At 44.6% G+C, this 135,276-nt stretch overlaps 6 protein-coding genes and 2 long non-coding RNA genes across 9 annotated transcripts in view; 3 read left to right on the forward strand and 5 right to left on the reverse strand.

Moving 5' to 3' along the window:
• fgf22 (fibroblast growth factor 22) overlaps positions 1–13,861 on the reverse strand; it is a 19,364-nt gene extending 5,503 nt beyond the window's left edge. Inside the window, exon 1 of the mRNA XM_077024081.1 lies at positions 12,985–13,861. Within this exon, the coding sequence (XP_076880196.1) occupies positions 12,985–13,333 (349 nt within the window). The 5' untranslated portion in view covers positions 13,334–13,861. The remainder of the gene's footprint in view (positions 1–12,984) is intronic.
• On the forward strand, positions 2,502–6,792 carry LOC143528367 (uncharacterized). The gene is made up of 3 exons (XR_013134442.1): positions 2,502–2,818; positions 4,986–5,228; positions 5,716–6,792. It is a non-coding gene; the product is annotated as an uncharacterized LOC143528367 (long non-coding RNA).
• A 4,674-nt stretch (positions 13,862–18,535) lies between the features above and the next one.
• polrmt (polymerase (RNA) mitochondrial (DNA directed)) lies at positions 18,536–56,372 on the forward strand. The gene is made up of 21 exons (XM_077024182.1): positions 18,536–18,734; positions 19,272–19,358; positions 19,786–20,567; positions 20,715–20,851; positions 23,430–23,616; positions 25,533–25,682; positions 26,539–26,706; positions 26,813–26,983; positions 27,080–27,319; positions 28,812–29,603; positions 29,852–29,974; positions 30,495–30,617; positions 32,160–32,339; positions 33,125–33,211; positions 33,950–34,063; positions 43,679–43,731; positions 45,938–46,036; positions 46,138–46,210; positions 46,785–46,876; positions 47,080–47,153; positions 55,441–56,372. The coding sequence occupies exons 1-21, from the start codon at positions 18,593–18,595 to the stop codon at positions 55,488–55,490; spliced, it is 3,924 nt and encodes a 1,307-aa protein (XP_076880297.1). The 5' UTR covers positions 18,536–18,592; the 3' UTR covers positions 55,491–56,372.
• Positions 56,373–61,107: 4,735 nt separating this feature from the next.
• Positions 61,108–61,890, forward strand: LOC143528865 (uncharacterized). Its single transcript, XR_013134543.1, has 2 exons — positions 61,108–61,355; positions 61,444–61,890. It is a non-coding gene; the product is annotated as an uncharacterized LOC143528865 (long non-coding RNA).
• A 4,603-nt stretch (positions 61,891–66,493) lies between these two features.
• On the reverse strand, positions 66,494–91,280 carry hcn2b (hyperpolarization activated cyclic nucleotide-gated potassium channel 2b). Its single transcript, XM_077024183.1, has 8 exons — positions 90,200–91,280; positions 87,266–87,689; positions 83,327–83,488; positions 78,237–78,455; positions 71,307–71,453; positions 70,942–71,182; positions 68,698–68,862; positions 66,494–67,382 (listed from the first exon to the last, which is right to left on the reverse strand). Exons 1-8 carry the CDS (start codon positions 91,114–91,116, stop codon positions 66,508–66,510), a joined length of 3,150 nt encoding a protein of 1,049 aa, XP_076880298.1. The 5' UTR covers positions 91,117–91,280; the 3' UTR covers positions 66,494–66,507.
• Positions 91,281–94,898: 3,618 nt separating this feature from the next.
• On the reverse strand, positions 94,899–103,884 carry LOC143528504 (basigin-like). 2 transcript variants are annotated; one of them, XM_077024185.1, is made up of 8 exons: positions 103,677–103,884; positions 98,999–99,164; positions 98,539–98,627; positions 98,242–98,375; positions 97,820–98,093; positions 96,507–96,519; positions 96,317–96,390; positions 94,899–96,202 (listed from the first exon to the last, which is right to left on the reverse strand). In XM_077024185.1, the coding sequence occupies exons 1-7, from the start codon at positions 103,750–103,752 to the stop codon at positions 96,330–96,332; spliced, it is 813 nt and encodes a 270-aa protein (XP_076880300.1). In that variant the 5' UTR covers positions 103,753–103,884; the 3' UTR covers positions 94,899–96,202; positions 96,317–96,329. The 2 variants fall into 2 exon arrangements, with proteins under 2 accessions (XP_076880300.1, XP_076880299.1); XM_077024184.1 differs by having other exon boundaries at positions 96,507–96,531.
• Positions 99,171–100,525, reverse strand: LOC143528505 (basigin-like). The gene has a single exon (XM_077024186.1). The coding sequence runs from the start codon at positions 100,427–100,429 to the stop codon at positions 100,088–100,090; it is 342 nt and encodes a 113-aa protein (XP_076880301.1). The 5' UTR covers positions 100,430–100,525; the 3' UTR covers positions 99,171–100,087.
• An 8,457-nt stretch (positions 103,885–112,341) lies between the features above and the next one.
• On the reverse strand, positions 112,342–121,694 carry fstl3 (follistatin-like 3 (secreted glycoprotein)). The gene is made up of 5 exons (XM_077024187.1): positions 121,413–121,694; positions 120,341–120,526; positions 117,102–117,317; positions 116,673–116,900; positions 112,342–113,692 (listed from the first exon to the last, which is right to left on the reverse strand). Exons 1-5 carry the CDS (start codon positions 121,486–121,488, stop codon positions 113,658–113,660), a joined length of 741 nt encoding a protein of 246 aa, XP_076880302.1. The 5' UTR covers positions 121,489–121,694; the 3' UTR covers positions 112,342–113,657.
• Between the last annotated feature and the right edge of the window lie 13,582 nt (positions 121,695–135,276).

The raw sequence follows: 135,276 nt of genomic DNA on the forward strand, positions 1-135,276 counted from the left end.
GGTTGAGGATGGTAGTAATAAGGTCTTGGTAGTGGGGGGTTATGGGGTCAGGGGGGGTCATAAAATTATGTTTCCTTCAACTGGCCCTTTTGCTCCCTATAGGCCTTTGTTACCTACCTGAGATCTGGAAGCCGACAAGGACTTATTAATGACCCGGCTTTTGTCACAGAGACCAAGGTTCCTCCCACCTCAATTAAAGGGATGGAGGGGGTATGCCAAGTGAAAGATTGGGCAAAGTTTCTCTAGCTTTTCCCAACTGCCTTCTTCTTCTTTTTTTTCTGGAGGTCTTTAATTTCTCGGGTCACCCCCCCCCCCCCCCCCTTCAGCGTTTCTCCGTGTCCTGTCGTCCCCTCAGAAATAAGCCTGGGAATCTCTGGGTTCCAACAGCGTGGTCGCTCTTGATTGACATACCTTTTCAATTATTTCACAGTTTGCTAAGAGAGGGCACTGTTGTTTTTTTTTCCACTCATTCTCTCTCTCTTTTTATACGTCCCTTTCAAAACACGGGCTTTTCATGTTGGGTTCCTTCGCTGCTGTGCCTAATGGCTGTGAGCAGGGGCCTTTGATCTGATCTCTGCAGAGGTGCACCACCCGAGCAGGCCTCCATCCTGGCCTGTGTGGGGTGAGGTCTTACGCCATTAAAGGCTACGTCAGCCACTGCTGCTCCAACGGTCCCGTGCCGACCATGAGAGCTGCTGTTTCAGGGGACCCGGGCCCTTGAGCGCCTGATGCTGGAGGCTATGCTTTCAAATGCATGCACTGTACACAGGTTAATTCCTTCAGGTGTGTTTTTTTTTACAGTCCCCATGTCATAAACCCCATCACGACCGAACACTCATGATTTCAGATAAACTTCTCATTAAACTACCAGGCAGTGGAGCACAATTTCCTGTTACCGGCACAAACTTGTACAATATATATAGTTTTTGACAAAGGATGAATAAAAACAAAATATGAGGTGAAATGGAGAACTGTAGATTAGAAGTGATGGTTGTAGATAACAGAAACCTCTCAATCTTCATGATTCATTTCTATATTTCTGTGTGTGCACTGGTGTGTATTAGTGTGGCGGCCCACAAATGAGACCACCTCTCCCTTCAGACACGTGGGCGTGAGCGCTAAGGCAAAGACCAGTAATAAGCACATCCCTGCTGTACGTGCGCTGGGTAACGTCAGGTGTACCGGCTCTCAGAGGCACAGTGGCTGTTTCGTCAGCAGTCAACCTGCAACCCGATAGCGTGATGATGTGTGTGCCTGAGACCGAGCTGCGGAGACACATCAAAGGAGACGACGATGAATGAGTCAATGCGAATTCTAAAATGACACGCTGTAGTTCTAAGGATGTTTTCACATGGTTTGTCACGCATGGCAAACAAAACGTGTGAAGTAATGTTACCCGCGCTTTCAGAAAATCAAATCAGGACGTCATTTTTTTAGGAATAGCTCAAATACGCTTGGAGTTCCCATTTTTTCCTCCGCCTTTCCATTGAGATTTCAAATGATGGACTTGCCTCACATGTTTTAAATGTGGAAACATGATTCCTCAGCCATAAGCTTGAGGATTATTTCATGTATACAAATTCAGACCCTACTATGTTTTGCCTGATTATTTAGGTAAGGCAGAGTTCCACATGGTTAAATACTGTCACATGTCCTTGCCTGTATGCTGTAATACTGAGGTAAGAGATGCACAAACTCTTTAACAGGCTTGCAAGAAGCTCTGAGGATCTTCCAGTTCCAGAGCGTGACATCACACGGCCACACGTGGACCTCTGACCACGAGCCTGCAGTACCACAAGTGCACCCCACCTATTAAGTCTCAGAAGTCAGGAAAGATGTATTACTCCCACCCAAAAGGTTATGAGACCTGTCATAAACCAGCACACACACACACACACACACACACACACACACACACACACACACACAAGCATTCAGGCTTGCCTCCTTACCGAGGGACTAATTTTACCCATATACACATCACATGCATTACTATTTTCCTCCTCTTGTTGCAGTGCCAGTGTTTGATCGACAGGTTACAGTGTCACATGCTCTATTCCAGTATTTTCCCACTCACTTCTTTACCTTGGACTTATGATGATGATCTGCATAGACTTCAACATCCTAGTTTAACTACAGGCTGCATGGCATAAACTCAAGTGCCATGGCTTGGACTCCATTTTCTCTAAAGGAGCAATGACTTAATATTTTGTTCACCATTCAGAATGACTCTCAAGTCTAATTTAGCACTTGACACCCCACAGCAGTAATAAACAAAGCTTCTCAAAATGAATGAGGTTATCATTTGTCGAGCCTTAGCTGTTTTTAGAATCTGACCAAGAATAATGGAAAAGCACAAAAGCCCGCGAGAGAACAACCTCACTGTGTGTGTGTGTGTGTGTGTGTGTGTGTGTGTGTGTGTGTGTGTGTGTGTGTGTGTGTGTGTGTGTGTGTGTGTGTGTGTGTGTGTGTGTTGGACCGATGCATTGAGGCTGGTTAACCCAAGCAGGATCACGCTGGAAGGCAGTTCACAGTCGTCATTTTTACTACCGCGCTATAGAATGGAGTTGTGAACAGAGGTGTTCGCTTGCATTATGCGCCAGATCCCGTCTAACCGGGCGGAGAGAGAAAGGAAAGAGGAGAGAAAAGTGAAACACAGCCTGCGGATGAGAGGGGGAAGAAAGGGTTTGGCTGAGGTGATTCACTGGCTGGCCTGATTTCTCCGCTCTCTCCCACCTCCTCGCTGTCTCGGGGGGGGGACGTGGACCGGCTGACACTGATAACACCGTGGCTTCAAGCCTATTCAAACGTGCAAGAGGTAAACTCACTGCCACATTTTCACATGCTACTCTGCTTGCATGCTAACCATGCTAAAGAGGCAACGTGAACACAAGTCACTCAGATGTAGGTGTGATGTCGGTTATTCATGGTTTTAAATATACTGACGGATTTAAATATTCAGGTCAGCTTCAATTGCTTATCCATAGGCCTATTTGAGAAATTCAGTCATGTTCTCCAAAGCCACGGTACGGAGATTGTGCCGTTTTGACAAAGTTCAGAATAGCGAAGAGTGCCAAACACATTCAGATATAATCGTCTAGATATGCTGCAAAGCACCCAGGTCACTGCTTGTACAATATTACCAAGACTTTTATTTTGGAGAATTTATAGGTCACATATGGCAGCTTATTCAATCATCATTGCTTAAAAAAAAACAAACATTTTGGACGATGTCATACTCAGTAAAGTTTAACAGCTTTGCCAAGCATTCGCTGTCCTACCTAATAAACGTTCCTGGGCTCTAATATGAAACACCTGTGTGGGTCTCAGTCTCCCTTTTTCTTCTGGTGCTTCATCATGTTACAAAATAATAAAATATATGTCAGAGTCACTCAAGCCATCCTGACAGAAAAAGGAAAGGAATATTCAGTGCACCGAGGAGTTCCGCTCTAGAAACTATATTTAAGTCACATAACTACATTCAAAAGTTGAACATCCATGTTGTCATCGGCATATCTACCACTGCGGTTTACTTCAACCTATCGTGCAGTGCAGTGAAGAGCGTTGGTGACTCAGGTCACCGTGAGCTGTGGCGGCCGCTTGGACCGGTGAGGGGTGAAGGCCCTTTCTCACGCTGCCTCGTCTGACCTGGGCGATGTTCGCTCGCACACAATCCGCCGCTTGTGCGGATCCCGGGGGCCGGGCCTTGGGCCCCGATCCCCCTTTCACGGGCTGCTGAATGCGAACTCTGGGGACCGGCCAGGTCTTTCAAAGGCCATTAGTGCCAGCGACAGGTATCGCGTTACCCCCCACATACAAGGAGACAGGCCAGGTGAGAGGGAGAGGCCAGGAGTCAGGAGAGCAACGGTCAGCGTGGGCCAAAGTGGCAGACCCCGTCTGGGCCCCCGGACCCCCTTCCTTTCATCTCTTCCTTTTTCTCTCTGTCCTGTCTAGTCAGTCCTCTCTCTTTCTCACAACCATTTCCTCTACATTTGTTTTTTTTTTTGCACACAAGAAAGGAGATGACCGCATTCGCCCCAGTTATGCTCAAGTGTGTGAAACCATAATCCAGCTCATATTAATGACAACAGTGAGTGATGTCATGTTTAGCAAGAACCTTTTGTAAATGCGTGTCTATCAATACTTAATAACAAAAAAGGAAAGAGGAGAAATCCCAGTAAGGATTTCAGTAAAGTTCTTCTGTACGTGTACTTTCTGCTATCTTCTCTCACACTTCAACTCCTTCTGGGATGGAAGACGGGACCATGGAAGTCATTCATTAGTGAATTACTGCGTCAGATAAAGAGGCCACTTAGGGATTCAGTGGACTGAGGGTCAGGGGTCTGAATGATAGCATCATTCCCTCTGACACGCATGGTGTGTCTGATTTACACACTCCTAATAGACCCCAACAGTCTGCTCTTCCAGAACTACAGATTAAAAGTGTGGACTTGGAAACCACAGGAGTTGATCTGCAGCAAATCTGACCTGTCCTCAATGTAAACTGATTACAAAGATGGTAATCTTATCAGGGCTTAGGAAAGTGAGCCTAAGAGACAAAGTCCACAGTGATATTAATCACATGGGACAGGTTGAATTGATTCAACTGGGCAGGTCTGACTGTTCTGACTAACTGACTGTCGTGACTAACGGTCTGTTCAGCATCCTTTACAAAACCGTGTAGTCTTGTACTTAGTCACATGTACCTGTCACACCATCAAAGGCACATTTCACTTCCTATATCTAGAACAGATTATTGAACCCCTTCTTTTAAGCCAACTAGGGAATTTAATCAGCCGAGTAATTAACACAGATCCATCACAGAACTGACTGACGATCACCCACCCTAGATGTCTGGTGCTATTTCTCCATTGAGAGCCCTGATGCAGGTGTTGTTGGCATCCTCCAATATCCTACTCGAGGTGTGTGTGTGTGTGTGTGTGTGTGTGTGTGTGTGTGTGTGTGTGTGTCTTTTCTTTAATCAGAGACCAAAGGAGCATACTGGCCTACGAACGTTGCATCACTTCCTAGTGAACAAGCCCATCGGCGTCAAAGTCATTCGCTGACAGCCACGGACTGACTTGAGCGGCGTGACTCACAGGTCTTGCTTGTTCTCTGCAGCCAGTTCTATCGTAAGTCAGAGGACTAAGGCTGAGCTCACCGTACACTTAATTACACCAAGCCCAGATCCTCCACTTCCTGCCTGGAAACAGATTTAGGGAACACAGGTTTGTTTATCGTTTCTTCTCTCTCGTTTTTTTTTTTTTTTTTTTTACTGGCCATATGGAAAAGTCTGCAATGCTAATTTGAAAAAGGTTTGAGTCTATAACAAATTAGCATAATCTTGCATACATATAGGGGGCCTGGTCATGGCCTGGTGGTTAGGGAACTGGTCTTGTGACCGGAGGGTCGTGGGTTCGTCAGACCTTAGGCCATGACTGAGGTGCCCTTGAGCAAGGCACCTAACCCCAACTGCTCCCCGGGCGCCGGACTAGGGCTGCCCACCGCTCTGGGCACGTGTGATCCACAGCCCCCTAGTAATCACTAGTGTGTGTGTGTGTGTGTGTGTGTGTGTGTGTGTGTGTGTGTGTGTGTGTGTGTTCTAACTGCACAGATGGGTAAAAAAGAGGACAAATTTCGATTACGGTGAAAAAATCACAATTGACAAAATATGGCACACACACATTGCTCACTTGTGCTCCTCTACTTTTCTAGATCTTCAAAGCTTCTCAACAACCGTGGAGCCTTGTGAGGGGAAGGGAGGTGGGACAGGTGCCCAGAGCCAGGTTCAGGAAGTTCTCCTCGGCTCCTCTGACGAAGGGGCAGGCTCCGCTGCACCAGAGCGAGACCCACTAGACAGGGGAGCGATTGAAAATGTCGCAATCAGATCTGCGAGACGGCTTCGGTGGGGAAAGGCCTTGACCTCTGGCCTTGACCTCTGCTTCTTTCTCTTTAATGCAGCGTGGCTGCTTTTGGGAAGTCCTGCTGCTTGGTCCTTTTGTTTTGGACTCTGGTGAACTGATTCTCTGTGCTTCATCATTTAGGGGTCTGAGATTCAATCAATGCTAAAACTGCCATTAAATACATCGAGTAGGCTTAACTATCAAATGTAGTTTAGAGTCTGAATGAAACCAAGTCACTGAACGGAGCATGCCCACACTACTGTAGACTCTGAGCTGGTTCATTACTCTGTTGTTTAAACAGTAAACATACCGTGAAAAATGGCCAGATGATGCATAATCTCTGTATGTACGTCCGTTACACACCTGGGATTACACGAGTATGGAACTTATTATATTAATTACAGGTGAGCCTCCATTATGAAATGAGTAAACCATAATCAAATGGGTATCATTATTGAGAAGGTGATGAAGAGTTAAGCATTATCAAAACAGTCCCAAGGTCACTGCCATGACTGTTTGCAGAAGAATTATATGCATTGCTTTAGTGTGGAGGGCACAGTCATAGAGACGATATTCTGATAAGGTCTTGGCTACTAGTCTACATAACGCTTCCACTTGTGCTGGTGATGTACGGTTTCCATAGACTGCACTATGACACAGAAGCGTCTTACACACAGTATAACGTCGATGTTTTGTGTACACAGTACAATCACAGTAGGCAAATCACAGCAGGCAAATTGTTGTCAAGTTATAGTGAACATGTCGAGATAAGGGGGCAGATACCCGGCCTTAGTTTCCGATCTCTGTGGACACAAATTTCAGATGCAATATGTAAAGACAATCTCATAATGTTCATTGTGGAAAAGTGTGCAACCTTTTGTCGTGCTGTTTATGAATATGAATGAATGAATGACGGATAGGCGAGGCAGCTTGTAAGAGATTTAAACATGTTTGCAACTGTAAACACGCCACTCCTCTCCCATGGACAGGTTTATTTTGTCTCTTAGGAAACAGAATGAACTCACAGGTCTTAAATATGTAGAACTGTAACCGTTTATATATATATATATAAAATGTGTGGCACAAATGTGTTTTTTCCCACTGTAATCAAGAGCTCAATTTTGAATTGACAAAGTTCACAAAGTTTGTTCACAGTGGGATGAATGGATCACACAGTCGGATCGTTGTCAGCTCAGGTGAGCCTATTTGATTATGCTTACAACTACGCAATGTGACCGAACCCTGTGTACCGAACACCTGGCACTGAGCACAAGCCAGGTGAGTCAAAAACAAAACGCTTTATGTAAAACCTGGACTGCTGACAAGATGTGTTAACACACTTGCCCACATTTCTTTTTTCAGTGCACTTATCTATAAATCCATATCTACGTTTCTGATCTTAGGTGCAGTGTGGCGGACGTCTCTTCAGAGGGCTCTGCAGCGGCTGGAGAGGACGTGGGGGAAGATCTGAGTTGGCCTTCTGTCACTCAGCCTCGTTTTATAGCCACCTCTCGCTCTTTTTTTACAGCCCAATCAACCGCATATCTGTGTAATCCTGGGAGACGTGTGAGCATTTCAGTCGTGGGTGTGCCTTTCTCTTATTATCGTTTCGGCCCTCGGAGATCTGCAAGGTCAGATTTGGTCACGGTTTGCAACGAGACACTGGCTTGGTTTCAATAGGGCCATTTTGTTATTTAGTTACTGATGTATCAGCATGATCAAACAGGGCATGAGCTACCGAGCTTGGATTAAGCTTCTCAACCACTAAAACTCTTCACTTCCTATATGGTGGGAGTCTTGTGAAGCTAGAAGATCTCACACATATTAGAGGGCAACACAAGAGGAACAGGTCCATATGAGGCCAGACTTCATTAAACCACCATACGCGGGCAGCGCTCTTTCCTTGGAAGCCTTCATTAAGCCACCAGTTCAAAAAGTAAACAGTACTTTCAGCTACCAGACCACTGTGCAAGTCTGCAAACCTGCATCTTAAAAATGGCACTGGCATCCAAGGGAATCCTCAGTGGTTTGGTGCCTAAAACAGCTTCCAAACATACCAAACCTTCTGGACTGATTCTGGTTTTAATCAAAAAGGTCACTTAAGAACTCATAAATTATTAAGAGTTGGTGCCCAGTAAAGCACGGGTCTTACCGATATTCGCTGCCTCCTCTCACATAGACTCTTAGAGCTTGAATTGGTTTCCTTTGGCAGATGGTATGACCCCTAGCTGACATCCCAACTGATTTAATCCCATTTCTCCACCCCAAAAAGGTTATTATAATAGTAACAGAACTAATGATTTTTCACTGAGAGGGAAAAAATGGTTTTGGGGTCCATCTTGGCCAGCGGATTGCTGGCAGAGAGTAGGTAGTCATGTAATGTACTGGGCATATCAATATGAACACTATGTATCTTTATTATCATGTTGTGAATCGTGTCATTAGTCTTGGCCTATTAATAGATACTTTACTATGATAGAACAACAAGTATTGGCATCTCAATATGTGATTGCCGGTTTGATTAACAACCTTGGGTTTGCGTGCAATGACTTCCCATGAAATCATTGCTTGTGAAGAGAGCTCTGTGTATTAAGTCTGTGATTTAAGAACTCAGGACGCTGCGCTGGAGAAGTCGGACTCGACAACCCTAGTGAACCCAGTAAAGCTGAGTACAGTGCTGGAGCCAGACAGAAGCGCTTAGCTGCTAATTGCTACACTTCTTTTTTTATTTCTACGCCCATTCATGTTATCAAACACCACTGTTGGACACAGCCGAGGTAAACCTAATTAAAGCACTACTACTGCCACGCTTTGGTGTCTGTGTGTCTGTGGGTGTGTGTGAGTGTGAGTGTGTGTGTGTCTTTCAGTTTTTGCCCTTGTGTCTTAGTGCCAGGCACAGCTGGCAAGAAATTCGTGTTCTCTATTTTCCCACTATAGTGGGGACCAACATCCATGTTTGGAAGAATGACAAGGCCAGGCATTGTGGGCCGTTCCCCATCTCTTTGGCACCAGCTTCACCTTACAGTGTCTTTGGGTTAAATCGAGGCAACACTGCCAAACTTCGCAAAGGTGCCAGGAACCACCCGGTGTTTGCTGCTCCCACAAACAGCACCCCGATCTCCACCGGACTCCGGGGGTCCACACTCTTCGCCAAAGTAAAACAAGTGTCTCCTTAACCATTCACCATATTTGTCTTATGCAGAATCTCATGCCTGGGTTCATATAAATGTAGCAAGTCCAGACTTAACACCAGCTACAACAAAACGCTAAGCAACTTTCCGCTTTGCTAAATTTAATTTGGTACTGGTTTCTCATGAGGGCAGATTCAGGAGCTCAGACAGTAGTTCATTCTGGGGATAGTCCATTTCTTCACAGCCAGTACTGATTTCAACCTTCAGGCATCATTCAGTCTGAGGTACCAACCCCTGGCTAAACGCAAGCTTTCCAATAACCAGCAAATAGAGGACAGCTTCTGTGAGACGTAGCCCTGCCAATACTAACTTTCCTGATTTAATCACTGGAGACTTGTACAAAATCACCACATACGAACATGTTTGCCTTAGTAACAGTGTTTTCCCTCAAAAGACAGTCGGTATATGAACACTACATCACTTCGACTATCATCGCTGTCATTTCTGTTGAATTCATGAGTCTGTAAATCTAAGACATGCTTTGTTCAGGGGCACCGAGGGCCAGCAAGTCATTACTAACCTGCTACAACACATTCTTTCAGAAGACAGGATTCATTTGACACAGGAGGGTTAAATGATGAATATGATTTCTATATGTATTCATTTTCACCTCTTCTGACCCGTACCTATTCTATATGCCAGCCCCAGCAGTATACAGTCTTCCCTCTGTAGCTTCTCTGTGCCTCCATAGACTGACACACACACACACTCTCCCTCTCTCTCTCTCTTTTGAAATATGTTTTAAATAATTCCACAATATATTCAGAACGGCTGGATGAGTTTCTTCCTGCACCTGCGATCCAAGCTCAACATGCCCATGAACTCACGGCAAGGGAAAAGGGCAGCTTGTAAAGCAAGATGCAGGAGTGTGAGAGGAAACTTAGGTAAACATGTCACAAGCCCCTGGAAATACGGCTGAAAATGGGGGGAGAGAATGAAACACAGGGAGGCTCTGGCAAACAGCAAGGTGTTCATAGTTTAGCACAAGTGACTTTTCTGATTATGCCTGTCATATGCCTTTATTTCCATAGTTTTGCGCAGTGTCACTGCTTGGACTCAAATCAAGCATTTGAAGTCCTCGTCCACACCCGCCCAAAGCCTCAACACTGTGTCCTTTTAAAGTCCCATTTCAGTGGGGAAAAGATCTCGCGAGCTGGGCCTGCCTGCCAGCAATATTTCATAAGTACCTGTGACAAGAAAAATGAAAAAGTAAACATCTCTGGGTAAGCAAAATCTTCCGCCTGAGCTGCTGCTGGAGAACAGACAGAAACACTGGCACTCCAGATAATGTTTTCATCAAATGGCCGCCAGTTGAATGAAAGTAATGACAACCCATAACACCTCCTACGTGTGTAACCAACTCATATTGATCCATTGAGAGTTTCTTAATATTTTTTACATATTTTTTTCAACATACTCCTAATTTTATGAAGGGTTGTGTTTATTTTTAGTTGTTAAACCATGATTCTTCATTGGACTCCATGTTATCACAGACTCGATGGTTTGCCTCATTCGCCCCAGTGTGTCCATCATCCTCGTTAGGGCTAGCATGCACTTTATTGTAACTGATCCGTGTCACACTAATTTGAATTTCAAACCTTCAAGCACTACCAGCCGTTCAGCGCCGGGAATAAAAATAAGCTTGAGGAGCCATTGCCAAGACGAGGTGCTCAAAAGCAGTGAATGAAATTCGCTCAGCGGTTGTTTGTGCAATTATGCCGGGCCTTTTTTGAGTCAGTGTGGCTTCTTTAATCCTGACGAAAGTGGGACTTTTCTGTGAGCAGCACAGCACTAAATAAAGGTGTGCTAAAAGCACAAGCTGGACGCATGTAAGTTTGCCGGAACACATCGCTCTGGGTTTGTCCTCAAACTGTCTGAGGCTGTCTGCGGTGGTTGTGTCCTGCACTGTTCATCCCCACACAAAAAACCCGCCGGGCCGCTCATTCATCTGTTCTCAGCCTTCCTTCCTCTCTCTCCCTCCTCTCTGTTTCTGTCTCTCTCTGTCTGTCTGTCTGTCTGTCTCTCCCCTCTCTCTCTCTCTCCCCCTCACTCTCGCCCTCTCTCTCTCTCTCTCTCTCTCTCTCTCTCTCTCTCTCTCTCTCTCGGCGTGCCCGTGGTCACCCTCGGCTGCTCCAGCCCTGTCGCAATTGATACAATATTTTCCAACCCCAATTAGTCGAGGGTCGGCTGACTAATTCCAGCTGTTTTTGCACCTGAGCGGTCGGGAACAGGCCCTGGAAACTGTGAGCAGGGCCGGGAAGGCCCTCAAAGCCTTTTGAGTAACACCGCCGTGCCGACAGAGGGTGGGGACTCCACCAGCGCCCGAAATCACCGGGAGGCGGAGGAGAATGTTCAGTGTGCAGGAAGACTCGGGCGTGAGAATACGCCAATCCACCGGGTCGCTCAGGGCCGTGGCAAGAATCTCCTCTTTTCCTCCATGCAAGGTGTTTTGCATTAGCATTCAGGATCAAATGGGTAATCAGACCTTTGTCGCCAGCTTAGCTTTGATTATAGTGTGCAAGTTGACTTGATATATATGTGCATTTTGATTCTGATTGTCGCTGACAGTAAAGATGTCACTGGAATGTTATACTAGGGAATAGTACAGCATTGGTCTTTTAACTGGACCAACAAAGACCACATAAGCATTACGCAAGGTGCTATATATCCTAGCGGAGGAGACCCTCGCTACTCAAGGGACACGTTTGAAATTCAGGGGCAGGAAACGGGTCTACGGCAGCTACATTTGGGAGGCAAACTGCAGGGCAGCACTGCACTATTTCACCTAGTCCTGCTCAGTCCAGTATGTGGCAGAGCTGCCAGAACCTGGAAACTAGAGACTAAATCCACAGTTGTAAAGAGCAGTAGCTGGCCAAGAGCACACTCTCAGTGCCTCTCACAACACACGCCTGGGTGCCCAAATCACGGCCCAGGGAGGGTCAAACGAGTCGCCTACTACAAAACCTCTCAAAACTGCTGCTTTACAGTAATAAATGCTAACATTAAGATCACTCCTGCACATCTTTATAATCTGCGCAGCTGCAAACCAAAAGACCAAAACTTTGTTGCCAGTTGGAGTAGTGGGTCTGGAAAAGACGATTCATACTGTTCACAAAAAGCGCCCTCAGCTACGCAAGCGTACACATTAACACCAAACTCAACGAGGTCAGACCCTAAACAACTACAATGTGTCAGTCTCACGGAGGTTAAAACCCAAAGGTTTATACTGACCTCCTGCCATAGGATGTCATGGTGTGATGTCGTATACAGTGAGAGATAATAAGGGTGGGGTCAGGTGTGACTTCAGGAGCTGTTAACAGCGCGGAAGCCCCTTGACAGCACACACAGGGTCGCCTGATTTATTACCGTCGACCTGCTATTTCACCTGCCGTTTCAAGATTTTCCCTAGTCAAGGATTTAGATCACACAAATTAAATTATACCTGTTCATTTTCAACCTCCTGAAATTCTACAAGCACTTCCATAAATCCTGAAATATTAAAGTCATATAGTCGTGCAAAAGTACAATTATATGCAAAAAATTATAAATAATATTTCATTACACCATCTTTCACATTGTACAATCTTTCATCAAGTCTGTTCTATTGTAATCAATGCTTTGATCTTCCCTCAAGGTGATTTTTTAAAAATTGACATTTATTCCCAGGTCGTCCTCAGCCTGTGCAGCTCCTGTAGTGGATGACGCAGATAGAAAGGTAAGGAGAAGGTAAAGTGTGACGGATCGAGCAGAAAAATCAGAAGGAATCCCAGATGATAAAGGAGCCATAAACAGGAGAAGCAGATAAGATGACTCACGTAGAGCGATAAAAAGCAGAGACTACCCCGCCCATCCCAGACGCACATAGAGACACTTCCCAGTCCCCTACTCACTGTCAGGGTAGTTCTTGCGCCTGGTGCCGTCCACCTTGCCGTTCTTGTTGATGCAGAGGAAGAACTTGTTGGCTGAGTAGAGACGTCGCAGGCGCACGTCGCCCTCCAGGTGGTTGTAGCTGCGCGCGTGGCGTTCCAGGGTCCACGAGCAGTTAGCGCTCCGCACCAGAGCGCGGAGGGAGTCATGGCCCGGTCCGGCAGGGCAACCCCCGAGGGCGGCGCCGGCCAGGAGAAGCAGGGACAGGCAGGCCAGGCGGAAGGTGAGGGGGCGGCGCGGGTGGGGTCGCACCGGGCCGGCGGAGATGAGGTCGGAGCACAGACCGGCGTGCGCCGACGTCCATCTGTACATGGTGGGTCAGACTCCCGATGTGCAGGCAGTCGGCATGATGGTGTTGCCCGTGTGCTGGCCCACTACACGCAGTCCAGTCGCGCAGCGGCTGCCCTCAGCAGGGACCATCCAGGACGAGCTGGACCACGCCAAACTCCTGTCTCGGGAACGATGTGATGCGGGCGCGAGGAAGCTCTTGATGCCTGCTTGTCCTTCTCCTTCCGGCCGGCCGGTGCAGCTCGTCACAGGGCCCGCGCTGCGTCCCGTAATCCCATCTCCGCTGGAAGGTTCTGGCTTTCCCTGGGTTGCTTGGGCCGCTCGGGATGAACCCGCCTCGACCGCGTGGGCTGCACCTTGCGGAGACTCTCGGGTGACGCGTGGGGCTGCCCCGGGCCGCGCCTGCAAGTGAGCTGGATGTGTGTGTGTGTGTGTGTGTGTGTGTGTGTGTGTGTGTGTGTGTGTGTGTGTGTGTGTGTGTGTGAATGTGACTGTGGCTCTGTGTGTGTCTGAAAGAAAGAGTGAGTGAGAGAAGAAAGAGAGAGGGAGAGAGAGAGGCAGAAGGAAAACGAGAAGCAGGAGTTTGAGCGCGTCTGCGTGACCGAGCGAGGCGGGATGGCTGTGAATGGGTGTCTGCTCTCTTTCTCTCCCTGCTGTCTGCCGTGCACTTTGGTAGGGTGGCTCACTCTTCTGCGTTTTATCCTGGGCAGGGCTTGTATCTGGGGGACTAGTGTAGCTGGGTGGGGCTAGGATTGTTCATAATCACTTCAGACGAATGACCCTCCAACATTCTATCACCCTTGTCCTGCCCTGTCGTTCCCCTAAGGAAGGTAGAGTTCTGGTGTCAGTGTTGCCTTATGCAAATCCAAACAGGCTCTTCTCACATCAAGGTTTTAGCAGAGGCATCTGGTTTTGTTTCTCCTTAATCCCGATGTTATCAGCTTCATCTTCAGATGTCCTGCACCTTGAGAAAAAAGCAGAATCATTAAGAATGTCATTCGTGGTAAAGCAAAAGATCTGATGTTTGGACATATGCAATCATTTTGTGACACACGAAAGAATAGAAATACATTATACTACTAAATAAAATGACAATACATGCAAAGTATTAACTTAGCTTGTTTTCTACTCAAAATGTAATCTTTTGTGATTCCTGTGTGCTCAATGGAGTATGTGAGCCTGTCCTCTTTGGGAGTGATTATACCCCTTTAAAAGGCTCCTGGTTTCAATGATGTGTGCCGCCCGGAGGGGGGGGTTGGGGTGTGGGGTGTCACTCGGTGGAATGGTCTTAAGAGGTGTGCTTCACCGCGAAAGGGGCCACCTTCAGTTCACACTCTCCAGCTCGTTAACAAACATCCCCCAGAAGCATTGGTGTTCATGCTTCCCCCATAAAAAAAAACAGCTTGTGGAGACAGCAGTCTGGGGTCCCTCAAACCCGTCCGCCTCCACCCTGCCCCCACCTGTGAGCGCTTGGTCCTTCGGCTTCCCGGTGTCCTCCTTCTCTTCCAGCAGCCATGGCCGTCAAACATGGTCCCTTCAGCTCCAGATGAACACCCCTCCTGCATAAGACCTGTGTAAGACCTGCTAAAAGCAACGTGACAGAGAAAGAATAGCACCTTCCATGATTGGAATGACTGCATATATAGATCTCCTGTGTAACATTGCATTTTCTTACCCAGCACTGTAAAGGACATGGTCATTGGTAGTGAAGAGTACTTCATGCAAAGTGCAGCTAGCTTATACAGGCCACATATTGTTGGAAGTAAATAATAATGCAACATAGTCCTGTGGTCGGTTCGCTGGATTATAGCAGATTAATGATGCTTATTCCACTAGTTTATGAGCGCTTTGCTTTCAACCGTCTTGCATTAAATGGAAAGACTTTCGCACAGGAAATCTGGACCCCCTACGGCAGTCTCAGCAACCACGGAAGTCCACACTCCCCTTCAACTGGAAACTTGGGGTAATTAAAATCATTCACCGCACCGTAAGATGTTTAAAGTCTGCTTGCCCTTGGGGTCATGAGTCCCGTCTTGGGTTGAATGTTAGATCTGATAGCAGATATTCCCACCTCCAAACATGTGGATGCTGGTCACAGCTCTCTGCAGAATCATATCTGCCAGAACAGTGCCTTTCACTCAGCCCACAACCCCGTGGTTACTATGACGTCTGGACACAGACTGAATATGCTTACTGTAGCACATGCTGAAGAACCCAAGAAGTATACAAGGTTATACTTGTTATACTGAGGAACAGCACTTGGCACCTGTGTGTCAACGCTACATCAAACACATAATAGTGTAGGAGGTCTCGGGAAGACCCCCGAAAGGGCTCCAAGGTGGTCACCCCAGCCTCGTTCCCATGACGCCCCATGATGTCTGGGTGCGCCCCGGGCTTAGAAAACCTCCATAGCCGAGGACGATGTTCACAAGCCAAAGGAACCTAATCTGTCCCAGCAGGGCTCCAAGCAGCTCTGGAAGTGTATGAATGGAGATAATATCTCAGTAATGAGGCCTGTTTTGTACCATCAAAGTCCTTTAAAAGGGCTTGAAATCGGACCTCCCTTAGTACTGACAATATCCCTCTGATAGTCTCCATTATTAATTGTTTTCCCTCTCCCGCTAACTCACTGCTCTGTTCTCTCCTGTGTCTCTTTCCTTTAACTCTGTCTCTCCTTCAGTTTCTCACTTTGTTTTTGTGTTCTTGCTTGTTTCAGAACGGCTGAATGTCTTTTATTGCAATTACAAAATTATTTTTTCTGTCGATTCATTTTATCGCATAACACATCTGACCAAGTTTTGTCTGAACATCGCACGGACCTGCCTACAGCATTGTCTGTGTGGAATGAAAAAGAAGGGTGTCATGGGCCGTAACTGTACTGGAACTGTGTAACAGGTTATGAAACTCATCCCTGTTATGGACATGCTGTCCATCGCCTGCAGTGCAGGTGGCCCGGCTGGATTGGGTGGCGTACTGCAGAGTGAACTGGTAATGCAGAGTGAACTGGTACTGCAGAGAGAACTGGTACTGCAGAGTGAACTGGTATTGCAGAGAGAACTGGTACTGCAGAGTGAACTGGTACTGCAGAGTGCACTGGTACTGCAGAGTGAACTTGTACTGCAGAGTGCACTGGTACTGCAGAGTGCACTGGTACTGCAGAGTGCACTGGTACTGCAGAGTGAACTGCATGAAGAGCTGTGTTTCCGTCTAGGGCGCCGGTTTGCATTTCCTGTTTCGTGACCATTGTTCATTGTGTGTGGTGTCAGCGATAAGTAATCAATCTGCTTGATCAGCTGTTTGTCCTGAGTCCTCGTGTGATGAGGTTTCAGAGTGACAGGAGACTGACTCGAGCAGCTGAGAGGTTTCTACGATGATGGGATTATGCAGATTAGATGAACTGAGCGTTTTTAGTCCATGTTTTGTGCACAGGTCATGAACTCTGGCAAATGTCTCTTGAGGTGTGAAGCCACTTTTTTCCCCATCCAGTAAATCCACTTACACCAGCTGCAAATCCATTCACACCAAGTGATTTACTGCAGTTAACAGTAACAGAAGGACACTTCCCCGAAGCTGTCAGGACACAAGCCTCAAAGACCATGCGTGGCAGGTGTCTGTCCAAACTGCCAGCGTGAAAAGAAGATTTGTACCACTATTAGTCCTTGGATGCTAATTCGCAATACCTTCCACACGAGTCTTACATCAAATCCTCTGTTTCACAACTACCATATGGCTGACTATGACATCTGTGACTAAGGACACAGGCATAGGAATCAGTCCACTGAAACCTCCAGCAATACTGCACAGATGATGGTATCTAAAGAATTAATAAACAATGTTATTAAACAATACTGAACTATTGTGATTCTATAAGCTACAATTGATCAGACCATGGTACACATTTCCAGCAGTAGCCGTGTCCAGAAGAACTTAAAGCCAGTACAGTAGACGAAGACCTTTTTTCCATTAACCTTCCCAAGGGTCACGAATGCCAAATGTATTTTCTGACAAGGGCATTGCACAAAGCCATGTCTGTCCAGCGAAGTGGTTTAGAGCACTCCCTCTCTGCAAAACAAATAAACATTTCCCGCATAGGTGTGCACGCGGGCCCTTTGATCAAAGTCCAGGAGAACAGCGGCTTCGTCTTGGCCGAGCTATTATCATGGGCTTGAATGCCTTTCTTCTCCCCTTTTGTTGACAGTCACTCACCCGGCAATGACTGTCACACCAGTGCTAAGAGGCAACGGCCGACAAGGGCTAAGAAACATCAAACGAGCCAGCCAGAAAGGGGGGCCTAGCTTGTGAACCGTGGCAGCAAACACTCCCTGATTCCCACCTACCATCTTAGCCGTGCGCACGCGCGCGCGCACAGGCCTGGCAGGAATGACCACCATCATTGTCTTTTAGGCGAGGTGTGTTTCTAACAGTGTGTTATGTGTTCAGACTAGTTCAGGACGGCGTGTAGGTGTTGCTACGTGCTAATGAACAGATCTTTCGATCAGTTTCCTTCATAAACAACAAAAGCTATTTCTATAAGGTAAAAAAAACACCTGCACTTTTATATGTAAACTATTATACAAGTTCAAGTTTATGTCAAGATATTTTTAAATAGTCCATTTTACACTGAAGACAACAATAAATATATTATACAAAACATTTTTAAACACAATCGCTTAGGCTACATGTTTTTTTATCCGTATCCTTGCTGTGTGAGGTAGTCTACCGAAAGAAGACTACGTGATGTAAAATTGTATTTATCGATATTTAATGTGGTGACCCTGACCAGAGCTGATTTTTGCAATTTCTCCTACATTATTATTATTATTATTATTATTATTATTATTATTATTATTATTATTATTATTATTTTTACAAACGCCAACAACTAAATAAAGTGTAAGAGGGTTTAACTCTTGTTTAGACCTCGTAGTTGTTGTGTGTATTGGGCCTTGTTGGAGAACACTGCCACCTACAGGCGAACGACGAATTCGGTCGGCGCGAGCCTTTTACCCCTACTCGTTTTTACCCATTCAAGTATCAAATATGTCTTTAAAACTATAAAAGCAAAATAAATGCTGCTACACAAAAAGACGAATCTCTTTAAAAAAAAAGCCAGCAGCTTAGTAAAAGCTAATCGTTGCATTGTTGTGACTCGATATATCTTTTATCTTCTACTAGTCCTGTGTTTTAATGATCGAGGTCGACTAGTCGAGTCTGAAGAAAAATGGCCGCCTGCAGAGAGGGATAATGCGGTTGTTGTGAGCTATTAACGATAACTATGTCAAAATGTCACTTTTAAGACTGTGTGCCTTTCCTAAATATTTGACGGGTAGGTTTATTATTGAAATAAATGTTGGGCACTTAGTAAATGTCGACGGTTGCCATCGCTGCCTCCGAATCCGCAATAACTACAAAAGAAGAATTCAAGGTAAAATTAGTTATCTTCTGGTTTCATACACAGTATCTTACCGGTACGAGCCTTTCACATTGACCTTCAGGTACGGTAATAAGATATTAGCTAAAGCTTATTAATACCATTTGAGAACGAAGCACATAATGTCTATATTACACAATGTTACTGTTACTGTAATGCCTGGACGAATTTGACATTTCCTGCCCTTTTCATTGCTGACTGGCACCGGGCTCACGCAAAGTTGATATTCTGTATATCTGAGTTAGCGTTACTAAATGTGCAGCAGTTTCCCTCCAAACGTGATGTAGAATCGTTATAACACTGTAATTTCTAGTGCAACCTGGTTTAAGCTCTGCACATTCTGTGAAAGTTTTGAACACTTTCATCTCTTGATTGCAATATATTTTTTATCAACAAAAGTTATGTTGAGTGAAATGAAACGGTTTGTATGACTTAAAGTACATTGAAGAGGATGGGAATCCTGAGTCCTAGAGGCACAATCGACTTGTTCATTACGTTTTGTACATCATTCTTTTGTTTTACTTTTCTCAGACAACCCATGGACAACATGTCGAAGACACTACTCAGCAATCTCAAGAAAGGAAGATGGAAATAACCGATTGTATCAGTTGTTGGATGGTATTATTCTCACCTTTTTCTTCTATGAAGCATCTAATAATAGTATTTATTAGCAGACACGTATGCAATATTTATATCCTTGGTATTTACACATGCCTTTGTTGATCTTATAGATCATGAGGTATATTAACTTAGAGCATATCATACTGTCTGTTTTACGTGTAACATTAAATGTGCAATTAATATTTCTTTCAGTTTTAATAATCCTGTATATTTCTAGACCATTGGACTAGTGAATAAGACGTAGTTTTGTGTGATTATTTTTATATCTGTTAATTGAAGTTAACATTGATGACCTACAATTCGTGAAAGTAATTTTATGGTTTGAGATAGAGGTATGGCTTCTTTATTATATTGTGTATGTTTGCGCTGTAGTTTTCTAGGATTTTGGAGATTTACTGTTTTTTAAATGTTTTTTGTATTAAAGTTCTTGATGCCCGGATGCAACAGTTACAGTCTGATGCTGTGTTAGATCCAAAACATTCGAAGGTGGAATTTATCAGGGTGCTGCCAGGTGAAAAGGGCGTCTGTCATGATCAAAGTCAAAAGACAACATCAACAGCAAAAGCAGAAAAACCTAAAGCTGGTCAGTCCAGTAAAAAAACGATCGCTGCAGACAATCCGTCCTCCAAAATCCCAAACAGCCGCTGGTTTGAGAAACTCAAGCGAGAGAAGTGGAATAAAAGTAGAATAAAGAAGCAATCCTCTCTTCAGCAGAAGCTCTCTGACAAAGTAGACGCCTCAAAAGTCAGCAAAGGCAGTCTGATGCTTCCTGGAACCTCTAAAAAGACCGTCTCAACTGGCAAGAAGCGTGATCCAGTACCTGAACCTGGACATGCAGCTTCCCGAGCCTCTTTAACATCACGCTCCAAACTCCAAAACCCAAATGTCTCTACAATAGCCACGAGTGTGGCCAACACCAACGCGAAGGAGTTTTCTCGAGAGACGGAGCTGGATGAAGTCGAAGAGCTTGACCAGTCTGGGAGTCGGTGGCCGGCAGCGGGCTCCGAGAGACTTCTGGAGGACAGGGACGGCAACCACTACAGCAAGGCGCAGCTGGACGTGCGTGCCTACCTGGAGGCGTGCGTGTTCACGGGGGACATGGAGCGGGCTCAGTTCTGCCTGCTCCACAACCACCGGAACCTCACCAAGCGCAAGACGCTCTCCATCGGCGCCTACAACACCGTCATGAGGATGTGGGCCAAGAAGGTGAGGTCCTTCGTCTTCCGTCCTTTTTCTTTATTGTTTTACTTATGCTTCTTTTCATAAACAAGGCCTTTATGAAAGGGGCAAATCGTTTGATCCACGTTATCGTTTCATCCCCTTCTAACCCTTCTTCTGCACCATGTGCTGCAGGGCTCGCTGAGTCAGATTAGCCGCTTATTCAACCTGCTGGAGGAGGCGGGGCTTAAGCCCAACGTGGCGTCGTACAGCGCCGCCCTGGAGTGCATGGGCCGCAGGAAGACGGCGTGCCCCCCCGAGATCATCAACAGGTAATCCGGATCGGCTGCCTCGTGCGTCAATCCCAAGCACGCCGTGTACTGGATCAGAATAATTCTGATGTCTCTGGCTGTTGTCCTAATTAATAACACTTAGCGATCAAATTTTTTTTAATCCTTTTTTCTCCCACAAATAAAAGTAAATTACATTTTCATCAAACTTTGCTATATGCATATATTAAGTGTTCATAAAGAAGGCTGTTAATTCTTGAATATGTACACATACACTTTTTTTGCCTATATTTGGTCTCCCTCTTCAGTGATCAGCAGTAGTCTGTGAACACAGAGGGGTCCACTGTTGGGGTGAGGGAGACATTTTCAAAACATTAGGATTGCGTGTGCAGACGTGCACATGAAACAGGAACTTTGTGAATGGGAATCAAATCTTCCTTAAGGTAATTAGGCTGTAATTTGCTCAGTCTGATCTGTTCTTGACACAGCGTGAGGAACTGCAGTCTTATTCTTATTGCTCATGAACACAGAGAGAGAGAACCAGACATGGAGAGAGAGATCAAGACTCTCAGAATCCTGTGAGCCAACAGATTTATAGGTTATGCTGCGTGCCTCCAGGGGGCAGTATTTCTCTGATCTATTTCTACAACATTGGAATGATTCTAGTCCAAAATAAATAAATAAATAAATAAGGCCTTCCAAGCCTACGCAGATGTGCCTCTACTAAGAGAATTCTTGCTGGATTTGTATGTAAGCATCTTTCAAGCTTCTGATGACCTATCTGCAAGCTTGTCCATGAAGCAGTCCTTTCACATTCCAAAGATACGTGGAGGTAGCTTCTTCATGGTTTATTTCACACTCTGCTCTTCTTCCTAAGGGAAGGTGCGACAGTGAGTTCTTCACAGTCTCCATCACATTTAGACAGTTGCTTGAACAAAGCCTAGTTCAAAACCTCTAGCTTTTTACTGGACTGTCTCCGGCGGTTACACTGCTCACCTCCCTCTTCTCAAGAGCGCTGAAATTGGACTCTGTTTTCTTCGTTAATGTCCTAACGGTGATGTACTCTCTTCTCCAGACAGTATACATTTAAATCGTTTGATGCATGTGGGTCCAGGGTTATTTTTACACCCCGAGCAAAACCTGGAGTCCCATGTATCGAGTGTCTGGGAAGAATCAGACTTGTTGCCACATATCAAATGTGTCCTAGAACGTGTCCTAGAAAGAAAAAAAAAAATCAAAAATGCACGCTTTTCTGGAGCCATAATAGCGCTGTAGGCCTCTGTGACGCCGCACCCCGGGACCCGTCAGAAACCGTGTCGGGGGGGTGGCCGCCCGATGGTCTCTGCAGGCAGCAGGCAGGTTCTGAAGGTGACTGCTAGGCCTCTGCCCACAGAGCCGGCGGGCAGGGGGGGAACCGGTACGGGTTGGGAGGCCGGGGGAGGTTGGCTAGACCATCGATTGTTGTAAGGCAATAGCAGTGACATTGTTGTGCTGCGGGTGGCTCACGGGTGATTTATCTCCCTCACTCTCCGCCATTACTGTTCTGGGTGCGGGCCTGTCTCTCTGGGCCTCTGTTATACCTCACATCTGTCCAGCAGGTGCAGTTCTGTCTTTCCTACACTCACCGGACTATCTCTGTTCTCTCTCTCTCTCTCTCTCTCTCTCTCTCTCCCTCCCCCCACCCCCTCTCTCATATTTTCCTCTTACCTTTCCTTCTTGCTCTCTATTTACCGAGTCTTCTCTCCTCTATCAGGCATGACCACACAAAGATAACAGCTCTCCGTCTCATCGTGCGTGACAGGGAGATGTGGGCGGAGTGTGGCACTTATCAAATGAACGTGACACACTGATGATAGCCCCCTCCCCCCCCCCCCCCCCCACTGTGTAGCCTGTCAGCTGCATTTGAAACCATTTCAGGGCTCCCGTATAAATTCGCAAGATTTAAACTCTTACCATCCTCACTGAATCTAGCAGACAGACACACAGAGTAGAGGAATGCCTCTCTTTCCGAGTCCGTGCCCCTCCCTATGTCCATGCAGCTGCCTGTTCCCTCGCGGGCCACTAGAGGGTGCTAACCCTCCACCAGCTCCGCGCCAGTAGAAGCCTGTTGCTTTGGAAACAGCCAAACGGCTACAGCATTGTCAGACGTGCAGCACCGTGGTCCAGCCTCTCCCTTAAGCCTGCGGGCAGGGGAGCGGTCCCCACGGCCCACGGCTCGCAGTTTATCGCAGAAAGATTTACGAGCCTGCTAAGCTTCTTGTGGCCTTGGCTCCGCTTTTGCCCAAATGTGGACTGGCAGAACTGCCCCCCCCCCCACACACCCCCCGCCCCGCTGAACGTATTCCAGCTCGCCAGGTCTCACACCTGCATCGCTCTGCTGAAAGGTCACAAGGGCGGCGAGCAGCTTTCAAAAGCTTTCCGCGTTCCTTTCCGCGTTTCCTTCAGACAGCCGCTCCAGTGTGAGAGTGCGATCGTTCTGAGTGTGATCACTCACACCCAACCTGCTGATTTTGTCTGTGCTTTTTTTATTTGAAAGCGAGACAGACCCCAACACTCTGAAACCCCCCCGCTGGCAGAGACCCCCCCCCCCCACTTCACCCTTTGCTCCTCTTGTTTGCAGGTGTCTACAGCAGATGGAGAAGGATGAACTGAGAGTGGACGACATCTTCCAGCAGTGCGTCTTTCGTCAGGACGAGAGGGAGGTGGTGCTGAAGGCCGTCCGTGTGGTGCAGCCCGACTACGAGCCCCGCCCGGCCCCCGAGAGCCCTCTCTGTGACCTGCCCCTGCTGAAGGACTTCTACACCCAGGTAGCCGACCAGACAGCGGCTCCTGTCCTGTCCTGTCCTCTTTCCCGCTCTTTTGTCCTCCGTCCCATTAGTCCCATTAGTCCGTCACCAGTGGACAACCCTTAAACCGGCCGTGCCGTTTCCATTTCCCAGCCCTCCTCAAGCAGACAGCAGTGAAGGCGAATTCATTTGGGTCACGTTTACAGAAGACGTGACCGACAGCGTTGTTTGGGGCCCGCAGGCCGAGCCACAACAGGACCCGGTTTTTATGAACGAGGAGCCCTCACGCGCGGGGCTATTTTAACCGCGGGAACCGCACCTGCCGGGCGCCCACGCCCCCCTTTTCCTCTCCGCTGATTCATGACCCGCTGTCCCGCCCCAGCCTGCGCTGTCCACGCTCACCACCGCAGGCGGGGACGTGGGACCGAGCCGCCGCCATAGCAACAAGCTCGTGTCCTGGAAAACGGCAGGAAGTGGGGCGAGAGGACATCCCGCTCACTAAAGCCGGGATTCGCCGCGGCTCCCGACTCGGGTCGGCGCTCGGCGTGGTCTGGGGGTTCAGAAAGAAGATCGGGAGCTGCCGTGATTTGCTAGCGTGCTGCTGGAGTCGTGTCAGCGCCACACGGTTGCCGTGCGGTTGCCGTGGCGTCTGCCACGGGCCAGAAACGCAGACGTCTGCAGCCGGCCAGCTTTGTGGATTCGCTGCTGCCGTGTTTTTCTGGTAACGTGAAGCAATATTTTGCATTGCAGGCTAATCACAGTTTTTACTTGATGTTTTATTTCACGCTCTGCACACTGTCAGAGGGAGGGAGGGAGAGAGGGAGACAGACAGATGAGAGAGAGAGAGAGGAGAGAAAGAAAATGTCTCAGCTATCATTTGCATGCATGCTGCAGAGCTATACTCCTGTACTGACACACACACACACACACATGCAAAGGTTTTTCTCCACATTTGTGCCTTTCTCATGCGGTATTGAAGCAGGTCTCCCGGCTGAATTGATCTACACTATTGGAACTTGAGCCCCACTGTACACTGTAGTTATATATATATATATATATCAGTGTGTGTATACACACCCCCATTACAGTAATAAATTCAGTCTTCTCCAGCCATAAAGGCCGTATTACCATTAAAGCGTGGCACCTCTGGTCAGACGCCTCCTTTGATGTCGTATTCACGCCCGGCTGCTTCCCGTCTGGACCCCTGCCGAGCAGCTCAGGGGAGCACCGGACCGAGACCCAGACTGGGCTCGCTGAAGCTCGTTCAGTCGGATCGGGCTGGGAGAGGAACTGCAGGAGCATAATCAGCAGTGTTAACTGCACTTTAATCAGCAGTTAACTGCACTTTAATCAGCAGTTAACTGCACTTTAATCAGCAGTGTTAACTGCACTTTAATCAGCAGTTAACTGCACTTTAATCAGCAGTTAACTGCACTTTAATCAGCAGTTAACTGCACTTTAATCAGCAGTTAACTGCACTTTAATCAACAGTGTTAACTGCACTTTAATCAGCAGTTAACTGCACTTTAATCAGCAGTGTTAACTGCACTTTAATCAGCAGTGTTAACTGCACTTTAATCAGCAGTGTTAACTGCACTTTAATCAGCAGTGTTAACTGCACTTTAATTGGGCGCGCGGTCTGGCGCCTACCCAACTGTCTCGTCCGTTTGTTGGACAGTCGATGCTGCCCTGCACCTTAAACGCCACACACAGAGTGACGTCATGCAGCTGATTTGCTGTTCTGAGGTCAGCTGATGCTGGGACGTATATTTGCGTGCGCTTGTTTTGTTCGTTGTCTTGGACTGTTGATCTGAGTCGCTTTAATTCTTTGTGCCGGATGAATAGAAATCGATGCCGTTGCAAGAGAGTTTGAAGGAACCACAGAACTCCGCCCCACCGTCGACCTCTGCTGACCTTTGACCCCGTGTGTCTTTCAGAGGGAAGGAAGCAGATATCCTAAACTGGATTTCAGCCTGCAGGAGCTACGGGAGCGTTTTTGCCGTCAGCTAGCCATGGAGCAGGCCAACACCGTCACCATCAACTCCGTGGAGGCCATCAAGCCTGTTACGGAACACATGGCCAGGATGGTGTGTACCTCGTCTTCACCCACAACCACTGGCAGGAGGGTGGGCTTGAGGACTTGTCTGGGGGGGTCGCATTCACGCTCTCCTGAATATCTTAATCTGGATTAAATTTTAACCCGGCTTAAATCTATTGAACCACAATTTAGGATCAGTACAAAACAATAAGCAGGCTGCTGTACGTTATTATATCAGAGTACCTTTATTGTTATACAAAGAGGTCAACACAGTGATATTAAGTTCGTTAATTTTTCTTTATATCAGACATAAGGCACTGAAGTCATCCAACGGTCCCTAAACCGTTAGATTAACCTCAGACGTTTCGGGCCTGTGCATCCATTTTAAGAGAGCAGATATTACTACAGATTCCCTGAGGTCCTCTGTGGCATTTACACCGTCGGTCCGCTCTGCCTGTGGATCAGAGCGCCGGGACGGGTCCCTGTAGGTCTGCCGGCATTTACGGCAGCTACACCAGAATGTTGATGTCTCGCAGTGCGTCTCCACATGTGCTGCAAGTGTCACCTTAGGACGGCGAAGACTGGTCCGTCAGCGCCGTGTCCTCTGACTGTCCTGCGTTGCGGGTCGGCGAGCGGCTGAACTTCGTCCCCTCCTTCACTCAGATTACCGCACCTCTTGACTTAGTCCTCACTTCTGGCCCTAGCACAATTTTCTTTTTTTTTTTACTTTAAAAGTATGATTGATATCCATTTCAAGTGGAAAATGCGTGATAAATCATCAGGTATATAAGTTCATCATGTATCCCATAATTATGTGCTGCTGTTACGCAGTCTCATTGGTAGATGAGCAGTGCGTGCCCACCCCCCCACCCCCTAACTGCTCTCTCTCGCCCCCTGCTGGGCAGAGGAAGCTGCTGGCGGAACAGCGCGGGCACTGGCACAGGGTTTTGCACCAGGCGCTCCGGGAGAGCAAACTGGTTCTGAGCAGGAGCAACCAGAGGAGCGGCCGGACGAACATCTACCCCTTCCTGTGCGTCCTGCGCGACGAGGACTACGTCAACATCATGCTTCAGGTACGCGCTCGCGCCGGGCATGTGTGGTGTGGTGGTGGAGCCCGTGGTGGCGACAGTGATGTAGGTGCAGTCTTAACTCGATCGTCCCGCCGATGGCGGTGTTCAGGGCTTGGCCAACCTGCCACCCAGCGGAGAGTCCCTGCTCATCATGGCTAAGGAACTGGGAACCAGGGTCTCCAACATCTACTGCATCCGGCAGAAGAGCCACAACCAGATGGTGGAGAAACTGAGCAGCATCTACAAGTCGCACGCCGAACTGCTCGCTAAAGACACACAGGTGCCCAACCTCCAGATGAAAACAAAAAGATGGCTACAAAGCTACATATGTGATGAATTATGTAAATGTCTTATGTAAATTCCTCTGCCATCACAGGGCAGCAGCGTCTTGCCTCGAGAGCATTGGAGAAGCCTGGAGGCGGAGAGAAGAGAAGGCCCCTCCCTCCTGAGCGATGACACGCCCTGGCCTCACATGCTGGTCATCCATTTAGGCAGCTTCCTCGTGGACATGATGGTGCGTGAGCTGAAAGTCCCCAAAGACGTCCTCCACCCGGGCACGGAGCGCAAACTCATCCCCGTGCTGTACCACATGTACGCCTTCCGCAGCAACCGGCAGGTAAGCTCCGTATCTCGGCCCGGAGAGAGCACGGGGGGCTTCTCCAGACACTCGGGCCGGCTTAACCGCCCCGGGGAGAAATAAGAGAGAAATTGATAGCTCCTGACTGGAACCCTCTGGAAGCGAGCTGATGTAACGTCGGCCATAAAGTAAATGGAGCGGATCCGTACCCCAGCGTACGAGATTCAAAATAAAACGATGACTGCGAGATTCATTCGCAGAACGTTGGCTTCGGTTTGGAAGTACGTACGTCTTTACCGGGCAGCGTGGTAGGAAGCACGAGCCACTTGACATCTCATTTCAGTAGATCATAAGTAATTGGGCAGATTAACATAATCTCCAGTAAAAGTGCTGCGTTCAGTCCTGCGTGGCAGACCGCGGACCCTCCACCTCTCCCGGCAGCCCTGGTCCTCTGGTCTTGGTTCCCAGCTCTCAGCTGCATGTGTTTGTATGAGTGATGGGACCGTTTTCCTGCAGCACCATGCACAAGAGGAAGAGGAAGACTAATGGACCTGAAGCTAATCCCTTTTTTACTGTCTTCTTAATTGGCCGGGTGATTTACTGCCCCAGGATTTTGCATATATCAGAGTCTGACTGTAAGTGTGTGTCAGGGGTAGGAGAGGAGACCAGAGTTGGGGGACAGGCTCCCTTTGCCCGCTGGGCTCCAGACGCCCTGTAGGTCGGACGCAGGCCTCCTCCGCGGCCTTTGAGGCTGGCGTGGGGTGGCACTACCTCCGCTGAGGCTGCAGATGGTGCTCGCAGCGGGGAGGAGCCCCGTCCCGAGGCCCGGGTCGACCTGGCACGGCGCCATGAGCCCACCGCTGTTGAGATTTCGTAATAGGAAGTAATAGGTGAAAACGACTGATATTTTTAGTGGTGACGGAGGAGTAGCTGCTAGGGGTTGATTTGTGAGTACTCTCTGCTGATTTGACAGCCCTTCTGACACCTTGTCATAACAGGCCCTACATTTAGCTCGCTTTACATCTTTAAAAAAAAAAGAAAAATGATGAGGGCTCTTGGTGGTATTTGAAAGATGAAACTTGGCAAACAGATTTTCCTTTATTGCTCCTTAAGGTACCCTTCATCATTGTCAAGATCCTCACCGCTCAATGAACTCTATAGAATGTATAGTGAAGGCAACGTCATCTTTCCCCTGGTCTGTACAGGATGGAGCGGCTTTGCAGAATCCTTCTTGGCCCTAGTGGTGGAACAACTTGTCTTACTATGAACACAAGTGTGTTTTAGCTTTATGGAGTAGTTGATCAAGCTGTCATACATAATTACGTCTGTCGTTAGCCAGACACTGGTCTATACGGTAGCTTGTTTCAGTTTTGCTCAGCTGTAAAATCATCTGAAAGCTACAGGAAAGAGGCGGTATTTACTGTCTGGCTGTCATTCCGTTTATGAAGAGTAAGAGAAGTCAGTGGTCTCACTCTCTTCTCGCTCTGGTTTGGTCTCACTGCTTTTGCTCACTGCCACGTGTCTCTTCTAGATCGGCTTTATCAAGCCTCACCCCATCCTGACACAAATGCAGTTGGAAGCCATGGAGACCAAGCTGACCTTTGACTCCTACGTGATGCCCATGCTGTGCCCGCCCGTGCCGTGGACGTCGGTGAAAAGCGGCTCCTACCTGCTCACGCCCACCAGGCTGATGCGCACGGTGGAGGGTGCCGTCCAGCACCAGCTGCTGCTGGAGAAGGTCCAGGACGAGGACCTTCACGGCGTCCTGGACGCGCTCAACCAGCTGGGCAACTGTGCCTGGAGGATCAACAAGCCCCTGCTGGACATCATCATCGGCGTCTTCAACGACAAGGGCAGCGAGAAGCTGGACGTTCCTCCGCCGCTGTCCGAGGCGCCCGAGGTGCCACGCTTCGACCCGCACGACCCGTCCCTCACGCCGTCGGAGAAGAGCCATCTGAAGCGCTTGGCGGCCCAGGCCAAGAAGCGTCTGGCCGAGATGCACAGCCTCCGCATGGATGCGCTCTACAAGCTGTCCATTGCCAACCACGTGAGGGACGAGGTCTTCTGGTTTCCGCACAACATGGACTTCCGCGGCCGCACCTACCCTTGCCCTCCGTACTTCAACCACCTGGGCAGCGACGTGACCCGGGCCATCCTGCTGTTCGCCGAGGGGAAGCCCCTGGGCGTCAAAGGCCTCGATTGGATGAAGATCCACCTGGTGAACCTCACAGGCCTGAAGAAGAGCAGCTCATTGGCCGGGAGGCTGGAGTACGCCAACAGCATCATGGAGGAGGTCCTGGACTCAGCAGACAACCCTTTCACAGTGAGTGACACCCTTCCTCACCTTGAATACAATGCGAAATGCTTAGCTATCCTGTGTGAAGCATCTTTTGTCCAAAATAATTGCATGTTATAGACTAGATTTAAAATGGATGGAGTAAATCATTTTCCTCTCAGGCTATAAAGAAAATAACCAGAACCTGGTTTCCGTGTAATTGGCAGTCGATATCGAGGCCCTGAAAGAGCGTTCAGTGGCACGCCTGAAGATTCCAGTGGTGTATTGTGTTACAGGGCAGGAAGTGGTGGATGAATGCTGATGAGCCTTGGCAAACTCTGGCCTGCTGTATGGAAATAGCAAACGCCACCAGATCACCAGACCACACCAAATTCATCTCCCATTTCCCTGTCCATCAGGTACTGAATGATGCGTGTTGGAAGCGTGGGCTTCGAGTGTGTGTGTGTGTACTCCAGGTCTGATCTTGGGTCTGCCACACCACCACAATTTGTCTCTCTTTAGATTCAATTTGACACCCCATTAAATCTTGATGGTGTGACTGGCTGGGTTTCCATTACCATGTGTCCAGCTGTTGCACATCAGAGAGAGAGTAGCTGCTCTTCATTGTCATTAATCGTCTTTTTTGTGTTATATTTTTATGTTATGTTTATGTTGTTGTGCTTTAGACATATCCTAGTAAGTTATGAGAGTGTTTATTTAAAAACAAGGCTGTTAAGTTGGCATTAATAAACCACGCTATCATTATCTCTTGGCTTTTGCGTAGTTATTGATTACCATTTATTAGACCAGAATCTCATTCTCATTTACTTTTAATTATACTCATTTCTACCCATCACTCTTTCTATCTCTCTGTTTTTTGTCTTCTCTGTCTCTGTTTCCCTCTCTCTCTCTCTCTCTTTCGCTCTCTCTCTGAGTCAGGATGGTTCTTGCAATGGCCTCCAGCATTATGCAGCCCTGGGCCGGGACGTGATTGGTGCCACATCGGTCAATCTGATGCCCTGTGAAGTGCCTCAGGATGTCTATAGTGGTGTAGCTCAGCAGGTAAGCAAGAACAGACCCCTAGCAGGTGATCGTGTACAGACCCCCAGCAGGTGATCGAGTACAGACCCCCAGCAGGTGATCGTGTACAGACCCCCACCAGGTGATCGTGTACAGACCCCCACCAGGTGATCGTGTACAGACCCCCAGCAGGTGATCGTGTACAGACCCCCACCAGGTGATCGTGTACAGACCCCCACCAGGTGATCGTGTACAGACCCCCAGCAGGTGATCGAGTACAGACCCCCAGCAGGTGATCGAGTACAGACCCCCAGCAGGTGATCGAGTACAGACCCCCAGCAGGTGATCGTGTACAGACCCCCACCAGGTGATCGTGTACAGACCCCCAGCAGGTGATCGTGTACAGACCCCCAGCAGGTGATCGTGTACAGACCCCCAGCAGGTGATCGTGTACAGACCCCCAGCAGGTGATCGTGTACAGACCCCCAGCAGGTGATCGTGTACAGACCCCCACCAGGTGATCGTGTACAGACCCCCAGCAGGTGATCGAGTACAGATCCCCAGCAGGTGATCGAGTACAGACCCCCAGCAGGTGATCGTGTACAGACCCCCAGCAGGTGATCGTGTACAGACCCCCACCAGGTGATCGTGTACAGACCCCCAGCAGGTGATCGTGTACAGACCCCCAGCAGGTGATCGTGTACAGACCCCCACCAGGTGATCGAGTACAGACCCCCAGCAGGTGATCGTGTACAGACCCCCAGCAGGTGATCGTGTACAGACCCCCAGCAGGTGATCGTGTACAGACCCCCAGCAGGTGTGTCATTAAGCAGCTGTATCAGAGTCGAGTCTAAACACAGACTCCTTGTTCCAGGGCTGCTGTGACTTTCTGAACATACCAGCTATGTCTAAAGATGCTGTTCTTTTGTCCATGTACGCCATTGTTTAATGAAGGCCCTCTTCGCTTTTAAGATGGAGCTGTTTTTGCCGTTAGTGTGGGATCGTTTAAGTTATTTTTCCCAAGTGGACTGACACCTATATTATGACAACCCTTCAAATCCTTCACAAAAGGTTACTGCTGCCTTTAACTGGGTTGTATTCTGTCTATAGTGTTGTTGTTGTCATGGTGACCGGTGTCGGCCAGAGGAGGATGGGTTCCACCCCTGAGTCTTGGTTCCTCTCAAGGTTTCTTCCTCATGCAAAAACTAGGGAGTTTTTCCTTGCCACTGTCGCCTTTGGCTTGCTCACTGGGGGCTAGGACTCGGCACTTGTAAAGCTGCTTTGTGACAACAACTGTTGTAAAAAGCGCTATATAAATAAAATTTGATTTGATTTGATTTGTATTTATTTTTTAAATAAAGCAAAAGGAAAATGTTGTAGCCTTGTTAATATGCATACTGAGTATTAACACAAACAAAGCTAAAAATGATTTGTCACCTATTCTGTCAACTATGTGGAGCAAGCAAATAAGGTTTAAGGAGAGTATAAAAATGAGTATAAGAATGTTCTCCAGTGGATCCACCATGAGGAAGAGGGCCTGTCTGGCCGAGACTGACGCTGGAGGGGTTGGTGTGTGGTCCACAGGTGGAGGACTTCCGGGCTCAGGATGCAGCCAAGGGCCTGAAGATCGCACAGGTGCTGGAGGGCTTCATCAGCAGGAAGGTGGTGAAGCAGACGGTCATGACGGTGGTGTACGGCGTCACGCGCTTCGGGGGTCGCTTGCAGATCGAAAAACGCCTCAAGGAGATCGAGGACTTCCCCAAGGTAAGAGCTCAGTCAGGGACGTGATCGCTGTGCTGAAAAATTAAAAACACGTTATTGGCGCTCGGTAGAGAAAGTCATGTCGGCATCTTAACCGACACCTCAGGACTGAAACGGTTGTGTCTCGTTTCAGAAATATAAGCTGATCTGGCTCCATTATGATTCCTGTTCTTGTTACTTCAGTGTAATCGTGATTCTTCTGCCTTCTTCTCCACATCTAGTTGTACTTTCCACCTGCCATCACATTTGCTGCTTTTAACAAGTGTTAGAAAGTCTGTGAGAGAGAAACTACCTCTTTTCCCTATTGTGTTCTTCTTTGGATAAACAAACTTCGTCAGCAGTGAAGGAGCATATAATTATCACCTTTACAGAGACAGCGATAGAGGTGTGTGTATAAGATTAGAGCGGACATTTATGTGTATGTGAAAGATTAGCGTGTATGATTCTGTGTGTGTGTGTTCATGAATGTGAGAAACCGTCCTGTTTGTTCAGCAGGTGGGTGGGTGTGTGTGTGTGTGTGTGTGTGTGTGTGTGTGTGTCTGTGTCAGTAGCAGCTGGATACCACTAGGACGTCTGTGAGCTAATATGTCCCTAGGGTGCTAGCGGAGTTTCCCTGGGTCCTCCGGGCGGGGGAGCTGGCCAACCTAAACGCCTGAGCCCGAGGTCCCGCCTCTTGCATTTCTGAAGCGATCCGACGCCTCTCACCCGGGCCTGCTGTACAACCACACACGTTCTAGTCCCCCCACCTTTGTGGCTCGTGTGCCAACACTGCTGTTTTCCCACCGCAGGAGTACGTGTGGGACGCCTCTCACTACCTGGTCCAGCAGGTCTTCAGCAGCCTGAAGGAGATGTTTACTGGCACGAGAGAAATCCAGGTACTGCCAAAAGAGATTTTTATGTTTCACTCTTGTAAATACACTGGATTGCTTTGTTATGTGGGTTCCTGAAGCACCGGTAGTTTTCTGGCTTTGCACCTGCCTGGTGCTTGTAGTGAAACACAGCCCAGGAGGAAATGGAAAGTTCTAGGGCCCGCTCCATCTTCCTGGAGAGTCTCGGCTGCACAGAGCCATTCTGAAAAATACCCCCATGTTGCACTCAGACGCCTCCTGTCTGCCTAAATGGGTCAGGTCTGAAAATGCGTACCGAAAAAAAAAAATAAAGAAATCTAGTGAGCTGAACCAGAGAGAAGAAATAGCGAGGTGTGGGGAGAGGCAGTTTGTCTTGCCTTTAATCTCCCACGGCTGACGGATGGCGTGCGGGTGGAGTGGGTGGTGGGTAAGTGGGGCAGAGGGAGGAGAGGCACAGGGGAGCCTCCTGACGGATGAGGCCTCCACCAGGCCCAAGGCTGCAGGCTCGCGGCACGTGGAGGAATTCATCTCCTCGGCAGGAAGCCCTCCGGGGCCCGAAAAGGAAGGTGAGCTGGCGCGCCAGGCGTGCGGTGGGGGGGGGTCACTGTTGCTCCAAATCAGCAGGTCCCCCCGAGGAGCAACAGATGGGCCCTTTCGCCAGGACGCTGGGCGTCCCGGTGGAGCTGGAACACCAGAAGGGGGGGGGGGGGGGGCAGACGCTGGCGTGTCGGGGCGGCGCTGACGCCTTTGCACGTGTGTCCGCAGGACTGGCTGACGGAGAGCGCCAGGCTTATCGCGAAGTCCGGCAGCACGGTGGAGTGGGTGACCCCGCTGGGCCTGCCCATCGTCCAGCCGTACCACCGCATGAGGAACCACGTGGTGAGTGAGGGCGGGAGCGCTGGAGGTCAGGGGTCGTCCTGCTCTGTTCACGCACCCTTTGGGGTTAAACTTCAAAAGGGTCTGAAGTTTCAACGCTTCAGCGCCGCAGAATTTCAAGAGCATTGTTAATTAGCGTGAGGTTAGATTCTTCAGATGTAAGATGCAGAGATGATAAATGACTGTCTGACTTCCTGGAGAGAAACGACGGCACTAGAAGCTAAACTCTGGCTGCTGGATGTCCCCTTCATTTCTGTTCCTCTACACTCCTGATACATTCAGAGTTACGTACATCGTTAGTTAGAATACTCACTTAAATCGTCTTTATTGGGGCGTGTCGTCTGCTGAGACTGAAGTCTCATTTTCAGTGAGTTTTGCATCTAGTGGAGAATGCTTCAATACAAAATACAAGGAGCAACTCAAAACACAAACACACCAACGTAGAATTTATATAGAATTTACAGCTTAGTATGTGCATCTGTTATTGCAAAACCTAATATACACATTACAACGTTTTAAAATATCCAAATCTCCCAAATACATCCCACATCCCAGTTTTAACACATCTCTCTGTACAAGCTACATCTGACAACCTAAACCCCTCCCCACCACATCATGACATTTGACCTATCGGTGGGATTATCAAGGTTTGTGACATTACCAATGCACAGCAGCTTTAATCATATACACATTCGGAAAGGAGGAACATTACAGGAAGGTCATAGTCAGGTGGAGTGGATTTTTGATGGATTTAACTACGTAGTGTAAATGCCTGTGGTTAAATTCAGATTCAACATGCATGAAACGACACATCTGGGTGAGAACAATGCACAAAAATGTTAAGCTGTCCAGTGTTCATTTTCAGACCCTGCATGGTTTAGGATGTAAAGCTGTGTATGTTGTTAATCACATGACCAAATGTGGGAGACAGGCCCATCCCTGTAGGACATTTGTGTCCCACCAGCGAGGACATTCTTCTAGTCATTGTAGTTGACAATGCAAACAGTTTATCATCATGTGTGAGAATCTTATAATGGTCATTAAATGAAACTTAAGCTTGAACATCATTAGGCTTTAAAAGCCTTTTAATGCGTGGTAAGAAGAGCAAGCCCAGTCGGTTCTGTGGCTGGAGACGCTACTGGATCATGGCTGGGGCTTCTGCCGCTGGCAGAGGTCCAGTGCTCTCAGCAGAGCAGCAAAAGACAAATGTTGTTCAACGGGACTGGGCTGGGTGGGTTTGTGCGGGGCTGACCCGGAGCTGCTGACAGCGGGGCGAGGGCGGGGCGAGGGCGGGGCGAGGGCGGAGCGAGGGCGGAGCGAGGGCGGGGCGAGGGCGGAGCGAGGGCATCGGTGGTCTGTATTGCATGGGGCTAAGGGGAGGAGTCTGAGTGCATTGGGCACTGCCCCCTCCAGCAGGGAGCAGCTGGCTTTTTAGCAGAGCTTGCAGCAGCACGGCAGCCTTTGGATCAGGGGTTTTTTGAGCGGAGGAACGTGAGGTCCGACCCTTTAGCCGTCTGGTACTGCGCGGTGTGCAGTTTAAACTGAATGCGCAGACAAAACAAGAAATGCCTCAGCCTTTAGTACTGCCATTTTCTGGAGCTGGCCTGTGTGTGTGTGTGTGTGTGTGTGTGTGTGTGTGTGTGTGTGTGTGTGTGTGTGTGTGTGTGTGTGTGTGTGTGTGTGTGTGTGTGTGTGTGTGTGTTTAATGGGGTTGGGATGGTTGTGTTTATGAGGAGTTGGTCAAACAGGACAGCATCTAGCTGGCTTCTTAAAAAAACACCCACTGCACTACATGGTCTTCACTGCAGCACGCTTGTTACAAACTGTCCTACGGCTGTGCAGAGGCAGTTGAGAGGGCAGTGTAACTTGAGCGGGACGTCCTGATTACCTCAAAGGAGCGAGTGGTATGCAGGCCCCGCATCATTGCGGCACAGTGTGTGGTGTGAAAGGGGTTACAGCGGTTCTTAGATTGGACTCTGTGTGTGTGTGTGTGTGTGTGTGTGTGTGTGTGTGTGTGTGTGTGTGTGTGTGTGTGTGTGTGTGTGTGAGTGTGTGTGTGTGAGTGTGTGTGTGTGAGTGTGTGTGTGTGAGTGTGTGTGTGTGAGTGTGTGTGTGTGAGTGTGTGTGTGTGTGTGAGAGAGTGTGTGTGTGTGTGTGTGTGTGTGTGTGTGTGTGTGAGAGTGTGTGTGTGAGAGAGTGTGTGTGTATGTATGTGTGTGTGTGTGTGTGTGTGTGTGTGTGTGTGTGTGTGTGTATGTATGTGTGAGTGTGTGTGTGTGTGTGTATGTGTGTGATAACGCCGAGACCACAGGTGTTCACATAATGTGGTAGGACACCGTTGCGACCCCTTTGAAGCTCCTCTGTGCTCTCAGACGTGTCTTGAAAGAGCCAGGAGATCCACCACTTTCTGCCCAGTTATGCCGTCATGGTGCTCATCTGCAGGATTCATGGTCTCTAGCCTTCAATATTCAACAGCACAGTAACCTACACATTTGTATTTTTGATACATTTAAGGCAAGCAATTATGAGAAATGTGACGACAAATATGTTTTTCCCTGAGGCATACAATAAAGTTTGCCACGTGTGCAATAAAGTGCTATTAAAAATGGAGAAATAGTCCACTTAATGTTGCTAGAAATCCCAAAGTGATAACTAGAATCAAAAAGAGCTAGTGGACATCGGGCCATGCTCATTTGGGTGGCTGTTCTCGGAAGCTGTCCGAGTCTGAGCAGCGTGGAGAGGACACGCGTCTCCACTGTCCAGTGGCCCGCAGAGAGGGGGATGCTGACTGTCTCACCCGCTGCGTTCATTTGGAGACTTCACACATAAGCGTCTGCTAGCGTGCGTGAGGGCGTTTGCTCTGAAGCGTAGCCACTGGGCTGCACTTGAGCAACTTGCCAAGAATCATAACTCGGCCCTCTGATTTCAGGTCATTACGTTTTATCGGACATTTATGGAATTTTTGATGAGGGCCCCCATTAATCCGCCGGCCGTGCGTTCCCATGAATTCTTCAGCACAGCGTTTGATCCCAGAGTCGAGCAGGAGCACCAGACACTGCGGCCACACCCATCTCTGCTGCAGATTTAGGGGAGATGTTTGCGTTTCTTCTGTTCATTTACATTCACATTTGCATTCACATGTATGGCATACACGCATGCTTTTATCCAGAGCGACTTACAAAAGTGCTTTGTCATCTACTCAGAGAATGCATTCTAACCAGTACAATGGGTTGGAGTCCATTTAGCCCGGTTTTAGAGGAAGTCTGTTTTAGAATGTCACACTATGCACTCCTATTTTTAGAATAACGTTTAAGTCTACCATTATCTTCATTCTTGTGGGGGTTCTTAGTTATTGGAGATTTTGACTCTCGCAGGATATGGATGTAGTACACTCACCGCCCACTTTATTAGCATCTGTCCAACCGCTCATTAACGCAAATGTCGAATCAGCCAATCAAATGGCAGCAACTCAATGCATTTAGGCATGTACACATGACCAAGACGATCTGCTGCAGTTCAAACTGAGCATCAAAAAGGGGAAGAAAGGTGATTTAAGTGACTTTGAACGTGGCACGGTTGTTGATCTGAGTATTTCAGAAACTGCTGATCTACTGGGATTTTCATGCACAACCATCTGTAGGGTTTACAGAGAATGGTCAGAAAAAGAGAAAATATCCAGTGAGCGTCAGTTCTGTGGGTGCAAATGCCTTGTTGATGCCAAAGGTCAGAGGAGAATGGCCAGACTGGTTTGAGACAGATTGGTCGTTACAACCGATGTATGCAGAAGAGCATCTTTAATGCTCAACACGTCAAACCTTGAGGTGGATGGGCTACAGCAGCAGAAGACCACACCAGGTGTCACTCCTGTCAGATAAGAACAGGAAACTGAAGCTACAATTCACACAGGCTCACCAAAATTGGACAATAGAAGATTGGAAAAACGTTGCCTGGTCTGATGAGTCTCGATCTTAATCACCAGATCTCAATCCAATAGAGCACCTTTGGGATGTAGTGGAACAGAAGATTCACATCATGGATGTGCAGCTGACAAATCTGCAGCAACTGTGTGATGTTATCATGTCAATATGGACCAGACTCTTTGGGGAATGTTTCCAGTACCTTGTTGAATCTATGACATGAAGGATTAAGGCAGTTCTGAAGGCAAAAGGAGGTCCAACCCGGTACTAGCATTCGTACCTAATAATGTGGCCAGAGAGTGTATGCTGTTATTATATTGCAACACATTGCGATTGTGTTGGGCTTTGCAGTATATTAAAAACAGTGGTCAGTCCTTGATGTGACATGGTTAACAATGGTTCTGGATTAACTGGGCCAAATGATTGTTTTGTTTTGATGTGATGGTGTGAACAGAACACCCATGGAACACTCATCTGGAATGTCTGAGATTGTTCCAGAACCAGGTTCACACACGCTGGTTCGAATGAGTGATTGGTTTGGAGGCTCATTTGTGAAGTGCAAATGTAAGAAGTGTCTGTCAGCTTGACACCTTCTCTACGTGGCAACAATAATGGCAAGCTGAGCTTTACATGAGTTCTGTGGGAGCTTTACATGAGCTTTACATGAGCCTTACGTGAGCTTAAAGTGCTTTGAGTGAGGCCGTTGAGCAACTGAATGTAGTGTCAAATTGTTCACCGTTCAGCATCTCCACTGTGGATATGTTAAAACATTCCTGATCAGATTTCAGCTGCAACAGAAACATAAAGGGAATTTGAATTCTAAAATTACTTGGCTTTGAAAATGTAACACAGATTATGCAGATGGCAGGACGTTCCATATATTTGTACTTATGCTGGAGAGGTGGGTCGTTTCTCTAGTCAACATCCAAAAAAATCCCTTACCTTGATCTACTGCGTCCACTACACAAGGTCTGTTAATCAACTGAGTCTGGTGCCGCTTCGTGTCGTGATATATTATGTCCCCCAGCTACCTGTTACCCAACATTGGTTCCTATACACCGAACACGCACCATGCCTGGTTAGCCTTACACACAGCAGTAACCTCCACACCCCGTTCGTCCTGTGCAGGTGCACAGTGCAGTCAAAGATCAAGGCTGCAATAGTAATACATCTGCCATTGTATGTGTCAGCTGGGCTCCGCCCATCACTCTGGTTTTAATTCTGGGGGGGTGTAAAGAGATGTTTGGTGTGCTTGCTTATAGGGCGTCAGCAGCGACCCCCTATGACATGCTAACCAGATTAATGTAGCAAAGCGATTAATCACCACAGGGCCCCAACTCCACTTCTGTGTTCCAGCCTGAAAGTTAGTCCATTGCGGCTTAACCCTGATTCATTCCCATTAGCTTTTGGTCTGGGATTTTGAAAAGCGTCCTTCAAAACCACAGTGTAGTAAAAAGAAATTCAAGAGCAAAGATGATCAACTGTGGTGTTTTTCTATGTTTCTGGTCGTCTTCAGATGGTCTGGTGATTGGTTTATGTCTGCGTGGGTGGCATCTGTCCAGCTAGGCAAGCAGACGTCATTCTGCACGGGCCTGTCTCTAGCACTGCCGCTCCCAGTAACATGCCTTCACCCAGTGACAGTGCACTCCAGTACGCTCATGGTCTCTGCTCAACACCAGTGTGGTTAAACCACTGGCTGCCACTCTCAGCACATAGCAGTGAGTGTCCTCAGCAAGTTTGCTTTTCTGCATAAATCCACAGACACGATACGGAAGGCAACGCAATGTCAGCAGAGACTTGTGCATGAACAAAACCTTTTTTTTTTTTTGCAGCCTCCTGAACGTGCACTCACACGGTATTTGGTTAGCAGAGGCAGGGAGCGGCCCGCTCACGGTCACTGGGTTCTTGTGCCCTGCCACCTGGATGGATGCCCTGCGCATCCTCTCTCCCTGTAGCTGCATGAATTTTTTATGTCCGACAAACGCAATTGCAAACTTTAACGCAGCCCTAAAAACGCAGCGGCCGTTGCTGTGAACAGCAGGCCCGCTTTAAATGCATTCATGGAAATGTATGGTCCGGGGGGCGGGCGGGGCCGTTCTTGCCGAGGTCATTTTGCTCTTCTAAGTCGGCTCCAATACATCATGGGCCGTGGGTTCCACAGGAAATGGGGCATTAATTAGATGATCAGGAGGAAGGGAGGACAAGAACTTCATGTCAGTACAGTAAATAAACACATTAAGCTGGGGCTGAGATCGGCTGCATTTAATCAAGACGTTGTCACGTCCCTGCTGCTGGAGGAGAACACATTACTTTGGGGGATATACATCAGTGAGGCCAACTAATGTACCGTTAATCATTTTCGGAGTTCCATCGGTGAGGTTTTCCGTGCGGTATATATGTATGCGTACGTATCCATTCCAAAGTTTGTTTATGTGCGTAACGAAGTTTTCAAACCACTGAAGTACTTACTGTATCCCTGGAAAAAGATGTAATTACCTCAGAGTGCTGCTGTGTATGCAGGTCGCTACGTTGCGATGCTACGCTAACATCCATGAGGATCAAGGCTGCTTGTCTCGGACATCCTCGTCCCACTAATTGGCTGAGGTTCACGTTTTGTCCTGAGGTGTCAAGCAGATCAAAACGCACCAATCGGCTGGTCAGCATCTGCCACCTTTAATGTTCAGGATCTTTCTGGCTCCGTGAGCCATGGCGAAGCAGCATTACATTGAACTGGGGACGGGAGCCTCTGTTGTTCTGTGGGTCGAGCTGATGAATGCGGTGGACGTGTCAAGGACGCCCCCCTGAGGAACAAGGCGAGGTGACTGGAGTCATGCGGGTCGTCTCTCCTGGGGGGCGCTAAATAATTAGCTGGTGTTGTAGCTAATCTCCTGAGGCTGTGACAGCAGCAATCAATAAAGGAGATGGCACCTTAGTGGGGTCACGGGACGAGTGGTCTATGCGGTGCTTGTTTTTGACTGTTACATGAGCGTAGCTCAAAAGTTTTGGGATTGCAGAACTTTGAGTTTAAGGCATATGTGATTTAACATTAACATTACATTACTTTTTAAGTTTAATCAAGTATAAGGCAACTACATGAACTAAATAACTGTAAAATATTCCTTCTGTTTTTTAAGTGATTTTTACAAGTAGAAGTTCAGGGTCCCCATCTGTATTTTTAAAATTAGATTTTACGTGGAGTGTCGTTAACGCTGTGGGCGTGGTAAAATATTAACTTAAAGGATCGCAAACGCAGCCCCACAACCACAGCATTAGAGACCTCTGTTCACAGCACTCATTGGCTGGTGTGCATGCATCATGGCAGCACGGTGGCTTGGTGGTTAGCACGTTTGCCTCTCAGCACTGGGGTCTTGGGTTCAAGTCCCTATCTGAGTGGAGTTTCCATGTTCTCCCCATGTCTGCGTGGGTTTCCTCCGGGATCTCCGGTTTCCTCCCACAGTCCAAAAACATGGAGGTTAGGTAAATTGGCCCTCCCTGACAAATTCTCCCCGAGTGTGTCTGTCTGTGTCTCTCCCCGAGTGTGTGTGTCTGTGTCTCTTTCTGTTCAATAAAAACAAGTTGTTGTCTGAGTGTGTGTGCATGAATGTGTGTGTGCCCAGTGGTGGATGGTGCTCTGCCACTAGGGTCTGTCCTCTCTTCCCTTCCTGCACCCCATTCAGTCCCCCAGGGGGCTGTGGATCCCGGTAGAGAGTACGCTGTGCGCAATTGGCTGCCGCTTCTCGCCGGTGTGTGATTGGTTATCTGTAACGTAGCTGCGTTAACAATTGTAAAGCGCCTTGGGTATCTAGATAAGGCGCTATATAAATTGAAACATTCATTCATTCATTCATTCATCATTTAATGTGCAAGTTTAGGCTACCTACTGCCGCTCACTTAAGTCTTATAGTGACTAAAAGGTTAATTCTTCCATTTTTTGCCTGCAAAGGTGCACACATGGCAGCCAGTGCTCGGAATATATGACCTATTGTTCCTGTTTAAGGATTTTTGTGTTTCTGTGATAAATCGCTGTGACCTTCACAGTGGCACGGGACACACTTCTTGCGGAGAGCTCCCCACACCTTCACAACCCTGCTCCTAATGACTCCTCCACAGGCCACACTCTTTAGAAACACATTCAAGGTTTGGGGTTCATCGTATTTCGTTCTGTATTTCCGTAACAGAAACCTTAATGTTATGTAAATGTAGGCAAGATGTAGCTCCCGAGTAAATCCGCAGGGAGGAGGGATGCCTGGACAATGTTTGGTGTATTTATTTTTATTTTCCCCTTTTTTGAGACCGTTCTGTCAAAGCCTGTGCTCTTAGCTCAGAGAGCCTGGTTTAGAATAGTGAGAGGGCTGCAGTAAGACACACTGGGAGAAGCACCACAGGGTCTACTCCAACCACACTCTCTAACCCTACACCCTTTAGAACGAGTTCCTCAGAACCCCAGATCTTTGTCCTAAAGTCTTAAACTGCATGCAGCTGTTTATTTGCTGAAGGGATTGACTGTTCAACGTTAGTCCTGGCTTTAAGAGGCTGCCTTATAGAGAACATTTACAGCTGGGATGTTTGAAACTTCTTCATTTTGGGAGTTCCAGCTATCCAAGTCTCATTATCTGTGCAACAATCTTGAATACATTCTGTTATTCCATTATTAAACTAACTAGTAGATCGGGATGACCGATGGCCAGTTATGGATGCCTATGGCATTACTCTCTACTGTACTTCTGAAATTGTCCATACCTGCATACCTGTCCCCTCTTGCAGGCCCATCTGTTCAGTTGTACCTCCTGGCTAAACAAAGCAGCAAGCGGGCAAACTCCTCCGTCTTACATTTCCTGACATTTTGTTTCGCGTCCAGTCAGCACTTTGTAAAAGGACCCTTTTCAGGCACATCTCGAATCCTGTGCACATTTTACCACAGCGTTGCTCTCATTTACAGCGTTTGGCAGACACTGGCATACACAGCGTCTACACATTTATCAGTAAGACAATACATGAGATTTCTGCCAATGGAACCCACGACCTTGGGGTCAGTAGTACTCTGCACAACCTGTTCTACCAGGTGAGCTGTTGGCTTGTTTTTCCCTTTGTGCGGGTATGTGTACTCAGCTCAGGTTTTGTTTTGGGGGGTGGGGGGGGTGGGGGGGGGTGGGGGGGGGGACTGAGCAATAGGATGAATAACATTCAGTCTGGTGTTGGTAAAATGTCTTCTCCTGCACATCTGACTGATCCTTCCACTGTACTCTGAGTCAGCTCATTCCTAAAGACAACATATCACTAATGTGGTTTAGGAAAGTGCCTTACCCTGGTGAGATTGATCACATTGATTCGCCTCCTATATGTACACCATCTGAATCATACTAGTGTGTGTTACATACTGTCCGAATGTATTTGCAGAGGTCTAAGATCAATATTGGAGCACTTGAACTGCACTCCGGGCCATTAATACTAAGGAAGAGTTCACGTTCTGTTCAGGCAATCAATAACTAAAATATACAGAGAGGAGGAATCAGACAAAGAAAGACGACATATCCCACATATTCCCAATATCTATAACTAATAATATGTTCTTTGTTTATTGTGTTGCTTATTTCTTTATTCGAGGGTTTGTTCATATTCCGTCCTCTGAGCTCGTAATGTTCTTGCTGTTTGTCGTTGGATGACTGTCGTTGATTGCTTCTTCGTTCTTCTTTTTCTGCAGCTGAAGAGCAACATTCAGTTTCTGAGTATCCAGAACAGCCATGATGCTGACGAGTGAGTCCCCTTCTCCTTCATCCAGCCTCTTTCTTCATGTTTTGCTTTTTTTTTGCTCACCACCCAACTGCAAATGCAGTCCAAGCTCACAACTGCTCTGGGGGCCTTTGACAGGAGACCCAGTACAAGGTCTTCACACTGGTGCCGGCTCTCTTCATTGTCGTATATGCAGGCCTCACGGAGGACGTGGGTATGGGCAGGGCCCTTGGGCTGAGGAGCGTGGCATTTTACGCTGAAATGTCACTGCTGAATATCACGAGTGTCATTTACCCAACAGCGGCCCACCCGGCATGGTTGATGACTGGCTTTAACACTCATATTTAGCATTTATGATAAAGTTCAGTTCATAGTTTATGTCAGATAAGTAGAAACATTAATGGTGAACTATGTAATGTATTCTCCTGTTGTTCTCATCACTATATTCACTGATTGATGTAATATGGACTTTGTGGGACCTAAATAGGGCTATAGAGGTTAGTTAATTATGCCAGGGCTTTTCAATTGAACATAACTCTGCATTTTGTGATGAAACAGTTGTTACTTTCTAACTCCAACCCTTCGATTATTGCCTGGCGATCTGTACGACATCCGTTCCTTCTTTAAAAAACACTCGAAATGGAGCTCAGTGCTCCAGGCTGGTACTTGTCAATCATTGTCCATCACTGTCCATCATTGCTTCTGATGGGACTCTGGGGAGACAGTGGCGACAGGAATCACATTAACAGAGCACGGCGGCATGTCGAGTCTGCCGCTAATCTGACAGGCGCCGTGGTCTCAGTGATGGCCCTGTACCGCTCGGCCCAGAACAAGTGTAGTGGTGGCCAGACAAAATTAGAGGGCCAATCAAATGAAGGTGGTCGAGGAGAATCCAGGAGATGTTGAGGCAGAGTTCTCCTGAAGGCCTGATTTTGTTGTGGTGTTCTAATCCTGCACTGTGGAAACTCTCAAGGCCCTGATGGAGGCCACAACTATTTACATATATCTTCAAAGCAAAACCTGGTTTTATATGTAAAATGATCAGTGTATCTGCACACATTTATAAGATGTACAACTTTTTTTGTAGTAGCGGCTACTGGTAGATCCTTTAGGAATGGGACACAGCTGATGTGAGTTCTCATGCACAGGGTTATGAATTAGTTAACGCACAGTGGTCCTCAAGGAGACGTGCAGGTCATGGTGGGGAGTCCCTCTCACCCACAAACCCCGAGACAGAAGCGCGAGAAGCCGCTTGAAGGACTCGCGTGTCCCTTAAGTGTGGCGAACAGTGTCTGAATGGCGCCCTCATTAACACCTGAATTAACGATGAGATCAAGAGGTTGGCACTGGCTCTCTGGTGACCAAGGACCTGAGGCACGATTCCCGCCCACGGGAAGAGTCTCGTAAACCACCCCGCTGCCAGTTCTAAAACGGCCTTGTTTACATTTCCCCGCTTCACGCTGGTGTTTCCTGGGCATATTCACACAACCAACAGCAAGCTTCATAATTAAAAGCCAGTTAGCAATGAGTAATTATAAGTGTTACTGAGTTTTTGAGTGCTTCTAAGTAATCAGGTCTTTGAAAGCTCAGTCAAATGATTTCCTTTACCTCAGCCACCCTTCGATTTGAACAGTGGGGGTTTCCAGTGTAAGCTGTGGGCTTCCTTTCATCCTGGGTTGGAGGGGGGAGGGAACCTGTATGCGGTCCTTAAACAGAGCTCCACACACCTCCACACGGGCATCGGCTGAGTGGTGTCCACACCGTCGGTTCCTCCAGGGGTTCTTCGAGAGATTCTGAGGACTGGCCATTTGATGGAACATGCTGAGAACACATCCGCCTCGTCTACAGTACAAATGAAAGGGCTTTAGTAACATGAACTTTCAATACACCTGTTACACAGTTCTTCATTTCATTACTAATTATCGCCATTAAACATGTCTTGAAAAGAAACAATATGTCAGTATAATGTCAGTAGATGCTTTGGGTATACAGGCCCGTCATATAGCGTGACCTACCTGTGCTATCACCAGTAGATGCTTTAGGTATACAGGCCCATCATATAGCGTGACCTACCTGTGCTATCATCAGTGGCAAATGGCTTCTACCGCTGCATGTGTATATATAGGCAGGTTTGGAGGTGGCCTTAAGCTTAAATAGCATGTGGGTGTGGGTGTGGGTGGATGTGAGGTCATTGTTGCCTTGACAACTGTTCCACATCACCCCCATACAGAAAGCCAGACACCGTGAAGCAGAAGAACGCCTTCCCTCCCAACTTCATCCACTCTCTGGACTCCACTCACATGATGCTGACGGCCCTTCACTGCTACAGGTGACCCTCACCTTCTCCACAGATGTTTCTGACCATGTGGCACTGCATGGTGTCGTCCCATGGATGCAGCAGCCACTGACGTAGACCTTTTGTCTTTGTAGCGTCGGCCTCACCTTCGTATCCGTCCACGACTGCTACTGGACCCACGCCGTCACGGTGGACGTCATGAACAAGGTACGCTCCTTCTCCGCCGCCCTGCTTCTCCTCGGTGCTTCTGTTAACGTAGTGGCTGCACTGTACATTAAACAGCAGCTGAGGAGCATATAGCGGGGGATCAGGTGCTGTGTTAGCATCCGTCAAACCAACGGGGACCTCTAACTGTACGGAACAACACTCCGCCTGAACCTCGCAGAAGTTCTTTTAGAAGCCCAGCTGGATCAGCGAGGTCACCAAGCGCGGTTCTCTTCCCGGCCACGATACAACCTGAGGTTGAAGTGGGTGGAACAGACATGCAGTTTGACGCAAGCCTCTGCAACCTTCCCCAGAGTGCTCCGTGTGTCCTCGAGCGTGCACGGCGGCATTCACAGGGGAGGGGACCCTCGGGCCAGCTTCACGGCCGCCGCCCCGGCTGATTAAGACGACTCCCGTCCTCCTTCCCTGTCCGTTCGCCACGCTCCGCTTTGTTTAGAGTCAGACTGCTCCCCTGCCGTGCCTCATGGCCATGGCTACCTTCTACAAATTAAATAAGCAAAACCGAAATGTGTGCGAGCGTGCGGCCACTAAACACATGCTTCTCGTCTCTTCCCAGATGTGCCGTGAGCAGTTTGTGTCCTTGCACAGTCAGCCCATCCTGCAGGACCTCTCCAGGTTCCTGCTGCAGAAGTACTGCTCAAGACCGCTGTACGTTTGGACACACACACAAACACACACACACCTCTGTCCAGTCTGAAGTGCTGCTCTGCTCCTTACTAAAGCAGCTTTGCTAAAACATAGATTTAGAGACAGCATGAAGCATTTGATTGAACAGAAACGATTAATGTTCTCAGTTCTTGGGCCTTGGAATGCAGTTTCCTCCACCAACCCATCTCCACTTTGTCTTCCAGGGAAGGGACCAAGAACAAGAAGTTTCTGGAACAATGGCAGATGATGCAAGTGCTAGGGAAGGTGCCGCAGACGGGTGAGCCAAGTGTCCTCCACACTGCATTCTGGGATTGACGGCCCGCGGTCTCACGCCGGCCCGCTATTGTGCCGCGGAGCTCCGCTGGACCACGTGTCGAGGCATTTATTTTTTTTTCCAGCTGAGAGACAAATTGAATTAACCAGATGACGGCTATATTTAACAAGTAATCTGCTTATGTAACAAGATCCTCATGATTTGTACCAATGCCATGCCTTCCCTTGTGACCTATGGTATATGCACACCACACACACACACACACTCACACACACCCACGCCCAAACGTGCGCGCACACGGGTGAAACCACGTGTTCACAGTCGTTTGAAAGTGTATGACCCACTGTGTCCCACTTTGATCAAACTAAAATGAGCATCACGGCGTGCCTCTGTGTGGCAGATGGTTGGGCCGGTGGTGTGGAGGTCAGACAGGAGCAGACTCCACTTGGCCATGAACGCCTGAGAGAGGGAGAGAGCTCAGTCTGATTTCTGCCATCACCCCTCCTTACTGCCACTAATGACACTGGCTCCCAGAGGGGACAACTGGAGGTAGCATATGTGCACACTAGGCTTGTCACGATACTAAGAATTACAACTTCGATACGATACTTAAAAAAATATTGAAATTCGATACCATTTTCGATACCAAAGTCAGATACGGTGCTAATTTCCGTTTTAAAGCCTTTTTATTTTTTTTTATAAACAAACAAATGAATATTGCTTTGTGTTTGAAAATACTTGAAATTGTAACTTCATTTCACAACAAATATCTGTCTGACTGAACAGTTATTTTGTGTTAAATACCAGCATCTTGTAATTCCAGGATGAAACATGAGAGAACGTGAAGACGTTACGATTGGGCATTTTGAAAATAAACAACCACCTCGTGCACCTCTCGAATTTTGTAACTTCGCGCGCACCGCGCCTCAGCGCAATGAACAAAGTCATGTTTGCAGGGTTCAATTCAAGCGCTTGTACCAATATTTCCCAGCACGTTAAACTTAATTAAGTTAAATATTTATACATATACTCGAAATGATTTGAAATATTGCGCTTTTAATCACATTATTTAATGGTTGTTTATTTTCAAAACGCCCAATCTTAACGTCTTCACGTTCTCTCGTGTTTCGTCCTGGAATTACAAGAGGCTCGTATTTGTTAATGTAATACAAGAAAAATGTCCAGTCAGACAGATATTTGTTGTGAAACTAAGTAGTTACAATTTCAACATTTTCAAGTACTTTAGCCTAAATTGCAACACTTTTCAAACCTGAAACACACTGAAACACAAAGCAGCATTAAAATTCGTCAGGTAAGTGTTCATTCCCCTGTTTTGAGGGGTGTTTCTTTTATACTACCACATATAGTTTCGGACAACACTGCAAAGCGGAAAGTATAAAGCCTCCACCGCTCGCGGAGGTTCGCGCGAGGTGCGCGCGGAGTCGAGCGCTATGGTCACTCAACCAGGCTTTAGCGCCCTTCGTTGAAATGTTCCAAAAGCACCGCTTGCAAACAGGCTTGTTCATATCCTTCGGTTTTCCATCTGTATCTGCTTTGAATCCAACAGCACTGCGTTTGCTTTAGCTGCCATATTAACATTACAAACTGTCCTGTGCATTACGGCAGCTTGGGTGGGTCAAACGAAAGCGCATTTTATGTAAAAAGAATCGATACTTAAGGGAAACGAGTATTGTACCGTTTCAGAATGTTCAGTATCGATACGTATCGATATATCGATTTTTTTGACAACACTAGTGCACACACGTGTAGGTGTGTGTGGGGTGCGTGTTTGTAGGTGTGTGTGTGTAGTTGTATGTGTAGGAGCGTGCGTAGGTGTGTGAGTAGGAGCGTATGTAGGTGTGTGTAAGAACGTGTGTAGGTGCGTGTGTACATGTCAAGTCAAATTTATTTATATAGTGCTTTTTACAACACAAAGCAGCTTTACAATCTTATGAGTCCAGATCCCTAATGAGCAAGCCAAAGGTGACAGTGGCAAGGAAATACTTCCTATGATGGTGGGGATTAGGAAGAAACCTCAGGAGGACCAAGACTCAAAAGGGAACCCATCCTCCACTGGGCGGCCCATTAGCACAAGTCCATATTTGTGGTCAAAAGGTGGTTCTACAGTTATAGTTAAGGTTCTTGTTACCTGGCCACAGACTACAGTCATGAGGGCTCACTGAGACATTGCTTTCCAGCCAAGTCATTGTCACAACTAGAGTGATGTCATGACACAGCTGGATGACAGCATCAACATCTCAGATTACCAGATATCTCAACGTCTGGGGGCCCCCGAGCCCCACATCTTACAAAGGGAATATTAACTGAAGGCTTGATTAGATAGGTGAGTCTTAAGTCTAGATTTAAAGATTGGAACTGTGTCAGAATCTCGGATTGGAGCTGGAAGGCTATTCCATAATTGAGGGGCTTTAAAAGAGAAAGCTCTGCCTCCGGCTGTAGTCTTACAAATTTTTGGAACTAGGAGAAATCCACCATTTTGGGAGCGCAAAGGGCGAGATGGGTTGTAGTAAGCAATGAGTTCACTCAGATATTGTGGGGCAAGACCATTTAACGCCTTATAACAGAAGAATTTTAAATTAAATTCGATATTTAATCAGAAGCCAGTGTAATGCCGCGAGAGTGGCACTAATGTGATCGAATTTTCTAGCCTTAGTTAGGACTCTAGCTACAGCATTTTGTACAAGTTGTAGCTTCTTTATGGACTTTTATGGACTGTTTGGAGCATCCAATTAGAAGACCATTACAGTAGTCCGATCTTGACGAGACAAAAGCATGGACCAGTTTCTCTGCATCAGCTAATGAAAGTAAGTGTCTCAGCTTGGCGATATTACATAAATGGAAAAAGGCAGCTGTAGTGACATTGCATATATGTGTGTCAAATGAAAGATCCGAATCAATAGTGACACCTAAGCTTTTTGGGGTAGATTTAGGTGTTACTGAAAAACCATCTAGGGTAAGGGGAATATCAGCCCAATTGCTTCTAGCAGCTTTGGGCCCAAGAATCAGCACCTCAGTCTTATCGGAATTTAGTTTAAGAAATTTAGACGCCATCCAGTTTTTATTGTCCTGGATGCAGTTCTCAATTTTGAGAGTAGTAGTGATATCATCCAGATTGGAAGATATATACAACTGAGTATCATCTGTGTAGCAATGGAAGCTAATACTATGCCTAAGAATGATAGTGCCCAGTGGTAGCATATATAATGAGAATAATATGGGGCCCAGTACAGATCTTGTGGGATTCCATATTTTACCTTGGTATTCTCTGGGCATTCGTTTTTTACTAGTACAAATTGGTAACGATCTGTCAGGTAGGACCTGAACCAGGAGAGTGCTTGACCTCTTATGCCAATGAGTGTCTCCAGCCTATTAAGTAGAATATGATCAATGGTGTCAAAAGCACTGAGGTCTAGCAGTATGAGAAAAGAAACATGTCCTTTATCAGAGGATATTAAGAGATCGTTCAGTACTTTAGTCAGTGCCGTTTCAGTGTTGTGATGGGATCTAAATCCAGACTGAAATAACTCAGACATGTTCTGTCTGTAAGAAGGAAGAGAGTTGTGAAGAAACTACTTTCTCTGAAATTTTGGATACAAATGACAGATTAGAGATTGGCCTATAGTTGGACAGTTCCTGAGGGTTAAGAACAGGTTTTTTAATTAGCGGCTTGATGACTGCTAATGAACTGCAAATGTAGCCCAGGCTCAGAGAATAGTTAATTATGGTAAGCAAAGGTTCTACATTGCTATGCAGTAATTCTTTAAGTAGAATAGGTATGGCATCTAGTAGGCATGTGGAGGGTTTAGCAGATTCCACCAATGAAATAAACTCCTCATGACCAAATGGGGAGAAGGACAGGGCATCAGAGCTGACCAGACAGCTGTCAAGGTGCATTGGCATGTTGACAGGCTCTGATACAGCATGACAAATTTTTCCCTAATTTTATCAATCTTATCATTAAAGAATTTCATAAAATTGTTACTGATACACTCTAGTGGGATTAGTGAATTAGTTCATGGTTCATCGTTAGGCTGGAAACAGTTTTAAATAGGATTCCTGAATTGTTTTTATGTTTTTCTATTAAATAGAATTAAATAGACGAGGATTTTGCGGTATGGAGGGCATGCTTATATTCAATAAGGCTGCTTTTCCATGATAGTCTTAGGGATGTCCCGATCCAGCTTTTTGAACATCCGGTCCGATACTGATATTGGCCGATGCCGATACCGGTCTATCTGAGCATGTATTAAAGTTTAAAGTTATTTAGCCAACTTACTTTGTTGTCAAACTCATGTTGAAAAGCGTTTTACACTTGATGACAAGTAGCCAGCTGAATTAGGTGTGTTTGAATAATACACAATGGTTGGTAAGAAGAAACTGAGCTGTTTATTTAGCAATTAATAAACTCAAAAGACAAAATAATAAATAACAAACATAATTGACATCAGTAAACCAAGGCTTAAAAAGCCATATGTGCAAATAATATTTTAAATTGTATTTAAAAAGCATAGCACACAACCTGAGTAGAAAATAGTCTACTAATTTCGTTTCTGCCAGTGTTAGTTGTGTAGGACCTTTCTCTTGGTCTTCAGTTTTCTTTAGAAACTATTCATGTTGTTTGTGGTGGTATTTCGCTAAATGCTTGATTAGATTGGTTGTATTAAAATTCTTACAGCTTTACCACCACGCTTGACTTTACTGTGGCATATGTTGCACTCTACCTCTTCGTCTTTGTCGTCTTTTAAGGTAAAATAATCCCACACAACTGACATTTTTATCGATAACTTCTAAATTACATGGCCGTCTTAATGGTTAGGAGACGCTATGCTTGTTAGTGTTGTGTAGTTCGCGAACGATTCGTTCAAATGAACGAAACATTTGAGTGAACGAACTGAATCGAATCACTTCCTCAGCTGATTCGTTCCTTTCTCAGTTCAGTAATTGAGCTCAGCAGCGTGCAGGCCGGCAGGGGAACTGCAGTGTGGTCTGTGAATCTCCAAAACACCCACGAATCTGGAGGTGGAGACTCTCATTGCAAGGGAACTGTCCATGCTCAGTGATTCGTTCAGTGATTCGTTCATGAACTGATGGCTCTCGTTCACTCTCTGATTCGTTCATGAACTGAGGGCTCTCGTTCACTCTCTGATTCGTTCATGAACTGAGGGCTCTCGTTCACTCTCTGATTCGTTCATGAACTGAGTGCTCTCGTTCACTCTCTGATTCGTTCATGTACTGAGGGCTCTCGTTCACTCTCTGATTCGTTCATGAACTGAGGGCTCTCGTTCACTCTCTGATTCGTTCATGAACTGATGACTCTCGTTCACTCTCTAATTCGTTCATGAACTGAGGGCTCTCGTTCACTCTCTGATTCGTTCATGAACTGATGACTCTCGTTCACTCTCTAATTCGTTCATGAACTGAGGGCTCTAGTTCACTCTCTGATTCGTTCATGAACTGATGGCTCTCGTTCACTCTCTGATTCGTTCATGAACTGAGGGCTCTCGTTCATTCTCTGATTCATTCACTGAACGTACCGTTACCCAGAGAACTGTTGCTAAGGACGTGATTCACGTTTGCGCTGCCACTCACTCACATTTTCTTTTTGATTGCACATTTAAGTTGATATTTTCTTCTGAATGTAGTTTTTATCTTAATGTTGCTCTTAATTTAATTTTTATTTTGCACTCAGTTGTAAGTTAGTTCATACTTATTTTTTGTATTGTGTTAGTGATCCTGCCGCCAGTTTGAGCTTCAGCTTTTGTGAATTCACTCTTTCACGGGTTTTTATTATACTAATATATAATTAAAAAATATATATATAAATATAATATAAGATATTAATGAGAAAAATAATTCGCGGGTCATCACTTTTTCGCCAGTTGTCTGCGGAATTTGATCAGCGGAAAAAATATATATTTAATGATTTTTTACATGACAAAATCCCAAAATGTATAAAAATATATTATAAGTATTAATTCTAACAATTAACAAGGAATGTTATAAATAATAAAATAGTACGAATTACAGTAAATAGTGTATATTTACTCTCGGAAACGAGAACCAGCATCGCTTGCCTGAGACGCTACTCGCCTACATGATATTGTATACAACACGATACAATATTGCTCGCTGGACAAGCACACATGCACAGAACAGTGTGGGAATGGTTATTAAGTGAATGGGAAAGGTTTATGTAAAGGTGTGGGGAGGGTTTATTAAGCCTTAATATAGTGTATAAATACTTAAATAAATATACCGTTTCTATTTTCGGTTATTGCGGGTAGTTCTGGAATCTCCAGAATGCGATAAAGGAGGGATTACTGTATTTGTAATGTAATTTATATTTTATAAACCCAACATTTAGTTGCAATTTTTTTATTTATAAATTTTCTACAACACTCTCGTCTCCTGGTCCATGAGGCCGTGAACTAAACTGAAACATGAATCGTTCAGCCGTGTATCAGTTAAGGCTGGATACTTACGCGAGTGACCATAGCGCGCGACTCCGCACACAACGGCGGAGGCGTTTAAACTTGACATGTCACATTCTTTGTAGTGTTCTCCGAAACGATATGTGGTAGTATAAAGAAACACCCCTCAAAAACAGGGGAATGAACATTTACCTGATGAATTTTAGTGTTGCATTGTGTTCCAGGTTTGAAAGTGCTGGAATTTAGGCAAAAGTACTTGAAAATGCTTGAACTTGTAATTACTACATTTCACAACAAATAGCTATCTGCAGAGTTGCCAATTCTCATGCAGTGAGCATGAGACACACACATGTCTTGACTGTCTTCACACGCTCACACCTCACACATCCGATTTCTCACGGCGAGAAAAAAAATCTAGTTTATTTACCTCTGATCCACATCTATGATTCAATGAGTTACTAGGTCGCTCTGGCGGCAACCACTGGCGATCGATTGATCACAATATAACATAATCCATTTTACATCCACACCCCCGCCAACAATTTACACTCGCCACTGAACGATTCGGTGAACAAATCTTTTGAACAAATCTTTTTAATGAACTGATTCTAATGTTTCAGTTCATCTAAAAGAACTGGTTTGCCAATCACTAATGCTCATGTGCTGAAGGTGTGCTGGAAAACGCGGACTGAATTTAACTCACTGGTGAAAACACAGCAAAAACTGGAATGGATTATCTAAATGAGTATGCTGGAAAACGCGGATCGGACTTTCAAAAAGAACTGGTGCCTGCCGATCCGATACCGATACGCATTTTTTGCAAATATCGGCGGCCGATCCGATCCAAATATCGGATCGGGACAAGCCTAGTCTATCGGTAACATCGGTACATGCGTGTGTAGGAGCATGTGTAGGTGTGTGTGTGTGTGTGTGTGTGTGTAGGGACGTGTACTAGGTGTGTGTAGGAGCATGTGTAGATGTGTGTGTGTGTGTGTGTGTGTGTGTGTGTGTGTAGGTGTGTGTATGTTGGTGCGTATGTAGATGTGTGTGTAGGAGTGTGTAGGTGTGTGTGTCTAGGTGTGTTTGTAGGAGTGTGTGTGTAGGAGTGTGTATAGGTGTGTGTGTAGGTGCGTTAGGGCAGTTTTCTGTTCCTCTGTCCCTCCTTTGTCAGACCCAGCTGGCACCTATATGTTCATGCCAACACTTGTATCCTTACCATCTCATTATCATCTCTTTAATGTATCCTTACCATCTCATTAATGTATCCTTACCATCTCCTTACATCTCCATAATGTGTCCTTATCATCTCCTTACCATATCTTTAATGTGTCCTCACCATCTCATTACCATCTCTTTAATGTATCCTTACCGTCTCATTAATATATCCTTACCATCTCCTTACATCTCCATAAAGTGTCCTTACCATGTCATTACCCTCTCCTTACCATCTCCGTAATGTTTCCTTAGTGTCTCATTTCTATCTCCTTCATGTATCCTTACCATCTCTTTAACACGTCCTTAACGTTTAGGTTTCACAAAGTTCTCACAGGAATTCCCCCTGGTTTGTCTCCAACTGAAAATATTAATGATTTCAGTTGTGAGTTTTTAATGGAATGTGTAATACCAGCTGTGTCAGCCTCTCCTTCAGGGCTTTGAGCTGCGTTTGAGGACACAAATCAGTCGTCTCGTGTATTGTGCCATATGTTGTTTGCCTTTGTGCTGTCGCCTTTGTGCTAATTGCTGTGCAATTACGTATGTGGCACGTTGGACCAGTGACAGTTTGGAAATCCGTCGGTACTACTCAGAGCTTCACTAACATTTGTGCTTCTTTGTGCTAGGTGATTTTGACCTGCAGAGAGTGAAGGAGTCCACCTATTTCTTCAGCTGAAGAAGGTAACAGGTCTCCACAGACAGGCAGTGTGTGGTGTGGCGTTCCTGCCCTGGAGCCCCTCTATACTGGGCACAGACTCTGCCGTGGAGCCCCTCTATACTGGGCACAGGGACCGCCCTAGACACACCGTGTTGCAAACTGAAGCAATGCTGTCAAAGCCTCTACAGATGTGTGTGTGTGTGTGTGTGTGTGTGTGTGTGTGTGTGTGTGTGTGTGTGTGTGTGTGTGTGTGTGTGTGTGTGTGTGAGAGAGAGAGAGAGAGAGAGAGAGAGTATAAATGAGACAGGAAAAGGGTTTAGCGTGTGTGAGAGTGCTATAGATGTGTGAGTGTGAAAGTTAACTTCTCTTTGTCTGAGTGAGTGTGTGGGTCGTCAGTCTGTCTCCTCTCCTTATCATAAAGACAACCCAGCCAAGCAGAGTCCTGTAAGCTATGAGCATGCGGCCTGTGTGCGTGTGTGTGCGTGCGTGTGTGTGTGTGTTTGGTGGAGGGGGGGTTCTCCTCACTGGCCTCAGCAGGCCTCCCTGACTCCTGTGGTCTAACAGCAGGCTGATGAAGCACCCAGGCGAGGCTCTTATCGATCTCAGTACTCACTGCCCCCCCCCCTCACCCCCCACCCACACCCTCCACCCTGAGCACAAGCAGGAGACAGACATCTGCTTCGTCATTTTGGCTCTGATGTACAAGGTTCAGGATATCGATCTGTTCCCTTCTCACGGCTACACAGACACTTGGAAATCATTTTGTGATTGTTTTTTTTTTTTTTTTTTTTTTTTTTTGCCTTGGCAAACAAGTTCATTTGTAAATAAATCTGCAGAAGTCAGTTACTGTCAAAATGTACACTTCTTACATGATGTAATAAAGGCTGTATTTTTTTCCGGCTTGGCCTGAGACAGATTCTGTGTTTTCATATGTTCATACATGTGGTTTAGTTCTGCTTCAGGTGTGAACCACAGTCAGGGCCATTGGCAGTCAACAATGCTGTCATTAGTAACCCGCGGCTTTCTGTGGTTCACGTCGTGAGTACATGGAGGACGTAAGTACATGGTGATGTGAGTATATGGAGACGCAAGTACATGGTGACGTGAGTACAAGGACACGTGAGCATATGGTGACGTTAGTACAAGGACACGTGAGCATATGGTGACGTTAGTACAAGGACACGTGAGTATATGGTGACGTTAGTACAAGGAGACATACGTACATGGTAACGTGAGTGTATGGAGACTAGTTGATGGTGACGTGAGTACAAAGAGACATAAGTACATGTTAACGTGAGTATATGGAGACAGTAGATGGTGACGTGAGTACAAGGAGACGTAAGTACATGGTAACGTGAGTATGGAGACATAAGTGACGTGAGTATGTGGTGACGCTAGTGAGACGTGCGTACATGGTCATGTAAGTGCATGGACACGTGAGTATGTGAGGAAACGTGTTTAACACGGTGCCGTGAATACATGGACTACACACTAACTTGTTTCAGAGGTGCGTTTAAGTTCCAGTTCAGCCCCACTGAGCCCCGCAACTGAGGCGGTAGCTCCTGTCTTGAGCCCAATGAAAGAAGACGCGAGATACATTATAAGTGCTGAGCCTTTCACCTTCTCCAGTGCGTCCTGAACAGCTCAAACTCGGTGACACTGCTCTTTTCTTCTATGTTGTCCTTGGCTGAGGAAGACAAAGGTCACTGGTGTGACACTGAATAATTTACTGGAATAAGGAACGGAATGTGATCCAGGTGTGTACATGCATGTGGAAACTACCCCACGTAAAAAACTACACCAGCCTACATCCAGGCTCAAATGTTCAATCTTTCTAATGTTTTTGATTGTTCTTTTCACACATGCATTTATTGTCACTGTAAAAGAGGCTAGGTCTCTGAATGAGTAAGAAAAAATGAATAAAATATTACTCAATTGGTAAAACTTTATTTTGAGTGGTCCTTTTTTAATACCAAACAGACTCAGTAACATAATAATAATAAAAACTTTATTTGTATAGCACCTTTCATGCATAAAATGCAGCTCAAAGTGCTTCACAATAAAATTAAATAAAACAGAAAGCTATACAACAAAAAGTAATATAAAACAATTTAGAAGTAAATATTTAATGACATCAAATCATTAAAATATAAAAATAATATAGAATAAAATAAATATAAGACTAAAAATAAGAATAACGGTCAATCAATTAAAACAAAGAAGGAGCTAAAAGAAAGCTAGGTTAAACAGAAAGGTTTTAGCTTTTTAAAACTAGTGAGCAGTAGCAGTAGGGAAGTGTGGGAGTACATTTGACATATTAACATTCGATTTCATAACTTGTTTTGTGGCGATTTTAGGTGTTTCTGGTGGCAGAATAAGGCAAGGTCAATCAAGACTTTGTATGGGAATGCTGTTCGGATGGGAGGGGGGGGATAAAAGGAAGACTGTCTCTCTGCCAGACACAGAGTGGCCCCCTCACTGGAAGAGATTAGTGAATGGACATGGTATCAGTGACTATCTCCATGTCTGGTGCTGACTGAGTGCCCCCCCCCTCTCAGCAGGGGCCAGCTGACCTCATGGGGTGGCGGTGAGGAGCGGGGAGGGGCAGAAGATCTGAGCCCATCGTAGAGATGACCTCTCGTCCTCAGAACATGCCACTGGGGCGTCTCACAGTCAGCACCACTCAGCACTGTCGCCGGGAGGCAACCAGAGAGGGATTGAAGGGGTTAAGCCTGGTTCACACTACACGATTTTAGGCTGGTTTTTCAGTCGCCGACTGATCGCCGACAAAAACTTGTGGTCGGAGGCGAATCGGCGATCACTCGTCGCTCGCTCAGTCGTGTAATGTGAACTGCTGAAAGACGCTCGCCGAGCCGTCGCCGACTGGTCGCAGACGACTGGCAGATATCTAGCATGTTTAATATCTAGCCCAGTCGGCGACTGCGAGTCGGCAGCAGCGTCTAGCTACAGCCAATGGGAACGCGGAGAGAGAACCGCGGCACCGCTGAAGATATCTCTGAAGAATGTAAAACTTTCAAGAATGCTTTCAAAACAGTAACCCAGTAAACACACAATCCTCACCTTTCTTACAACTTTACTACAACACTGTGTTTAAGTTATTGTGACAGCACTGGAGAAATAGTGCGATTGATTATATGTTCACTGCAACGGAGAGATGAAATAATTCTGGCAACTTGGGACTATGGAGTGTATAAACGGTAAAAAAAATAACAATAACGAAAATGTGGAGTACATGTACATTCTTTTTTTCTTCTACGTGGTGTTGCTGGTTCTGGGAGAGTTTCGTTTTCGTGTTCTCGTGTTTTTGGACGGCAGCCAAATGAGTGAGGAGGGTCTGTGCGCAGATCTCATTGCTGAGACCTACCTCTCCTGTGGTACCTACATGAGGCACCAGAGAGGAGGTGGTACTGTTTCCATTATCGCCATCTAGTGGTGTGGGGAGGTATTGAGATTGAAAGTCAGTGTTATTTATGCACGAGTATTCCGGTGCTTGTGTTGTTGTTGTTTTAAACCAGCTATCAACATCTCATCGAACAGAGCTGCATTTTAATTGACGGTACGTTACAAACTGTACGAAATTTGTAGACTTAAATTCGAATCGTTATCAGCTAACGTTATCTTGGTAAATTCAAATTTAGGTATAATCCAAAGCAACGACGCTAGACGCTGTTTAGCAAGTTTCAGCTAGGGAGCTATTATATATTTTATAACATATTTATATTTGTACAGTAAACACTTTAGGATAGGTCTGGCGTAAGGTAAAGTATAAGGTAACCAGCTGGCTGTCTTTGATATAGCTTGGGTAAGTAGTATATTTTTACTCCAGCAAATTATACTTTTGCCAGTTTAGCATTAAAGTTAGCTGTTTTAAGACATAGCTATCCAGCGTACTGTACAAACATAAGTTCTCTCTCTCTCTCTCTCTTTCTCTCTCTCCCTGTGTATATATATATAAATTTACCTGTTCACATTTTCAGAAAACATTCAGAAGCAAAACCTTGGAACTGTGCATTTTTCTAAGGCAGAACCTACAAGTAAAATAAGTTATTGCATGATATACTTCACATGTTGTTAAATATTAAATGCTGTCATAATTTTGTCAACAAAAATGCCATGTCACCTACAGAACCATACTGCAGTGTCCAGAACTATAAATTCACTGGAGGGACTTCGGGGTGTTACATTTCAATCCACAGATGTCATTCTTCATGCATATTGCCATTTTGAAGCTCTCACAAGTCATGATTACTCATATTCATGTGTTAATTGTGGCTACTACCCAGCAGTTGTGATCATGGATCTACACAAAAAGGGAGTCTTCAGCATGGCGGGTAAGCTCTTCCTTTCTTAACATCTCAGGCCATATCTCATCCATTTGTAATGCTAAACCATATATGTACCTCATCCCTGAGTCCTACTGTTAACTCACCTCCTCCCTGAGTCCTACTGTTAACTCACCTCCTCCCTGAGTCCTACTGTTAACTCACCTCCTCCCTGAGTCCTACTGTTAACTCACCTCCTCCCTGAGTCCTACTGTTAACTCACCTCCTCCCTGAGTCCTACTGTTAACTCACCTCCTCCCTGAGTCCTACTGTTAACTCACCTCCTCCCTGAGTCCTACTGTTAACTCACCTCATCCCTGAGTCCTACTGTTAACTCACCTCCTCCCTGAGTCCTACTGTTAACTCACCTCATCCCTGAGTCCTACTGTTAACTCACCTCATCCCTGAGTCCTACTGTTAACTCACCTCATCCCTGAGTCCTACTGTTAACTCGCCTCCTCCCTGAGTCCTACTGTTAACTCGCCTCCTCCCTGAGTCCTACTGTTAACTCGCCTCCTCCCTGAGTCCTACTGTTAACTCGCCTCATCCCTGAGTCCTACTGTTAACTCGCCTCATCCCTGAGTCCTACTGTTAACTCGCCTCATCCCTGAGTCCTACTGTTAACTCACCTCCTCCCTGAGTCCTACTGTTAACTCACCTCATCCCTGAGTCCTACTGTTAACTCACCTCATCCCTGAGTCCTACTGTTAACTCACCTTCTCCCTGAGTCCTACTGTTAACTCACCTCATCCCTGAGTCCTACTGTTAACTCACCTCATCCCTGAGTCCTACTGTTAACTCACCTCATCCCTGAGTCCTACTGTTAACTCACCTCATCCCTGAGTCCTACTGTTAACTCACCTCATCCCTGAGTGAGTATGATTTGGCTTTGCTTAATCTCTGTACCAGGAAACCAAGCCTAAATGTGTCTTTTGTCTGATAGTGAGTGACCTAAAGGAACCTCCCAAAAACTTCAATGGAGACGTAAACATTGAAGAGTTTTGGAATTCTGTCAGTGTTGAAATGATTGCTCGCGGCTTTGTGCCTAGTAAGTTTATTATTTTTTATTTTGACATTTGGTTAAAAAACCTATTCAGAGTGCTTTTGGTAGTCAGTATTAATTTTGTTTATTTTTTTTCTTTTTCTTTTTTTCTTCAGGTCGTGAATGAAGGGCTGGACTTTTTTTTTTTTTTCCTGCTCTAAAGCACCTGGCAGTTAACAGCTGAGTTGAGTCAGGTATGCTGGAGTAGGACAAGCATAAAACAACCCAAGCACTCCAGGACTGGAATTCCCCACCCTCGCTTTAAAACATTAGTTGAATTAAATTATGCTCAGGTGACAAGTCATGATTGTACGTCAAACACAGTCATCACTTCACAAGCTTAATCTGTTTAATCAAACACATAATAATGTATAATTAACACTAGCTTTTTATTTCTCATAGACTGAGGCCATCATAGAGAGGACATTTGCTGTCCTAAAAATCGACAGAGCAAGTTTGAGGAATACATCCTTTGTTTTGGAAGTAATGACTCCTGAGGTAAGATCAATTGTAATTTGAAATTTATTTTTGATTTGCTCTTAACATTGCATTGTCCAATCTGATCTGTGATTCATCTCATTTTAAGACCACCATCCTTCTGCTGAGGAAGCTGGAGGGGTTCAACAGATATGAAGCTGAAAGTGTTTTTTCCCAACATGTAACATTTGAATAATTCCAAGAACTGATTAAAACAGTTAAAACTGAATGCTTGCTTGTATTGCCTATTTTGTTTACATTATTTTCATTGTTTTGAGTATTTTTTTGAATTGTGTAGGTTTTTATGAATATTTAAATTTCATACTTGCTTTTATTACATTGTTTTCCCTCTGTTTAGATTTTTTTTACATAATTTATTATTTTATTAATTTTTATTTCTCGGTATTTTGTTTTATTACATTGTTTTCAATTTTTGATTTGGTGTTCCTTCTAGATTTTATAACCAACTACACAAGAATGCTTGCTTTTATTATTTGTAATTGTCCTCTGTTCCGATTATTCATTGTTTTTAAATAAAATTAAATTCTTGCTTGAATTATTTTTCCCTTTGTTTATTGTGCATACTTTATTGTGTTGTTATTACAGCATATAGCCTAGCATGTTATGAGAAAATATAAACCCACGTTGCTAGCAGTAAAACAACTAAGTTAGCCGGTTTTCATCGTGAATTAATGTTTTATATTACCCTAACCATATATATTCAAATTCATATATATATATATATATATATATATATATATATATATATATATATTGTGTATGTGTGTGTGACTTGCGTTTGGGATATGCCATAACATACTACAGAATCGTAACTATCAGAAAACACAAAAAAAATACACAAAGAGTTTAATTAATGTACTGTATTTAATGTAATGAACTATTCTTGCTTGTTATAGCCGTGGTTTGGTACACTGAGCGGTCGGCCATGTTGACTTTTATTTTGAAGCATGTGACAAAGGTGACGTCATTTCCCGGACTCGGGGATGAGATAGGTGTCGGAGGAGAGGTGGACTGACAAATGAGATCTGCAGCCTGACGCTATTGAAATGAGTCGGCGATTCCCCAGTCGTGTAATTCGTGAGCCCGCGTCGCCGATCAGTCATGTAGTGTGAAAGCCACAACAACTGAAAGACTCGCGATTACAGCACGACCAGTCGTGTAGTGCGAACGGCACAAAAACCTGACGACTGAAAAGTCGTGTAGTGTGAACCAGGCTTTAGAGGATAGGACGGACCCAGGGAAGCTGTTCTAGGATTGAAAAATCTCTGGCCACCCAGACATTCCTGTTGTGTAAACATGTTTCCAAGCTCGTCTCAGCCATGGAGTTCCTATACAGTACCTCTACCATCCGTGGGCCTGGTATAACTTGAAGGGATGGTGCATCCAGATTGATTAAGTCTGCTAATAATGAGCTAGCTGGCTCCCGCTAGCTAATTGTAATTGTAGCCATGTTAGTATTTATAAAGTTTTCCTTTTCAAAGTATTACTTTTAAAACAAAGTAAAAGAAACCTGTATGTTTCCTACATAAATTCAAGTACTTCCTTTGATAAGAACCTAATATGTGCTTAAAATGTACTCTGGTCATTGATTGCTAGCTGATTACAGGACACCTGACCAATGTCCCTGAATCCGTGTTGATTACATGTGGCAAAAAATTTAATCAGAACTGCCTAGAAAGCAGGCTAGGCAGACAATAACTGACGTTATGTCATCTGGTGAAGGGGGGGGGGGGGGTGGGGGGAGACGCAATACTTTTATGAAAAATACATACTGTTCAAATTTAATGTCTCCGTATTTAGACTCACACACTTGCTCAGACACCGCTGTTAGCCATTTGATATACTGTTTGCAGGACTGCAACTTCACACGATACAGACATATTTCATCTAAGCAGCTTCATTTGTAGTACTAAAATATTAATAGGAGTAAAATGCATGCTGAACTATGAATGCATGTTAGTTCTTAATCAGCCCTCCCTTATCTGTGGCATGACACTGTGGCACCACAGTTTGAATTTTCTGCTTCATCAAATTAGATATCACAACCTTAAATGAAACATTCTGACAGTGGAAGGTGTCTGAATATAATATTTAGCTTGATTGAGTTTGAATTATGAATCAAACATAGATTTACAAAATTCAAATTCACACCACGCCAAGGCATTTCTGTGTGTGGAACAAGTCGATCAGTGGAAGGTTCGGTAGCATGAAGCTAATCCTTCATACAGCACTGTGGAGCTGCTGCTTTGGTCCTGCAGCTGAGTTCCTGTTACTGAGGATACTGATTTGCAACCTACTGATAACCGCTGTGCTTCAGCGGTAGTCTGCAAGGTTTCGTGGAGCCGCCGGTTCTGCACCGTAGCAAAACCCACATCAGATCCCACCAAATGAAGCATACCGCTTCCACCGAGCCACTCTGACTCGCCAGTCTGCCACAAGCGATATATGACAGAACCATCTTTGGAGACAAAGAGGAACCTCTCCAAGAACCTCTTCCTCAGTTACAAGATGGAGAGCCTAACAGTGTGATTCTGCTGTCGGATGATTCATGGGGCAGGTTGGCTTTGTGGTAAAAAGGCAGGCCACATTAGAATATAAAGTCCAACTGTACTTCATGAAGGTCATTTAAATTACTTTATTCTTATCTGCAAGTTGCAATTAAATCACTTTTTTAAAAATCTGCTACTTCCAACTACAACTGCTAAAACAAAAATAATAATAATACGTTCAGATCCATGATCGTCCATCAGCCTTTAAAGCTGTGTGTGGGCTGAATGTCCCTGTACTGGTCTGCCATGGTTGAAAACCTGAACAAGTGTTAGAGGTGTGTTCATTAATCAAACATCTGGCATGGCATAATTTAATAGACAGTCAACACAAATACGAATATGAAGGATCTTCTCTTTTCATCACTCAAATTCCATGCAAGCATGACGCTATATTAAGGGTGTTCCCCATCTCATTATGTACTCTCTCACCGTCTCTATGAATCGAATTTACTATTAATGAGAACACAGATTTGAAGGCTAATGATCGCTGCTGTTCATCAAAACCTGTTTCAGGTGATCCTGCATTATGTTGAATCAAAACAGTACGTGCAAACACATATTTCAACAAGCCTGTTCTTTCTTTATTCAAAGATGAAATCAAAGTACAGAACAGAAGATATCCCCAGTCTGAATGCATAGCAAAACTTCTGGCACACATTCTTTACAATAATTAACAACAATTCAGTCAACCTTCTTCGCCTGCCTTGGGCAAAATGCTAAAAGATTCGTTTTTTATTGCTTTATATATTACTTTGAATTTGGCAAAGTGTAACACTAGACAAGAGTTGAGGACATTGTCTCCTAAAACAGATGTCCTACCTCTCCTGCAGATTAAGAACATCCAGCCTGTGAGATTTTTGTTGCCTGTCACCACAGAAAGTAGAAGTTACAAGCAGAACAATCTGAGTCTTAACCTTTAACCTTTGCACACAGGGGGCACATTGGATTTATTTTTAAAAGGTTTGAGTTATAGGACTAACTCTTAGTCTAAGTAAAATCCACCTGTAAATAACCAAAAACTGCATCTCAGATATTAGCTGCTCACAAGCAAGAAAATGCTGTCTTATGTAGTCCTCAGTCAGGAGGGCCCCATGCAATGCTTTGATAGTTTTACATGTCAGAGGCCTTCACCAGCAGTATAATTACAGATGGTGTCTTGGTGAACAACACATTGCGAAAGCAGTGGGGGAGGGGCCACAACAAAGATTACAGTCGGCCATCTTAAAACAGGGCAGTGATTGAAAAGAGCAAGAGGGATCAATAAGGGCTTTCGTGGGATAAGCGACCGAGTGGAAGTCTCCTCAATACGTAGCCTACGGTGAGCCGGTCATTCGGTGAACCCGCCTGATGGACAGCAGATGACCACGTCTTGCGTCCTGGCGTGTTTCGTAATCTCTAGGGGTTTTTCTTTCATACTGGGTTCACGCGCATATCCCCCACGTGCCCTGTCGTGATACAGCGCCCTTGCTGTGTGCGGAGCTGGGTCGGAACATTTTCGAGTGCAGAAGCCCACATGAACTGGGTTAATGCAGGGAGACATCACACACCGGATGCTGCTACGTTCTGTTCACATTAGTATGGAAAATATATGACTGAATACGAGTTCGCCAGTGTGAATCTGCATTAATTCACACTGAATGTCCACTAGTGGAATCAGAAGCACTTGGAATCAGCAGACACCACTGAAGTGTTGACTAAGTGTTACACCCACTAATATGAATAAATAAAAATGTATTTACAGTATTCTTCATTTTCACAAACCATATAGTCTTCACTTACATAACTCGTTTCCACTGTAGCTAAACCCATTTTTTCAGTTTTTTCATAGATAATAACTTAGAATAACTTAGGGTATAAATCCATCATTAAGGGTTGTAAATATGGGTGAATAATTATTTGAATATTTAAAACACACAGACACACACGCACACACACAGGCCTGGAAAAAGAATATGGTTTCTAAGGGGAAATCAAGGCAATAAAATTATATTTTCATTTCATTTGTTTAGACCCACAACCGCATTATTTCTGGCCCAACTTTGGTAAGGAGGGGTTAAAAACAAAGCCTTTAGTGAAAATGTGCATCAATTATACTACCATCTTTCCACTCATTTTCTGTAGCAGTTTTAAATATTGCTAAATTGTAGGTCAAAGGATCTTCTTGATAGACATGTTATAAAGAATAATGATTTTCTTTTTTGTAAAAGCTCACCACCCACCCCCATTGCATTGTTCAGACTACAGTATATGATGATGGGGATATTTTCTCCCCCAGTGTTTGTGAATACAACCACAATAAAGAAAGCAATTATAAAGAGGATAAACTATGAAAAGAAGCTACATTGATGTTTATGGTTGTGGGTACAACAGAAACATCTCAGTGATATTTAAATCTTCAATTTTACATACTTTGTATGATTATTAGGATGCTGTCTGTTGGTGCTAGTCACTCCCTCTTGGCAGCATTAGCATTACATACATTCTCATAGTGAGAGCCACGTTATGACTAAAACAGGTCAAATCCTGCTGAACACAGGATCCATCAGCATCCCCCCAAACCCATCCCCCTAGATCCACCCCCCCCCTCCCCAGATCCATCAAGATCACAAATTAGAAGATAATCTAGATCTGACGGGATGGTCCGTGTCTGGAAGGCTCGTCACCGAATCCTTCTTCGGTAGTCCCGAGTCCGGGATTGACCTCATCTGTGGGAGGGCGGCAGGTGGGAACGCTCCAACGGACATCTGGTGCTGAAGCGTCATCCTGGAAGGAATAGCAGGTCTGAGGGCCATGGGGAGGTTCTGAGCTGGTCCAATGGAGGTGGTGGACACTCGGGTGGAAGGGACTGGACTCGGAGCGGCCGCCTGCACCCCCTCTTGGGGCAGTGATGGTTGGGAGGCCGAGAGGGCCCGAGCGTCCTGGTTCATTGTGCTCCTGGGCCCTGCAGCTCTGTAAGTGGGGCTGGGGGTGTGCTGCTGCACCAGGGAGAGCTGGGATCCCGACGGCACCCCCATGGGGCTGGAGCCATACTGGAACGTTCGGCTGCCGGCGGCCAAGGGGCTCTGCATGGGCGTGCCGGCGAGAGCTGAGGCCAGAGCTGCTGTGGAGAACTGGGAGCCAGGAGGAATCTGCGTCCCAGGACTGGACACGTTCTGGACCACCTGGAATCGACGCACCATTTGGGGAGACTGGAGACTTCCGTGGCCAACCAAAGGGTTTGCCATTTGGGGACAGAAGCTCATTGCTACAGCCTGCTGGAGACTGGCGATGGCTGAGCTGGTTGGTGGCTGGCCAGGGACCATGGTACCGTGGGTGGACGCAGTCATGGACATGGCCCTGGGCCTTTGCAGGTCCACCAGTTTCACCATTTCTCGGTCATACTTCACAATCTCCTGAATCAACTCATTCTCACGGTTGTTAAACACTCCAGAGTTTAGGTCATGTTGGACTTTGTGCATCAGAATGGAATTCTTTTTGCCTGGAAGAGAGAAAAGGAGCACAGGGATAATATATACTGCATATTGTATATAACACTCCTTATAATTATGAAATTATAGTGTTGTACATGCTAGTAAAAATTGAGTGAGGTCTTTACTCCACTAATTAGAGTTCTAATAATAATTAATATTATTAGAGTTAGATATTCGATCTATCTCTCCATCCATCCATCCATCCATCCATCGTAGGCCTTGACCACTTGTTCAGTGCTACATGGGTTTCAGAAAGGATATATCCTAGGACTACAGGAGAATGCTGAACCCCCATTGAGTCTACTTTCTACTGAAGTTCTGATGCTGCTAATACTAACATGAGCGTGGGCATGTGGCCACACCATGACTGCTGCTCCTGGGAGGAACATGGCTATCTCTGAAATGGCCCACCACCCCCAGGGAGGAGCCTGGCAGTCTCCCTCCCTGTCCCGCTCTTCTACCCTGGCCTCTGACACGCACCGCTGCCTCTCCCATCCACCGGTAACCCAAGCCCTCTGCATCCACCTTCCCGTGTTGCTAAAGTCAATAGTGTAAGAGGAAGTGGAGCAAGGGTGTGGTTCCAAATTGTTGCCTTTCAAAGCGCCGAGTCGAGGAGGCACGTGCGTGTTCGGGACTCGCTCCATGTTTCGCTGAATATTGCCTCACTGTTGGGAAACGCAGGACTCGCGTCACTGCCGAGAAAGCACGAAGACCGCTAACCTTTATTTAGCTCGGTTTATCACAGTCTCGCTAACACTTCCCATAGCAGTGTCTAATGCCAAACGTCCAAAGGCGGGTCTAGCATAGCAGCGAGCCGTCGCTGTCTGGAATCCAAACACATCTGCTGGCTGAGCTGATCGTGTATGGAATGTGGCTGCCATGGCAACAGTGGCGAGGGAAGCTGCTGTGTGGGCCCTTGGTAAACAGCTGAGGTGGTCATGTGACAGAGTGACATCATCAAGCAGCACACTGACCTTGGGAGACCAGGAAGTCGCGGGGAGGGGGGAGGGGGCTGTGGAGGCCTGCATCGCTTAGCAAATTGAATGTTTGCATACTGTTGCTACTGGGTTTCCATTGTAAAAACAAACAAGCAGCGAGGAAATGCCACTGCCAAATCAAGTCTTGAATCTAAACATCTTAATCTCTACATCTTAATATCGTTCATGAATAATCAAATATCTAATAATAATCATCTCCCACGTGACCTATTGTTGTGTATTGGCTATGTTGCCATGTCATCTATAAACACACAGAAATAAACACTCATGAATGGGTGGATGGAAAGAAAGATAACAAAAGAAAGATAGCCCCGCCCACCCTCACCTATCCTGTCTAGTCTGTCGATAGCCACAGTCTCGAAGGCTCTCCTCATCATGGGGTACTCCTCCAGAACTTCGTTGAAGTTGTCCACAGAGAGAGAGTAGAGTCGGCAGTAGGTGTCAGCCCGCACGCTGGCCGTGCGTCTCCCGCGGGTCAGCAGGCAGATCTCTGACGGGAACACAGACGGGACATTTTACTGGAAGTCAGTACGGGTGAAGTTCTGCCTGCAGGAGCAGAACGCCGTCTGCAGCGGGTTTTTTTGCCCCACTTCACGTCATCGACGGTGCGGTCCGTTCCAGCTCCGCACCCCCCTGCAAATGCCACTATGGGGTAAATTCTGCAGCGCGATAAGACACGTGTGTCTTTGAATACTATGTAGTCGTTTCAGATTATCTTAACGCTAGACCACTAGTCCTGACCAGGCTTGAGAACTTATGCTGGCACACAATAGCTTCAGCTGGCCTGCTCATTTACCCCCTCTCCACTTCTCGAGAGTCGGCAAGGTCGTTGAGGTGGCACTGGAGCTGGGAGGAGCCGGTCCAATTATCGCACGGTCAAGAAAGCACTTTACAAGTGGGATGTGGCCGGACAGATATGGGGACACGCTTCAAACGCGAGTGCTGGCTCTGGTTCTCGCCACCTGATATCGATACCGCTACTGTTACTGTTGCTAGCAAAGATCTTTGTGCTGAGAAGAAAAGTGGACAGTGTGCAAGCTGTCAAGCTCAATAAATGTTTGGTTTCTTACTGCCACTGTATCTCAGTAAAAAAAAAAATCTGCTATGGTCCACACATATGGATTTATGATGTGTTTCTCAATAAATACATACGAGGCAACAAACATTAGTCATAGCTACAAGAACAGGCATTTCCACCACATTGCAACACTCCACTGTTATTAATTGTAAGATGCATATACTTCAGGACAGCATACAAATGTAAAGGTGACATTTCACAGGTAATGTCAAGCCAAGGAGCGTCCGTCATCATAGTACTTAAGCCTGCTCAGAGCGTACACGAAAACACCTTGTATTATGTGTTATGCTTGCTTAAAGGTAGAGAGCGAGCTAAGGTGATTTGCAATGCTACAAACCTTTATTCTTTGGAAAGAAATCTAAATTATGAGGGTAAGTATTAACTTTTATCACTGCGTGAGGTAAAGGGTATGATTTGTTTATGTGTGTGTGTGTGGGGGGGGGGGGGGGGGGGGGGGGGGTTCTGATGTGATGTTTACTGCTCAGTTGAGGAGAATAATGATGCTTCTTGTATAAAGAAGGACACAAGCTTGTGAAGCATTCCAGCTAGCCTTGCTGTCTTTTCCTACACTGGAAAAGACACAATCCTACACAATAGCAGGTGAGGCTATTTTGGGGCAAGAAGCCTTGTGCCTTTAAAATGCCAATGCATTTTAAATTCATGTGTCACCTACTTAAATCTCTTTTATATTGCCGTTTTCATTTTCGACAAGAGAAATCAGAAGAGTCATCCATTTGCTTAGTTTAACGCAACCGTATGGGCTAGACAATGTAATTAAGGAAAACCCATGGAAAATTATGCTGGCATCCTGATAAAGTCCTGCACACTCACACACTGAAAAAGTTGACTACCTAATCCTAATGCCCTAATGGTTTTTGGAATGGGAATCTCCACAGTTGACAATACTAATTGTTCTGTCACTGCCTTTCAGTTCAACTAATTAGATGTTATTAATCAGCCTTATTAATGTGTTTTGTATCCTCGGCTTTCCGTTCATGATTTCAGCTCCTAGCGTGTCCTATGCCATGGTGAACTCTGGCCCTTTCCTCTGGGCTGTGCTGTAACGGTTCAGCTGTGTTGTGGATCATCAGCGTTCCTGCTGGCTTCCAGGATCGTGCTGACTGGCAGCGAGATCTTTGTTGCGGAGAAGGCAGAGGTGGGAACAGCGCACGGTTTTGTGAAAGATTTTAGTGTCATTTGAGGTTTATCAATGCTCTATTTTTACTTAGCCAAGAACATCCACATTGCTCTGCAAATAGAAAATATGAAATGCCACAAAAATATTAGCTTGACTCGAAAACCACACGCATCAAACCTATAGCCCTCCTGCCATTTTTTCCCAGTCCTCTTCTTCTATCTCAAGTTTTTTTTTCCAGCCAGACAAAATCATTTCATTGGTTAAATCTTTTAATTTGACCACTCCATTGGTTACTTCAATTCTATTAGTCAAAACAAGAACGGCATAGCGAAATATGAAATCTCTATCCTTACCTCCAAAGTAAGATCCATCAGACAGTTTCATGCCGATGCTGCCCTTGGTAAGCACGCTCACAACTCCATGCTGGATGAAGTACATCTTCTTGCCAATCGTTCCTTCCCGAATGATATAATCCCCTGGCTGGAAGACCTCGAATCGCAGCTTTGTTAACATGGCTGTCACGAAGTTTGGATCTGCGTTTGCAAACAATGGCATGGACGCCACCAGCTTACGGCAATTGAAGTTGACAATTTCCTGTGAGGGGGAGAAAAATATCTCAGAAAAATCGTCTAAAGCCATGCACTGATTAAAGATATCATATATGTACAAACTAACTCGATTTCCTGATTAGTTTATAATGATTATAGTAGAATTTTACCTCTCTCAGCGGTTCATTTAGTTCCTCCAAAATACTCTCCTCATCGAACATCTTGCCTTGGTATCTGTGCTCATAGTAATCGTGGATCTTCTGTCTGAAGTCTGCTGGAAGTTTGTGGAAGGACATGTACTGTTCTACTTGCTTGTACTGAGGAGATCAGAAGAAGGGAGACGCCAAACAGAAGTCAGAGATCTTTCAGGCCATTTCTGCATGTTAGAGCATTTAGAACAGGCTGTGAATTTCCATGGCTTGGGCAGGAACCACACGGCTTATCATTACGTGGCTACAGAATTTGAGAGACAACTTAAGGTTGTTTGCTGAATGGGCTTTGTTTTGATTTTAGGATACATCAAAGTGAGATGTTATGTTAGCATTTGTAGGAGACATTTATAGCAGGTGTGGCAGCACGTGGGTTTCTGAGGTTGGCAGAGCGGAGGAACGCACGTGAAACGGCACGTGACATTTTCATTGCTATCCTGCTAAATATTTAACAATGTGGCTGCCGACTGGCATTTAATGTTTTATGTCATGCACAAGGAAACGTGTCATACATGATCAGCCTTTCCGGGTAAATCCCAAAATACCAAGCCACATGTGAAACAATGTTGATGTGTTTAAGACAAGTTCCTCACCAGTTTAAGACAGTGTTATATAACAGCTTATATAACTATGGACCTTTTTCCCTGTTCCTAAGTGAAGATGTGAGTGTGAGCATTAAAAAGCTGAGCTCTGTCCCACATGAGAGGAATTCTCATGCATGCTGAGGTCACAGGTCAATCCCTCCAGGCCTGACAACAGCTCTGATACCGTTTCCATAGCAGCGGTGGATCCGCCCCTTTCAGGAAGTCATGTTCCTTCGTTTGAAATGAACAGATTCCGTCCACTCCACCGTCCATGGAGAATCAGTAAAGCAGCTCATGAAGCACTTCGATTGATTACTTAATTAAAAAAGAAATGCTAAAACAAAATGTCAGCCTCTCGTTCTATAAATCCTGCAGGTTAAACATAAGGCATTTCAGCATTATTCAGTCGTGAGTTTAGTGTAAAAGCATTTCTCTATGTCATTAGAAAATGTTTACCAGAGGAACACAAACTGGAAGGCAGATAATGTGTATTGTGATGTGGCGGCTTCTCCCGAGGTGCTTGTTAACCGCAGGTTTCACGCCAGTGGAGTGATGCTCTACACTCTAAACATCTTGCTCTAAACTCCATGTAACATCTCTCACAGTGGCAGGAGGCAAGTGTTTGGAAGATCTCACACTCATTTTGAGAAACGCACTCTGACATGGTTGTTGTTGCTCTCTCCTTCCATTTTACATCTGGTCATTGTGCAGACTTTAGTGTGCATCTCTCTTTCTCTCTCTCTCTCTCTCTCTCTCTCTCTCTCTCTCTCTCTCTCACATAATATATATAGTCTGTGTGTATTTCGAAGGATCAGCCAATCACATGGAAGCAATTCAATGCATTTAGGCATGTAGACATGGCCAAGACGATCTGCTGCAGTTCAAACGGAGAATCAGAATGGGGAAGAAATGTGAATTAAGTGACATTGAACATAACATGGTTGTAGGTCCTAGACGGGCTAGTCTGTGTATTTCAGAAACTGCTGATCTACTGGGATTTTCACGCAGAATGGTCAGAAAAAGACAAAATATCCAGTGTTCTGTGGGCTCAAATGCCATGTTGATGCCGGAGGTCAGAGGAGAATGGCCAGACTGGTTCGAGCTGATAGAATGGCAACAGTTACTCAACCAGTTGTTACAACTGAGGCATGCAGAAGAGCATCTCTGAACACACAACACGTCAAACCTTGAGGCGGATGGGCTACAGCAGCAGAAGACCACACCGGGTGCCACTCCTGTCAGCTAAGAACAGGAAACTGAGGCTACAATTCACACAGGCTCACCAAAATTGGACAATAGAAGATTGGAAAAACGTTGCCTGGTCTTATGAGTCTCGATTTCTGCTACGACATTCAGATGGTTGGGTCAGAATTTGGTGTCAACAACATGAAAACATGTCTATCCTGCCTTGTATCAACAGTTCAGGCTGGTGGTGGTGCAATGGTGTGGGGGATATTTTCCTGGCACACTTTGGGCCCATTAGTACCAATTGAGCATCGTGTCAACGCCACAGACTACCTGAGTATTGTTGCTGACAATGTCAATCCCTTTATGTACCACAATGTACCCATCTTCTGATGGCTACTTCCTGCAGGATAACGCACCATGTCATAAAGTGTGAATCATCTCAGACTGGTTTCTTAAACACAACAGTGAGTTCACTGTACTCAAATGGCCTCCACAGTCACCACATCTCAATCCAATAGAGCACCTCTGGGATGTGGTGGAACGGGAGATTCACATCATGGATGTACAGCCGACAAATCTGCAGCAACTGTGTGATGTTATCATATCAATATGGACCAGACTCTCTGAGGAATGTTTCCTGTACCTTGTTGAATCTGCCATGAAGGATTAAGGCAGTTCTGAAGGCAAAAGGAGGTCCAACCAGATACTAGCAAAATGTACCTAATAAAGTGGCCAGTGAGTGTATACACATATGTTTGTGTGTGTATGGTCTTGAGATGGGCGCAATATGTTTCATTTTAGACACAAATAAATAAAGCGCGTGCACACACACACACACACACACACACACAACTTACAGTATTACATCATTCTCTCTAGCAGAGAAAGCTGATGATGGGAGGTGAAATGATGGAAATCCCTATTAAAAAACAATTTCCTGAAACCTTTTGTCACTATAATCTGCATGCAGTACTAATCTAATTGAATCTTAATTAATTAATCTTAACTGCATAAGAGCTTTGTCAAAGAGCTGAGCCAAATAAGCCAAAAGTCTTCTAAACGCCCTTCCTTATGCACACATGCTGGCGTCTGCCTGTCCAATACTCCAAGATGAGAAACCCTCTACTCTTTTCCTGCTCAACAGGATCACAATTACAATTAATTCTTAGAACCACAGGAAAGTGTCTTTAATAAGGACAGTTTAATCGGAGGAGACTGCTTCACTCACACGGAGTCCCAGTCCAAGCACAACCGCGTCCAGGCTAATTCACTAAGTTGGACAAAGTGTCAGTAATTTACTGTCTGTCTCTCTCGATCAGATCAACACAGATGTCCCTCCTTCACTGTGGTTCGTTTAATCAGGTCTGAAATAAGAAGGAAAGTTTACACCGAACAGTCAAACACAGTCAGCTGCATTTAAGTCAAAGTCTTTCTGCAGCTGCTGTAGAAACAGTCCACATGTGGGGCCCTTTCCCTCCTGACGGGCTCCAGACTCCCGCCCCACTCCAGCTTACCCACCTCAGTCATAATGGAGGTGTTGTACATAATCCTCTTCAACTCAGCATCCTAGCTATAATCTTTACTTGTATAATGATAACATGGCTTCTACATTAAAGAGCATAATACTGCTACAGTAATCATATTAAATGTCACCGTATTGACATTTTTATGGTAAGTGAATTTAACTTTGACAGGGTATAGTAAAGATTTATGGATGTCATCACATCATCTGTGGCTCAAAGACAGGAAAAGCAATCGCCCTTCGTCTAGAGGCAATCTCACAGGTCTCCTTATTGGAGGACAGCCACAGATATTGCGTGTCTTCACCGGGCTGAGCGTACCCACACCTCACAGCCAGGGAGAAGAGTATCTCACTGTGCCATTGCTGTTTGTGTACTTAGGAAGATCTGTGTTAAACTGACTTTGTCTCTAGTCGTATGGTTGCTTTCTGGAAATTATTCCACTGTTGTGTTGTTTAATAGTTTCGTTTTAGGCCTTATTTTTGTTTAGTTTTTTGTGATATTGATTAATTACTTTAATCACAATTAATCACTTTCACTTTTATTAGGATGGTTTTATACCATATACCTGTAAGGTGTTCATCCCTGTAAACGTATGATGCTACTTTTCTAACTGTAGTACATGGAAACACAGCCAGAATTCGTGGCAGCACCATGTCTTGTCCAGGATCACTTGTGTGTGGCTCTAAATACCTCACTGGAAGTATAGGGGGTGACTGTAATTTCACATGGCCGTTTGATACAGAATCAATAAGTCTCAGCAAGATTGCTAAGAGACTTGCACGTCCCCTGGGTACTGGAGGCTGATTGGCCTGATGTGAGTCAAGCTAATTTACCTTCTAAAGACTCTCACTGTGGAGGGGACACTGTTTCATCATCGCTGTCAGCAGTCAGAGAGAACGATGCTGTTATGTAAGGGCTGATGTACCCAACACAGCGCCACCCTCTGGCAGGGCAGGGCACTGCAGGGTGTCAGTACTTACACAGCAGTGGAAGACTTTGACGTGATTGGGCAAGAGGGTGGGGCGGTGGGTCAGCAACGGACAGTGTGTGTCTGTGTCATTGCACTGCAGTTTTGTGTAAAAACGGGGACTGAAATATACACTCACATATACAAACACGCATTGCATGCACACACCCATTCACACACACACTCGCGTACAAACTCACACACACATTCTGTTGAAGTGGACCATGGTGCCAGTGAGTCAAGCAGAGGCTATAGATAGACCACAGATCTTTATATCTCCGTATCACTTTGTGTGCATGTGTGCGCGCGCACGCGTGTGTGTGTCTGTCTGTCCATGTGCTTGTGTGAATGAGCTGTGCTTTCAAGTCTAAGAGTGTAGAATACACTGCAGAACATTCTGTTGTTGCTGAACACACCGTGCATCTGGAAAATCAAACTGGAAGTGTAAACACTCGTGTCCAGCGTCTGTGTCCACACCATCCAATACAAAGCACCCTGACAAAGCTTCTTCTCATCTGACACATGTTCACTATAAATGCCTCTCTGCCACATCTGAATGTAAGATGAACTCCATTGTCTTATACCAGCTTGCAGTCATAGTGTATTGATACCCAGGTCCTGGTACGGGTCTGGGATGAGAACTCCCCCACCATGCACAGAAACCCTTGTGCATGTTTGCTCTAAGCCATGGAGACAGAGTCTTATCTTGTCTGAAGAATGCCTTTAGCCCAGGCCCTTGCGACCATTCTGTGTCTGAACTGCGATAGCCATTCTGGTATCAGACTGCAGGCAAGTTGCACCGGGGGTATCAACCGTCTGGGTATCAGATGGATGGCTGGGGGTGTCCGGGTATCAGCCGTTGGGGTATCAGACGGTCGCCTGGTTATATGCGTGCATCAGTCATTTGGTTATCAGACATCTAGGTATGTCTGTGTGCCAGTCACGCCACAGCAGTGCAGGACGATGTAAAGAGAAGATCCTTCCGCCTGTGGGGGTACGAAGACCTACAGAGTGCACACGTCAGCCATGCCAGTGCAGCCAGACTCTGTTGGTGAAGCTGGTGGATCGGATTATGGGAGCTGGTGGGGGGGATTATGGGAAAGGACTTTTCATTTTGGTAATTATACTGCAAGGAAGGTCATGTTTCCTGATATAGATTAAGCCTAAGCTATATTAACAGCAAAAACAAGGATTTGCACAAGGGAATCCCTGTAAAAAGGACAAACCAAGGCTTAATATGTGACAAGAAAACAACTGCCTCAGTGAACATCCACTTAAAAGTTCAAGTTCATTTATCACTCCCTTTGTGTGCATACTGTACAAGCAAGGCCCACCAACATCCTAGTGGTGCCTCACATTTCAACACGCTTTCATTTCTGATCAATCTCATTATAAGTTGTTTGGCTGTTGTGGTTGTTTTGAGTGATGTACTGGTAGCCTGTGGTGTACAGCCATCCCACTGAATGTATAACACACCAGATTATCCACATCAGAATGACACATAATGTTATAGACATGGCTAGACAAGGTCTTACCAAGCAGCACAGACTGAAAGGTCAGTCTCATCAGCTGCACTCATGGGTAATAAATTCACGGTAAAGTTGTACCTCCAACTAATAGGTGGCACATGTAGATGTTTCAGAGGGGTGAAATGTGGGTTGTTAACATGTGTGTCTCACATGTGTATATAAGGAAGTGAGAGCAGAGTCTATATCTCTTCTATAATATCTATGGTATTCACATCACTGTCTCTTCTATAATATCTATGGTATTCACATCACTGTCTCTTCTATAATATCTATGGTGTTTGCATCATTGTCTCTTCTATAATATCTATGGTATTCACATCACTGTCTTTTCTATAATATCTATGGTGTTTGCATCATTGTCTCTTCTATAATATCTATGATATTCACATCACTGTTTCTTCTATAATATCTATGGTGTTTGCATCATTGTCTCTTCTATAATATCTATGGTATTCACATCACTGTCTCTTCTATAATATCTATGGTGTTTGCATCATTGTCTCTTCTATAATATCTATGGTATTCACATCACTGTCTCTTCTATAATATCTATGGTGTTTGCATCATTGTCTCTTCTATAATATCTATGGTATTCACATCACTGTCTCTTCCCTGGCAGTCTCGGTGCATTGGGAGATACAGTGTCTTTCTCTGAGGTCCCTCTGTGACCCAGAAAACACAATGATTGCTGCACTCCAGGAAAACGGCGGAGGGGAATCCACGCCTGTGAAGAAGCGGAACCAAAACAAGTGTGGAAGAAGTCTGACGGCACGCCAAATAGCCAATGACGCGAGGAGAGGCCCTGCAAAGTGGCCACGCTGCAGTAAACAAACGCCAGATGCCAGCATCAGCATCAAAGGGCCTGCCAATCAGCACGGGAGGCGGAGCTAGCAACGGATCAGACGAGAGGGGTGACAGATCGGGGAGGATGCCCAGAGTTCTCGGCCGCTGATGCGAACACACGTTCGGCGCTAAACAGGCGACGGCGGTCTCCTTTGATCTGCGGAGATCAAACGGCGCCCCGTGATACGGGCGTCGGCAGGTGTGTGGGAAGGGGGAGGGGGGGAAAGGGAGGGGCGTGTGTGCGGGGCAACACCCACCTTCTCCTGGTACTGTCGGCGGGAGGAGTCCAGCGACTGGATGAGGGCGGTGGCGTGGCCGATGAACATGGCGTAGCAGGTGGCTCCCACGATCATGCTTAGCATTGTGAGCCAGATATCAGACATGCTCTCCGGGGCCTGCCGGCCATAGCCGATACACAGCATATGGCTCATGGCCTTGAAGAGGGCGAAGGAATACAGCTCACTCCACGAGTCGTTCTGCACACACACACACACACACACACACACACACACACACACACACACACACACACACACACATACAAACACACACACACACACACACACACACACACACACACACACAGAGAAACACAGACACAGAAAAGGTACAGGGGGTATTACTGTATCTGGATCAGCGCCAGTGCCTTACAAAGGCTTTGTCTATGATGCAAAACCTCATACGTTGTCTTGGTAGGAGCTCTTCTCGTAAAAAAAATAATAAATAAACCAACGTAAACAAACAAACAAAAAATCCCAGTGCTTAAAAACCCTAAAGTCTGTGCTCTGATCCTGTTCTCACCTGACTTATTCATGACTCACACCCATTCTTAGTTTTAAACCAGTGGTCAAGCCCTTAAAATGGACCCGCTGCCTCCTTCTCTCGTAGACGTCGGCTCCCAGCAGACCGCACCCTCGTTGCGAGAGACTGATTTCTCCTGGATCCGCCTGATGAGTTCAACTCCAAATTTCCTCATCAAAATTTGCATTTATTGCAACTCAAGGGGGGTTTAGTAGAGTCGATGAGCACACCCGTACTGTGGGGGTAAAGTCAAGGAGGCAATCGACTCTAAATGAGATCTAGGGAGAGGAACATTGCATGGAGGGCTGATGGGTAATTAGGGGAGCTGCCTGGGCGAAAGGATGTTGCTGAGGTTTGCAGTGAAATCGTCCTCCTGGATCACTGCCCGAGGAGCGACACCAGAACATGGCAACCTTCAGCCGGTGACAGAGGTGGGCAACCAACACAGCAAAGCAAGTGTTCATAACCATTTGGCACGCGTCCGTAGAGACGACTTCGCATTTGCAAAAGCAATATTTCAACCAGCTAATGTGAGAAAGACACTGCAATCAGGACCAAGTAGGTCCAGAGGTTTGTTCTTGTCCTTTTTGAGAGGCTGTTAAAGGGCTCATTGAGAAAACCCAGAAGGGGACAGAGTGTTCTCTGTTTGGAGTGCTTCTTCCCCAGACCCAACACTAGTGCCAACACGTTGCCGCTTTTCGCCGTGAAGACTACAGGAAACCCAAAACAAACCCGAAGAGGCAAACGACCAGCCAAAGGGAGCATACGGCTAAAGCTAGCATAACTAACATATTGTATCTGAATCCTCCTGTAGTTGTTTGCACTCTGAAACCGATCCCATAGGATCGGCTGTGCTCAGATCAATCCGCTTCGTCGATAGGCCAGGTCCACGGGACTGCAGCAGTGCCCTGAAGCCGCACGGGAAGCATCGATCGGTGCATGACTGGACCGCAGGACAGCAGCATGATGCCGGTAGACTTCGCACATGCCCGGGGAGACGACATGTAAACGTTCTCGTTCGATCACTGCGGTCCACGCTCGACTTCGCCTGTGTTTCCCTCCAGCGCCAACATTTCTGTCGCCAAAGGGTCATCTTGAAACCATGAGATTAAGCAAGCATGTAATAACCACGTAATCAGTTCAAAAAGGCAAGGGCCCAAGCGCAGTTAGATTAGCACTAGATTAGATTAAGAGATGAAGGGGTCAAAGCAAGTCAAGAACTGCAGCTGTTGTAGCTTAAGCAGCCCTGAGGTGGTGTAGCCTCCATGAGCAACGAGAAGAAAACCATCCAGTTGCTCCGTAAGCTTGGCCATACTGGAATAAAACCATAGACTACTTCACTGAAGGTCACTGAACATCTGGCTAGATTGTACAGGATCTAAAGACAGAAGAAAAGACTGAAATGTATTTGGTCCTTTACTCTCATGTGTTCTAATGACTCAGTGAGGCCATTGCAATGGATCACATAATTGAATAAATAATTAGGCCTAATTAGCTGTAATTCAAGACATTTTTCTGTGATTGCCTGCCTGCTAGCCTTTGTGTTTTAGTTAATTCACACTTTTAGTGAATTTGCGTGTGCAAGCGTCTGTACATATGAGAAGGTGGAGAGAGGGAGAGAGAGAGAAAAAGAAAGAGAAAGAGAGAGAGAATGAGAAAGAAAGAGATTGGGTGATTAATATTGCAAATCTGCATTTAGGTGGAATCGAGCATTTAACCTTTCACACATCTGGTCTTACAGTCAATAAAGGAAATACAATATTTGAGTGGCAAGGCTCTACTGGAGTGATTATTTTGGGTTCTGTGCATTATGGATGTATTAGAAAATGCTGTGTCAAAGATCACAGGGTCCAGATGGATCAAAGAAGATCAAAGGGGTTTATTTGAGTAGCATTGATCTGTTCAACTGGAAGTGAGGTACTGTGCAAATTACACCAAGACCATGTAGCTAGATTTAGATCTAGATTTAGATCTAGATTTAGATCTAGATTAGACATATGTAAGTTCCTAAAAATGTATTGTTCATTTCCTTGTTCATAGGGATTTCTTGAGGTAATTGTATTAGTCGTTCAGGGAAAAGGTCTCACTTGTACAAAGCACTACTCTTATGCAGCCACACTGCTGTCCTTGAGGAAAATCCATATTGCACTTATTTTTTCACCTTGGATATGTTAAATTGCAACTATGCTTCCCACTTTCAGTAGCTTGCATCGCCAGTCACTGCTTCGTACATCGATCTTCATAACATCTTCATAACATCGGTCTTCATTCAGTCCCACCATGCAGGTTTTCCATAAATTTACAGATCAGTTTCAGTTTCATAGGACTCAACTGCAGAATTGGGGAAACAAGTTGTACATGTGTATTCCCTCTTTACCACATCTCAGCCAACGTAAGATCTAGAAGGACCTGTGTGATCTGTTCGCCACCAGCCACGCGGCCGAGCAGCGCCGAGCAGCCAGTCCACACAAGTCAGTGCAGACCAGAGATGTCGGAGGTGGCTTTTGCGCTAGGACTGAAAGAAATATCACTGCTTGCACCCTTACCTGCATGTAAGGTGCCTGTTCGCTGAGTGGAAAAGCCTATAGATTGGCAAGAGGGCAACACATTTGCCCCTGCTTTATCGACTGGTGGGGCAAACACGAGCTGGAGATTTAGCGGGATACCGCTGCTAAGAGTGAGCTGGGATACACATGCTAACCCGTGTAAGCTTACTGAGTTCTAAAGTACTTCAGGAGAAATTCATTAGAAAATAGAAACTGTCCAATTCCATCCCATCCACACTCATGAGAGTTTAGGTCCTGCCCTACAAAAGTCCACTGTTACTGGGTGGAGATGATGGAGGTAGCACATGGAGATTCACCAGCAGGGGTGGAGGGTGGGGTGTGTGGGTGGGTGGTGGATAGGGGCAGTAAGACTCTGGCACTGGCAGGATGAAATAGGTGAGAGGAGCAGGTGATGACATCTGCCCCCCACCCCCACCCCACCCGCCACATACCACAAGATTAACGCTGTCAAACCCTGATGACACTGGCCAGCTATTATCTCTGCATCACATATCTGAGTGGGACTAAAGTATTGCAAATAAACGTGCATATATCTGTTCTGACATGTTCTAGAAACATGTTTTTTCTACAATTAGAGTGTGACAGAAACGATTGATTTTTCTTTGGATGAAGACCATTTTCATTTGATGTCAAATGATGTCCGGGTTTGTACCTCGCTGTGCTAAAAGAACGCTCACACCAGCGGGGCGTCAGGAGTACCTACGAAGGTGAGAGCGGAGCCGTGGGTTATGCGGTGGACGGTGGCAAGGGAGAGCCACGCCCTCCGCGCTAAGTGACAGGGCCTGGGAGGTTTAGCTGCGCTTTCTCTTCATGAGTGTTATAACTCGTTTCCTGAGACAGCGGGGAAGTACGATGACTAACCATCATGCTCGGAAGACAGATGGAGGTTTTAATGTACAAAGGGTCAAAAGACAGGCAATGGCCAGAGGCAAAAATACAAAACAAAACACAGATTACTCATAAACAGAGCAGGCACAAAAGCATAAGACAGAGAAACAGGCATAAGTTAGAATGGGAAAACAAAAAGTAGGTAAACACACAGAAACGGCTAGACGAGACAAACGAGACTTCTCTAGACGAGAAACACTAGACGAGACAAACGAGACTTCTCTAGACGAGAAACACTAGACGAGACAAACGAGACTTCTCTAGACGAGAAACACTAGACGAGACAAATGAGACTTCACAACAACAAACAGGGAGGTAACCTCATGTATATACGGAATGATAAGGGAGACAACAAAACGCAGGTGCAACTAATAATCATGGAATAAGGAAAGAGCTGGAGGATTGTGGGGAATGTAGTCCGTAGGAGGCCAGTCGGAGGCTGAGGGTGTGACACTAAGAGATGGGTGAAGGAGCCATAGACAATATTCAAGTACAGGTAGTTGGGGGAAAAACAACTGTGACTCAAACTAATGTAAATGCATCTTCCTTCTAAACCCATAGAGGTCTACTCCAATACCAGCAACATGATCAATTATATTAATTATTAGTCATTATTAATATAGAAATGAGAAAAGTTCAGATATACAGAGAGCTACATATTAATTAAACATCAACAATTAATCTGGACCCCAGAGGGTAAAGACAGATTGGACTAAAGGGGAAGACAGAGCAGAGTGTAAATTTTAACTGTTTCTGAGCCATGAACAAAACTGTACGAAGCGCTGGAGTCAAAGTCCATAAGACATTCTGCCGTCTGTCGGCATCCAGACCAGACCAAGTCTGCTCATTTGCTTTTCACATTGCTTGTGAACGTGCTGTTTAATGTTAAAGCCTTGATAATGCTTGACAGAGATACATGAACCTGTCAGCTACACAGTAAGGGTTAAATCACAAAAAAAATGTAGCAAAACTTACATGTTTAACATCACATTTTAACTACTGGTTTGAGAAATGCAGAGACTGTGCAGTGTGTTCGAGGTTGCTGCAGTGAGCTGGACGTTCTGCAGTGTGTTCGAGGTTGCTGCACCTACCACCATCTTGTTGAGGGAGACCCAGCAGTCGGAGGGGAAGTCCTGTAGCATGGGCACCAGGAACTGGAGACATCCGTCCCAGTGACACAGCAGCAGCATCATGCCAATCAGGTTGATGATTCGCATCACAGCGCTCGCCAGGTCATAGGTCATGTGGAAGATCTGCCAACCAGAGAACTCATCTCAGACGGAGGGACAGACAGGAGGCTCGGAACTGGTGCAGGTCGTGGGGGTTTCAATCCAGTAATATAAGCCTGAAACACCGGTATAATTAGTTTGCTTGTTTGTTTGTTATTGTGGTTTTTATTGTGTTTATGTTATTATCCTCTGACCCGTGAAGGCTAGCCGTAATTTTTTTAAATGCATAACCTCTATATGTGTTAACATGAGACTAGTTAGTATTGGTCACAATTTGAAATGCCGCTTATTATTAGGTTTCAGGTGTTCAGGCAGTATTCAGGCAGTGTTGGGTAGTGTTCAGGTAGTGTTCAGGAAGGGTTTAGGCAGAGCTCAGGTAGTGTTCAGGCAGTGTTCGGACAGGGTTCTGGCAGTGTTCAGGTAGTGTTCAGGTAGTGTTCAGACAGGGTTCTGGCAGTGTTCAGGTAGTGTTCAGGTAGGATTTAGGGAGGGTTTAGGCAGAGCTCAGGTAGTGTTCACGTAGTGTTCAGACAGGGTTCTGGCAGTGTTCAGGTAGTGTTCAGGTAGGATTTAGGGAGGGTTTAGGCAGAGCTCAGGTAGTGTTCAGGTAGTGTTCAGGAAGGGTTTAGGCAGAGCTCAGGTAGTGTTCAGGCAGTGTTCAGGTAGTGAACATCTGGTGTTCAGGCAGCCCATGGAACATTGAGGCCAGAGTCAAGGGGAACAGTGTCCAGGAGTGTGTGCAGTTTGTTTGTGGTTACAAAGTGGAGAAGCCTCCTCCTATCTCCGAGAGCTCTGGCTCCAATCCAGTGTCACGCCTTAGGACAGTTCGCAGAGCAGTGGAGACACTTCCCCATTGTTGGAGCCAAAGGCTTCGTCACACCTGAGAAAAGCTAAGTGCCCTAGATAGCAACCGGGCTATAGAGTTCTCATATAGAGACAAGGTCATAGTTTTATCACACAACTGTCTGCTGACTAGGGCCTGCAGTCCTGGGTAGAACTGATCTTAGAAATAGGTGGAAACCACAACTGACCGACTGTAGAAGGTAAATAACACCAGCCAAGCAACCCAGTCCCTCTGAGGCTCAGAAAGAGATGGGTATAAAACGGCATGCTCGACTTCTCTAGTCTGACACATTTGAAATGACTCTTCCAGTAGGAAGTAACTTGCGCCTCACTAGATAGACGATGCAGCCATATTACTTATATTAACAGACTGAGGAGCAACAGATAAAATAGACTGTTTTTATTCTGGACTTTAAGCCCCCAGTGCGAATTTCCTTATGTGAACAGTGCGGATTTTACAATCCTTTTAACCCCACGTCCAGATGAACGGCAGCACTAACGTGCCATAACAATCACTGACATATTGGACGCTGGATTATTCGCAGTCTCCTGATGTTCATTATTAACTGGTGCCGAAAACGATGCGGTTAACCACAGTCGCCGGCCAGGATTATTACGGTTCTGGATATCAAAGAAATAGTGTTTTCCGCAATGTAGTCTAATGATAGTAGCAAAGTTAAAGCCACTGGTTGAGACGGAAGGTTGATTGAGTAATGACTAGTCATGCTCGAGCCACAGTGGCACTGTGTAATCAGGAGACACGTCGTCAAACTGTTGAAAGCATTTAACAATGAGTCAGTGTGACTTCATTGAAACTGTATTGAAATTGAAGGCTAGTATTCAGTGTGGGTATTACATTTCTAATAGCATACTGGTGTTCCCAAAGGTTACCATCTGTTACAAGAGTCTGCACTTCCAATACTGCTGCATTAAGATGTACTCATGTTTGTAGTGTTTAAGACAAGTCATTATTTCAAGCTACATTAATTAACCCTTAAAGCCTAATTAACTACCTGAATCCAGTGTTCAATTAAACCACAACAGAGATTGCTGAATACCATTACTGATCAAACAGACTTGAGGTAAGTCCACCGAGGAAGAAAGATGGTTTAACACCAGAGGCGGTCTTTGCATAGAGGCGTGGCTAGGCAACTGCCTTGGGCCCCTCCCACTGCAGCCCACTGTAGGGGCCCCCTGACTAGCTGACTTATTTCTCGCATATTAATGTTGATGGGCCCCCTAGCTAAATTCGCCTTGAGCCCCCAAATTTCTAAGTCCGCCACTGTTTAACACAGATGGGTTTAAATCACATGAGAATGAAAAAAAATCTGAAAACGTCACTGTAAAACTGGTAAAGGCGTTACCATCTCGTGACAATATGTCCCTTACTAGTACTTCAGTACTGGCAGTGTTACAATATGAACATTAGTCCCACCTTCAACTTTCTGAGAGTTTGTTGAATTACCTTTTGGTTTCTTTTCTTTCATTCTCTTATCTTATTATTATCATTATTCATTATCTTTACTCTCATTTTCATGCGCAAAGACTTTCCTGTGTATCTTTCCTGGTGAAACCCAGTTTTGGTCCCCATTTCTGGAACTTGCAGTGATGTGTGTTTTTCCCAAGCGCAGATGTGAGAGTGACTGTGGAGGCCTTGGAGGACCGGTGGAGATGTGTGCCCTTCCTGCTCCTCTGTGGCCAGCTCTGTGGGCACCCACTTGGCACAATGAGGAGAGCCTTCCACAAAAAAACTGCAGAACATTACATGGTGTCAGGAGGCAGAGTTTCATGGCAGACCACAATCCAAGAAAGGCCTTTATCTTCTCTGGTGCTGTTACAGGATTGCACTGCACTGCACTAACTTAGAATGGAGCGTAGAGGAATCTTGAGGGAAGAGAAGAGAGTTGGTCGTTCAGCCATTTTGTTTGCTGCCATCACTTTGTGGATAGGATTCTGTGCACTGCTGTGGCCTCCGATCAGACTTTTAGCCTAAAGCTAAAGTAGAGAGGTCATTGTAATTGGTACTTTTGTAAAACTGCAAATCTAAATTTGCTTCTATTGGTACACCGTTGAATAAGAGAAAGAGGAATAAGGAATGATCTGGCTAGTGCAGAGTGGGTAAACAGATATGGGGTTCGTAAGCACATCACACCTTTATCACTGCCACTTTTCATGAACCCCCTTTATGCTCTATAAGTGTGCAATTATGTTCAGTATGTATTTATGTCTTTATCAGCCATCTTTATGTTTTGTAGCAGTATACTCCTACGTCATCATGTGTAGTATGGCACAGTGGTACCAAGGGAAGCCCTTCTGTGTTGGAGGAAAACTGCTGGACACTAAAGAGGGATATTCCTGAGGTCAAATATAGGCAAACGTCTTACACTATACATTTCAGAAGTATATTTGTGCACATTTTAAGTGTAATAACGCACTTCTTTATAACTAAGTAATATGGAACTACTGTAAAACGTACGCACTGAAAGACCATTTGTAATAGAAGAATCCTAAAAATTCAAGATCAGCATAAAACAATAAACAGGTTCACTTATTTTGCTTTGTGATCAAGAAGGCTTCAAATTTTGTTGCCCAGTGTAATTTGTCTACTCCATATTCATTGCAATAATTTTAAATGTAAAGTAGAAAGGTATTTTTGGGTATGTTTTTTTTTTATCATGGTGACCAAAGGTTAGTCTAACATTAAAATAGATGCAAACAACAGTGCTGCATAGCTAGGATTAGAGGTAAATAAAATGTTTGGTCCTCATGTAGTCTTTGGATTCATGCAGCTAATGTTCTCCGTCATGCCATGAAGTTGGACGAAGCATGTTTTATTGCAGACATCGAGCGTGCTGTGACCGGTCACATGACCAACATCCAGCGGCTGTTAAAATGTCACAGTTGTGCCCAGTGCATCTTCATGTGTGTAGCCAGGTGCAAGATAAAGACTCCACTCACCTCCTCCCACTGATGGATGTAACGGATGAGCCTGGAGAGTCTGAGGAGACGCAACAGGCTGAGGATTTTGGTGAAGCGCACGATCCGCAGAGCCCTGGCTGTCTTGTAAACCTCGGAGTCCATCCCTTTCTCCACGATGAGGAAAATATAATCCACCGGGATAGACGAGATGAAGTCCACCACAAACCACGTCCGCAAATACTTCTTTTTGATCTTCTTGGGGTCCAGAATGATCTCGGTGTTGTCCTCAAAGACGATGCCTGTGCGGAAGTTGAGCACCAGGTCCATGAGGAAGAAAGTATCCGACACCACGTTGAAAATAATCCAAGCAGTGGTGGTCTCCTCTTTGAAGAAGGTGATGCCCACAGGAATGATGATTAAGTTGCCCACCATAAACATCAGCATTGTGAAGTCCCAGTAGAACCTACAGGGTGCAGACGGAATCACAAAGGCCTTCATGTAAGTGAATGAAGCCTAGGGGAGTGGTTTTACAGTGGCCAGAAGACAAGAATGCAAAAGACGTACAGGAAGTCATATTTTGAAACAACCAGATGTCAGTGATTGTACAGTACATAGTGTGATGTTAATACTTAGTATGTGCTAAGGAACGTATTTAAGACAACAACAACAACGTTGCTTTCACCATTGAGCTTCAAAAGCCTCAGAAGGCAGAAAACAACCCAGAGGATGTATTTTTAGGTGCATGAACCAGCAACACTTGATGCACTTGGGGAAGCAGCGAAAAAATCAAATGTGTCAAGAAAGACAAAATTCTGACAGCATGGTCTAAATAAGGATGGCATTATGACAGGCACGTGAGTGAAGGCTTAAAGTCAGCACCACAGACAGGAAGAGAGGCTACACTACAGCCTAAAAATGACCACTCCAAACGAAAAAAATAAAACGAATTGATTTTCCCCTTAACATTCTGGCAGTTGTGCATCTCGACGTCACACACAGTGCAAAGACATACACACATTAGACTTTAAAATAGACCTAAATACTAAATACGTGTGAGCTGTAAATCGCTGCACTGACTTGAGGATCCTGTCAAATGAACGTGCCGAATAACAGCAACGCACGCGACGATCATGAAAACACACGGCCTCGTTCATCATGGCCAGAATAACAAAAATATGATTAGCACTGATATAGTTAAGCGCTTCCTGACTGCTCAAATGAAAATGTCAAATTATTTGTAATTTAAACAGCAATTATTACTTCATATTTGATGTATGATTGTAATTTTAAGTTGTTAAACATAAAACTATATTCTGCCGTTGCCAAACAATCCATGGTGATTTAGGTCAATTCTGTTCGGCAAACAGGCGGACATTTACGACAGTTGGATGGCTTTGTTCACGTCCCTTGGCATTCGGAGAGACTCCAGGGTTACACCCTATAAATAACCCGAGCCTTGAAAACGTGCACAGAGACACCGAAAGCGAGGCGTCACAGAACCGATTCCAAATGCTTCGCGTGCTATAATATTTTTGGTGGTAAGGAGAGGCTAATATATGTACCAAGTATAGGTTCCATATTGTGTTATCACACTGTGCAAGGTCATGACAAGGACGTACATCGGCACGAAGGTGAAGAAATTAAGATATTAAGCAGAACAATCCTGGTGACTATGGTTTCTTTTAAAGGGCGTTCAATGTTTATCGATGACGATAGAGCTGTCCCTGGTGCTGAAATCAAAAACTTATATACGCTCCTTTATTACCATTCTAACGCAAAAGTCACCAGCATGGTATGTTTATTATCAGTAGCCAATTCCCCGTCAGAATATGCTCATTTCATCACTAGCTGAATACGAAGTCAAAAAGACAAATCTTAATCTTCTTACTTCTGCCTGTTTTACACTATGATTTCTTAAGAGAGTTCAGTTATGGGTGAAACGGTGCAGCTCACAAATAACAGAAAGTAGCAATCCGTATGATTACAAGTGATGTAAGACTACGATTGTTTTGTGGTAAAGAATAAACTTGATCTTATTTAAAAAAGCGTGCACCAAAACAAATCGAGAAAGAAAATAAATAGTAGGACCACTCGACAGGGGACGCTTTAGAAGATCTTACAAAGCTATTTACAGTGTAATGGGTTTCGAATGTTTTGTGAACGACGCATCTCCCATTTGGCGAAAGGCGACGGCAATTGAGGAACGCCCTCCTCGTTCCGTGCGCGGAGACACAATCACGAGCCTATAGGCCACAGAGGAGAACTAAACACAGAGCGCGAGATGTTAGAAAACAAACGAACCCGTCAGTGCGAAACAAACTTCGACGTGTAATAGCAACGCGATGTGACAGACGTCGCTCAAACATCTAGGCTGAGGTTACTCGTAGTAAAATTAAACCAAGAATTACACTAGAATGATAAATGCGCACTGTGTACAATAAAGACAATGGCGGAGAAAAGGATGTAAGTGCGTGAACAAGTTTTAATGGCTTGTCTCTTAAAGACTTTGTAGTCTAATGTGAATTTTTTCCAGATTTAACGAATCTTTCCCCACTTCTGATAACATATGCGTGTGGCTACGATCAAAAAAGTTTAGGTATTTTGTCCTTGAAATTAGATCGATTCCCTCTTTGCGTCTTATCAAATTCATTCGAAGCCAACATATTCCACTATAGTTGTTACATTAATCTAACACATAACCCAATGCTTAGTCGAAAAGGCATTGGTTCTAACACAGACGCAAATTATGTGTAATTACACAAATTAGCCAATTCTTTTTGAATTCATAATTCAAAACTAGAAAATGCAATGATAACACATCACATTATAGTTTGTTGCAGACAAGACTAAACATGATAAAGTATAGACCGAGGTATAATAATAATGACAGTAGGCTACTTGGCTTTTCCAACTCTTCACCTGAGCAGCCTATATTTTCCTCCGCAGACTGTTATTTACATGTGTAGCTCCTACCTGAAGTCACTATAAGGGTGGATAATCCAGTTGCCTGCTGATTTCACACGTTCTTGCTCTTTTTCCACTGCCTTCTGGCTCCCAAACATACGCAGAGAGAATTTATTAACTCCAGGTTGAAGCATTGAACTAAATTGTTTCTGCATATAAGTTTGACTGTCTCTGGGTTCTCCATCATCCCCCGCGATCTGTCCATCTTCAGATTTGGTAATCGTGACAGGATTTGGGGACTGTTGGTTTGGGTTGCACGCGCTGCCCTGAACAGGCCCGGACGGCTTTCTGCTCGGGGCATTTGAAAAGGAAACTCGAGAGTCCTTTTTATCCGAAGCAGTGGTGACCCCGGCAGTTGTAGCTCCTATACTCGTGGTCTCTGCCCCTTGTCCCTGGGTCAAGGAGCCGACCGGAGTAATGGAGCCGTCCATGCTAGCGGTTGTGGAGTGACACGCGGATGTTTTTGTGTCGTCGTCAGGTGCTTGTCCACCTGTCTGCTTCTGCTGCTTACGCAGAGTTGAAGGCAGGCTCATCGCAGCGTCTCTCCTGCAATCTCCGTTTATTACACATTTCATACCGATGTCATCCTCACCTTCCACCCCAGCAGCCGCGGTCTTCAAGCCTGTACCAGCGGTTTTGTCTCCTCTGCCCCTGCTAACCGAGTCGCCAAGGCCGGGGGCATCTCCCTGGCACAGCGGAGGTGAGACTGGGGCGCCTCCACACGAGACAGGCGCGGGCTCCTTGTCGCGTGAGAGACGGAAATCATTGTTGGAGTTCTTGCTCACCGATGCCGTTGCTCCCCCTCCTGGCGTTACATTCTTCATCTTGGAGGAGTCGAGAAAGCCCCCGCTGTCCACCCTCCGAACCTGTCCCGCGCTCTGCTGCCGGGATCTGTGGTCCTCGTCTCCATCCTCCGCTTCGTCCATGACGGTAACTGCGTTCCGCTCGCGGAGATGAACGCTGTGGCGGCCAGACTGCGAAGGCGGAGACGTGGGTTGTAGCTCACAGTCCTTGCTGTTCCACCCAGTGTCACCAGCACCACCAGACACCACACCAGTCGCGTTGCTATGGATGCAGGCGCAGCCGTACACACCCGCGTCCTGTAACAGTCCCCGTGTAACCCAGCTCCGTGTAACAGTCCCCGTGTAACCCAGCTCCGTGTAACACTGGTCTCCTTTCATTTGAAGTTATTTTGTAGCAAATAAATAAATAAACAAAAATAAGTGAAATAGAGTGAGCAGGTGGAATAAATAGGTCATTATGTCACTGTATTAGTATTAGTGATAGTAGTAGAGTAGTAGTAGTAGTAGTATTGATAGCAGTAGTAGTAGTAGTAGTAGTAGTATTGATAGCAGCAGTAGTAGTAGTAGTAGTATGAGTAGTAGTAGTAGTATTGATAGCAGTAGTAGTAGTAGTAGTAGTAGTAGTATTGATAGCAGCAGTAGTAGTAGTAGTAGTAGTATTGATAGCAGCAGTAGTAGTAGTAGTAGTAGTAGTAGCAGTAGTAGTATTGATAGCAGTAGTAGTAGTATTGATAGCAGTAGTAGTAGTAGTAGTAGTAGTAGTAGTAGTATTGATAGCAGTAGTAGTAGTGGTAGCAGTAGTAGTAGTATTGATAGCAGTAGTAGTAGTAGTATTGATAGCAGTAGTAGTAGTAGTAGTAGTAGTAGTATTGATAGCAGTAGTAGTAGTAGTAGTAGTATTGATAGCAGTAATAGTAGTAGTAGTAGTAGTATTGATAGCAGTAGTAGTAGTAGTAGTAGTAGTATTGATAGCAGTAGCAGTAGTAGTAGTAGTAGTTGTAGTATTGATAGCAGTAGTAGTAGTAGTAGTATTGATAGCAGTAGTAGTAGTAGTAGTAGTAGTAGTAGTAGTAGTATTGATAGCAGTAGTAGTAGTAGTAGTAGCAGTAGTAGTATTGATAGCAGTAGTAGTAGTAGTATTGATAGCAGTAGTAGTAGTAGTAGTAGTAGTAGTATTGATAGCAGTAGTAGTAGTAGTAGTATTGATAGCAGTAGTAGTAGTAGTAGTAGTAGTAGTAGTAGTATTGATAGCAGTAGTAGTAGTAGTAGTAGTAGTAGTATTGATAGCAGTAGTAGTAGTAGTAGTAGTAGTAGTAGTAGTAGTAATGGGTTACATTTTGGTGAGGCTAAGATTGACCTTTGTGTGTGTATATATAGATAGATAGATAGATAGATAGATAGATAGATAGATAGATAGATAGATAGATAGATAGATAGATAGAGGCTCTACATCTGAACATCTACATCTCTTACTACTCAGTCAACTGCAGCACACCTGGAATTTTATACATACGTACCTTTAAACATAATTCGCTTGCTTTGTACAGTGCCGTGACCCTAGTAAGTTCTGGATGCCCGTATCTGACATTGGCCAGCAGGCCAGCAGTACATAAACGACGAAGAACGGTTGTCCCTCGGAGAGGCGCCGCCGCGCCGCCCATTAGACACGCGTGGTGTAAGAGCGCCATCTCGTGCAGGATGGTCGCGCGCAGCCGAACGCTCTTTTTGACGACACGTAGAACACGTTTGATTTCGTCAGAGCGTTTAGAAATATTTCGCGTCTTGTTACATTTATGTGACATAAAAAAACCCCTGTATAACCTCGATGTGATATGATCTTATTCATGGACGTAGTTTTGATTTCATAAGTGGGGGGGACACAACCTGGGGTGGCGAACTGTTGAGCGGGGGGGGGGGGGGGGGGTTGAATGAAAATTGTTGAGCGCTGTGAACAAAAATTGTTGAGCGGGGGGGGGGGGGGGGGGGGGGGGGAGCTCGGAGCTGCATGATCCTAGTGCTAGATTTGTCGCTATTTGGATATTGTTTTTTTAACCGTTAAAAAGTGGGGGGGACATGACTTCGTCGCTACTTAAGTATTTGGTTTTAACTGTAAAAACTGGGGGGGACCAAAACCGGCTTTTGAAAAAGTGGGGGGGGACATGTCCCCCCCGTCCCCCCCCAAAACTACGTCCGTGATCTTATTTATAAATGGTCTGTTGTTTATACATCGGCTGTATACAATATTTCTAGGTACTTGAGATGGATTTGTCGTATACACACAGCTTTATGACAAATGTATTTCAAACATTTTTCAAACAACACGAACGTTTCTGGTTGAATATTTTAGCATGTGGACTGCTGCGTTGAGTAACTAGGACACCCTGTAATGCGTTGTCCTGTGTCCACCAGCATCAAATGGTGATGACGGCTGTGCAGGGCAACAGATTGGCTATAGTCTGAAAGTGTATACATAAACATATGCATAACTGTAACACATGTAACGTAGGCATAATACGTGTCAGTGAACGTAGGTGAACTGCATACGATAAAAGATTCGCTTTGCGTTTAGGCATCGAAAGCACTAAACTCTCCATTCACATGTGACCTTATGAAATAGGCATTTATGTTGTCGTTACACATAATCCCACGTTTGTAAATACATTTAATCTGAAGACAACGGCGTCACAAATAAGAACAAAACAGTTTTAGCAAAGTAACTCGAAGGATGGCACACAAGCTACTGTAACGTGCCAGGGCTGAAACGACACTCATTACCTCAACACTTGCAACCCCTAGAGGTCGCTGTTAATGTAAACAAGCATGTTGATGCTGAACTGAACCACCGTATTGTTTTTTCTCCTTCCAAGATCTTTTATTTTCACATGCCAAGATTGATTGGGAAGGTCACATCCTGTCTGAAATATTCTTTTGTTTTTAGAACATTTTATTTTTGCATGTTTGGAGATACAGCACACACGTATGTTTGTATCATCATTGTTCCATAGCAGAAGCAAAAGGAAAATGAAGAAAATCAGGTGTCACTGAGATGTTTCCCCTCTCGTAACCCAAGGCTGGCCTACAATCCACATTCTAACCCATTTCTAACGCCCTCCCTTATGCACACAGAAAACGACTGCACTTTTGTGCAGATGAACACAAGACCCATTTAACTCTTAGTGTAGGGGGTAAATGTTACCACCCCCACCCCTGGATTAGAGTGCAGCAGCTTAACCCAAATACAGGATCCCACTTCACCCTGGACAGTCCATCCCTACTGGAAACTAATCTACTCTATGAAGAACGTGGCAACAGAATCACACCAGCATGTTCTGTTTCAGCAGTTACAGGTACGTACCTGTACCACAGATCTACATCTATGAACTTAAATGGTGCCGCTGTATTCAGGATGAGGGCACCATCTCGCCAGATTTAGGACAGTTGTTCTGGCCATTTGGGTTCCTGCTGCTGGCTCTCTGCTTTCCTGTGGGTGTGGCAGAGTCTAACAAGTGGGCTAACATGTTAAATGTAGGTTGGAGAAAAACCTTTAAATAAACTGCACGAGGGCAACATGTTCTGGTATGTAAATGAGTGTTAAAGTAATTGCAAATGAACATAAGGGCGGGGGATTCTACCCAGGAGGGGAAAAAAAAAAAAAAGTCCATCATGGTTTGGAATTTACCCACACATTTCCCATCAACTTAATCAGTAAACGCTTCAACACCAAACTACACCATTTATTACTTTGTCCTTGTAGCAAGTTGTTAGAAATGAAGGCTGTCAGGGGTAACACCAGTATTACAGGCAGAACGTGATCAGTGTTACCCATCTGACCAGCACACCAACCCCATACATAGTCAACCCAGCTACAATGTCTTAAAAACCAAACAACTGACAGCAAGCCAACCTGATGTTAAAACCAATCAAATAACTTTATTCAGAGTGTGCAAGTCAGTAGGTAACAGTGTTTGATTTCATGTTTATAAGGAAAATAATTTATACAATTCTAACAAGGTTTAATGTAACATGCCTCTTTAATAAATGGCACACACCGTCACTATGCTAAACAGCGTCATGTAAAGTATGGCTTCTGAAAGGTTACTATGCAAAACAAACCTCCACTATACATCACCTTTACTTAATTTGAGTCTAACATTCGGGCAATTTTGATTGTGTCCAAGTAGCAAATGGCACAAACGTCTCATACTTGGTCCTCTTAAATAGCCTTTCATCAACTGTATTTGTAAATTCTAAAACAGCCAATATTACTCCCTACTTAAAAGCATTTCACCAGAACAGCCACATGAACAAATCACTTGATCTAAGCCTAGTCTTAGACAAAACCTTAGTCTAGGACAAGACTGTGCCCAAAAATTAGACAAAAACGGTAAGCATAACAAAATTGGCATTTTAAAATCTTAATTTAAAGAGTGCAATTTAATTGGCCGCAAAATGACATGTGCTTGAGTGTGCGTGCTGCATTAATAATTAAATTTTTCTACAACTAAAATGAAGCATAGCGACGAAGATTAACATTAAGGCTTACAGAAATAAACTGCCAAAGTGAACAAGTAAACTAATGTCATTAGGAGTCAGACTACCGAGGAGGAATATAATCATTCATCTGAATAGATTGCTGCAGCAGATGCACACATTGAGAATACTGAGAAATGGAGCTTCAGCCAATCGCATGCAGTCACACAGTGAACAGATTATACAGGCTTTTGAATATTTTAGAATAGATTTACTTACTCCAGCTTGGGAACAAAGTTGTTGGTAAACACTGTTCAAACTGCCTTCGCTAAAATGTGTGAGGTGAAGCATCATCCTCACTAAAGCTCAGTGGTTCCAGACTAGAAACCGGGCAATAAAACTGACCGTTACAGTTTAGTAGCCAGGCTGGAGTAACGGGGGGGCCGTGGAGGAAGCAAAAACCAGAAGCACCAATTGTTCATTCCCACATAATAATGGTTTCACTAAAACACTTCTACATCAATAACACAATCATGCACCCCCAACCAAAACCCACTTTTTAAAACATTTTTGCTGGCAGCACAATGCAGAGGGGAACATTTGGAGAAGACCAATTAATACTTCAAGACACTTACACTCGAGCAAAAAAGTTATTCAGAAATTGCAGGTGCACTAAATAACGTGCTAGACGGCAACGCTGCGCTTTTTCTTGGATCTTGATCAGTAGTCATCAGGATGCCTAAAGGTGGAGTTCAAAAGAAAATCACAAGTCAGGAAACGTTTTGATGAACTGGAACACGAGAGAAGAGAGGCCTTCTGAGAACAGAGTGCGCTTTTCTCTTTGAAGACTCACCCGTTCCCCTCCCTTAGTTGGAGTTCCTTTGTCGCACGTTCTTGTCTTTGTGGTTTGTAGCTGCATTGCTCTTCCTGAAAGACATCAGTAGTTTGGATTTCACTCAAACCCACCAACATGCCTGCTGCACGATTCTAGAACAAACTACTCAAGACCACAACATGGCAATAATGTGAAATTAATCACTTACAGTGGTGCAGATCCTGAGTCATCATCTAGAAATCAGAAAACATATCAAAAACATGGAAAATAACATTAATTTTGTAGGTTTGGAAGAATTCTTATTTCACTTCAAAAGCCAAGTTAAAGTACATGAGTATATCAGCTGACCAAGCTCTGCATAAAAGCATTTGGTAATCACTTGAAAAATTTATACAAGGAGTATTTAACACCACCATGGCTAAACTTGATCGCTTCTTCAAGAAATGACCACCAACCAAGTAGAATAACTACACCCATCAGGACTCTTGAGGCATAATCTAAACACTCAATAACGGTCCATGCAAAAATAATGCTGTTAGATTACCATGCGACATGTTCGATCACATATGAAAGTTTTACCCAGTGTAAGTTTTCCATGCAGCGAATATATCAAAAATACACCCTCATATTCACACAAGTGGCCCACGTGAGACCTGAAGAGGGTGCTCCTGCGTGGCTGACCCCCCCCCCCCCCCCCCCCCCCCCCGTCCTCCCAGTTCCCGTCCCCCACCCGCCTGTCTTGCATTCTGTCCCTGAACGGTGTGAAGGACTTCACTGTCCATCTGAGCTGCAGTACATCATGCAATGACGATATGATGCAGAGAGCATGCAAAATGGGGCCACTAAACATCCCAAATACACTCAAATATCTTGGTTATTTGACCACATATCTGGACTGGCTTCAATAAACAAAAAATTATAGAAAAATAAAATGGAAAAAAAAAAAAAAAAAAAAAAAAACCAAATCTGGCCTGGCTCAGGTCAGACTTAAATCAACCTTTTCACTGGCCATGTAGCAAATCACAAATCAGTATCCACCCCCCACTTCTATTTTTATTGGTGGAAACAGTGCCCCCCCCCCCCCCCCCCCGGACCAGTGAAAGAGCTGTTCATTTTTCAACGTGTTTGGGAGCGGCTAACTCGATGCAAGAAGCGTGTGTCAACGCCAAAGGTTTGCTCCATGTTCCTAGCCTGAGTAAAACCACTCCAACCCAACATGCAGTTTTGAGCACTTACCACAACGTAAACGCAGCAGCGACCAGAGGAGTAAACAACATAAATAATAAAAAACAGACCTGACTAAGGCACTACAAACAAGAATGCAAATACTGTAAAATAATCAAATTAAAATAATAGAAAAAAAAGAAAATGTATATTAAAAGAAAATCCTTAAAATTGTCCTTAAAAGAAGGTGAAAATAATATATATATATATTTAAAAAATAAATATAAAAAACTGACCGTGTGTACATTGAGTGTGTTGCAAACAAACACTGCTGGATGAACTGGCCTCGGCACTTACCGTCGTTAACCTCATCGGGCTTTCTCCTCTTCTCATAGATGAAGATGATGGTGACGAGGATGATGACCTCGGCCACGATGCCGAGGAAGGGCCACAGGGCGGCCAGGCGGCTGCGAACGCGGAGGTGGATCTTGTCGGCGTGCCTTCCCAGCTCATTCTCCCCTGCGCACTCGTAATCGCCCATGTCGGCGTTGATGTCCAGGTTCTCGATGTACAGCGTGGAACTGTTGTCCGTGCTCCTGATCATGTAGTTCTTAGTGCCATTAACGATGGCCTGTTGGCGATTAAGACATTTATTGGTCACCTGTTCCTTTAAAATGTTGGCGATGACCATCTGTAACGGTGCTAAATGTGCAAGAACAAAGCGATTCTTTCATAGCGACGTGCAGCTACTCTGTGAACGGTGCATATTGTACCCGTACCGTCTTGACGTCACCAAGCTTGTACCATTTCCAGTCGGTTGGTAATGGGTAGCTGTGGCTTACACACACCAGCGAGGCCTTGTCGTTCTCGTTACTGTTCTCAGAATGCTTGTAGGCAGAAACATGAGGCGCCACTGAGGAGAACAGAACGCATTACTGAATGGTTATGGTGGTTTCTTGTAGTAAGCACTTATTTAATACTCAATATTTAACGTTTCCTGATTAGCAATAAAGCCCATGCTGCTCTGCACAAGACAGACAGCAGAAACAAGGTTGAATGTTACTCTTCACTCTTACTCTTCACTTCAATGTTCTCTTCGACTTCTGGGTTAGTCATGAACACACAGGTGTACAATCCAGCAGAGTGGGAATCAATCTTGGGAATGCTGGGGAGAGGGGAAAAGAAGAAGTGAGGACTACAAATCCCATGATGCCCTGCTCCAAGAGCAGAGTCACCCCGTCATGGCCTAGAACATCAACACATTTAGATTAATTCAAAACACACGTTTTCTCAGGTGGAGGGCCGGGGCATAAACAAACAGCTTCCAGCTGGAACAATACTGACAGATTGCATGATCGTATGATCTCCAACGGGGAATTTAGGTGAGAGGGTGGGGCGGGTGAGGCGCTTAGCCCTGCCAGTCACCCTCACTAGGCCTACAGGCAAAACGGCACATCAGTGCACTGCCTCCCTCGCAGCAGTGTGTGTGTGTGTGTGTGTGTGTGTGTGTGTGAGGTGGTTTGGAGTGAGACGTACTGGTAACTGGTGTAGTCAGAAATGGCGTCTGATTTGGATTTTTCGAGCAGCTTTCCGTTTCTGCTCCAGTAACTGCCCTTAACTGGAGGGACACCGGTAAGGTTGCAGCTAAGCAAAGCAGAGGTCTGGTTGATGACCGACGATGGGTCTGCCTGAATCTTAGCCACTGTAGGATGGACAACAACAACAATTACACACTAGTCTGTGGTTATATGGGACATCTGACTTGCTAGTGGGAATACGATTTGGTCAGTCAACAAAAAACACACCTCTTGCACCTTTTCATGCACAAAATCATCTATATATACATTTATATCTATTACATTTTATTTTTAGTTTGATTGTTTCTCCACTTTATTTAATAAGATAACCATCCATTAGTTTGGCTTCAGCCCTTCAAAACCAACCAGTCAAAGAAACATAAAACCCTTATACTCTCACTCAAATACAGACTTAATATTTCACATAAGAAAAAACAAAACCCACCACCACACTGTACCATTATCTGGGACGTCAGCCAAGCAGTGTTTGATAAAAACACAGCTAATAGCCAAATTGCAGAAGCCACAGTGCAGTTGTTATTTACAGGATTATTACAGTTCAAAGGGATTGCAAGCAGAGACGAGAGACAAAATGGGGAAAGACGTCCATGCACAAACAGCGCAGCACAGTCCAGTACAGGAGGAGCATTGACTCAAGGAATGTCCACCTAATGTCATCAGACTCCCATTTCAGAAACACGAGTCAGTTAATACTGAGCAAAAACACTAGCAGACAATGTTACCACATTGTCTTAACATCAGCAGACTAGATTCATTATTTTTAAAGGACGTCACATACTGATGTTGGAAACTAAACGCTGAAAACAATAGCAAAAATAAAAGTCAAGACTTGGCAAGAGGGATCGGTTTGAGGGCTCACACACAGCTAGAGGAGAAGGACTGTGGACTATGTTTGTCCGCCTGTGCAAATAAGGACCAGACGGGATTGGGAGAGCATAGACAGTGTGTGGATCTAAGTGGATCTAAGTGGATCTAAGGGGTCTGGATCCTCTAACAAAAAGGACAGCGCTGGCCTCTTTTCTACATTTCACCACTCACGTTCGAACACAATTACGTTCGCTTGCGAGCGGATCCACTTGACTCTGGGCGGCGTCCTCAGGTTATTGCGGTCGGGGTCGTTGGAGGCGCGGCACTCGTAAACGCCCGTGTCGTTGAGCGTGAGGTTGTGGAGCACAAGGCTGCTGGCGGCATGGTGGACGTACGTGGTGTTGATGTGGACGCGCTCCTCCCGCGCCCCGTCATAGAGCTGGGACGCCATCTCAACCAGCTCCTCGCCCTCTACAAACCACCACTGCACCTCGGGAATGGGGTGACCTATGACCTCGCAGTGCAACTCCGCACTGCCATCCACCATTTTCATCTGAGACATGGGGGACTTTATGAAGCTAGCTGAACAAGTGTCCGCAAAGGATTAGAGACCGGGCATTTGGTTTGTTTTAGGATTTAAAAAAAAAACAAAAAAAAAACAGCATTTGTTGAGATGATATGAAAAAGGTAGTGGCAAGAAGAAAAGAATGGAAGAAAGAAGAAATAAGAATGTTAGAATGGAGAAATAAATACAAGATGCAACTTAAATCCATTATTAAAGAAAAGCAGAATCTTGTGCTGAAGTCACGAGAGCAGCATATGCATGCAGTTAACCCTAGACAACAAAGCAAATGTATTGATCAAGATTTAGCTAAACATGCCTTGGAAGGATGAGAAAAATGTGTGACCAAAGTAAATTACTAATTTCAAATGTAATGTAACATAGTATTTGTAATAACACCCTGAAGTAGTAGTCAAGTTTATTTTATTTTAGACTCGTGTAACTGTAGAGGTTAAAATAAATTTGAGAATGATCTTTCATCTGTGCTCAAGAGGTGAGGTCAAGCTAACCCCCACAGAGAAAGTACAATGGATTTCTACTTTCAAAACAACAGACTAGAATAGAATAGGCAGGAGTAACACATCTGATAAATAAATAACCTTTAACGTCAAAGAATCTTTAACATCAATGCAGAGAACCCTTAGATCTCAGGAGGGTGCGTTTTTCTTAAAACAAAAAGCTACCGTACATTGTCCGAAAACAAGTCATGGGAGCACACCCTAACTTTCATCTCTCAGATGAAACCTGGGTTATATGAGCACCATGTATGATCATACGAAGAGCATTCCAACAAGTACCATCAGAACAAGCTCGCACGACCGTTGCTGTAAATATCACTTGCCCTTTAAATTGGCACATGCGGCATCCATTGGGTCGTCACAAAAGGTCACCTTCTCAACATTAACTGAATCTGATGCTTGACTAAAACTTGCCATCATGTTGAAAAGGAAAGGTTTTTGGATCAAAGTGCAAATTATGTATTAACTACACACAAATTTTATACTACAATGGTTAAAATAAATATGCTAATGAGTTCTACGGGCTGACAAAGTTTCATTCAAGGATCAAAGTCTACATTTACTCAGTAGACCTGAACAAGACAAAGCTTGCCCTCTTCTGTTTCAAAGCTAATTTAAGACTGACAAACCAGTACAAACATTAGTCCTGTAAACAAATCCAATCAAATAAGAATGAGGGACATGACAAAGAATCTGCACATGTAAAAAACATTTTAAAGAGTGAGTACGGAGGGGAATTGTTTAGTCAGCCTAACAGCTACTACCACCATACATACAACGACAAGAGAAATCATAAATAAGACTGCAAAGCTATAAGACTCTAATCCAAATACATATTGACACCAGTTTCTCAGACGCACTGTATAAAACTGGCTTATGTGGCATTTGTGAAGGTTCGCTATTACTCAGGCATAAAGCACAACCCAAGCATATAATGAGGAATGTTCCGCGAGCATTTTCTCCCATTCTGAAAGCAAAATGGCAGTCAGTAGGCAATTGTCAGACTGACAAAATATATAAACGCTTATTCAACTGTGGACAAATACCTGCATGCTCTTGCTAACCTAATTTCCTAAACTGTACTGAGCAGATGACAGAAGGCTCTAGAGAAAATCTAATTTTAATTCTGAAGTAGAGCTGCTACAGCTCAAGTCAGAGCTGGGGCTGGTGCCATTGCCTTCCAGGGTATTCCCCAGGAACATATGCCACACATTTTGGGGACAGAAATGGGGACAAAAAAAAAAAAAAAAAAAAAAAACTAACTAACTAACTGTTGCTGGTCACGCAAAAAAAGGCTACAAAGAGACAAACGTAAAAGTTACCAATAGTGTACACCAAAACAAAGCTACGTGCCATTTAAGTGCATTGTTGGCTTGTGTGCAAGTTTACCTAAGCTGTCTGGAATAGAACAAATCCATCCCTGCTGTGCTCAGCATTGCGTTTCTAAATGCATGCCTGAAGCTGATTAGGTGTGGATTAACAGGAACTGACATTCGTTCAGCCGATACTGGGCAGCAAAACAAAGTGCAGTATGATATCCCCCATGGAAAGTGTGTGTGTGTGTGTGTACATTGGCAGATTGTTTGTGCATTTATAGAATTGCACAACTGGAAACGTATAAAAAGTATAATAAACTTCAAACAGTGAAATGTTTCGTCACCACTTCTTTAATACCTCAGTTTGATCAAACGTGAAATAACAGGAGAATTGCGTCGCCTGTTACGCAAGGTATTTTCAAAGAAACGTTCAGTCGCCCACAACACAGACGGACGAGCCCAGCAAACTGGTCTGTTCCGCCTTAACTCCCCGCACGCCGCGGCAGGTCCATTAACACCATGATAACGGTGTTTAAAACGTGATCAACACACCAAATTCATAATGATCAACCTTACACATCCTCGTGAATCATCACGGAATCAGCACCGTAACTCCAGCCGACCAGCCAGTAAGGAGCGATGCGTTTGCTGCATTATGTTTTATTACTTCTACACTTATTGCCAATTTTGTGATTACAGGTAGTTGGATACAGACCTGTAGGTAGTAACACGTAAAAAATACATATACATTCAGGCCAACTGGTATTGTGAAGGCGAGATCCACTAGTCAGCATAATTAAATGAAAAGCAGTATCCCGATGGTGAACTAGTAAGCTATGTTGGTAAACTGGAGTGTAGATGAGGGGAAGCAGGAGTTTCATCGCCCTGTTGTCTCACTAGACGCCTCGCAGGGTTCGAGCTGCTCCACTACGCCGTATTTTAACCCGTCTACCCAGCCACTAACTCAAATAACCAATAATCCAACCAAAACGCGATTAATGCACCTAAAAACAAACGTATTGAGGACGTAAACGATTTTTAAAAGCAGCCAAACCGATAAATAGTGAGTTTTTAATGCCCAAGTGAGCTAGCTGAAGGCAGCGTCGAGATGGTAGTTAGCGCGCGAGCCAACAGGCGCACGAGCTAACAGGCGCGCGAGGTTTCCACGGCCTGACAAGCGGCTAGCTCGCTAGCTAACGACTTAGAAAACGACGAAGTACCTTTAGCTACCGGAGAGATAGTTATAGCTAACAATAGCCAAAACTACCACGGCGAATGCGTCGTTCCCTGAGACGACTTATAGTTTCGCGTAAAACGACACATCGGCGCGATTTGACACCACGGGTAACCGCCACTGAGCCAGTCGGTGTTTCTGCCTGACGACGCGGACTCAAAGACGTTAGGTGGTCTTACCTGCGGACGCAGCGGCTTGGTGAAAACAAAACAAAAGGGCGATAAACCCCCACATCAGCCGCATGTTGACTTCCATCAACGTGTTATCTCTTAATAACGAATAAAAACACTGCGGTCCACGATTAAACCTAGACCCCAACTTCACAAGCAACGCCGACTGCGAGATCGTCGGTATCGTCGCCCGTCGCCTCGTCGTCCTCTATTTGATCCTGACGCGCACGAGGACGCGCACGTCCGCACGAGACGCGACGGACGTCACCACGTTCGCTGCGTGCGCTCAGGCAAACATTTATTGTAATGTTATTGTGCAAGCATTACAATTATTAAAATTTACAGAGAAGTCTGACACATGTCCTTCATGAATTGTGCAGGCAATGTGTATTAGTACTATTTTTACAATAGTTTTCAAACTTGTGTTAGTGACATGTCCACGCCTTAAAAACACCCCAATGCCCAAATATGCCGCAAATAACAATATTTACTGTATAATATAAACAATGTGATAAAGAAATAAATTACAAAAGCCACAGTATTCTTCTTCATCTGCTCTTCATATGTATAGTGTGTACGTAGTAGTAATGTGATACATACCTCTTCAGTAATTTGTGTACTTCAGTACCTTAATATAGTGAAAATATAGATTTGTATAGAATGTCTTTTCACTTAGGATCAAATAAAGGTAAATGTATAATCTCAGTATAAATTCAGATTTATTTGTCATCATATTACACAAAATGCCTTCCAAAATTAAAATATCCAAAAGCATAAAAGCAAACCAGTCAGTGTGTGTGTGTGTGTGTGTGTGTGTGTGTGTGTGTGTGTGTGTGTGTGTGTGTGTGTGTGTGTGTGTGTGTGTTCCTATCGCCAGAAGAGGGCAGCGTTACTGTAGAAACATTTAATTTTTTTAAGACAATGGCTTTCTCTCCCACCTGACATTTCAGGGTGTGGAGCAACCATACAATCTCAAACATATCGAGTTACATTTCCTGTACAGCCTCTCATTTTTATTATGTTAGTAATGTTTTGCTATAATCTACTACCTCACTAATTCAAAATAGTCTAAGTGGAAGGTCTGAGTGCAATTTAACTTTTTGTTTAATTATTTCTTTTCATCTGTGTTCTCTCTCTGCAGTCAGTTTTGACAGAATAAATGAAAGAGTTCAAATTCTTCCTCACCTTTGTTTGTGTAGAACTACAACAAAGATCCTTCGTGCATGAAAGAGGATAAAGTTGTTTTGGTATATTACTGCCTGCCCCAGGGCTGGACTGTCCCAGAGGTCTCTAGTGTCTGTTGACTCCTGCTACACCCACATCCCTGAGGGACCAGGGTGGATATGGATTTCATGGATTTCACGCAAATTTTATGGTCCAGCAAGAGGCCATGAGGAAAGCATTGCAATATTGAAAAAAGTCACAGATACCACAGAAAACTGAGTGTAGATCTAACTTGTTTTGAGAAAGATATAAAAGAACAAAGATGTTGATATGGTAAGATTTTTTCAAAATCATGCATCTCTAATAAGGTCAGAATGAATTTAATAATTCCAATTTACTAAAGCATGTTTTCCAGAGTTAGTTTTGTCTAAATATTCAAACCACATCATTGAATCAATCTAGCACATTCTGTTCATTTTTTAACCACACAGTAAATGCTGTCCAAGCATGTGATACACTCTCATAACCATAAGAATATGATACGTAAATGCTTTCAAATGATAATGCATTGATATCTGAGAAGATCATTCTAGATATCTGAGAAGAAATTTAATGTTCCCATATTAGTGAGTCATCACTATTAGCTAGCTAGCTTCCACTGCTTAATGGAAATCCTGCGTGTTTACATTTTTAGTTTTGACATTTTGTTTTGCTTAGTTGGGCATTAAAATCATATTTACCTTTCTGTCATACATATATGGAGAACTGGAGAAGTGGAAGAATATTACTGTTTTTTAAAATATGTTTTAAACATGAACCAAAATGCATCAAACTGAGGTGAGCACCTATTTTTGGTCAAAAAGTAGGCAATTATTCAAGTAAGCATGTTCACTGTTGAATTATTTAAAACATTGACTAAATGCATACAATATATTAAATAATGAATAATATTAATTCATATATAAATTAATGACTTCATTGGAGAACTATTAGGTCCCTCAAGTGCTTCACACTGTGCACATACTGTGAGGTTGCCCAGCTGGTTCGTGGGGTGACTTATTTTTCCACAGGGTGGGGTAGGCTCCTTCAATCTGCCCTCATTGTGTGTGTCTGGTCCCGTGATAAGCCTGCTCTGTTCGCATATGTTTTATGTGTGTTTATCTTTGCTAGTAAGCTTTGCAGCTTGAGAAGAAGTTGGTTGTTTATTGCACTGACATTCAAGGGTGCACCTGTAAGTATGTTGGAGAGTCTTTGAAACAAGGAAGCTTTGAATTTAACTCTCCTTAGATCCCATTGGTTATAACCTTTAAGGAGTTGCATCAAACTGGCTTGTTACTCTAATTACTGTAATTTAAGTACAATTAATGGTGTCATTACAATTCACAAAATTTGCATACGATTACACAATAGTAATTATCTGCATTGTTCATGCTAAGTTTAGGACATGGTTTATTCTGAAATGGTGAAAGCTTGGAGTGGTCAATCATTAATGACACCTACCATGTGCTGCCTCTTTAATCTGCACGTTTACATATGTGTGTCAAGCTGAAGTGTTGAACTGGGGCTGTGTGCACAGGGCTCCTGCAACTTCAGCGTTCCAAGCCCACAACACATCTGTGTTGGTTCAGTTCTATTATAAAAGCCCATTACGTCATAAACAAGTGTTTAAAACGTGCGTCTTGTATCTGCGTGTTTGCCCGTTATGATCAGTCCTCGCATTTGTGCCGCGACTGACGCTCTGGCAGCTATGGAATGTTTGAAAAACAGTTTTCTCAGAAGGAAACCAAGCATGTTTACCAAATTCCAAATTATAGAGCAGCAATGGGCATCACCGTCCTCCTCGCACCCAGAAGCCCAACAGGCACGCATATACTTTGTTATGAGAAGAGGCCACAAGATGGCGCTTTTGCTTACCTTGTTGAAAATAAAACTTGGAAGATTGTCGTGGTACCTGTACCTGCGCTCTATTATATGACTTTTTATGAAATTTTAATTAACTCCACACAAGAGAAAGAAACCACATAAGTGTTCAAGTGTGTAGCTATCCTTTCACATAGCTTTTATTTGAACATGACACATCTCCTTTGCACAATAACTGCATTTCATTAGCCCCTGGAATCTTGTCTGGACGGTTAACTGTTACCAACCGAAAATGCTTTTCTGGCATATGATTATTTATGTAGACAATTACTGAATAGAAAGAGCTTCTATACCTCCATATTAGACCATTTTATATGTATATTAGGAGGACCTATATAACAGGTCATTGTCAGGCCTTTGCCTCATCAGAAAAAACGTTTCTTCTCATATTCTGAATGCATTTTTGGGTGGACAAGAACCGTAAATCAGATCTCGATCCTCCGTTGCTTCAGAAACACATGTATCGTTATAGCAGGGCTGCTGAAGCAGTGATTTAGGATTTGTGGAGACGTTTTTGTAAGATGTCTGTCCAGCCTCCAAGTACACTGCGTTTCTGTTGCCTTCAGAAGCGTAACTGGAGGAAAAATAGGAAGAGCTGCCCGACCTTACTGCTGCGAGCCTCTGCTTCCCCTCTGCTGGCCTGAGCGCAAATTCACATATCACGTTTTGGGTGTGCTCGAAACATTTCTGACCTGGAATAGCGTTGGCAGGGGTAACGCAACATATCTGAACACAATGGCCTATCAAATTTATCAAGGGTCTGTAACATTAACTGAATTATATTTCTGTATCAGACATGTTCTTTTGAAAATGTGAGACTAATTTACTCCCACAGACTATGTTACAAAATCTTAAATGTGCTGTTTCATTTTGGTCCACTTTCTGAACAATAGACAATGCCCTCTTGAACTGCTGGTGCAAAGAATATTAAAATGTTTACTAAGTTCTTACATTCTTTATCCAAAGAGCATCCACAAATGAAACAATAGACCACCCTTTTAAAAAAACCTTTCATCTCTATCATTGCTTGCAAGAGAATGCAGCAAACCGTGACTGTTGTGAGGTTGGACCCTGTCTGCTGTGGTTGTAATGTTGGTGCACGCGCTGTGATTAGGAACCTCTGACGGCGGAGGCGCGAGAAGCTGCTCGTCGAACCCTGTGCTGCTCGCGCGCTACCATCCGGGTAATTTCGCTACTCGTCGCAGCGTCTGTGCTTGAGGAAAGACTCAGACTCTGAGGCTACAGTGGGGTCATGCGGCTGAGGCGGCGTTACACCATTGTAACATTATGTGTAACATTTCCACCATTATTGGACTGAAATGTTTGGCAGCTTTCCCGTGTCTTCTTTGCCGAGCTCACTCATGAATTATCGTGCTTGCCTAATAATTTCCGACTGTTCTTCAATCCCCCCCCGGAATTGCTGCTCAGTATTAAATACGTATCCAACGACCGCAGTACATCCAAAGTGAAAGCTGAATCTGGAAACCGTGAGGCACCTGTCATCTTTTCGAGATAACCCAGAATAAAGAGGCAACTGAACAGCCTCCGGTTCACACACAATCCATCGCCCAGCATGTGTGCGACAGCATCAGAGAGGAGCGCACACACTAATCTCATTTAGTTTGCACCAAATGGCTCCCATCATTCACACTCACTTCCTCACTGTAGCTGCAGCCGTGCGTCAGGCCAAGCTGCGAAATATCCCGGATATGAGCCAGAGAGCTTTTTTAACACCAGCTCCGAGTTGCTCCACACCCGGGAGGAAACGCACGGCCCTCGTCAATGCCTCGGCTCTTGGCGGGTAATTAAGTGCACGCTGACATGTTTGAATGACTGCCAGTCCTAACGCAAACTTAGCACTTTCCTGTTTGCGAGGTGTTCAGGAATAATACTGGCACCGCGGCTAGGGCCTTGTCCAGTCATGGCAGGTTCCCTCCCTCTGCAGGCAGAAACACAGGGTCCAGATGCCAGTGCACCCACATCTGGGCACAATTAGAAGATGCAAACCTGCCCATACTCGCAGAGCTGCTGATTATCCATGGCCTAAATTGCACAGATATAGTATTCCCATTGAACTTGCAACTGATTTGAATTATTTCAACCAATCACTAAACCAAAGCGCACAAACAATGTAACAAGATAAAATGGCTGCACCCCGTCGTGCATGATCATAGATTTCCACTGTAGTGGCTAACTCTATTGGTGGCTATTCCGGTTGCTATTCTGTGGTAGAGTGACTGAATTGGTTCGCTGGACTCATATCGGCCTTCCTATAAACACAGCATGTGCTTCTGTGCGGCCGGAAATATTCCACTTGGCTATTATGAGGCCTGGCGGCATGATGTTATGGTGTAGTCAGATCTTTATCATCTGCTGGAAGGTATTAGCTGGAACAGATGTTACAGATGGCTCTGGTCAAGGCCCAGTGCGCTGAAAACACCACACACTAGACGGGCCATAGGTAGTGGAGATAAGAGGCCATGGATGAAGCTGCCATGGTGGTGGTCATGTGCGACTAATGATCATATCGGACCTGAGGTCTATCCCCCAGAATGCACAGTTTTCTAAGGAAATGGACTCCACATGCACAAATTTGATGGCCACACTGCAACCCCAACACACACACACACACACACACACACACACACACACACACACACACACACACACACACACACACACACACACACAACACACACACACACACACACACACACACACACACACACACACACACACACACACACACACACACACACACACACACACACACACACAGCCTTTTAACTTGAGTGTTTCCTACATCATAGCCATGTTCTAAATCATAGCCATGTTCAACCGTATGGTTGCTTGTGGCTTTAGCACATGAGAAAAGTTGTTTTTCTTTTTTGTTGTTGTTTTGATGTGTTTGGGTATGTTTTACCCTGTGTTTTGGAAGTTGACCACTGGAAACTTTTACCAGAAAGTATGTCTTTCCTCAGAGAGAAAATGTCTTAAAATGTCTCTTGTCCTGCAACACTGAATTCCGATCGGAAGTTGATGTTTTCTTGTACAATTTGTCATTCGTAATGGGCTGAACCCAAGAAGCAAATCGGTAAGTGATGCAGACAGACCACACAGATGTTGTGGGCGGGGCCTCGTGCTGTCCCAGTAGAGCGGTCTGAAGATAACATCTCAGCTCATTGACCATACGCTATGGTTAATTGGAACAATTAGAGGTTGCCTAACTTCCGAAGTCTGTTTTTGTCTCCCCAGAAAAGTTTCTCAATCCACTTTGCCCCTCAGAGAAACACACTTGTTTGCGTGGTCTTATTTCATGGTGATTTGTAAGTCATGACATCTAAAGAGAAGTTCTCAGTAAGAATGCCTTGGTTGAATGCATCCTATTTACAGCACATATTAATAGACTGTATATATGGATCAAACATTTCATAACTGAAAGTGAGGAGAAGAAGATAAAGTGCCATTTCTCTACTATATTACATGACAATGTTCTGAAGCCATCACTACAGCAAAAGTACCTTCCTGGATTACATGCCTATGAATTAGCTCATTACCAATCTATTACTGCTACTACTACTATTACTGCTACTACTAATACTATTACTGCTACTACTACCATTATTACTACTACTACTGCTAATAATAATACAATTACTACTACTTCTAATACTATTTCTGCTACTACTACTACTAATACTATTACTGCTACTATTACTACTACTACTACTAATACTATTACTACTACTACTGATTCTGTTACTACTACTACTAATACTGTTACAACTAATAATAATAATACTATTACTACTACTATTACTACTAGTAGTAACACTATTACTATACCTACTGATACTATAACTACTACTAGTAATACTACTACTAATAATAATACTACTAATTATTATTACTATTACTAATAATAATAATAAGGAAGAGGAAGGAGAGGATCCATATTTCATATGATGTGAGTTTCTATCTGACATGTCATTGGTACTTGAGGTTTTGTGTCACCAAAGGTGCCCTCAGAGTAGCATATTGTATCAGGCTCTGCCCTCCATTCCTGTCTTCATGGAGTTCAGGAGCTTTGCAGACAGAGCTGTACAAATGTGTACAATGATGACATAAAGTGACCCTGAACATGACTCTCGTGTCCTGTCCATCCAAAGGCCACACCACCTCTGGAGAGTTTAAAAATGCGCAAGGATCCATTACGAAAAAATAAACACTGAGCTATGGTACTCAGAATGGACTGCGGAAATGTGCGTAATGCATAGCAACATGTTTGTTTCACTGGGTCACGTCTGCTGCAGTTGGAGACCTAACGTCACATAAGTGGCAAGGTCACCATTGGAGCTGTCTGGCCAAATGTATATTACAAAGATCGGCGTCTTATGGACTTTACTGAGAGGTTTGTATGAACACAGTGTTTTTGTTTTGATCACGACTCATCAAAGCTTGGTCTTTTGATGATCATGTCATACAAATAAAATAATTACAAAAGACGTGTTCTGGGTCTAGAGGATTGCTACAAGGGTAACACGAGGAGAATGTCTTGGGTCATGGTGGTGACTTTTAACAGTTGGTCTTGACGTGAAACCTTATTTCAGGATGACTGTATCCTGGTATTTGGTATGTAATAAACATATTTTGTCAGATAGTTCCAGGTTTCAAGAGTCATTTACAAGGCTGTTATTTCAGATACAATTGAGTCTCACATTTAGAGTGGATAGTCAGTCTTGCCGTTTTGTTGTCTTAACATCTGTACCTTTGACGTGTCTGTGCGATCACTCTGATGTAATGTGTTTTTCCCTAGTGACTCAGTCAGACCACTACATTCATTATTCACACTGAACCAATGGGTCACTGATTTAACACTGATATTTGAGCTCGTGTCAACAGTGAGTCTAGTTTCCCTCAGAGATGAGCAGCTTTGAGCAGTCGTGAGAAAAGCGGAGAACACCAACAGGCCCAGAAACGTCAGGCGGGCGCTATAAGAAAGCAAAATTTTTTACAGAATTGTTATGGTCTCTTTGAGCAAACATTTAATTCTAGCCCCACCGTAATAAAAGGACACTTAGATCGGAATATAAACATCTCTCAAAGTTAAACCAGATGCAGTGTGCAGCCCGGGAGTGCCTCTCTCTGGACTGGGGGAAAACAGCTATTTCACACGGGGAAGTGAGTCAGTATCTCATCTCTCTTACCCAGCACGAGCTCGGCTGGCTGAAGGAACGCTACGTTTTACTGCACTGTCACAGGCCTGCGTGTAGCTATTGGTGGATAATTCCACTTGGTCAAAGCTTGAGGAAAAGTTCAGTCTGGATTCTGGGGTTTCCGTGGTTCCTCCGAGAGCTGTGTATGGTGCATGAAGTCACTGCAGAGGGCTGTGGGTTTCAGACAGCAATCAACAGAACTGGATAATTCAACCAAAACATTTTCTTAGTATACTGTGTTTTATAGTGGTGTGATAGAATTGTTATTCTTCATACTGCTATTTATAAAAATTACATATCTGTTGGTCACATCAAAAGCTGTCATATTAGTTCTTGTCACAGCAGATGGTAATGGATTACAAACAACAAGCAAGTCAAGAAATCTTTGTTTTAATCATTAGATAAATGTAAGTATTAAAATACAAAAATACGCTGATACATTAGGACATTTCACAGTAGATACTCAGGTACTGCAAAACAGGAAATGTATTTACAGGCATATACTGTAGGATCTGTGCTATCAACATAACTTGGACAAAGTTTAAAGATTACACAACGGAAATGCAAACTATTCGGTCACTTACTCACAAAAAACATAATACAGAGGCACACTAAATATCGGTCAGTGTAACAATGCCCCTCGTCCTAAAATAATACACTCAAGTAACCCACAAATGCACACACATAAAAAAAATATGAAGACCATTAAACAGTAGAACATACTGGACATTATTTGGACAGCAACAGCCTCCTCATAAAGCGGGACGATGGTGGACTGCGGCTGGTGAGTTAGGTGGGTGGCTCAGTACCGCTTTCCTGGCAGCACGCTCGGATCTCTGGCACCGGGCCCGCCACATCCCGCATCTCCGACAGCCCACGCTTCGGGTTCTGGCTGCCCCTCCATCACAAACAGCTTCCAGAGCCTGGAAGAATTCGGCCCCTTGGCTTTCTGAAGGAGGCGCGTTTGGGGAGGATGGGCGTAGAGCGGCTTTGAGGATATTTCTCTAAACGCCAAGATTTAATGCTGATACCTGTTATCCTAGTGCACATGGATTCTTACCCACTGCTTATGTATACAGTGCAGTGAAAGTGGTGTAAATCTTTTGTGACATTCGATCTTTAGACAATATTTAGACAAACCCATTATTAGCTTGTATTCAAACCTTCCTATTCACACAAGTCAAGGCGGTTTCGTGCGGCATGTTATACACAATAACATTACATTTAAAATGCTGGAAAATGACATTTTTGAATGTGATTTACTTTTTCACATGAACAAGTATTGACTTATAATGGTTCTATACATGAAAACTGACAATAACAATAAATATCTATGTGAAGACATCTGACCTTTTCTGGGAACATGCAAAACAAATGCAAAAGTAATTTAAATTAAACAATCTTTTGGAGAGTTAGTTTTCTCCAATAAATAATACTGGTAATGTATTTACAATATGCACATTGTGAGGCCCACATCTTATAATAGTCTTTGACAACTGTTTTAGTAAAACATCATACCAGATAGTGAGGCTGGCACACATTCCCCTTGAAATATGAACTGCATGCATCTACATATATCAGTGGTTCGTGTCAAAAATGGCGACACTGTTTTGGAAGCTGTGACTCGCCCACATACACTGCTGTCATTGGATGTACAGGAAACAAAGCTGGTCATACATAGTCAGTGTCCCTAAAACAGTGAATTCTCCTCACTGCCTTCCGTACCTGCAAGAGAAGAAAGAGCACGGAGTGAAACACTAACAGCGATTTGCATTGAAGGTGTATTGAAGGTGTTTGGGCCTGTGTACTTGTCTGTGTTGAAGGTGTTTGGGTCTGCAGCATATCTGTATTGAAGGTGTTTGGGCCTGGGTACGTGTATGTGTTGAAGGTGTTTGGACCTGTGTACGTTTCTGTATTGAAGGTCTTTGGGCCTGTGTACATGTCTGTGTTGAAGGTGTTTGGGCCTGCCTGTGTGTCTGTGTTGAAGGTGTTTTGGTTTGCCCGCATATCTGTATTGAAGGTGTTTGTATGGGCCTGCCTGTGTGTCTGTGTTAAATGTGTTTGGGCCTGTGTACGTGTCTGTGTTGAAGGTGTTTGAGACTGTGCACGTGTCTGCATTGAAGATGTTTTGGCCTGTGGACATGTCTGTGTTGAAGAAGTTTGGGCCTGTGTATGTGTCTGTATTGAAGGTGTTTGGGCCTGTGTACGTGTCTGTGTTAAAGGTGTTTGGGCTTGCCTGTGTGTCTGTGTTAAATGTGTTTGGGCCTGTGTACATGTCTATGTTGAAGGTGTTTGGGCCTGTGTATGTGTCTGTGTTGAAGGTGTTTGGGACCTGTGTACGTGTCTGTGTTGAAGGTGTTTGTGACTGTGTACATGTCTATGTTGAAGGTGTTTGCGCCTGCCTGTGTGTCTGTGTTGAAGGTGTTTGGGCCTGTGTATGTGTCTGTGTTGAAGGTGTTTGTGACTGTGTACGTGTTTATGTTGAAGGTGTTTGGGCCTGTGGACGTGTCTGTGTTGAAGGTGTTTGGGCCTTTGTACGTGTCTGTGTTGAAGGTGTTTGGGGCCTGTGTACGGGTCTGTGTTGAAGCTGTTTGTGTCTGCTTGCGTGTCTGTGTTGAAGGTGTTTGGGCCTGTGTACATGTCTGTGTTGAAGGTGTTTGGGGCCTGTGTACGTGTCTGTGTTGAAGTTGTTTGGGCCTGTGTATGTGTCTGTGTTAAATGTGTTTGGGCCTGTGTACATGTCTGTGTTGAAGGTGTTTGGGCCTGTGTACGTGTCTGTGTTAAATGTGTTTGGGCCTGTGTACGTGTCTGTGTTGAAGGTGTTTGGGCCTGTGTACGTGTCTGTGTTAAATGTGTTTGGGCCTGTGTACGTGTCTGTGTTGAAGGTGTTTGGGCCTGTGTACGTGTCTGTGTTAAATGTGTTTGGGCCTGTGTACGTGTCTGTGTTGAAGGTGTTTGGGCCTGTGTACGTGTCTGTGTTGAAGGTGTTTGGGCCTGTGTATGTGTCTGTGTTGAAGATGTTTGGGCCTGTGTACGTGTCTGTGTTAAATGTGTTTGGGCCTGTGTACGTGTCTGTATTGAAGATGTTTGGGCCTGTGTACGTGTCTGTGTTGAAGGTGTTTGGGCCTGTGTACATGTCTGTGTTGAAGGTGTTTGGGCCTGTGTACATGTCTGTGTTGAAGGTGTTTGGGCCTGTGTATGTGTCTGTATTGAAGATGTTTGGGCCTGTGTACGTGTCTGTGTTGAAGGTGTTTGGGCCTGTGTACGTGTCTGTGTTGAAGGTGTTTGGGGCCTGTGTACGTGTCTGTGTTGAAGGTGTTTGGGCCTGTGTACATGTCTGTGTTGAAGGTGTTTGGGCCTGTGTACATGTCTGTGTTGAAGGTGTTTGGGCCTGTGTATGTGTCTGTGTTGAAGGTGTTTGGGCCTGTGTACGTGTCTGTGTTGAAGGTGTTTGGGGCCTGTGTATGTGTCTGTATTGAAGGTGTTTGGGCCTGTGTACATGTCTGTGTTGAAGCTGTTTGTGTCTGCTTGCGTGTCTGTGTTGAAGGTGTTTGGGCCTGTGTACATGTCTGTGTTGAAGGTGTTTGGGGCCTGTGTACGTGTCTGTGTTGAAGTTGTTTGGGCCTGTGTATGTGTCTGTGTTAAATGTGTTTGGGCCTGTGTACATGTCTGTGTTGAAGGTGTTTGGGCCTGTGTACGTGTCTGTGTTAAATGTGTTTGGGCCTGTGTACGTGTCTGTGTTGAAGGTGTTTGGGCCTGTGTACGTGTCTGTGTTGAAGGTGTTTGGGTCTGTGTATGTGTCTGTGTTGAAGATGTTTGGGCCTGTGTACGTGTCTGTGTTAAATGTGTTTGGGCCTGTGTACGTGTCTGTATTGAAGATGTTTGGGCCTGTGTACGTGTCTGTGTTGAAGGTGTTTGGGCCTGTGTACATGTCTGTGTTGAAGGTGTTTGGGCCTGTGTACATGTCTGTGTTGAAGGTGTTTGGGCCTGTGTATGTGTCTGTATTGAAGATGTTTGGGCCTGTGTACGTGTCTGTGTTGAAGGTGTTTGGGCCTGTGTACGTGTCTGTGTTGAAGGTGTTTGGGGCCTGTGTACGTGTCTGTGTTGAAGGTGTTTGGGCCTGTGTACATGTCTGTGTTGAAGGTGTTTGGGCCTGTGTACATGTCTGTGTTGAAGGTGTTTGGGCCTGTGTATGTGTCTGTGTTGAAGGTGTTTGGGCCTGTGTACGTGTCTGTGTTGAAGGTGTTTGGGGCCTGTGTATGTGTCTGTATTGAAGGTGTTTGGGCCTGTGTACATGTCTGTGTTGAAGGTGTTTGGGCCTGTGTACATGTCTGTGTTGAAGGTGTTTGGGCCTGTGTACGTGTCTGTGTTGAAGGTGTTTGGGCCTGTGTACGTGTCTGTGTTGAAGGTGTTTGGGCCTGTGTACGTGTCTGTGTTGAAGGTGTTTGGGCCTGTGTACATGTCTGTGTTGAAGGTGTTTGGGCCTGTGTACATGTCTGTGTTGAAGGTGTTTGGGCCTGTGTACGTGTCTGTGTTGAAGGTGTTTGGGCCTGTGTACGTGTCTGTGTTGAAGGTGTTTGGGCTTGTGTACATGTCTGTGTTGAAGGTGTTTGGGCCTGTGTACATGTCTGTGTTGAAGGTGTTTGGGCCTGTGTACGTGTCTGTGTTGAAGGTGTTTGGGCCTGCACCGAGAACCAGCCCTTACTTCTGCAGTGGCCATAATGGCGCACTCCTATGGAGCGCCCAAAAAAGCAGGTGGCCCGGCGCAAATGGCAGGCGCTGGGGTAGGTGATGTTGTCATTGCCACAGATGGTCTGGTCAGTCAGCAGGGGCATGGGACAGAGGGCGGTGCGGCACATGACACAGTGGGCACTGTTGGTCTGGTCCGTCACGCAGGTGTGCGTGCCCGGGCACACCACGTTGGAGCATGACTCTGAAAACAAGAGTGGAGGAGATAAGCCAAAGCTCACCACCACTGTTTATTACAAAAACGTTTTTTCTTTTTTATTGTTTGATATCGGCTGATATCTTGTCTATGAACAAGAGGAAATCGCATGAACGGCCCACAACAATGAACAAAGGCAGAGCAAAGACCTTCAGACGCGAGGCTGGTGATTACAAAGACAAAACTCACTTTTGCACTCTCCCTGGTACATGATCTCCAGATCAGGGTGACCTTTGCAACGTGCCATGAGAAGAGCACACTCGTCTTTGTAGGAGTTGCCATCACTCCCGCAGACGGCGTGCTTCTGGGAGACGCTTGAGCAGTCCGGAGAGCACATGCACTGAGGCCGTCCGCCCTTCATCTTACACGCCTTCCCTGGACCACACTTCACCCCTTCACACGTCTCTGTGAGGAAGACGTTGTGGCAATGAGCGGCTCATTTGAAAATCCATTAATCACATTGCCTTCAAAACAAAGAAGTTGTTATTATTGTGATCAGCTTTTTGCTGTACAGAACCTCAGTTGGAACAAAACTAAACAATTTACGGTTAATTAAAACTTGTAGAAGACTGATCTTTCAGTATTTTTACTTTGCATTACAGTAATGCAATTATTATCACAACAGTACTGTACTGGTACTGTACAGCAGTAAGCATAGACATGCTGCACTATAGCAATTATCTTTAGCTCAGGATCTCCCTTACAATCTTTATGATATGAATGTTCACATGTACCAAATTCCCATGTAAAAGCAATTTTATATGCTGTTCATAGGAGTTGAACGCACTACTAAGTGACTCCCAGTATGAAAGCTCTGCCTCTTCTAGAGAGCCCATCTGTTTTGTTTAAGGGCATGATGTAAGGTATTTTAGGGTAGCAAATTCATGATGTAGTCACTCGCATTAAGGAATCCTAAATAGGGATGTACGGAAGTGTACAGATTAGTCAGAGTTGGAGTTAGAGCTCTGGGAATGCTGTGAAGCCCCTCTCCTGGAGACACCCATGTTGAATATCAATAAGCAAAGCCCAGTAGTCTGTATAATGTTATGATAACAGAAAAGAGTAAAGAAGAGGACCAAACAGTAAAATAGATATTTTTCTCTGCTCCCCCCTCTCTAGTATCTAATGTCACTGATTGTGTGCTAAGTGTTCAAAGCTTATGAGGACCAGACTTCTTTAGCATGTGGCAGCCATTTCTCTCTGCGGTAAGCTGGAATTCAGTCGTTTCTGCGGGAGGAAGGCAAAACAAGGCTGCGTTCCAATAAGCACTCGGAAAGATTGAGAAGGAGAGGAAAGGGGGAAGAAAAAGAACCGCCATTGTACTGAGCGCATTCCATTTCACTCATGTTACGGTTGCTCTGAAAGTCTAGTGTGTCCGCTGTAATAGTAGTGTCTTAGCTGGAGGAATAGTGTCTCAGCTGGAGTATTGTCTTAGCTGGAGGAGTGTCTCAGCTGGAGGAATAGTGTCTCAGCTGGAGTATTGTCTTAGCTGGAGTAGTGTCTTAGCTGGAGGAATAGTGTCTCAGCTGGAGTATTGTCTTAGCTGGAGTAGTGTCTTAGCTGGAGGAATAGTGTCTCAGCTGGAGTATTGTCTTAGCTGGAGTAGTGTCTTAGCTGGAGTAGTGTCTTAGCTGGAGGGGTAGTGTCTCAGCTGGAGTAGTGTCTTAGCTGGAGTAGTGTCTTAGCTGGAGGGGTAGTGTCTCAGCTGGAGTAGTGTCTTAGCTGGAGTAGTGTCTTAGCTGGAGTATTGTCTTAGCTGGAGGGGTAGTGTCTCAGCTGGAGTAGTGTCTTAGCTGGAGGAATAGTGTCTCAGCTGGAGTATTGTCTTAGCTGGAGTAGTGTCTTAGCTGGAGTAGTGTCTTAGCTGGAGGGGTAGTGTCTCAGCTGGAGTAGTGTCTTAGCTGGAGTAGTGTCTTAGCTGGAGGGGTAGTGTCTCAGCTGGAGTAGTGTCTTAGCTGGAGGGGTAGTGTCTCAGCTGGAGTAGTGTCTTAGCTATAAGAGCAGAGTCTTTGCTGAAAGGCTAGTGTCTTTGCTGTTAGGCTCATGTCTTAGCTGAAGAGTTAAAAGTCTTAGCTAGGGTTGCCACCTAGGTCTGACAAAAAACAAGGACACTCTGTCATACGCGAACGTAAATTGTTGACGGGGGAGGGGGGGTGTAAAATGAACACAGCGAGAAATAAAATACGGATTTAAAGTGTGCAGAAACTAAATCTAAAAGTCTAAATAGTCGTTTGAACTAACCTAGTGAAAACCGGGACATTAAATTATTATTATTTTTGCCAGGACCGAATATTAAAACGAAGGAAAACCGGGCCAAACCAGGACAGCCCGGGAAAACCGGGACAGCAACGTGAAAACCGGGATAGTCCCGGGAAAACCGGGACAGGTGGCAACCCTAGTCTTAGCTGAAGGGCAAATGTGTTAGCTAGTGTCTTAGCTGAAGAGCAAGTTTCTTAGCTATTGTATTAGCTGAAAGGTGTTAGCTAGTGTCTTAGCTGAAAGGTAAGTGTGTTAGCTAGTGTCTTAGCTAAAAGGCGTGTTAGCTAGAGTCTTAGCTGAAAGGTAAGAGTGTTAGCTAGTGTCTTAGCTAGTGTTCTATTTTTCCTAGTAAAGGAAAATAGTGGTAAGTATACCACTATTTTCTATTCTAAAGAATTATTCTTAAATCTCCCAGTAATGGAGCTTCAGATTACCTTGACACCTGAGTAACAAGTTAATTAATGTCTGTCCTATTACATGCACACACATGCACATGTATATGTATGTATCTCAGCAAACCTGCATACCTGTTCCAGATTCATAATACTGCACCATACCCAAAACAGCTGGATGGAATTAGAGAGAACATCTGGCTCAAATCCATACCAAGCTTTTTTTGTCCAGTTATCAACCTCAGAGTGGCCCCAAACTGTGTCGTGTGGATTAAGAGGTGCCTACAATGCTTTATTCTCAATATCCTCACCCTCTTCGTCTCTCATTCCAGCAGCACCTGAATCAACACTGGCCCTTGATCACCAACACGGAGACCAGTAGGACAGCTCAGTGGTTAAGGTGCTCAGCTAGTAATCAAAAAAGCTAACAGTTCAAGCCTCACCTCTATCAAGCTGCTTCCATGAACCTTATCCCTCATTTGTTCAAATTGTAATTAGCTGTAATTGTTAATTGCCTTATATAAAAGTGTCAGCTAAATGCCATAAATATAAGCAAGGTTTGTTCTTTCTGACCAACCCAAGTCAGTCCTACTAAGATTTAATCAAACGCATAAATGGCGACCTTTTATCATAATAGAAACCATTAAATGCGTTCAACCAATTATCACAAGGGAGTGCACAGCATGGCACACAAAGCCAAATATAGTCATTCCTCCTCTTGAGCCAGTAATTAAAATGTTTACATTGCGTTAAGTGGGTTATTGGAGAAGGACCTACCTTTGCATGGCTTGCAGGACACAATACCCAGGAAGCCCAGCAGACTGACTTCGTTGATGGGCAGACTGCTGTTGGACCAGGCTGTGTCCAGTCGGCCACTTGCGCAACACTCCTCCCTGGTCACTCCACGCATGAGAACCAAAACACAGCGCTGCTCCTGGCCCTGCTGAAGCCAACACATGCCCGCTACACACACACACACACACACACACACACACACACACACACACACACACACATTTGCATTCAATCACTTTCACAGTTTACCTAGTACAACACTAAAAAAATGTGCTGTTCATTAACGTCAACAAAACTGATTAAAGGGTCTTTGAATGTAGACATAAAAAACTTGTGTTTTGTGTTTTTGTGATGTGTGTGCTGAGACCAGAAGGTATTTGTAGCGTTTGCTGTTATTTAACCTAAAGGTCCATACAGACCCAGCTATAGTACAACATATGTGAAAAACAGGAGACCTGCTAACTTTTAAATGTTTTAGGAGTTAATTTCATCTGTATTTTCAGCACAACGATAACAGTTACATCATAATAATGAATTAACAAATATTTGTAATAGTATTTAAAAGTACCTCATTCATGGTGAAGTAATGATTGCAGAGTTCACAGAAGACAATTCTGCCCTCAAAAGTCTCAGATGTATCTGAGGTATGTTACTCAGACGTATACCAAAATGTATATCAACAACTTTACAATCCTAAAATGTGAACAAGTATACCTAGATCAACGAAAGGTTCGCTTATTTTATACTTATTATATTTTTGGCTATTCTCCATGGCCTGTTCATATGATAAAGTATGTCTGCACCTGTACACTATGGGTATCTCACCAGATGAAATTTTTAGCTGGCTGTCGTAGTAAAGTTCACTGAGTTCGACGTTTCTCATGGTTTTACAATGTTATATAAAAAAATCGCACTAGCTAACCTGAAGCGACGCAAAACCCACAGAGCAACATCTGTCTTTGAGAATTTCCCTAACGCAAAATAGAAATGTCTAAGGTATCCATCTAAAAAAAATCTAAGAAATACTTTAAACTATCAACTTCTACTAACTTACCGTTTGTGCGGTGTTTTCCAAGTATTTCACATAACGAAATAAGCAGCACACAGTGGAGCGCAGAAAAAAAGTTCATGATGTTCACAGAGGTTCTTCCCACAGTGTTATTCTGTTCGGAGTAATACAGTTTCCACACAAATGTTTAACAAAGGTAAAAAGCTGTGGTCAGATTTAAAGGATTGGTTGTTCCTGCCCGAGAAGCGTTGCCCTCGTTTACGTGAATGGGTTTGTTGTAAGTGATGTTGGTCCGCCTCTGTATAAATATATTGCATTGAGTGAATTACGGGGATGGGACGGGCGACGGAACCAGCCAGTAGCCTTCTTCAAGTTGACGGTGTGGGGCTGACTGGGTCACTTCTCGGCAGAAAACACCCACATCTAATTTTCATTCACACCGACTCCAAAGGACGTTTAATTGTTAAGTTATATTTGTTTCGAAACGATACATACAACAAAAAACGGCTTGAGTTTAGTTTAGTCTGCTGCATTCCACCCTCCCACTGATATAAACCCAGTTCACAGCTAATTAAACGCACAATGCTGTGTTCAGTTCAGGGCATTGCTTATGATAATAAAGTAGCCTCCTCAAGCTTTCCATTATTTGTGTAATTTCACTATATGACGTTTATCCGTTTTCAAGTGTAATTATGTTTTGTTTCATTTTGCTGCCAATCCTGCTTCTGTAAATCTTCACCAGTTATTTTATTAAACATGGGCAGGTTGAACAAGGTGCTAACTATACCAAAGTCATGGGTTCAGTCGCCAGGGAGTGTGCAGACTTTACTGTCATACTAAAACATATGTAAGAACATCTGCCAAATTCTGAAAGTATAAATGAACACACTTCTTTAAAAATAACTTTTTCTTTTTTTACTGCCCTCCTAAATATTCACTGTAAATGACGCAGGTCTACCAGGTCTTACATAATTATGTACTATACCTAATATGTGACTATACCCATCACACAGATGGCATTTCCTGGCCCAGTCAGCACCTCCATTTTTGCAGTTGGTCGCAGGCAGCAGACTGAAAAGGCACTCAGCACTTTTCAACACACTGAAGCTTCTCCTGTGGGTCTCCAGTGAAGCTTCTCCTGTGGGTCTCCAGTGAAGCTTCTCCTGTGGATCTCCTGTGAAGATTCTCCTGTGGATCTCCAGTGAAGCTTCTTCTGTGGTTCTTCAGTCAAGCCTCTCCTGTGGTTCTTCAGTGCCAAAACCTCATACGTGTGGCTCCATAACTGCTTGTGGTCTTCATCAATTAAACATGCACAAACGAAGACTCTGACTAACGGCTGGACTTATGATCACATTCAGCTGGCATTTACTTAGTTTTTAACTGACCAACATGTTAGTCATTGCAGCGGTTTGCTGTATTTGTTAACATATCGGAAGTCGTTCTAGTCAGTGGATGACTGGCGAGTGGTAAAGACATATGCAATTATAATAATGAAGCTGTCATGTTAAGTTTCTGGCAGCTATACTTTAGTGGAGCTCCTCGTGGAGCGTTGTGGTTACACAGTGGGTTGCACTCTGTAAGAAAGAGAACTCCAATGGAAGAAATATGACCAGGATTTCTCTTCTCTCTCAGCTTCAGGCAGGTGGTTGACAGCCCTGGCTTAGCTCAGCTCACACTGGTCTTGTTCATTCAGAGCCAAAGACGCTGTGCCCCAATTGGCTGCTGCTTCTCACCGGTGTGTTGATTGGATGTAAAATCTGTGTGTTGATTGTAAAGTATCCTTGGGTTCTTACAAAGGTGCTATATAAGTGTTACTTCATTCACACAAAGAGACCTTGGTTGGACTGAGTGCAGGCATTCACTCACATATCTAAGACATAGAGGGACACAGTAACCAGGTCTCAGCAGTCATTTCAAGAATTCAAAATGGCATCAAAGATGAAACCATCTCTTCAAGTTCTCAAATATCTCCTTAGGCTTTCAAATGTGCATTTTTGTTTTGTAAGTAGTTGCAAGATGTATTTCCTCCCTAACAAGATCTCTTTTGAAGTTGCGTATTTGTCTGCACTTTTAGATAAGTAATATTCAGTGAAGTCGTAGTCAAGCACCTCTGTGGGGTCTGCAGTCATGTCTCCGTGCAGTCTGGTCATCTCCTTTCATGTCCCAGCAACCAGCCAAAGCTGCTCACCAAGGAGTCATGCTCACGGTTCTGTAGGATGTTCCCTCTACTGCCTTTCACTTCTCCTTGGCTCCAGCCTTTGCCACTTTCCCTGTCTGGGCTGTACGGTGGTGGGACATTGCATACCAGCTAACACTTCAGGGTGCAACTGTCTTTGGCCACGTCGAAGGTCCTTTGATCATGAGGCTGGTAAGGATGTACCGGGGCAGATCCGGGGTGGAACCGGGGTGGAACCAGGGCGTGGAGGGCAGGGGGCGACCCAAGGCCAGATGGGTTGATGGCAGGATAGACTGAGTTGAGGAAGGTTGGTCTGGGGCAGGGGAGCAAGGAGCACATGGTGTTTCTCTATGAGCCCTTATTAAAAATGTGTATTTCAGTGTGTGTGTGTGTGTGTGTGTGTGTTTGCTGTACATGAATCTCCATGGCTGTAGTGGAATGCTGACACTGAACAGGGTCCTGGCGGTGCTGGCCGTGGGTGGGCTGATGGAGCCACTGGCTCAATGGCTCAGCTCACATGGTTTGGATCATTGGGCCCCATCGCCGAAGAAGGAGCTGAAATACATAGGAGCCACGCCCGTCCTGCTAGCGCTCCGCTGCGCAGTAATGCAAAACTTATGAGGGAGCAAATCAAACTCATACCACATTGAGGAAAAGCTTACTGATTCATGATATTAAAGAGCAAAATATCATCAACATGATGGAAGAGAATAAATCTGGTTTGTGCAGTACCGCAAACCTCTACTGTGACTCCAGTTTATCATTATAGATTTACAGAGCACAACACTTTATATGTCATTTACACAAGAGATAATCCTGGCTAACAGATTTTTCAGATTTCTTCCCCCTTGATCTAATCAAAAAAATGTTTGAGTCTGCAAAAAAGGGCCACAGTTACAGAGGGAGAAAAGAAAAAGTGTTTTTGCAGATCTTCTAACTTGTTGCATGCCTGGATGTTTTATGTTGGCGGAGTTTCATCCTTGCTATTCTCTCAAGGCTTTTTTGTGATAAGGTATTGCAGACAGCTGATCCAGGAACAGCCTCTACTGCTGCAGCTAGTGACTGTTTCCTGCCCATCGCTGGACGGAGGGTAATTCCTTTAAAAAAAAGCACTTGTTGTCCACCAACTATGTGACATCACTAGGGGATATGACATATAGACTCTGTGGGTTGCGTTAAGTGTGTGTATGAAGATGTGGTTGGATTGTGTATTTTGTAGCCTCGCCCAGATTTTTGCCCACACATGATTAGATGATTACATGATTCTCTTCACTCTTTATTTTTTTGCTGGTTCTCATCCTATAAGTGTAATATACGTATATCTGTACTGAACTAAAGATGTTAATAATTCTACAGTTGACACGCTGCACAAAGCTGTGACATTTAAGAAGTTTATTTAAATCTACAATATATTCTGACTAGCTTATAACAAATCCAACCGGAGGCTTAAAATAAGACATAAGACGACAATGATGACAAGTGATGAGATCCATTGGGTGTGATCAACACAGTCAGTCATAACTTTCTGCACCTTTTATCCACGAAATGACACTGAGATGTTTTTGTTTAATTGGGTATTATTTAACACAACACTGCTCTCTGCTGGTCATTTGGTATAGCACTGTACAGAAAAGCAGATGTTACAGATACTCTGCGGCTTTTATTTGACTGCTATACTAAAACATCGATAAGAAATACGGAAAGTGTTGGCTTTTTTGTTAACAGCAGCAAACACAACATAGTAAACACGTGCTTTAGCTAAACAGCATTAAGCGTAATTTACAGTAACTCTTGGGCACAAGACTGAGTATGTATCAGAGGGGAACCGTCAGGGCCCTCTACGCCCTCTCAGAGGGCCTAAAATATTCTTCAAACATAAATATATATAAAATAATTTATTAAATTTTATTTTATCTACTTACAGTTTGACAATCGACATCTAAACAATTACAAAAATATAAGCAAATAAATTATTTAACCGTGTCTATTCAATCTGTGTTGGAAGGTGAGGGGTTAAGTGGAAGCCTGTAAGCCTGTCTCCCCCCCTATCAGGATTGTGATGCCCGCTGTTCGTTTACAGAGGGCCTGGCAGTTATAATTCAGCAATACCAGTTTCAAATGACAGTAAAATTAGTGGGCGGGCTTAACTGTATAATAATTTCCGCTGGCTGTGTCGACGCTAGCTGTCGTTAGCGTACCACCGCTAGCTAGTTTCGATTCGGCCCTTTGATGTGCGCATTGTTTACATATTCCGCTTCCGAGGAACACGGAGCTGTGAACCTTATTTTGTTGGAACCTTATTTTGCTTAAGAAGTTATCTAGTACAGATATTATTGTTTATTGCGTTTTTAACAGGGTTGCCAACTCTCACGCATTGAGCGTGAGACACACGCATTTGACCGTTTTCACACGCTCTCACGCCACACTTCCGATATCTCACGCCGAAAAAAAATATCCAGTTTACTTACCTCAGATCCACATATATGATTCAATACGTTACTAGTTCGCTAGCTCTGGCGCCATCCACCGGCGATATAACACTGAATCTGTGTCCATTTTACGTTCGCCACCCCCCAACCCCCCCCCCCCCCCCCCCCCCTCAACAAAATACACTCGCCACCGGCTCCAGGTTAAAATCTCACTCCAAGCGAACGTCAAAAGTTGGCAACCCTGTTTTTAAAGCTGTACTGTCAATAATTTTTTTAAATTATAATGGTCACGGTTCGCCACTGGTATGTATCATATATGTATGATATATATTGTTTTTAATTGAGATTATGGAAAGACCCCTTTGATATATACTCAGCTGGCAGAGTATCTTAAAACCTGCAAAAAAAAAAAGAGTTTTGTTCCCGTAGTCCTGGATTGGATGCTGAGGTAGCACTGACCAGACGAAAGCCTGGAGTCTGCTGTGGTTTCCTGAGTCTCCTGAGTCCTGGGTCACTGCTCGTCTTGTAAGGCAGAGCTTTTTGTTGCCAGTTATGAGCCCAGTTGCTCTCGCCGCTCTTCGAATGGCCTTAGGGTCGCAGTGCAGCAGCTGCCGTTATGCAGCCAGTCATGATGTGGTGCGTCTGTAGAAGCCGGCGGGGATATCAACACACAGGCTCAACGTTTTGAGCTTCTGCAGGAAGTGGAGCAACTGGCAGGCAAAGATTTCACGGGCGTGTTGGAATAGAGAGACCGACATCAGGGGGCCGCATGCCGAGGAGCTTAACATGGCCGAATATTACCATGACGTCTCCGCTGATGTGTAAGGGAGTGAGATTGTGCCTGCAACTTCTCATGGTGCACAATCATGTCCTGTCTCAATCATATCTCTCAATCATGTCCTGTCTCTCAATCATGTCCTGTCTCAATCATATCTCTCAATCATGTCCTGTCTCAATCATATCTCTCAATCATGTCCTGTCTCTCAATCATGTCCTGTCTCTCAATCATATCTCTCAATCATGTCCTGTCTCTCAATCATATCTCTCAATCATGTCCTGTCTCAATCATATCTCTCAATCATGTCCTGTCTCAACCATATCTCTCAATCATGTCCTGTCTCTCAATCATATCTCTCAATCATGTCCTGTCTCTCAATCATATCTCTCAATCATGTCCTGTCTCAACCATATCTCTCAATCATGTCCTGTCTCTCAATCATATCTCTCAATCATGTCCTGTCTCTCAATCATATCTCTCAATCATGTCCTGTCTCAATCATATCTCTCAATCATGTCCTGTCTCTCAATCATATCTCTCAATCATGTCCTGTCTCTCAATCATATCTCTCAATCATGTCCTGTCTCAATCATATCTCTCAATCATGTCCTGTCTCTCAATCATATCTCTCAATCATGTCCTGTCTCTCAATCATATCTCTCAATCATGTCCTGTATCTCAATCTTGCCCCGTGTCTGCCTGATGTTGAGACAGAGGCTGCAGCTGCCGAGGTTGATGTTTTAACTCCACTCTGACCTCGTCCCTGCAGGCTGTCTCATGTCCAACGGAGACGAGACCAACCCAGGACCTGCTGGCTCATCATTAAAATCTCAAATCCTTGAGCTTTGCGATGAGTTTTGCAGGTGAAGTCTTAATGGCTGAACTGCGGTCCATGAACAGCATTCTCACATACGTGTTCTTCTCACATACGTGTTCTTCGTGCCATGGTGTGAGAAAGCAGTGTATGTCATCAGTGCATGGTCTGTAGCTGCATTTGTGGACGCATGCATACTGGAGGATGAGGAACGGCTTTGGGTTTTGATCAGTTGCTCAACACTGTTTATGACTGTTCAACTGACTTTCAAGCAGGTGATATTAGATTTGGGGACTGGAATAATGGTAGAATGGTAGAATAATGGGATATACTCAGTTGTATATATCTTCTAATCCAGATGATACCACCACAACTCTCAAGATTGAGAACTGCGTCCAGGATATTAAAAACTGGATGGCGTCTAATTTTCTTAAACTAAATTCTGACAAGACTGAGGTACTGGTTCTTGGGCCTAAAGCTGTTAGAAGCAATTGGGCTGATATTCCCCTTACCCTAGATGGTTTTTCAGTAACACCAAAATCTACTGCAAAAAGTTTAGGTGTCACTATTGATTCTGATCTTTCATTTGACACACATGTATGCAATGTCACTAAGGCTGCCTTTTTCCATTTACGTAATATTGCCAAGCTGAGACACTTACTTTCATTAGCTGATGCAGAGAAGCTAGTTCATGCTTTTGTCTCATCGAGATTGGACTACTGTAATAGTCTTCTAATTGGATGCTCTAAACAGTCCATAAAGAAGCTACAACTTGTACAAAATGCCGCAGCTAGAGTCCTAACCAAGGCTAGGAAATTCGATCATATTAGTCCCACTCTCGCCGCACTACACTGGCTGCCGATTAAATATCGCATTGAATTTAAAGTTCTCCTGTTAACCTATAAGGCGTTAAATGGTCTTGCCCCACAATATCTGAGTGAACTCATTGATTACTACAACCCATCTCGCCCTTTGCGCTCCCAAAATGCTGGATTTCTCGTAGTTCCAAAAATTAGTAAAACTACAGCCGGAGGCAGAGCTTTCTCTTTTAAAGCCCCTCAATTATGGAATAGCCTTCCAGCTCCAATCCGAGACTCTGACACAGTTCCAATCTTTAAATCTAGACTTAAGACTCACCTGTTTAGTCAAGCCTTCAGCTAAAATTCCCCTTGTAAGGTGTAGGGGCTTGGGGGCCCCCAGACGTTGAGATTTCTGGTGATCTGAGATGTTGATGCTGTCATCCAGCTGTGTCTTGGCATCACTCTATTTGTGACTATGACTTGACTGGAAAGCAATGTCTCAGTGAGCCCTCATGCCTGTGGTCACCTCTGAACCTCTCCCTTTAGTTATGCTGCTATAGATTAGTCTGCCGGAGCCACATGCTGATCACTGGCACGTGAGCTACGTACATTTAAATCAACGGTGGTTTAAATTCATGTCCACTCAGTCTGTATTATCTATCTTCTTGCATGGCTCTACACAAGACGATTGGATACAGGCACCTGCAGGCACCTGGGGGATGGTCTGGCTGCCGGTGGATGTGCTGATACCGGGGTTCACCTGGGGAGTAACACTGCAGTCGGAGCCTACAATACCAGCATCGCTGCTCCGACACGGAATGAAAGCCTGGCATTCATCAACAGACATTTACAGTGACAATATCAAAACCCAGAACTTTCAATTCTACCTTTTACCTAGTCTGATTGTGTGAATTATGTGTGACTTGTGTATTTGTGTGTTAACGGGCCGCCCAATGGAGGATGGGTTCCCTTCTGAGTCTTGGTTCTCCCGAGGTTTCTTCCTAATCCCCACCATCATAGGGAGTTTTTCCTCGCCACTGTCGCCTTTGGCTTGCTCATTAGGGTTCTGGACCCATAGTATTGTTAACCTTGTAAACCCTGTAAAGCTGCTTTGCGACAACTTGAGTTGTTAAAAGCGCTATACAAATAAACTTTGATTTGATTTGATTTGATTTGATTCACAGACAGTGATTTAATCTCTTAGTGAGAGATTAAATACGTGATGGAAAAGCCTTGATAACTGGCACATACTCTAAGAACATGACCAGAGGTGCAATGCAGTCCAGTAGCTTTGCGTGGGTTAAATGTCTCAAAGGATCTGATCACATGAGGAACAGAAATGAACAGTGTGCAGCACAATTAGTCCAGCAGGGGGAGTGTTGTTTGCCTCAAAACCAGCATAGTAGACATTTTCCTCGTCCATAAGTGAGGCAGATCACCCACTATCACAACTTATTTACCCTCGCTGTAGTCTGAGATTGAATGCAAGTGATTCCACATGCGTTTGAAATCAGAGCTGTGGTAGTTAGACTCTATCCTGTCCCAAATTGGGTGTAGTCCTGCAAAATTTAGGGAAGGTCATAAGTGTGGAGGTGTTGTTGTTTTGCTTCTGTATGGGTTTGGATTTGACTGGCATGTTGGGCGAGACGGTGTAGCAGCTCCTGACTGGTTGCACAGTAGTGTCTTTGTGAGCTTTAATATGTTTAGCAGAGATAGGCATCTGCTCTGTTGCTGTTTTCTCCCCACAAGAGGAATGACACAAGGGTTCCTGCCCGTGACACAGCCCCTCGTGAGATTTACCAAAACCGAGCAAATTTGCATTTATTTTCACGTAACGTTTACGGACCGTGGCAAAATGGGAGACCTCCTGACCCAGTCTCATCGTAACAGCAGTACACCACACCTTCCACCTCACCAGCACCGCAAACACCGGGCACGCCGCTGCCAGAACCCCACGGTGATGTCACCGTGCATCAGGGATCACAGAGCTGGGCCCAACTCATCAACAACCCGCCGGGCAGCTTGATGCTGAGCTGGCCCAGACGGTGGACAGTGACATTAGACTGGCCCTGCAGCACACAATAAATGGCCACAGCACGAATGCAATGAGGTAGGATCCCTCCACTGAATTACGCTTCCTCCTCCTGGAGAGGAAGTGAAACCAATGAAATTTCCAACAATTAATTTGTTGACAACATTGATACTGAGATTGCAATGACCCTTTCTGTCCTCCGAGTGTCATCAATGACCAATGTGAAAAATAGCTTCATTCACACACCCCCATATGCTTACGGCTACCACATACAGAGAGGTTAAGTCCTATTTTTTACACATTTTAACATTCACTTGTCGACTTGCCCTTGCCCGAGGAAGCATTTTTCCAGGAGTGAATTCCTATCAAATCAGCTTACTTCTTTGATAAGGGTAAGAGATTATCAGCATTATAATCAAAAAGCACATGTTTGTTAACATAGGGTTTGTGCAGTGAACCAATCAATACATTAATCAATACATCAATCAATACATGACAGCTGTTTCCTGTCATTGTTTCTATATAGCTTTGTAAAAATATCTTCTACCTGTGGTTTTTGTAAGGTCTCTATGACTCAGGACGTAGTTAAAAAGAAATTAATGTTTAAATTACATAAGAAAACACTTAATCTGGATACACTTTGTAATGATTCTGGTAGTCTATATGTGACATCTGAAACCACAGTCTACTCATGGTGGACAGATTGGTCTGCACACACGGCTTAGGACAGAGCTGTGGACACTGGGACATCTTAAAATATACTACATTAGCTTAAACAGCAATAAACAAGACCCATCGTGTCCAAATGAGCTTTCTCCAACCCAGCCTATTAAAGCTGGCCTGCGGAAAAGCGGTCCGTCCGAGTAGCAGACTAATCTTTTTGTTCACTGTTCAGATGCAAATGGCCCCCTTCTCTGAAACTAATAGCTCCTCTAGCCCCTGCCTGTCCGCCACCCACTGCCTCTCACACTCAACCAATTTCCTCCTAATGCGTGTTATTGATAGCGCAAGCCAGAGAGGACAGCTAAGTGACAGGCTAGGATTCATTCAGTCCACACCACCCCCGTAGCCCGCACCCTGCCTGATAGATGACGAAGCCCCCACAACAGAGGCCCTGCCTCCCCCCGCGAGTCCCCCTTTCTCTGCTCTTATGACTGACTCCTCATCCTGCCAAGCGGGGCCACATGCTGACGTGGGTCTGTCTGAAAGGGAAGCTCCCTGTGGCACAGTGCCTATCATTAGCTGTGTGGGTTCCTCCACGTTACTCCAGAATGCCTGGTGGCATCCTTCAGTTCATCTGTGTTTACTCACACCTCAGCCTGCAGGCAGAACGCAACCTCAGAGAATCACCTGCTCCTTCTTATGTAGCCATGAGTAGTGAGTGCGTTTGCTCCATGGAGCAGTGGAAAAGAGCCAACCTGAGAAAAAAAGGTCATTACAATAAGATTATATAAATCTTTTCAGTGGTGAGACAATGTATTGTTATACTCTTGATTGATCAGAGTTACAAATATTGGTACAACCAAGCACTTTCCTTTGCCTGAAACAAAACCTTTCACAAGGTTTAAGGATGTTTGTAAAGAATATGTCTAATATACACAGGTTAACTGTTCAATTCATATAAAGATTCTTATCAAATGCTGAGAAATGCTAATTCACTAAAATGCTAATTTTTTATGAAATAAAAGATACATTAAATGATGATAAGCACCACATTAGTAAATGTGATATAGGCAGACCCAGACATTATTCATGATTATCAGTAATAATACGAGGCGCATCATATCAATATATTGATAATGTTACATTACTCACTACATACATCAATATGGCCATCTAAAACGTTTATTTATTGCAAAGCGGGGTCATCCATAAACAAAAAATACAAATTTGTTATATAATAAAATATACATTAAATGATGATAAGCACCACATTAGTAAATGTGATGTAGGTAGGAAAATTCAGACATATTTATGATTACCAGTAATAATACGAGGTCCATCATATCAGTATACTGATAATGTCACATTTCTCGCTACATACATCAGTATGGCCATCAAAAACGTTTATACTCAACTCAGCACATCCACCATAGATCAGAGTTGCTTCTTGAATTTATGCACTTTTGTTGCCTGCGCTGCATGATTTGTGCTATAGATGGCGCTGTTCTGACCCTGTTACTGCAGCAGACGTACTTGGCAAGCGAACTGTTGTATGCTAGTGCAACTGAAAGGAGTGGGTGACTAATGAAAACAAGCCAAGTTGTGTTGAGCAGAGGGTTGGTCTGCAGAATGATGAACTGACTTAACCCCCGGGACGGTGGAGGCAGTTTCGCCAACGCCTTTCTGACTTTGTTTGCGATGATTGTCAAGCCCTCGTTGCACTTTCCAGAGTTCAGTTAGTTGGGTCTGTGTAATGTGTTTAAAACTAGTGTTAAACAAAGACAAATAGGCTCAATATCTGTTTTATTTATTTAAAGTTTTTATAATACAGATATCCAGATATGGGTGGGTGACGAATGAAGGTGATATTTTTAAACATACATTGTCCTGCAGTGTGACGTCACAATATGAGGGAAAAAAAATGCATAATAATAAAAAGTATAGATCAGTTGTATTCACATTTTAAGGTTCACTTTATGCAAGCTATAATTAATACTTTGCATCTATATACAACAACTAAAGCAATGTCCAAATATTCATTACTTTAAATCAAAATATAAAGAAACAGTTTGGTTGCAATACGTGGCAGCCAGTTAGGCAGTCATTGTTGGATTAATAATAATAATAATAATAATAATAATAATAACAATAAAAATAATAATAATAATAATAATAAATATTGATGATGACGATAGGAGTGATGATGGTGATGGTAATAGTAATAGTGATGATAACCATTGTAGTTGTCATCACGGTTATTGTTGTTATTGTTAGTAGAGTAATTCATATTGATATAACTACCTACATAGTAATGTGAAATGGACATATGTAATATGGAATAAATCTGGGATACTATGTATCTATAATATTTGTATGTGTGATAGTGTTGTGGGTTGTGGATGGCAGCAAAAAGATGGATTCTGATTTGGGATGGACGGGGGGTGGGAATTAATAAGCATGGCTTCATCCCACTCCTTTCCAAGTTGTTGTATGTATGTTGATGTATGCGTAATGTATGCATATGTGTAACTGTAAAAATATGAATATTTATATATAATTGTAATATTGGATTGTAATTGTTGGCTTGGCTTGGAATAAATTAAATCAAATCAAATCAAAATATATTATGTATATCTGTTTTTTACTTGTAGCCTTTTTTCTCACACACTATTCTGACTATCTTATAAAACAGGCTCATGTAAATGCTGTTTTCTTTTTATAGTTAAATTATGCAGTGATTTTAAAAATCACATGAAGATTTGAACCTTCATAAAAGCCATTAAATTTTATATGAAGTGATGTCACCACATGTCACACTACAGGACATTTACATGACTATGCCCATGTCGAATCTTTTCCATACATAACTAATCTTTTGCATTTTGTTAACTAAATGAATATACTGTTTGAACCTTGTTACGTGAGTCTTAAAAAATTACATTTAAATTCTCAAAGTAGAACTGTCACTAAATTCTAAAAATTGATGAATTAATAAAAGATTCAAACTTACCATCCAGCCTTCAAATCAAAGCAAATATCTGAGGAACTTTCTGCTTCGATTGACAAAAGGACCCCTATAGTTGTTCATCAAACTGCCTGTATGCTGCAGGACATAATTTGTTATTACAAAACATTTTCTGTGATTATTGTTGTAGGACTCTTGTGCAATTTAAAACCTTATTTTGGTAAAGTAAAGATATATGCAATAATGAAAAACATATTTATAAATAGTTCCAGGTGTTACAGATAGATTTTTTTAGATGTTTGTACGTCATTTATGTCATTTATATTACAGTCACACCACAGGACATTTGTACCTTACAATAAAAACCAAAATAAAAACAGTTACATAAAACATTACATTTTGCCTTATTTGCTTTATTTGGAGAAAAGACACTAAGACACAATTTCTGAAACTATGGCTCTTTTGTAGAAACTTAACACACAGCAGCCAATGCTACACACACAACAGGCAAAAAATCTCACACTTTTGGAAAAAGCACTTCCATGACAAAAATAACTCAACAGCAATGGAGAGTTTGGTGGAGGTGAATCACAACAAATTGTGGCTGTTCAGTGAACCAGTTTGTACTTGAGCAGCCCGGTGCAAACGTATGTTGTCCCAGACAACAACAAACCTGGACTGTTCTGGTTCATCCCCCTGGTGATGGAGAATGAGTGTGTTGTGCTCTGTGTTGAAGAAGGTGATGATGTGCACAGTGTTGTAGGGACCAAGAGTGGCATGATGATGAGTGGCAAATTCATAGCGCAGTTGTTTCACACTGTCACTGGCCCAGATAGACTCACTGAATGGATGTTGCTGGTGACATTGTCAGTAATGATGTGCTGTTGAAGTTGTCAGAAATGTAGGCAGTTGTTGGCTCTGACCATATTGATGATGGTCTCTTTCTGTTCTGAGGTGGACAGCCGCCCACCAAGGGGTAGTCTAGTACATGATGTAGTATGTATAGAGGGGTAGTCTAGTACATGATGTAGTATGTATAGAGGGGTAGTCTAGTACATGTGTAGTATGTATAGAGGGGTAGTCTAGTACATGATGTAGTATGTATAGAGGGGTAGTCTAATACATGATGTAGTATGTATAGAGGGGTAGTCTAGTACATGATGTAGTATGTATAGAGGGGTAGTCTAGTACATGATGTAGTATGTATAGAGGGGTAGTCTAGTACATGATGTAGTATGTATAGAGGGGTAGT

The sequence above is a fragment of the Brachyhypopomus gauderio genome, chromosome 12 (genome assembly GCF_052324685.1).
Source record: "Brachyhypopomus gauderio isolate BG-103 chromosome 12, BGAUD_0.2, whole genome shotgun sequence".
Classification (NCBI taxonomy): domain Eukaryota; kingdom Metazoa; phylum Chordata; class Actinopteri; order Gymnotiformes; family Hypopomidae; genus Brachyhypopomus; species Brachyhypopomus gauderio.

Coding starts and splice junctions, on each gene's coding strand:
- LOC143528504 (XM_077024184.1), bottom strand. CDS start 103,752: ATGGAAGTCAACATGCGGCTGATGTGGGGGTTTATCGCCCTTTTGTTT. Junction 98,376..98,538: donor AGAGAACATTGAAGTGAAGA/GTAAGAGTGAAG, acceptor TGTTCTCCTCAG/TGGCGCCTCATGTTTCTGCC. Junction 96,391..96,506: donor GACTCAGGATCTGCACCACT/GTAAGTGATTAA, acceptor GATGTCTTTCAG/GAAGAGCAATGCAGCTACAA.
- fstl3 (XM_077024187.1), bottom strand. CDS start 121,488: ATGAACTTTTTTTCTGCGCTCCACTGTGTGCTGCTTATTTCGTTATGT. Junction 117,318..120,340: donor GTCCTGCAAGCCATGCAAAG/GTAGGTCCTTCT, acceptor TCTTCCTCACAG/AGACGTGTGAAGGGGTGAAG. Junction 116,901..117,101: donor GTACCAGGGAGAGTGCAAAA/GTGAGTTTTGTC, acceptor TCTTGTTTTCAG/AGTCATGCTCCAACGTGGTG.
- LOC143528505 (XM_077024186.1), bottom strand. CDS start 100,429: ATGTCTCAGATGAAAATGGTGGATGGCAGTGCGGAGTTGCACTGCGAG.
- hcn2b (XM_077024183.1), bottom strand. CDS start 91,116: ATGGACGAAGCGGAGGATGGAGACGAGGACCACAGATCCCGGCAGCAG. Junction 71,183..71,306: donor TAAATGAACCGCTGAGAGAG/GTAAAATTCTAC, acceptor TCCCCCTCACAG/GAAATTGTCAACTTCAATTG. Junction 68,863..70,941: donor TGATGGATCTTACTTTGGAG/GTAAGGATAGAG, acceptor TGTTCCCGTCAG/AGATCTGCCTGCTGACCCGC.
- polrmt (XM_077024182.1), top strand. CDS start 18,593: ATGTCACTTTTAAGACTGTGTGCCTTTCCTAAATATTTGACGGGTAGG. Junction 18,735..19,271: donor CTACAAAAGAAGAATTCAAG/GTAAAATTAGTT, acceptor TACTTTTCTCAG/ACAACCCATGGACAACATGT. Junction 46,877..47,079: donor AAGTACTGCTCAAGACCGCT/GTACGTTTGGAC, acceptor TTTGTCTTCCAG/GGAAGGGACCAAGAACAAGA.